The sequence below is a fragment of the Procambarus clarkii genome, chromosome 1, assembly GCF_040958095.1.
Source record: "Procambarus clarkii isolate CNS0578487 chromosome 1, FALCON_Pclarkii_2.0, whole genome shotgun sequence".
In the NCBI taxonomy this organism is placed as follows: domain Eukaryota; kingdom Metazoa; phylum Arthropoda; class Malacostraca; order Decapoda; family Cambaridae; genus Procambarus; species Procambarus clarkii.
The window spans coordinates 34,138,368-34,275,033 of NC_091150.1; the positions used below are offsets into that span (position 1 = coordinate 34,138,368).

At 43.0% G+C, this 136,666-nt stretch overlaps 4 protein-coding genes across 8 annotated transcripts in view; 3 read left to right on the forward strand and 1 right to left on the reverse strand.

The window, feature by feature from the left end:
- Positions 1-14,484: 14,484 nt before the first annotated feature.
- Positions 14,485-26,047, forward strand: LOC123764333 (uncharacterized). 5 transcript variants are annotated; one of them, XM_069327415.1, is made up of 4 exons: positions 14,485-14,503; positions 16,713-16,938; positions 19,089-19,139; positions 22,179-26,047. In XM_069327415.1, the coding sequence occupies exons 2-4, from the start codon at positions 16,744-16,746 to the stop codon at positions 23,607-23,609; spliced, it is 1,677 nt and encodes a 558-aa protein (XP_069183516.1). In that variant the 5' UTR covers positions 14,485-14,503; positions 16,713-16,743; the 3' UTR covers positions 23,610-26,047. The 5 variants fall into 5 exon arrangements, with proteins under 5 accessions (XP_069183516.1, XP_045607950.1, XP_069183584.1 ...); XM_045751994.2 differs by lacking the exon at positions 14,485-14,503 and adding an exon at positions 14,718-14,830; XM_045752089.2 differs by lacking the exon at positions 14,485-14,503 and adding an exon at positions 14,860-15,031.
- A 4,313-nt stretch (positions 26,048-30,360) lies between these two features.
- LOC123764428 (uncharacterized) lies at positions 30,361-61,605 on the forward strand. The gene is made up of 5 exons (XM_045752319.2): positions 30,361-30,666; positions 45,762-46,397; positions 51,690-51,874; positions 55,134-55,358; positions 55,696-61,605. The coding sequence occupies exons 2-5, from the start codon at positions 46,197-46,199 to the stop codon at positions 55,955-55,957; spliced, it is 873 nt and encodes a 290-aa protein (XP_045608275.1). The 5' UTR covers positions 30,361-30,666; positions 45,762-46,196; the 3' UTR covers positions 55,958-61,605.
- Positions 61,606-76,765: 15,160 nt separating this feature from the next.
- LOC123754325 (serine/arginine repetitive matrix protein 1-like) overlaps positions 76,766-136,666 on the reverse strand; it is a 66,967-nt gene continuing 7,066 nt past the window's right edge. The window contains exons 4-6 of the mRNA XM_069321700.1: positions 135,755-136,666; positions 130,028-130,246; positions 76,766-76,998 (exon numbers count right to left, since the gene is read on the reverse strand). The exon at positions 135,755-136,666 is cut by the window's right edge and continues 42 nt beyond it. Coding sequence (XP_069177801.1) covers positions 76,766-76,998; positions 130,028-130,246; positions 135,755-136,666 — 1,364 coding nt within the window. The remainder of the gene's footprint in view (positions 76,999-130,027; positions 130,247-135,754) is intronic.
- The window catches only part of LOC123764548 (uncharacterized), a 76,933-nt gene continuing 28,446 nt past the window's right edge, over positions 88,180-136,666 (forward strand). The window contains exons 1-2 of the mRNA XM_045752568.2: positions 88,180-88,381; positions 106,084-106,106. The gene's annotated coding sequence lies outside the window, so the exon portion shown is untranslated. The remainder of the gene's footprint in view (positions 88,382-106,083; positions 106,107-136,666) is intronic.

The following is a 136,666-nucleotide window of genomic DNA, read 5'->3' on the forward strand; positions in this document are numbered from 1 at the left end:
TCAATCCAGGGCCTATGTTTTTTGCTAATTATAAGTAAATATATGTAGGTAATCTTTCCTAAGTCATTCATTCGTTAAAATATTTACGAGAGAGCGAGAGAGAAAGAAAGACAGTCAGAGAGACAGATAGATTGACTGAGACAATGAGAGACAGAACGCCATATAAAGACAAAGACATAGAAAGTGAAAGTGTGAGACAGAAAGCTGGAGAAAGAGATATTTATAAAAAAAATGGGGGCTAGAAGGCCTGCGACACCCTCCTTCTTTTCCACCACGTATCTGGCAGCTCTCTTAAACCCCAAATGTGGAATACACAATGTGTCAACTTTGTGAAAGAGAAAACATGCACTCTCTTGAACATTATATTGTAGTGTCCCATATTGACTGACTTTCGCCCTCCTGGGCTGAGGTATGCTGAACTATGCATATACTATAGGAATACTGAGACACTTGATGATATACTGGATTTGTACCCAAGACTGACTATGCAATGCATCAGTTATACAATGTATGTGATGTAAGTAAAAGCATCTTAATCACCTTCAGTGGTTAAATGCTTAATAACACACTAGTTTCTATAGCAGCTATCTTACTCTATGAAAGTATATATATATATATATATATATATATATATATATATATATATATATATATATATATATATATATATATATATATATATATATATATAATGTATGTGTATACAGGATATGTGGAAGCTGGTCAGAAATGCATTTCACCTTTGTAAACGCACATTAATGACACTATGCAAAAAGACACATCGAACACTGTTTATGTAGGACAGACGAAAATCTGTGTATCTATGTGTGTAGGTTAGATAAGCATTTTAAAAACACTACACTCACCTGTGGTTGATCACTAAATCACTGAACTATATGTTTAACAGATCTCTAACCCTGTCCACGGAGGGCAGAAGAAAAAAATATATATATAGGTTAGCATTGTAAATGTATGGCCACGTCTGTGATAGAAAAAAAATCTTCCCCTCCTCCCCCCACCAAAAGAAAAAAACACAGTATTAAACTGAGCGCATGTGGCGTCCCGGCGACCCTGGCCGTCGTCATGGTAACCGCCACACCACGCGCCCCCTCCCACAACAATTATATAATCCCCCCCCCACTGATGTTTCCTCCCCTCCTCCTTCCCCCTACGTCACCTTTATTTCCCCTCCATCTCAGACCGTTAATAGTTGGCTGAATCGTTCCCTAATTTCCGCTGAACTTATATTATGAGCAATTTTTTTTGTTTTGTTTACCTTTGCGGAAACTGTCAAGAACATGAATGCGTCGATATTTATAGCCTAAATTCTCTGAACCTTATCATGCGTTCGGCCGGTTATGTATACGGATCTTCAGCGATTTATAGTTGCTACTTTTCGCAAAAATGTCAATACAATATTTTGTAAAGTTACGATGTTTGTAAGCTGGAAATGTATTAGCAATTAATATATTTATAAAATCCGTAGGGGGGCCGTGAAGAGGGTTCAAACCTATGCGGTGGGTGTTCCCACGCACACGCTCAATTATATTGTTTCCCGCAATTACGAGCGGGAGTTGTCTACTTGAAACAAAAAGTACAAATCCATTCCTTGTTGCGTTTGCCTCCGCTGTGTGTGAGCGAAAAACACAACACATATGATTCACAGCTGATCTAGTTAGAAATGTTCTCGAACAGTGGTTCGCTCACTTCTTAAGGTCGCAGCTCGTCCTCCAAACAAAGCAACCCGTCCTCGACTCAAGTCCGCTACATTCAGCGGTCGACCCCACAGACGCATTCATAAATTTTAACATGCTGTTCATTCAAAACGGGAATTTTAGCAAGTATAAATTAATATTATAATATATTAGCATATTGTGTATATATAGGCATAGGTTAGGTTAGGTCAGCTGTCTAGGTTCTGTTGGCGATTATTTGTATTTGTAGTACGTGGGTGAAGCATATATAGCGTTGTGATTCGAACAAAATTCGTCAGTGAAGCACTTGTTCCGGATATGTTCGAACGTCAGCAGTTGTGAGTCGTGTGTAAACCGCTTTTCATTCATAAACAGGGGGTATGGCGGGTGTATGGAATCACTTTTGGATCTTTGTTTGGAGGACGGGCTGAACAAAGACCCAAAAGTGATTCCATGCACCCGCCAAACCCCCTGTTTATGAATGAAAAACAGTGTCCACACGACTCACAACTGCTGACGTTCCAACACTTCCGGAACAAGTGCTTCACTGACGAAGTTTGTTCGAACCACAACGCTGTAAATGCTTCACCCACGTACCACAAATACAAATAATCGCCAACAGAACCTAAACACCTAACCTAACCTAACCTATGACTATATATGCACAATATGCTAATATATTATACACAGCGTCAGGTAAGTCCACTACGGGCTCACCATAGCCCGTGCGACTTGGAATTTTTTGTTCCAAGTAGCGAATCTTAAACAACAACAACAATATATTATAATATTAATTTATATTTGAGAAAATTCCTGTTTTGAATGAACAGCATATAAAAATTTCTGAATGCGTCTGTGGGGTCGACCGCTCGATGTAATGGACTTAGAATCGAGGACGGGTTGCCCCATGCCTATACTCTACATACAATTATAATATATAGTAATATTAATTTATATTTAAGCAAGTATCTTTTATTATTTACGCATTACGTAAAAAAAATAAGAATTCATCTTTGGGGACGGCAAAAGCATCGACGAATGTAGCCTAATGAGCTGCCATCCAAATTACGCCACAAAAGATGGGTAAATAAGAAATTGTAAGACAATTTTGATTATTTAAATACCGTTAATGTGGATGCGTGACGCGCTATCCAGGATCTAATTACCCGTTATCGTCCTGTTAACGCATCTAGAATCATCACAAACCACAAGATGACGGCGCAAATGACAGGATATAATACGATACTTGGAATTAAGCCGGGTCGAGTACCGTCAGCTGACGGGTTTTTCCTTATTTTTTTCTCGTGTGTTGTGGCGGTCTGCGCACGGCTGACGACAGGAGCCTGCAGGAGCCACCACCAGCCCCGCGACCTGCTGGAGCCACCACCAGCCCCGCCACCTGCAGGAGCCACCACCAGCCCCGCCACCTACAGGAGCCACCACCAGCCCCGCCACCTACAGGAGCCACCACCAGCCCCGCCACCTGCAGGAGCCACCACCAGCCCCGCCACCTACAGGAGCCACCACCAGCCCCGCCACCTGCAGGAGCCACCACCAGCCCCGCCACCTGCAGGAGCCACCACCAGCCCCGCCACCTGCTGAAGCCACCACCAGCCCCGCCACCTGCAGGAGCCACCACCAGCCCCGCCACCTACAGGAGCCACCACCAGCCCCGCCACCTGCAGGAGCCACCACCAGCCCCGCCACCTGCAGGAGCCACCACCAGCCCCGCCACCTACAGGAGCCACCACCAGCCCGCCACCTACAGGAGCCACCACCAGCCCCGCCACCTGCAGGAGCCACCACCAGCCCGCCACCACCAGCCCCGCCACCTGCAGGAGCCACCACCAGCCCCGCCACCTACAGGAGCCACCACCAGCCCCGCCACCTGCAGGAGCCACCACCAGCCCCGCTACCTGCAGGAGCCACCACCAGCTCCGCCACCTACAGGAGCCACCACCTGCAGGAGCCCCCACCAGCCCGCCACCTGCAGGAGCCACCACCAGCCCGCCACCTGCAGGAGCCACCACCAGCCCCGCCACCTGCAGGAACCACCACCAGCCCCGCCACCTGCAGGAGCCCCCACCAGCCCGCCACCTGCAGGAGCCACCACCAGCCCCGCCACCTGCAGGAGCCACCACCAGCCCCGCCACCTGCAGGAGCCACCACCAGCCCCGCCACCTACAGGAGCCACCACCTGCAGGAGCCACCACCAGCCCCGCCACCTGCAGGAGCCACCACCAGCCCCGCCACCTACAGGAGCCACCACCTGCAGGAGCCACCACCAGCCCCGCCACCTGCAGGAGCCACCACCAGCCCGCCACCCTCCCACAGGTAAGGGGATCGGGTGACGTAACACTGGTGCCAGAGCCACACCAACCACGCAGGAACGCGTTTAACCTGTTTTTCCTCCCCCGGTGTTGTGGAGGCAGCGGAACACTCCGCACGCTCTCCCGTGATGTTACTAGGCTTTTGTCTGGCACTACCATCATTCTGACCCGTGGCACTGCCATGACTTTGGCCCTGGCATCATCATGACTCTAGCATCACTATGTTAGCCTCTGATAGCACCTTGACTGGGTCCCCCCCCCTGGCACTACCATGATTTTGACCACGCATCACCATAACTAACTTTTTTTTAATAGGCTATTTAGTTGATTTTTTTTGGCAGTGGCGACTGTAAGAGGCTATTTTGTGTGACCAGTTATTGCTTTAAGATAAAGATGAATAATCAGATCTGTCTTCGAGAATCTGTACATTGATTTGAGAACATTGATTTTTTTTATTAATTCTGATGGCCTGGTTTCAAAATTCGTCTTCAACGTTATTCGGTAATTTGTTCCACAGATCAACAACTCCGTTTCCAAATTAGTATTTACCCAAGTTCTTCCTAAATCTAAACTTATCTAATTTATATCGATTGTTTATTATATTATTATAGACATATAGACGATTGATTATTATAGACAGCAGCCCGCAGCTGTCTATAATAATCTGGAGCTGCGCGAGTCGCCAGCTGCGAGTGTCGCCAGCTGCGAGTGTCGCCAGCTGTGAGTGTCGCCAGCTGCGAGTGTCGCCAGCTGCGAGTGTCGCCAGCTGCGAGTGTCGCCAGCTGTGAGTGTCGCCAGCTGCGAGTGTCGCCAGCTGCGAGAGTCGCCAGCTGCGAGTGTCGCCAGCTGTGAGTGTCGCCAGCTGCGAGTGTCGCCAGCTGCGAGAGTCGCCAGCTGTGAGTGTCGCCAGCTGTGAGTGTCGCCAGCTGCGAGTGTCGCCAGCTGCGAGTGTTGCCAGCTGCGCGAGTCGCCAGGTACAACGATGGACACAAGCTGAGATAATCGTTTGGTACAACAATACACGCTAGACGCTGGCTATGACGGACATGTTGATCAGGGGGTCGTGTTGTGCATTCATTTACTTGGTGTCTTGGTGTAAGAGCTGCCGGGGGAGAGGTGACGTGCAGGTGATGATAGGTTAGTCACGTCCAGTGTTGAGTTAGAGGCTATTATCGAGGCAGCGAACACTCCCGACACCAGGGTCGGGGTCGGGAGCCTGCAGGCACCTCACAGCAGCGGACTTCACCAGAGCTGGCCTGAGCAACAGACCTCAGCAACGGTAGACTGAGTAGCAGATCACAACAGCATGCGCCTGCATGAGAGTAACAGTCGGCCTCATGCATGTGGTTTTAATATATAAAAGTACTTTGTTTTCTCATCCAACCAAAACATTGTACAATATTTTAACGTAAATGTTCCATACCATTCTATATAAATGAAATGTCTTCCTTCCACTTCAACTTAACACTTCAACTTCGAATTTTGTTCGAACCACAACGCTGTAAATGCTTCACGCAACGTACTACAAATACAAATAATCGCCAACAGAACCTAAACACCTAACCTAACCTATGCCTATATATGCACAATATGCTAATACTGCTTATTATAATGTTAATTTATATTTGAGAAAATTAGTGTTTTGAATGAACAGCATGTTCAAATTTATGAATGCGTCTGTGGGGTCGACCGCTGGATGGAATGGCCTTGAGTCGAGGACGGGTTGATTACTACTAATACTACTACTACTACTACTACTACTACTACTACTGCTGCTGCAATGGTTTCAGGAGAGGAAATTTGGGAGAGTTGGTGGAGATATAATCCCCTAAATTATGACTGTCAGCTTCTTTCAAGCTCCCCTCATGCAGCTGACTTTCCCCTCACAACCCCTCAAGCTCCCCAACCCGCCCCTTCCCCTGTGTTCAGCATGACCACCCTCCCCCCCCCCCTACCAGCAACCCCTCTGGTCCTGCTCCACTACATGACCACCACATACAACCCCCGCCCCCACCTTTCCCCCTCCATAAATACACTTCCTCGACACCCTAAACCCAGGGGGAGGTGGGCGTGTGGGGGGGGGGGGGCAGGTGGGCGTGTGGGGGGGCAGGTGGGCGTGTGGGGGGGCAGGTGGGCGTGTGGGGGGGGGGGGCAGGTGGGCGTGTGTGGGGGGGGGGGAGAAGGTGGGCGTCATGTCTGATTTGCAGTCCTATGGCCCTGAATCATTCCTAATTTGAAAGCTGACCGTTCTAGGATGATTTTGATTGCTCTATATATTCAACTTATCCAAAAAAAGATGCGTCCTTTCGAAGGCGAGAGCTCCATTGCTTGGACACCATAGTCTAGATGGGGGCGCACCAGAGATTTGTAAAGTTGAATAGCATCTTTCTTTTCATTGAAGTCAAAGACATGTTTCACTGTTCCTAGGGTTTAGTCTTTTTATTTTATTTTACGGCAGCTTCCATTTATTGTGAAACTTTGAATGACGTGGATTCTGACCCCTATATAGGGCCTTTTCTTCACTCTGCTAGTATAGTGGTGTTGGTGATGTGAGAGTTGTAATGCGCATTGCTGTGCCCTACATACAAGGTCTTGCATTTTTCAATATTGAGAAATATTTGCTAGTGTTCTGACCATTTATAGGGTTCATGTAGATCTCCTCCATAGCGTTTGCTATTCCTACTTTACCATAGATCTCAGCGTCATCTGGAGATCTGATGAGTTAGTTTGTACCTTTCTCAGCTGTTTTATTGATGTATACGACCAAAAAGATTGGCCTTCAAGCTTGAACCTTGCGGTACTCCACTCATCACATGCTTCCAGGTTAAGAACTCTGTCTTCCCGTAGCTCAACTTAAGCCTTATCCTGCTAGGAATCCCTGGAACACGACTGGCCAATTCCTTTACAACCTGGTTCCTAATTATTTCTGACTGAACAGTTGTGCACAGTGCCCAAGTGTCCAACTGTACCTCGTTATACGGTCATCATGGAGGTTCATCTCGCATGTACTACCCTGCAGCGCTGCAGGTCATTCTCACCCAAAGTTATCGTTGTTACGGTCGAGCTCAGGTAGCTCTTCGCAGCTCGTAAGCTCTTTCGTAAATACTAAAGTTTCAAACCTTTGAAACCTAAAGTTTAACATTACGGCTGGGCCTTACGATGTCTTAGAGCACACATATGCACATCTGACGCTGTAATAGTGCGTCGTAAGACACAATCTTTCAGGGATATTTCTTCACGAGCCCTAAGCCTACCCCAGGCCAGGATTCCTCAAACATTTACGTGACCGACAGCACAGTCAGGTTCGTTCTCGACTCACAATCAGGAATTCCGGGTTCGAGTCCCGGGCGGGACTAAAATGGTTTCGTACATTTCACTTAATGCACCTGTTCACCTAGTAGTAAATAGGTACCCAGGAGTTGGTCAGCTTGTTGTGGTGTTGCGTCCTGGGAAGGGTCAGTAATTCAACTCCAAAGATTGTGGTGGGGGGCTTCGATATAAGCCTAACATATAAATATACTGTGGCTCCCGGGCCCCCGACACAAGGTATTATAATAATTAGCTTTATTTTCCCTTAATCATGGCAGCTATGATTACATCAAACAGTTTACGGGCTTCGAAACTACGCAACAAAGCTGCTATGAATGAGGAAAGATGTACAGGTTTCGTAAGGGTATGCGTAAGTGCTTCATTAATCCTGGCCTCAGCTAAGCATTAGGGCGTTAAAGTGGTTAATTAAGTTACCCCTTCCGAGGCAAGACTTAATACAATTAACTCAATCTGTCTTCAATAACCTAATTAACCAATATAACCCCACAGATTGTGTTCTTAGTTACTAATTAACTAGAAACAATCCACAGCAAGTCTAAGAGTGACCTGAAACGCAATACACGCCAGGAATAATTATTTTTAGCAATTAAAAACAGGTGACGAAGACCATAAAAAACGTGAGATGCAGTTTTCTTCTTACAGGGGTGACGAGCCCAAAGATAATATGCGAGTCTAACTCTCACGGCGGCTCGTAGTGTGTTGTCTATGACTGAGGAACCCAAGAGTGCTTGATAACAATGAGCAACACTCCAGCGTATAGCATGTCTAGAGTGATGAACAACATCCAGAGGGAACATGAACATCCAGAGTGAACCACAACATCCAGAGTGAACAAACATCTAATGCGACGCATCATGTAAGAGGACGCGTTGCTTCACACACTAACGTGGTTGATCGTCCACAAGAAATCAGAGTTAAGTTGCGTTAACCTTCCCGAGACCGTTCCAGAAATTGAGCTGCCAATTCATCACAGTAATTGTTTGTGTACCTGGCCTGGGCAGGGCTTGAGGAGCCGTAAGTTGACAGAAGAAGCTTTAATTGTGTTAAATGAACCCTGTGATGTTTGCGAGTAGACAGACATTGAACTGATGTAAACCCTTCATTGCGCAATCAATCAGGAAGGAGCAGAAACTGCAGAAGAGGCAACAGGAATGCCAGCAGCAGGAAGGGCAGCGGTGGGTCGACCATGCAGCAGGGGCGCGAGGCAGCATCGCAGGATCGATACCACGTGGCGGCTCACGCGCCCCCTGGCGTCCATGGCCGCCCCATCGACCACCACGTGGGACCCATGACAAGGAAAGTCTTGTTAAGGGAGTTACCTCAGCGCCACCCTGGCCATACCTCAACCTCTTGACGCTTACCTAAATTAACATCATGTTGCTACGATGATCCAGAATGATCATCGATCGTCATTGATCATCGCTGGATTGTTTTATATATAACCATATAGGCTATATGTCAACTTCTGGAAGGTTATTAAGGTAGACCAACCAGCAGGTGTACTTTAGTCCTAAACACAATGCAGGGCTAAAGTAAATTTTCAATGCATATATATATACACCGAGAAGAGGAATATACCCTACAGTGTGTTTATTCGTCTGATGTTGTGACGATTACGGTTACCTTGCGATGATTTCGGGGTTCAACGTCCCCGCGGCCCGGTCCTAGACCAGGCCTTCTGTACAGTAACCAACACTTGGCTATACCAGTACAACCAGACACAATAACCTTGGCATTTAAGGTATTCACATCAGTGGGCCGCGTCCCCGTGGGAATATGACCAACTAATCACGTAACTCCCCCCCCCCCCCGTTAAGTCTAAGCTTCAGAGGGGCTAATTAAAACCTAACACGGAATCAAGCAACTTTGCAACCTGTAATAATGATCATTTGACCATTATTTACGAGCTGTCACGCTGCCTGCACCTTCCCCAGGACTCCCTGACGACAGGGAGACACGCGGGGGGAGAGAAGGGACGAAGGGAGGAGGGGAAGGGTAGCAAGACATGCGAAAAAGAGGAGAAAATAACATTGATGACGGGCGGGACACGTGGCGCCAGTCACGTGTGAAAGGGAGTCGCATGCGTACATGCGCCTCGTGGATAGGTTAATGTTGTTGATGTTACCTACCCTATCCTACTGTACTTGTCGCTGATATTACCTACCCTATCCTACTGTACTTGTCGCTGATATTACCTACCCTATCCTTCTGTACTTGTCGCTGATATTACCTACCCTATCCTACTGTACTTGTCGCTGATATTACCTACCCTATCCTACTGTAACTTAGCCCATGCTGGTCTAATGTTATGTATTAGCGATAAGACCTACCATTAATGTATAATGACTTACTGTAAATATATAACTCTTGCAATAGCCCTTTCTCTGTAACTAGCTGACATTGTAACTATATTTTATTGGATGAATCATAGATGTGTGGCTCCTCTTGCATGATAGTATGATGATAGATGGAATTACTGGTGTCGATTTCACTTTGCATCAGATCTACAAGATTTTGTTGAAGTTCTCGGTGTACTGCTGCTCTCAGATTGCTCATTGACAATCCAAAGTTACACTCAACGGCTCCTTTAAAGGCAGATTCTTTGGCTAACTTATCAGCTCTATCATACATTCGGAGGCCAACATGAGATGGAGACCACATGAAATGGACTCTGTTACCATCATTAATAATTTTGTTGTATTTGTGTCTAGCTTCGGACACGAGCATGTTACAGTTATGTCTTAAAGAGTTCAGAGCAATTAAGGATGATAAAGACCAGGGGCCAGATTCACGAAAGCACTTACGCAAACACTTACGAACCTGTACATCTTTTCTCAATCTTTGGCGGCTTTGTTTCCAATTATTAAACGGTTAATGAGCTCCGTAGCACCAGGAGGCTGTTTATAACAATAACAAAAATTGAATAGGAAGTTTTCATGCTTGTAAACTGTTTAATAAATGTAACCAAAGCCGTCAAAGATTGAGGAAAGATGTACACGTTCGTAAGTGCTTGCGTAACTGCTTTCGTGAATCTGGCCCCAGGACACAGGTGCTCCCTGGCTCCAGCATCAGAGGACCTCCACTGTCACCCTGCAGGATGAACACACATCATGCGCCTCCTCTTAGCTGCCAACACCCACACATCGTGTCAGCAAGGCGGACAGCCCGCCTGCTTTCATATCTCTCACTGTATTTCCTACTTCTATACTTCCCTTCACATATGCCTCTCCTTCCTCTTTACTCCCCCCCCAAAAAAAAAATGCGCCTCCTCCGTGTTCATGGCTTATAACACTTGCTTTAGAATGATTATCTTTTGGGACATAATTATCATGGAGATCTTCACTGATATTTCCAGCTTAGAACTAAAATTATCCGGGGTCAGATCTCAGTAGAAACATTCAGAAGATAGTTAATAGGATATTTTTTATGTTGATAACTTTAATAGGAGTTAGTAGTCTGTCTGTTGAAACGTTAATTTTTTTTAAAGCAATGAATGACACAACCTTCTGGGTCGTCCTCTGGATCTTGAGATGGATTAAATTGTACTGTTTCTCATAATGTTTGATGAGAAACAGAGAGATAAGCTGGCAGAGTTACATACAGCAAAAGGGACATAATATCTGAGAGAATATCTGAATAAAAGTCATCAAACAATATAGACTGCGACCACCTATAACCCATCTGTCTGATGCTTATAAAGGATAAAGGAAGGAAAATACTTTTTTTCCACAGGTGAGTACAGGAGCACACGGGTTGACTGGTGTTAGCAGGCTTAGATCTTTCCCTTTACAATGCTCATCTCAGATGCAGACGAGGAGTCACAATAACGTGGCTGAAATACGACTTGAGAATGGTCCAGGACGGACCGAAACGTCGTCGTCCCTTCACTTTCTAGTGTGTGAGCTTTCTCATCTCAGATCTTAAGCGCTAATCTTCTAGCTTCCCCCCTGAGACACGATCCGCTAACTGGTTTACAACCAGGTTCCTATGCTTAATATATTTCTGCCGGTCTATTTTTCACCTAGTTGAACTCGCCTAATAGAACACCTTTTTCAGTGTCAGAGTAGTTAATAAATGGAATGCATTAGGTAGTGATGTGGTGGAGGCTGACTCAATACTGCTTCACTGACGAATTTTGTTCGAACCTCAACGCTGTAAATGCTTCATGCACATACTACACATACAAATAATCCCCAACAGAACCTAAACACCTAACCTAACCTATGCCTATATATATGCACAATATGCTAATATATTACAATATTCATTTATATTTGAGAAAATTCCTCTTTTGAATGAACAGCATGTTAAAATTTATGAATGCGTCTGTGGGGTCGACCGCTGGATGTAATGGACTTGAGTCGACGATGGGTTGGAGGACGGGTTCTCCGAGGTGTAAGTTTGCATCGCGTAAGCACAATATACCAAGAAGGTGGAGCTTACATTGCTTTCGGAGAAGGCAATTTCACGGCTTTCATTGTGGTTTGAGAAATTTGAATTTGAATTTTGAATTTGAATTTGAAAAATATTTTAGGTGTGTGCCAACCGAGGATTTTATAAGGACTAGACTAACCACATGATTATTTAACCAATCCTCTTATATTCTTTCTACAATTACTGCTGTCAGATTATTATCAGCAAATAAATAAAAATACCTGACGATTATCGTACAGCACCATCTCACGACAAGCTGCTAGTGCCCTTGTTGTCCTGAATTATTCACAAAACAATGCCATGTTATCCCTAAAGACTCTGTAATCTAGCCCCACATGAACAATATAAGGACCACATATATAATTCATGTAGGCTACATGTAGGTCACGACACACAAAAGAAAGAGGAGCGTCCCAAGTGGTTCCGTGCCAATTATCTCATCAGTGGAAAGTAGAACAAGAACCGTACAACATTCCCTGAGTATTGTATAGTCACGCAAGAGCTGGGAAGACATTGTTGATAATGTGAGCTACAGACTGGGGCATCCTCCCCGGTCATTATTCGAACCCAGGACAAAGCGCTCGCGGAACGCCAGGCGAGTGTCTTACCACTCAAGATTGATTGATAAAGGTTAAGCCACCCAAGAGGTGGCACGGGCATGAATAGCCCGTAAGTGGTTGCCCTTTTGAGCCATTACCAGTATCAAGAGATGATACTGGAGATCTGTGGAGGCGCGACTGCACCCTGCGTCTCTTACCACTACGCCACGGAGACTGTATAAACCCATGGAACCACCTACCCGCCCAAGCCATAAACGCCAAAACTATTACATTTTAAAATGCAACGAGAATAGATTAAGACAAAAAGAAGGGGGGAATCCTGTCCTCGTCGAGGTCACTAGTGTTAGTGGCCCTCAGGTAAATTCTAAGTTTCATATTATTTTTTCTCGACGTTCCCCTTACTTTTACGTTTTCTTTGCTACGTTTCTCCCATCCCATTTAGTTGTGGTGAACTTATTTATATCTGTTCCGGCCCTACATCTTTCCATTCTACAGTAGCTTTCACCTTACTATAGCTTTCCCCCCTACCATAGCTAGTCTTAGGCCCTGCTAGTTTTCCATGGAAAACGATCCGCCAATCGACTTACAACGTTCCCAATTACTGCCAGGTGAGCAGTGGTGAACGGTTAAAATTGGCGCCTCCCTTACGAAATCGTTTGCGAGGAGCTAGGGGCCAGATTCACGAAGCAGTTACACAAGCACTTACGAACCTGTACATCTTTTCTCAATCTTTGGCGACTTTCTTTGCAATTATTAAACAGTTAATGAGCTCCGAAGTACCAGGAGCCTGTTTATAACAATAACAACAGTTGAATGGGAAGTTTTCATGCTTGTAAACTTTCATAAATGTAACTAAAGCCGTCAAAGATTGAGGAAAGGTGTACACGTTCGCAAGTGCTTGCGTAAATGCTTTCCTGAATCTGGCCCTTATTTATTTATTTATTTATTTATTTATACAAGAGTTCTTACATTCTTGTACAGCCACTATAACACTCATAGCGTTAGGACAAGTCCTTAATCCTAATTTTTACACACACACACACACACACACACACACACACACACACACACACACACACACACACACACACACATCCCCAGAAAGCAGCCCGTAGCAGCTGTCTAACTCCCGGGTATCTATTTACTGCTAGGTAACAGTAGTGAAAAGATCAGGTATCAGGGTAAAATAATATTTGCACATTTGTTTCCGCCTGGGATCAAACCCGGACCCTTAGGACTACGAACCCTGAGCGCTGTACACTCAGCCGTCGGGCCCCAAGTACTTACCTATCAGTGTCTTCGGGGAAATGAGGTCTAGCTCTTTATGCCCGCCTATTAGCCTTGTTATGCCTGTTGCGTTATAATTCATTATTCTGACTTTCGAATTCCTTATCGAATCTGGCCTTAAAGTTGTGGATGGAGGTGGCTTTTACAACTTCTTCTTTTGGTGCGCTATCACTGCACATTTCTGTGGCCTCTATAATCCGTTTGCGCTAGCGCTCACAAGATAAGCAAGTTTTTTTAGTTCATGATTATGCATCCAATACCTTCATGTGAAACAACTCAAAGTTTAGTTTAGTTCATTTATTATGCACCCCATACCCATCTTGTGGGCGGTAGTGGAAAGGGTTACAGAGGCACATAATGGGCTCAGGGACTGAACCTCACAATTCATTTAGCTAAGCAAGTTACACTCTTGATGAGCTTGTTACTAAATTCAGTATAAGTCGTCATATCATCAATGGGTCCGAGATCGACCAAAAGTACAGTTTCTAAATTAAGCAACTGACATATGTGGAGAACTAGTGTCATAATTGATATGTTTGCCCTGCACACCGCCCCCTTCCCCCATCCAGCGGTGGATAGGTTACAATCACTTAATTCCACAGCTCAAAGTGGCAGGATATTCTGGTGCTTAACCCAGATTTTGTTAGCGCAAGGTAATAGATCAGCCTCGGATTTTATGTTCTCCCTGAGCCATATATAGCTAACTATCCTGTGAGATGGGGTTATTAGATGAACTTAATGGCTAGTTTTTTTTATCTACAGTTTGTAATCCTTCATATTACATAAGACAAATAGGGGACCTTCGACAAGCCGCTGGTTTCCAGTCCTCGTCGAGGCCACTTGGGTTAGTGGCCCTCAGATAAATCAGGTAAATATAGAATAGGAGTAGCAGCACATCTCTGTATATATATATCTAATCTTATGAATACAAACAAATGAATTAATAATAGGCCTGCAGGCTGATTCCATTATACATTCTTATATCGTTTACTTCTAGAATATATTTATGCCATTAAAGTGTTTGTAATAATTGCTCCCACACACGTTAAAAATACATGATTCACGCTGTACAAAGTGGTCATACAAAGTTGCCACAGAATACAAAATATATATAGATATTATAGGCCATTGGAATTGGGAGCGCGGCGGCCCTGTTTTGTTTACCTCAGAGGCGACCACCAGGATGCTGGCGAGGGTGAGTGTTGCTCTACCCTCCCTCTACACTCCTCTCGTGGCTCTATATACCCCCTCTCCTGGCTCTATATACCCCCTCTCCTGGCTCTTCTCTCCCCTCCTGGCTCTACACTAACCTGGGCGTGAGGGGTGAGGCTTTACTACTAGAGTGGCTGTGAGACCACCGAGGAAACCTTCAGACTTCACAGTAAAGCAACAATTGGTAACCTCGTCAATGTACTTCACAATATGTTGTTGTTGATTGAAGGGTGACGACGACGAGATAATAAACTTTGGGATCTGAATTCAATAATACACATAGACATAAATTCATTAAGTGACATCTTCCACTTTGACAGTCTCCGTGGTGTAGTGGTAAGACACTCGCCTGGCGTTCCGCGAGCGCTATGTCATGGGTTCGTATCCTGGCCGGGGAGGATTTACTGGGCGCAATTCCTTAACTGTAGCCTCTGTTTAACGCAACAGTAAAATGTGTACTTGGATGAAAAAACGATTCTTCGCGGCAGGGGATCGTATTCCAGGGACCATAGGATTAAGGACTTGCCCGAAACGCTACGCGTACTAGTGGCTGTACAAGAATGTAATGTAACAACTCTTGTATATCTAAAACTTCAAGCCTCTACGACATACACTCTCCTCTTTTTTTCCTTTTCTCTTAACCCTTTCCACTACCGCCCACAAGATGGGTATGGGGTGCATAATAAATGAACTAAACTAACTCTTCTCTCCTTTTCTCTTCTCTCCTTTTCTATTCTCTCCTTGTCTATTCTCTCCTTTTCTCTTCTCTCCGAGCTGACAAAAGATTAAACAACCCTGGCTTACAAAAGACATGCTTAGAGCAATTAACAAGAAACATGAATATAAAAACAAAATAGAATTAGCCTATTTACCAAAGGAAAGATACTCATCAATGCTTATAAGAAGAGCGAAAACTATCTTATTTTGACACTAAATTCAAAGAAGCAAAAAGAAACATGAAAAGCATATGGAAAACGATCTCTAGCATTCTTGGATCTGAACAATTGCAAAACAAACATTAAAAAATTGCCAAAGATGGGTTCACACTTGCAACAGACTTTAGCAGCTGCAACCGAATGTAATAGTTTCTTTTTATTAATTGTGTTAACCTTACCAGAAATACCAGTGAGATATGTGGTGACATATGTCACCACATATCTCACTGGCAGCTGTCCTAACTAATTATTTTGACTATCAGCCGAACAGACATTATATCAATAATTCACACCTTAAAACCAAAGATGGGAACCTTAATGAAACACAAACTATGATATACACATGGTATTTCTGGGGTAGGGTGAAACAGTGAAGGAACAGTGTCCATCCACTTGAAATGTCGGGGATCGAACGCCGACCTACATGGAAACAAGACCGTTGCTGTACCGACAAGTTTAAGTAGGTCAATTTTTTATGGATTAAAAATTTCTTAACTGATAGAAAAATGAGGGCCGTAATCAGAGGCAATGTATCGGATTGGAGGAATGTCACAAGTGGAATGTCATAAGTGAACCAGACCAAACAAAAGAAGGTGAAGGGACGACGACGTTTCGGTCCGTCCTGGACCATTCTCAAGTCGATAGAGAATTGACTTGAGAATGGTCTAGGACGGACCGAAACGTCGTCGTCCCTTCACCTTCTAGTGTGTGGTCTGGTCAACATTCTTCAGCCTCAGCCACGTTATTGTGACTCATCGCCTGCAAATGTTGATCAGTTATTTTGTTATGCTGTAACAATTAGTTTTTCATTGGAACATGTCTTTCCATTACTAGGACAGAGAACTGACGTCTTGATCTGTTAATGAACCATATATGCTCGAAGCAGACACTGTAAAGAAGTATTTAAGACTAACCTCCGTCTCATTTTAGTTTTTCAGGTAATGTGAAGATACTGTGAAGAATGCCACCCCACAAGCAAGTTGTGAGTTTGCAGACATGTACACTCAGAAGTGTGGCTTATCTCCTCAGGTGTCTTTGTTGTGACAGTAATATTGGTACAGATGACTTGTTACCAGCAATAAACTATATGCAAATCTTTCTTCCTCCACAAATTCAAGCATCAGTTTGTCATACACTTCTGCATGAGACACATAAGGTATGTTGTTTTTCTATTATATATAGTATGAATGTTTAATCAGTAATATAATTCACCAATATGCATTACTTGTTTGCCATGTTGTGACTCACTAATATCCATTTCATGTTCACCATGACATGGCTCACTAAAAGTCCATTTCTTGAACAGTCTTTTCCCATATTTCTTAGCTCTTGACACATTGACCAAAGTGCAGGGTAGTTTTTACAATCTTTGTCTAGAAACATAGACAAGAGTGTCAAATTTAATAAATTATTCTTAATAATTTGTTCCTGCCTGGAATCAAATTAAAAATTACATTTTGTTCTCATCCTACCTCGTCTTTTACAGTTTGTGGCAATTACACCATTTATTGCAGAAAATAGCTTCAATCATTTACCCTATATACCTGTACTGTATGGAAAGTTTATGGAAAATTTTGTGGCATCTTGGGTGCTGCCAAGTGTCAAGACACTTGTCACGGTGTAGTTACCAGACATTCACTGCTGGGAAAACTCTGGAGCACCTGCAGCAGTGCATAAAACGAAATCACAAAAATGGCAGAAATTGTATGTTCAGTATATGCTAAAAACACATTTTGAAATATACAAAATATGTACAGTATTAGAAACCAGTTAAAAAATATATTATCATTACTTTTTCCATGATTTGGAACATCGTAGTTATTTTTTGTATTTGTCAAATTTAATTTAAGTTTTTGGAAGCTGAAAACTCAAATTTTGAATTTATGAATATTAGAACATAAGAATGAAAGTACGTAACTGCAGAAGGCCTATTGGCCCATACAAGGCAGCTCCTATTTATATCCGCTCAATATCTCAATATAGATTATTTGAACTGACATCTTGTCAAGAGTTAAACAATGTCGTGTTTTAACCCTCGCAATTTCACACCTTTTATAATGACATTCTCGTGGTGTGCCAAAAATTGTTCCAAAAACAGTATTTTTTCTATTGATATTCTTAATTAGCACCCAGGAAGCACGAAAATCCAAATAAATAGTCTCTACCTCTTGTAATTTAGCTGTTGTGGCCTGGAGAATTTGCATATTTTTAGTAAAAATGAGGCGAGTTGCCACATGGGAATAACTTTGCCAGTTTATTTTGAATGTTTCTCACTTTATTTATTTACTTTTTTGATGGGTGCCCCGTCAGCTCCCTGGAGTATCGGACTGATATTAGCTATATTAGTCTGGGGCTTCAGTCATACTGACTTCTATGCCTACCGGGAACCACGAGCCAGAACCTGGTTCCCTCAGAGGTGAAGGGAGCAATGGCCTATGTTTTCTTATACTGTACTCTCCATGAATATACTCTCCATTCTTTGAGAGTATATTCATGTCTGCCATCAACCGGGGTTAGGCACCCAGAAGGGTGGGCGCCCCAAAACATACCCCAACTGGTTGAAAAGTGCAACCCAAGATCGAACAGAGCTCAAGAACTCCTCCCCAAAAAAGACAAGGTAACAAGCAAATCGTCATCAATCTGACGCACCACTCGTTCCCCCCCCCCCCCCCTGGGGGGTGAATGAGTGGTGCACCTTAAGGCCATGGCATTAGGAATGTTATGTAGGCCTCAGTAATGTGGGCCACGTTACTAAGGCCATGGAAGGAAAGTGAAGGACTCTGGATTTTTTCAAGATTGGGGATGGTTACTGGAGGCCTGAGGAAGCAAATATGTACCCCCCTTGTATGAATGGGAGTTTCGGATCTTATGATGTACTAACATCATCACATGTCAACTAGCACACTACCACACCCCTGAATATGTCGGCTGGCGTAGTGCAGGGGTTAATTGTGTTTTCAAAGTCGGATGTGAATAATGAGTTGTATTTGTGGTTCTATTGTTGATAATGACAAAGATGATGTATAGTTTGATCACTGTTAGGATGTGGTACAATTGTTATTCTCAGTGTTAAAACCACTATTACACCTCATTATTCACATTGACATTGAGAATATAATACAGATGCACAGTGTTGTTTTACCCACACGGGTGGTCATATACATCGCATAGAAGAGCGTCATACTGTACCTCAAAAAATTATAGACTTTGATAGCTATCATTTATATAATAAAAAAGAATATAGTAATCTGAAATACTGTACTGTACATTGATTTCAATATACTGGAATACATTTTGCTATTACAGGAGGTCATTGATATCAGCGATATTGAAGAAGATGGATTCCAATTTCCACGGGTAAGCACTCTTATACCAAGTTTCAAAGTGCGGAGTGAATTTTGGAGTTAAATGAGTTGAGACTGGCTTAATGTGGATTAACATATATGATCTATGGTAATCCTCGACTGGATCTTGTTCTCGGCAGCAAGTCGGGCTTCCACACACCTTACTTTAGTGTGTTTTACAAACGTTTTGTGTTTGCATCATTTAACATCTCGAGCATTCTCGACTTCGTTACTGTATGTGTAGAATTTGTGACTTGAAAGTGGAGGGAGCATTAAGAATCTGGATTCAAACTGATGTTTTGTCAACTGAAGAGCAGAAAGATGGAGAGTTCTGTATGTATTCCTGTATTCACCTGTGTTCTGCCCTGTATTCCTTCACATATCTCTTCCTTTCTCACTCTATTGATGGCAAGGCATTTGATGATGCTTAGTGCCATGGTCAATCTGCCTACATGAAGTATATATTCCTTTCCCCAGCTGTCTAGGAAGCAGATTTTACCAAGATATTACCTGGAGAGGGTTCTGGGAGTTCTTCTACTTCCCAAGCCCAGCCTGGGGCCAGACTTGATTTGAGAGCTTGGTCCAACAGATTGTTGCTTAGAGCAGCTTGCTGGTAGAGATCCTTGTCTGTCTACTGTCCTATCATGGGTTTTTGAGGGATGAAACCTTATTCCTAAAATGTTTGTCTCACTGTTCGACACTCACAGACTTTCTTCTGCTGCATTTGAGTTTGATTTCCTTTTCTCAAACTTGGAGGAGCTTTCATCTTTCATCTTAACTGGCCAACTTGTATGTTTTTACAATAATAAATATAACTCCAACAATTTTTGTAAAGTGCAAAAGTGTACAGTGTGAAGGAGCCCAACTTACTGCTGGGTTTGTGGTGTGCCCAAGAATTAGCACAAATTATAGTATCCACAAAAGTCACTTTAATCTATTCTCAACCTGTGTAACTTCAAAATTCACCGTCACACTTTGAAACTTGGTATAAAAGTTTTTAACCATATAACTCTGAATCCATATAATCTAAGCACAAATTGTTGTCCAATTGGAGAACAGTGTGGGTGGCTTGGGTTACAGTATTTGTTTTCAGCAATGTTACTGGAACTTTTTCTCTGCAAAATCAGAGAAGTTGTATCAGTCTGCCAAAACAACTTGGTGAAGCAGATACCATTTTCTATCAAGCAAGATTTATTTTGGTCCACCAAGAGATCCATACATGCGAGGTTTACTGTGCAGTGATGTACTACTCACAAACACCCTTCTGTTTGTGGGCCTCTGTTCCATGTTGGCTACTGCAAGTCATGGTTCCCGGCTCTATTTTCTGGTGGCTGGCTGCCAGAGATGTTGGTCCTGGTTTCTGATCTCTGCAACAGATTCTTTCGGGGTGTGGGTTCCTAGAAGTCCTCCTGGGGTTAGGTCACTAGGTTTTGCAGACTGTCAACCAAGAAGCATCACTGCTGTCTGATTCTGCCTTCTATTCTTCAGGGACTGTGTGCTTTCTTCTGGCCACCTCTTTTCCTAGTGTTGGGGTTGGTAGCTAGGCCCATGTATTGGAGAGGATTGTTTTCTTCCATTGGTTGGCTCTCCACTGGTGTCCTGCTTGTTGGGTACTTTCAGGTTCATCTTTGTGGTGATGAATTTTGTTGAGTATAGAGTACAGTACAGTACTGTATTTCTTTCTTCACTTTTCCTTGTAACTGGTGCCTTTCTATATTCTATCCAGGCTGTATCTGGTTTGGTTCATTATCTGGGCATTGGATTTATTCTGTTGGCCTTTTCTTGCCCCCTGGGTTCAGGGCCATGCTGTTCTGGAGTCTCCAGGTTCTGGTTCTGTTCCACCTTCCTGCAGTCATTCTGCATTTCCATGGTGGGGGTTGGTTGGTTTTTCTTGGATGTCTTTAATTGTACCACACCTGTGGAGCCCTTTGGTGTTTGGTTCTCCATGGTTACTGCTTTATCCCATGAGCCTTAGTTTTCTGCTGCCATTTCCCACTAGTCATTCCTTTTCAGCTTACTTGTTCCTTCTGTTCCTTTTTGGAGAGTCATCCTCTTCTGCCAAGGTGCTGTGGGTAGTAAGCTCTGGGAGCTATTGAGGGACCCCTCCCAGAAATAAAGTGTTGAATGCAGCAAAACACACTTTTCTGATGGGCCTCTCAGTAGATCCCCTTTCCTATCCGGTTCCCTTCTCCTGTGGGAGTTTTGGAGTTTTGTTCTAGCAGCTTGTGAGGGAGGTGGCAGTTAGTCTAGGCTCTAGTTGACTGCATAGTGTTGCAGTTAGATGCATCACTATTAGGGTAGTTACCCTGGGGCAATAATGATGTTCATTGTTATTTCAGGGTTAACTATTCCAATTCAGACAGTCACTTGTTTTGTTGTACCCAATGTTTTTGGTGGATTTTTCTTGGTTTTGTGTAGATATATATGCAAGATTTCTTTCAATCTCCAGAGAGAGCCATGTTATTGGTCCTGGCTCTCGTCAGGTAAGGATTATCTCGGAGGTTTAGTATAGTTTCCTCAGGCTTGCTAATATCAATACCAATGCTAAAGCTTGGGAGGCACCGAAAGCCCAATCAGAAAAAGGTGTTTCATTACATTCAATGCTTGATTTATTTTTACCATTATTAATTAGAAATCAGAATCATATTTTCATATTTACCATTAATAGTTATACGAATCAAAATGTCAAATGTTGCCTTTACCAAATATAAAGATAATATTTACCAAAAGCAGGCTCTTTCTAAGCTTGTCAATTTACTCCAATACTGTATACTTGCCTGTACAGTATTCGAGTAAAGTACAGTTGTCGTCATATGTTCATCTTCGGGGTAATTTGATTATCATCATATGGTGGTTTTAGTTATTATTATATTGCCCTTGTAATGTAAGTGATGTAAATATGGTAATAATACATATTTCTGGGTTCAATGAAAGGCAGGTGGTGACTTGTCTTGCAATAAGCTTGTAACTTGCTTATAGGCAACCCAACAATGGGTTTCAGAACACATTCATTATGTTTTTTGTATTAATAAAGGTACTCCTTCTCTTGCAGATTATGTTTCCTGAATTACTCAATCAAAAATACATATACATTTGCACCAAGCTGAATGCTGAGTATGTGTGGATTAATGATAGCCGCATGATTGTTCCAATGTTGGAGGATATAGATGGGCGGAGTGTCAAAACTCTCAAGATGACTGTGACCACTGGGCAGCTGGACTTCGATTTGGAATCTAATTCCTTTGATTTTCAGCATGTTATGAAACTGGAACCACTTTATATATTCCTTAGAACATTAACAAATCTAACAACATTGAAATGCTCTCAGTTGTGTAATAATTTCATGCTTCAACTTTTGTCAAAAAATTGTCCACACCTAGAGGAAGTTAGCATCGAAATGTGTATTGATGTAGATGATGAAGGCATTTTTCATTTAGGTGGTCATTTTCCATCTCAGGATACATATTTTCAGATTAGGAGAGGGGTGCAGATCCCCTCTAAGTCTGTTTGTACAAAGCTTAGAAAAGTTAATTTAGAGTATACACTAGCATGCACAGCTAGTGCAGTAATGTTGCTTCATTTGTGCCCAAATATTGAAGAACTCATGGTTACCCCTGATGTTAATATTGGAGATGTATTTACTATATTACATGGCAGTAATCCAGATAAATATGAAGACGTTACAAGCCAGTACTCACTCCGAGTTTTGCATACGTATATGGAGCTTGATGAAAATGTTTTGTCATTAATTGTCAAAACCTGTCCTCGTTTGCATGATGTAACATTAAGATGCAATGGGGTAGAGAGAAAGGATAGAAATTTTTTAGCAAATTTGCTAACTCTTGATCTAAAATCCCTCAATGTCATGAATTGTAGCATGCCTGCTTTGGTATGGTACTTGGAGAAAAAAGGCTGCAATCTAACAAGTCTAACTATTCAGCACCTTACCATGGCACCTTTGAGTCTGACCTTCACTAGAACTCACCTTCAGCGTGTAATACAAACCTGTCCCAATTTGAAAAACTTTTCATTAAAGCTGAACAACAATCCAATTCAACCTGATGTGCCTTACTCTGCATTTGGTTCCAATTTAGTGCATTTTAAGTCTCTTTCCAATCTGATCCTTGAAGGCACAACAATTACATCAGATGATCTTTCAGTGTTAGTAAGTAGGTGTGAACTGTTGCGTGAATTACATATTCTGTTCCATAATTTAGATATGCTCGAAGACCATGTCCTCTATGATCTACTGGCTTCAGGAGGTTTACATAATTTATGGACACTCTTCCTTAACCGTCCAATGTTGACATTAGCTGGCCTAAGAAGGTTACTTGATGAATGTCCACAATTAAGTACTGTTGGACCCCTTTCTTCTTGGGCTATAAGCAGGAAGGATCGAGATGCACTGTTGAAAGAAATTAGGATAAAGAATTGGGACTTGAATATTGAGAGCCCTGAGATGATGCACATGTTCATACTTTGAGAGAATAACTACTAACTAAACATCTGACTATTATTGCCATATTTGGAATGCTGGGCCCATAAAATTTTCATGGTGGGTTTTCTCTTTATATGTATTCATATATTTTGTTAATGTTCAGCACCTATATCTCTGTAGCCCATGAAATTTGAGGGATCTTGTCTTGCTTCATAACTGAAGTTCAACAATTTCTCCTAATTTGCTCACTCTCTTGTTTAATCCTTTTTATTGTTTCATAACATTCCAAGTTCCTACTTTTCTGAACCCACATTTGTTAATTTTCTGTTTTTTTTTTGGCATTTGCAACTTCAATGTATTTAGCCCAATTTTAGGGTGTTTGTCATTGTTTCAAAATGATTAAATTACTATATGATCTCTACTGTCCATTCATTTTCAAAGAGTGTTTACATGTTAGGGAGAATTACTGTTGTTGTCACTTCATATTCACATCATGTGGCTTGGGAGACATTATAGGTGGTGTTGCAGATGAAAGGTCCCAGGGTCAATTTTCATGGCAAGACAGAAGCAGCATTAGGGCACCGTTCTCTTTCACACGTTGCCCCTGTTCATCTGGCAGTAAGCAAGTCTCTCAGAGTTGGGCAACTGTTGTGGGTTATGTTCTAGGAATGTAAGTAGTTGGCCTAGGGAGGACCTCAATAAGCCTGACAGGCTTCCTGTCCCCGACTGTGGGGAACCAAACTTGAATGCTCAGAATTGTAATTTCAATTAATTGATTTCCAAGCTAATCATATTGAAAAAATGTTATACTTTTTTCTATTACCTTCGATTATTGCACTGAGTTGCACTGTGTACTCACATTAAGAGAGTATTTGAATAATATTATGATAGATTTCATGTTTTTTGCCCATAAGTTAGAAGTACAGTATTTATTTATATATACAATTCTTACATTCTTGTAAAGCCACTAACATGAATAGCATTTCGGGCAGGTCCTTGATCCTAATTTTTCCCGGAACATGACCCACCAAATGGTTTAACAACCAGGTACCTATTCACTGCTGGGTGAACAGAGGCTACAGTTAAGGATTGGTGCCCGGTCAATCCTCCCCAGCCAGAATACGAACGCAGGCCTAAGCAGCTGGGCGAGTCTTACCACTGCACCACAGGAACTGCAAACCAGTACAGTATTTATCAAAAGGGCTAAGCCAGGGTGGCTGTACTAAATGTATAGCAGTGTGAAGGTAAGATATAATGCCTTATTTCTTGCATGTCTTCATGTCTTGTTTTATCTTCACAGATATTTATGATTAAATCAAAACTGTGATAAAGGTCGAAGTTTACAAATTTTCAAATGTTAAATCAGGCTCGGACATTTATAAATCGTCAGAGCAGAATATATTTTAGTCATTTAGGAATTGGGGGGAAAAGTTATTATTTATGGAGTTACCATTATTTTAGCCTTCGGTGTTTACTCTATATACTGTACAGTAGTTATGAATACTTAGCAAATCAATTTTCTTGTTTTTGTTTTCATACTTCAGATTATTTGTCTATTGTGCTCCCTTCCTTATTATCTCAAGCTTTATTGACAAAGCAATAAGTAATTGCATAACTTTTATTATAACATTGAAAACAAAATATTGTGAGAAATTTTATGAATCTATTGGATTTTGAGTTCAATGTTTATCTGTGCTGCTTATAGAAGTTCAAGCAATTGGATTTGGTTTGCTATAAAAACTTTAAGGTAATGGATGTTACAATAAAAATGGCATTTAATTATAAAGTATGAAGTACTGCACATTAATATGGTTTATTTTGTGGTGAGCATCTGGCAATATGATGTTTATTGCTGATATTGGTCATATAATTTGAAGACATTTAAATGTTTACCATTGTATCAAGTGAATCAACTGGAGCACCGAGGTGACTCGAACCAGCAATCAAGGAACTCGATTTACCAATGTACCACCACAACTTGTTATAAGTTATGCAACCTGGGATTCCATTTAATCCACAGGAAGTCTGGAAGTTTTTACTGAAGCTTCCAGTCCAATTTTTACATATAACCCACAAGCACTCGGGGTGTAGATAAAGTAATTGACCATATGCTCCGATTTCAGATACACAAAGAAATCACACTAGCTATATGATATACATCAATGAGAAAATCAACTGGACCACTGTAGTGACTCGAACTCGAGATCAAGGAGGGACCAGTCTTGGTGGTACAGTAGTAAGGCGAGCGGCTGGGAATGCCTTGGTCGCTGGTTCGGGTCACCTCTGAGCTGCAGTAGATCTACTCATTGGTATACTGTATGTCACGTCACTGTGATTTGTTTGTGTATTGTATTAAGTGATGTCGGCGGCGAGTTCTGTATGTATTTTGGGATACTTTACAGAAACAGTTAAATCTTGTATAATAGGTGGAGATATTTTATTATGTCTTATTTTATGTATTAAATATTAAAATACTAATAACTTATTGAGTATTAGTAGCCTTTAAAGCACAGTTGGAACAAATAGACTCCTGCCAACACCTGTGCATAAACATGAGTGTATGCACATGTGTAGATAGCAAATGCTGTACAGTACTGTAATTGTGTATTAACACTTGTTCCTTTGTTTGCATAAACACATCTATGCACATACAAAATAAACACTAGAGGAGATTATTTCATTGCACCAAAAATTATGGGCAATTCTTTAAACATTTTCAATGATTACAATATATTGTAAATTCATTATCAGAATTGAATAAAACAATAAATGATTAATATGAATTTTTTTGTTTAATATTGATGGAGTTTTATATACAGTATAGTACTGTATTACTGTATTTATAACATTTATTATCTTGATAAAAAATATTTGTATGAATGGGGCTAATATTGCACTGTATGTATACATGCTTTTATAATTATTTTGTAAATAATCCTGTAAATTAAGTTTGCTGTTACCTTTATACACTATGTTTTCTCCTGAATTTGAAGTTGTCATAATATTTAAAACATTTTCTGAATACCTATTTTAATTACTTGTGTTCCACAAAAGATAGTGATTTGACCTTCCCGGTACTTAATTAACACATGAAATTACATACAAAGCTTGAGTTTGTTTGGTTATTTGAAATGATTGAAAAGGTCTATTCTCACTTCCTTATAATGTTAGTGCCTAACGTCTGTTTATTCTGAGATACTTGTCTTTGTATAGATTTAAAATACAAGAGTTTCGTAATATTTGTAAAACCACGGCCCTTGTGGATTTGTTCATTTGATGCTTCATGCTATTGGGATTTCTGTTTGTAATGGTTTAAAATACCTCGTGCAAAGAATAAGTCATAATAACAGGGCTGAAGCAAATTACCCAACCCACAAATCTGAAATGAAATGAAAGTGATGAAGTTTTTGGTCTGACTAGACCCTTATCAAGTTGACAGGAAAATATCTTCTTTATCAGTTTTCTTCGATATTTTGTTATAAAACGAAAACATAAGCACATTATTCAACTATTCCACTACAAGGATGCAGCGCACCAGTCACACAAACCACCCAAAAAAAGTGCCGACCATTTCTGATGTAACACTGCCTGTTATTAATTGTAACACTGATATTTGTAAAACTACGCGGATAATGCACATGAATCAGACTGGGAGGGTCTGCCATGCCAGTGAAATGCCTACCCAGTTAAGTCAGGAGAGGTGAGAAGTGCCAGGTGTATAATGTGTGCCAGATACTCTTGCAGTGTAATAATGTTGGATCATTAAATTTGGCCACTCATTTTTCAAGTTACTGCTGCCACTACTCCTCAATTACAGTCTCCGTGGCATGGTGGTTAGACACTCGCCTGGCGTTCCGCAAGCGCTTTGTCCTGGGTTCGTGTCCTGCTTGGGGAGGATTTACTGGGCGCAAATCCTTGATTGTTGCCTCTGTTTAACTCAACAGTAAAATGGGTACCTGGTTGTAAAAACGATTCTTCGCGGGGGTCGTATTCCAGGGACCATAGGATTAAGGCCCTGCCCGAAACGCTACGCGTACTAGTGGCTGTACAAGAATGTAAGAACTCTTGTATATATCAATAAAAAAAAAATATTACTGATTATACTAATTAGGCCCCGAAACTCTTGAGGAGAGAAGTCCCGAGTAGTCTTTAATTTTGAGAATTACTGGATGTAAATTAATTGAATTCTAAATGGATAATTACAGGGGTATATATAATTATTATACGCTCAAGATATTGCGTATAATAATTATTATACGCAAACAACAATTTGGAGAACTGTCCAAATTCACTCAACACCTATGTTTCAGAATTAACTAAAGAAAATATACTGAAATGCAGGATAAAGTCTAATCAATACTTATTTATCAATGGCAATCTAATAACCCTATGCTAAAACATTCTATTGCCAAGAAGCAAGGTGGGACAGGTTGTACAGGAACTCAAAACAGACATTTACCTTGTACGATTATGTTACGTTTATTTGCTTGATTAAATACACAGGGTTTAGTGGTTTTGATATTTATTTAGTAGTCTTTGTTGGTAGTGTCGTAGAAGTTAAGAGGAAGCCTGGAGCAGAGTAGTGAGACCCGGAGTCGCCGAGTTCGATGCTGTCTGCTCGAGTCTAAGCTGAAGTGTCTTGGGGTCGTCTGGAACTGGATTTGTCGAGTGTTACATTTTTTATGTTGAAGGTGTGCGATAACTCTCAAGCGTCAGTAATGAACCACTGTTGAAATTATACTGATGATTATTCTGTTTCTTTAGATTCAGCTACTGAGAACAAAAAGTTCCAAGTAGCATGGGGTATGTTGACCCCGTAGTGGACTTACCTGGCACAGGAGCGGAGCTGCAACTGGAAGCTGATTCACAGCTCTCCATCTAATATTGCTTCCAGAGGCCTTTATATATAGGAACACCCACTCAGTTGGAGGAGAAAGTGGTCTAATGGATGATTATTCGATTGATGAAGCTTAAGCCACCCAAGAGATAGCATGGGCATGAATAGCCCGTAAAATGATTATTCATGTTATAGATTCAGCTACTTGGAACAAGTTCCAAGTAGCACGGGCTATGGTGAGCCCGTAACTTACCTGGCACAGGAGCGGGGCAAGTAGCACGGGCTATGGTGAGCCCGTAACGTGCTTGTCTCTGAAGCTAGACACAAATATAGTGAAATAATCAATGATAGAGTCAGAGTTTATCTCCTGTGGATTCCTTCCTATATTGGTCTCTGAATGCGTGATAGAATTGATGAGTTGGCCAAGACTTTTGCTCATAAAAAGGGAATTGATTACCATCTTGGACTGCCTTTGAGTAGTCTGCGGGCATTAATATTCCGGGAACATCAACAAAATCTTGTAGACTTGAGGCAAAGTGAAATTCACACCAATTTCTCCATCTATCATCATTCTATTGTGCAGGAAGAACCGCACATCTATGGGTCATCCAATAATGTTAGCAGACTTCTAGATGTTACCATTGCTAGGCTTGGGCTCGGCTACAAGTACCTCTGGGAGTTTGTAACATCTGCTGATGTAGATTTGACTAAATGTAAACTCTGTCAGCAGAACTATTCGCATACTTTGCGTCATTATATAATGGAATGTGAAAAAATCGCGGAATTCAGAGATAACACTATCAATGGAGTCCAAGAAACGTGTAAGTACTTCATTCATGATGATATACTGCCGGGAATGTTAGCGAAGTATCCAAAATTTGCTTAATGTATATAATTTACATTCGGCAGTAAATCCCGGTTTATCCCCCATCCCTCTCTCTTTCCAATACTAATATTAATTGCAATATTAAGAAGTGAAAATTGTCTAAAAAGCTCTCCTGGGAGAAAACAAAACATTTCAGACTTCATAGGAATTGCAATAGAAGCTGATCCTTCTTAAAGAAGGTCGACCCCAACCCAACAATGACACTCCATACAATCGCAACTCACCAAGCAAAGTTACGTGAGTCTAGCCTCAGGCGTCTGGCTTTCAGCCTTGGACAGACAGACAAACATAACCTTTGTTTATATATATATATATATATATATATATATATATATATATATATATATATATATATATATATATATATATATATATATATATATATATATATATATATATATATATATATATATATATTAACAAAAAAAAGGTGCCAAGCCCGAAGACTATTTATCATATCCTCATATATACAGAACACCTTGCCACTTCCAATAGGTCCATCCCGTTAAATAAGTATTTCATCTGTGTGTAAAAACATGATTCCATTGGCATTGTCCCCCCCTTGTAATTCTCACAGAGTACGGGTAACAGAGGCACATGTAACTCTTTAATATATGTACTGACATAGCGTGGGAAGTGAGAGACGCGTGTCCCCGGGGCTATAGTGAGCGTGACTGAGGGATACGCCTCGCTGGCACCCACACGCCGCCCTCCACGACTGCCACTTCTCGGCTGATGCTCTGTATTATAATAAAAATACCAAATACATATATCATTCCATGCTAATGACAGCAAGATTACACTCCTCATACCAATCAACAAGAACAACAATGAGTCTGATTTACTTTGAATAAATCAGCGAAAGAAGAAACAGAAAATCTGAAGAAATACATCCCGTAAACTTTCACTTTTAACAGGTAAGCAAGTTGAAAGAGCCAATAAGAATACAGACAGAGTTAAATGTGGCTAGCTATTGGTCGGTGTGGTTGATGGTGGCGCTTAGTGGCGAGGTGCGAGGAGGGGGAGTGAGCCCAAGACGGTGACTTCAACGCCATCTCAGTCAGTCGTCCGTCGCGAGCAGGAGTACCAGGAGGAGTTTAACGCCAGTCTTGTGCCTCTCCTTCAGGAGCTGTGAACACCCCTTATACCTGACGCTGAGATCTCTACCTCACCTCCCAGAACACGGTGACGAGTGCTACTGGGGGACTCATTGGTTACTCAGGCGGTCGAGTGACGTTCTAAGGTGGTAGAGGAGGAGGTGAAGGATATCCTTGAGGAGTGTGGAAGGAGTTCCTTGAGAGAGTGTGTTGTGAGGGGGCTGGAGGAGGTGCTGCAGGAGGCGTGGAGAAGCAGGACGCCGCCAGGGGCATGGCCTGAAGGTGAGTTACAACAAGTTCCTGGTACAGGTGTGTGACTCATCCCGGCGCTATATACACCCAGCCCACCGCGGTACTCATCACTCACCTCTACACCTGGCTGAGGCGTGAGGCAGGTGTTCGCCTCGCCTGCTGAGGCGTGAGGCAGGTGTTCGCCTCGCCTGCTGAGGCGTGAGGCAGGTGCCCGCCTGCTGCTGCTGAGGCGTGAGGCAGGTGTTCGCCTCGCCTGCTGAGGCGTGAGGCAGGTGTTCGCCTCGCCTGCTGAGGCGTGAGGCAGGTGTTCGCCTTGCCTGCTGAGGCGTGAGGCAGGTGTTCGCCTCGCCTGCTGAGGCGTGAGGCAGTAACAACAAACTAACACTGAACTATGGATTAACATGTTAAATATATTTGTTTTAATAATATTTCCCGTTTAGGCTGTTATCTCAAATTTGACTCGTTAAGGAGCAAATGCACGCACACACACACACGGCTACACTTGTGTATACATGGATAAACGTACACACACACACACACACACACACACACACACACACACACACACACACACACACACACACACACACACACACACACACACACACAGGTACATACAGTATAAGTATTCAAGGTTAAATGTACACATGCACGCACATATTTAGATATACACACGTACTACTCTCACTCTGGTGGAAGGTAGGAATAGAAGCGAGTCGATTTTGTTTTTATTAGCACATTTAGGAACATCGGCATTTGTGAAGCTACTAGACACTATATGAAGAGGGAGTACAGTGTGAAAAAGCTAGCTACGTGATGCTAAAAATCCCCATCTCGCATAGTCATACGAATCGAAGAAATATAAGGATATATACCCGTACTCTTCTATACGGGTGGTCAGCAAGTGGAATGCACTGAGAAGAAGTTGAGGAAGCCACCTCCATCCTCAAATTCAACAATGTATTCGAATGTCAGAATAGTTCAGCTGTAAGGCAACAGTTACCACAAGGCTGGTAGGCGGAGCATAAAGGGCTTTTATAGACCTCACTTCCCCGTAACTACTGATGGGTAAGCGCTGATGGGTTAGGTTTGATAGGCAAGTACTCTCATTGCTCGCGCTTATATGAACGGTGTAGTGGCGGACGCCTTGAAGCACTGACCTGACGTGTCACGGTAGGCGAGCCTCACCACGTGCTTCACGGGAGGCCACGTGCTTCACGGAGGCAGTGTGGCCGGGAATAAGAGCAGGTGTGAAGCAGGTGTGGTGGCCAAGGTGTAGCGCTGGGGTAGTGGAGGGCAGACCAGGAAGTGGCCCAGTGCCACCCGTGCCACACCTTGCGTTGTCATAGTACAAGGTCGCCACCACCTCCCACTCCAGTTTCTCCCCCTGCTTCTGATACCATTTAGCATCGTTAAGTGCCTGGTGCGGTGAAAGCTGATTGTCTTGATTGTTCCTTCATCTGCCGCCGCCGCCACATGATTCAGTAACCTCCAGCCAGGGTTGTCAAGGCCACGAGGTGACCCTTTCCCCAGTGAGCCATTGGTGTGACTTCCAGCCAGCCAATGGTGTGGCCCTTCACCTATCAGCCAGCTAGAGGTGTGCAAACTCCCCCCCCCTCCACCTGCCCATTAGACAATGGTGTGACCTCTTACCTGCCTGCCAGCCAGCCAGCCAGCCAGCCAGCCAGCCAGCTAGTGGTGTGGCCCCTCTACACCTGCTGGTGGTAATCAGACTTTAAAACTGTCCACCTGTGTTCCTGTGTCAGGTCAGCATGGTCACCGACGAGTCTATCATATATATTTGCGATGGTATCCTATAACTTTGACTGTGGTTGGTTAGGTCTAAATGGCTCTTTGGATACAAATTGGCTCCTTGAGCTGTTAAGTTGAATATCTAGTATTTTAAAGTGTAAGTTATGTGTCGGGGGGGGGGGGGGTACGGGTACCTGCTGCATTATGTGACAGTTCTGTGAATTGAGGGCTGTGTGACTGGTGTTAGTCTCCCTCTATCCCTCTATTGGTTGGGAAGGCGTCCTTGGTCTGTGCTAGTAAAGCCGTGATGCATCAAGACTGGCAGCATGTTGATGTTGTTAAAGATTTAGCTACTCAGGACGAAGTGTCCATGTAGCACGGGCTATGGTGAGCCCGTAAGACTGGCAGCAGCTCCCACTGAGCGCCCGCCTGCGGTGTGTGTGTGTGTGTGTGTGTGTGTGTGTGTGTGTGTGTGTGTGTGTGTGTGTGTGTGTGTGTGTGTGTGTGAAGGTGGTCTGGGATAGCCTACTGGTACGCGTTCTTCACCCACTCACACAGCTGTCATTTTTATGATCTAAGTCCCCCGAGGTGAAGGGAAGGGGGGGGGGACAGGAGACAGCGGCAAGCCATTACGACTATATGGCACTGGGAAGGGGTCAGGATAAGGATTTGGGATGGGACGAGGGAGGGGAAGGAATGGTGCCCAACCACTTGGATGGTCGGGGATTGAACGCCGACCTGCATGAAGCGAGACCGTCGCTCTACCGTCCAGATCAAGTGGCTGGGTGTCCCTGAGGGGAGCAGGTCCACACTGTGAGGAGTGAGGAGAAGCAAGTCCACACTGTGAGGAGTGAGAGGAAGCAAGTCCACACTGTGAGGGGTGAGGGGGAGCAGGTCCTCACTGTGAGGAGTGAGGTGAGGTAAAGAACTCCTCACTGGCAGGCAAACTATGGGAATCAATTGACTAGCCTCATACCTTTACTTAAAACACAAATCCCTCAATACCTAAAGCACAGCTACCTCAAAGGTGGTGTTGCTGCACGCTGCATGACTTTTCAAGCAACATGTTGCGTGTCCACACACTGGAGGAGCGACGTGGGAGTGGCTCCAAGGTTCACTGTGGGCGGCGTGGAGGCCTGTGACGTGGGCGGCCAAGGACGTGATGCCGCTGTGAGGGGAAGTTGACGCGGGTGTGACAGCTGGTGGTGATGGGGTGACGTAACAGCTGGTGACGGGGTGACGTGACAGCTGGTGATGATGGGGTGACGTGACAGCTGGTGATGGAAGACATGTAAACATTGCGTGAAAGATGTCCCAAATGCCACCTCGACTCTCGCAACGCTTTTGACTTAATGTAGTATCAAGGGACCTTAGTTTGGTAAGTCAACCTGTCCTCTCGCCTAATGTCATATTCTCCGTTAAAAATGTGATGCGTTACTAAAAACTTTAAACCGCCCGCAATATTGACGTATTCTGAGCATCGTCCTCAATAGGTTAGGTGGGTTGTCGGGGTTTGTACGTTCTGGTTAGGCAAAATAGTCGCATTTTTGACGTAGTAGCAAATTGAGAGAGCATGCCGTAGTTAAGCCTTTACCAGTACCAATCTTTCAGTTCCACGTGAGAACGACCAGGCTCGTATAATTTGCCTGAATTTACCTGAGGGCCACTATCTCTAGTGGCCTCCACGAGAACAGGTAGCCGGCGGGTTGTCAAAGAACCAGCATTTGTTCCGGTGATTTTATCTATTTGAATCTTAAATTTTAGCACAATAAAACTGTTTGGTCGTACGTACAAAAACGGACTGTTGCCGCCATCAATGTTCATGTCTTGTACTCTTTAATTTTACAAGAGTACAAAGAAACAATAAAACCCAATCAACTATAGGTTTAATATAGCACATGCGTAATATATTAGGCCCAAGATAGCGCTCATTAGACCTAAGACTACTTGGTCAGATTAGGTAAATACAAAATGCAAACATTTTCGGGTACAACAGTCAGGTTTTTGGGGTCGACTGATCAGGTAGTTGCCGTAGGTGCTATTGTTATTATTAATGGATGACCTGGAGTGTCTTGGATAGCCTGTGTGCCTGGACATGTTGACGGCCCTCCCTTCACCCCTCCCTCCATCCCTTCACCCCTCCCCCCTCCCTCCATCCCTTCACCCCTCGAACCCATCCCTTCACCCCTTCCTCCATCCCTTCACCCCTCCCTCCATCCCTTCACCCCTCCCTCCATCCCTTCACCCTGTCCTCACACACTCAAACATACACTTTCTCCAAGACTCTCATTATGGATTCATTGCGCGTGACCTCACTACCGTGGTACACTCTACTGTCACACTACACCTTCACTACACTCTTTGTTTACAACACCACACTTTGTTTACACCACCACACATGCCCGACAACACCACACGTGTTCGACAACACCAGAACATATTGGTTGGGCCGTGTCATTATATCATTTCGGCAAGTGGACATGGCCCAGTCCTCCTCCTCCTGTAGGTAGGCCATTATATTCCCCTCTCGTATCTTCAACCTGTTTCTTGGCTTCACTCATTCAACTCAACTAGACCTGTAAATTGAGTGACAAATAACGCGGCTCACACGTATGGAATGAAATGAATCACGACGTTTCGACCCATCCTGGACCAAGGATGGGCCGTGAGAATCAAGAATGATGCTTGATGCTCCGCTGCACCAAGTCGTGAGAATGATGCACTGGTCTATGGCTCCAACACTCGTATTCCAAGGTCTTGGCTTAGGCTTCATTTTAGGTAACATCGGGTGTGATGTGGCTGGCGGATCCTCTCCTCTTCATTTGGCTCTGTGATATGTTGCGTCAAGAATGTTTTTGTTTTCTTGGCGTTCACCAATTGTGTTCGGCAGGCTTTCATTATCTGCAGGATCCTTCATTATCTAGTTATTTTTCTGTGGTTAAGATAATCGAATATTAGGCATTGTCTCTCGCTGCTATTGCCACTGTGGGAGAGGGCGGAGGTGTAAATGTGACGGGCGGAGGTGTGGATGTGACGGGCGGGAGTGTGGATGTGACGGGCGGGAGTGTGGCTGTGACGGGCGGAGGTGTGAATGTGACGGGCGGAGGTGTGGATGTGACGGGCGGGAGTGTGGGTGCGAGTGTGTGACGCCCAGTAGTGTGGGTGTGGTCCCGAAGCAGCCCGTTGCTGCAGATGGATCGCACGAAAGCCCCGCCCACCAACCAAGGTTCCTCCAGGTTTTTTTCTGATCACCGTCGTCTCCATGGGCAGGTCTTGTGACGTTACCGTATTCCACATTGCTACGCCAACACCCCGTTAGCATACACTCTTAACCTTTCACCAGCCTGTATCAAGCCAACAGGGTGCTTGAACCTATCTTCAGAAGCTCTGAAGGCAGTGATTGGTTCGTGACTAGAACTGGAACTGTATTGGAGCCTGACGACGACGACGACGACGCCCTTATGTTATGCTAGGAGGAGGAACACCTCCGCTACACACACTTGACAACATTACTGACGAAATACTAAAATATAATTCCTTCTCGCCTCTCCACCTGTCTCACTCCCTTTGCCTCTTTTTTTTAAACATCTACCAAATCCTCCTTTCTCTTCACCTTTCTTTCTCTCCTTCCTTCTCCTCCTTTCTCTGCCACCAATCTCAGATACAAAAAAGGAGGACATGTTTGGTGGTAGTGATGGGACGAGTGGGGAGGTGGTGAGGAGGAAGGAGGAGGTCCAATCCTGTGGCAACATTACCTCAACTTTGACTTCAAATTAGGTACAAATCCTTGTACCTTTCGTCCTTTAGGGACTGACTGTGTCTTAGCCTATAGCGTTTAACGTCGTCACTGCCTTCATGGGAGGTAGGGGGGGGGGGGGGGGTCATGGTACATTGTGGATGAAAGGAAATGATAGAATGCTGCCCATTTTAGGAATATATTTTTCTTGGGGTGTACCTGTTCAATACGAGATCGGGGAATATTTATGTGTTAGTTTGGTTTTCAAACGTTTTCACACACACACACACACACACACACACACACACACACACACACACACACACAAACACACACACACACACACACACACACACACACACACACACACACACACACTACGGAGGGGCCTCGTAGCCTGGTGGATAGCGCGCAGGACTCGTAATTCTGTGGCGCGGGTTCGATTCCCGCACGAGGCAGAAACAAATGGGCAAAGTTTCTTTCACCCTGAATGCCCCTGTTACCTAGCAGTAAATAGGTACCTGGGAGTTAGTCAGCTGTCACGGGCTGCTACCTGGGGTGTGTGTATGTGGTGTGGAAAAAAAAAGTAGTTAGTAAACAGTTGATTGACAGTTGAGAGGCGGGCCGAAAGAGCTTTGCTCTCTCAACCCCCGCAAAAACAGAACTAGTAAACACAACTAGTAAACTCTCTCTCTCTCTCTCTCTCTCTCTCTCTCTCTCTCTCTCTCTCTCTCTCTCTCTCTCTCTCTCTCTCTCTCTCTCTCTCTCTCTCTGACACAGATATGCTGAGCGTAACAGTATACCTGTGTCAGTTCAACAGTGTACGCCTGAAGATGTCACATTGCTGACGAAACGTCGAACAATAAAAATGGAAAGATTAAGTGATCTAGTGTTTCTTCACACTCCAGATGGTAGAGGATATTTACGTAGAATGAAAAATATCCTAAAGAATATTAATAATAGTCACAATGCTCTTGTGTTTAATGACGTACGTGTGTGTGTGTGTGTGTGTGTGTGTATATATATATATATATATATATATATATATATATATATATATATATATATATATATATATATATATATATATATATATATATATATATATATATGATTTGGTAAAATGCTATGCCCAAGATAACTATCCGAGTGCCGGCGGTGGGGTGGTTCATATAGCCTCGGCTATCACCTCATTTTGTCCGGTCGTGATGGTCAAGTGGATTAAGGCGTCTTGTACATACCAGTTGCGTTGCTTCTGGGAGTATGGGTTCGAGTCACTTCTGGGGTGTGAGTTTTCAGTTGCATATGTCCTGGGGACCATTCAGGCTTGTTCGCATATATATATATATATATATATATATATATATATATATATATATATATATATATATATATATATATATATATATATATATATATATATATATATATATATATAATTTCATTCTCTGGAATCCTCTCTTATTGTGGCTGTTCGTAGCAATGCCGCAAACATGAAAGATGAGGGGAAAATTAATCGTACTAACGCCACCTCACTGAAAGGTGAGGGAATGCTAAAGCTCTTTCAACCCATCAGTGGGCCTTGTGTGGCATTATGTGAGAGGAAGGTGCTCCCCCCTGGGCTCTCCGATTGCGAGTCGACAACGAAACCAACTGTGCTACGAATCGGTCGTAGAACCCAACAACATCTACAAATGTCAAAATTAGATTCGAGGAGCCACATATTGGGGGTAGGGAGTTATTACATTACGTGGCCCTTGGCTAAGAAAGGTAGGAACCTCGAGCTGAAGCTTTTGACCCCCAGAGCGATAGAGCAATCCAAGACTTCTTCAAGATGGTGAGAGCTCTACAAGGAAAGAGTGTTCAAGGTTGAGAAGCCTTCCTCCTCCTTCTCCTAGCCTCACACTCTCGTATTAAACACGGCGAGGAATGTAGTTGTATTCCTTAATGGCATACTATAATTACTACAATTACTTAATTGTAGTGTTCTCTCGTGGCAATTGTCACTTGTCAAGGTTTGTGCCAGGTGGGGGTGCCTGTCTGTTGACACATGAAGTGGTGGGGGGGGGTTAGGTGTGTCACATGACAGTGTGGGTTGTGACGCCAACTAATGTATCACTTAACAAGGTGTGACGTCAGGTAATGTACCACATAACGTCGTGCGTGTCAGGAAATGTCATTGTAGCACTTAGGCCTCCAAGCTCCGTGTCACAGAGCGTGTCACACAGCTCCGTGTCACACAGCTGCGTGTCGCACAGCTCCGTGTGTATGTGTGTGGCTGTGTCAAAGTATATGCGGGTGTTTAGACAAGGCGAGGGATCAGTACTAGCGTGTGCGTCATTTCACCGAGAGAAGTTGTGGAAGCCACCTCCATCCTCAACTTTTAAAGGCTAGGTTCGTCAAAGAAATTGACCATTAGGATGGTCAGTTAGTCAGCTGTCACGGGCTGCTACCTGGGGTGTGTGTATGTGGACCTAACCGAGCCGGACCTAACTCCTCGTTAGACACTGACAGGTAAGTGCTTGACTACGAAAATTAACACTGCATTGACTTAATTATCAACATCAAAGTTACTTACTAACTGCAACCAGCGTTCCTTTAATTAACTTGGCACGGTTACCATGCAGTCCGGAGTCCGGATTGGGTGTATGTAAGAGTTGGATCATTAGTGGACCCTCTTACGGGTTATTCATGCCCGTGCCACCTCTTGGGTGGCTTAATGTTTATATGTGGACCTTCAGTTACAGTCCCGCTCCTGTGACAGATAAGTCCACTACGGGCTCACCATAGCCCGTGCTACTTGGAACTTTTTGTTCCGAGTTGCCGAATCTAAAACAACATAGTGGACCCTGGAGCCACACCGCAGGCCTGGGGCAGGGCGAGGTGTGGCTCGCGAGGTGTGGCTCGGCAAGGCTACCATATTTGGGTCGGTGGGGGATATGGTTGGACGACGGACTCTGCCAGTGAGATAAACACAATAGTATGCAGACGAGGAGTCACAATAACGTGGCTGAAAAATGTTAACCAAACCCACACACTAGAAAGTGAAGGGACGACGACGTTCCGGTCCATCCTGGACCATGACTTGAGAATGGTCCAGGACGGACCGAAACGTCTTCGTCCCTTCACTTTCTAGTGTGTGGTCTGGTCAAGAAACACAATAGTACACAACGATAAGCACGTGAGGGGGAAGGGGAGAAAGTGAGCACTGGAGAGGGTCGGGAGTAAGGCTGCTTGTCTCTTGCATCGACAGGTGATTGATGAAGATTAAGGCACCCCAAGAGGTGGCACGTAGCCCCTAAACCGACAGGTGGCACCTGGTTCCTTTTACTTCAAGCGTTGCATATCACTTGGCAAATTGTATATCAGGTACCGACAAGTGTCACTTGGGAAGGCTTGCGACAAGTGCTGTGTGACTTGTCGAGGCTGATGTCCCGTGAGCCGTGGCGTGGTGAAGACGCCCACCAGGTGAGCCGTCGCGTGGTGAAGACGTCCACCAGGTGAGCCGTCGCCGCAGCCTCTACGAGAGTTCATACATATTACCAAGGTTGCCCGGGAGTAGAGTGCCTCTCGACCCACACTGCCCAGCGGACATGTACCAGGTTGATATCACACGACAGTAATAGGTCATTGCTTTCCTACTTGCAAGAGTTCACTATATGAATCGAAGATTTGTAGTTGTCTTATATGCAGGTTGCGTAAAAGGTACCCAAATATAGGATGGGTTCGGGGGGGGGGGGGGAGGATCACGTGGAGGATGGAGTGGGTTGCCACATGGGCTCCCCCCCTTCCTAAACGACATTTGTTAGACCATTACTGGAATATGTAGAACAACCATGGAATCTGCACTTTGTAAAGCATAAAACCAAAATTTGAAAAAAATACAAAGGTTTGCATCAAGATTGGCGCCAGAGCTAAAATAATTAAACTACGACAATATGCTAGTGGAATTAAATCTCATAGCCGAAGAGGATAGAAACAGAGGGGGATATGATCAGAACGTTCAAGATAATGAGGGTGATTAAATAAAGTGGACAAGGACAGCCTCTTCACACTAAGAGAAAGTAGGACAAGAGGACACACGAGGAAGCTGGAAACGCCAATAAACCTAAGAAATGTAGGTTTCTACTCGTACCTTGTACGGGCGGTCAACAAGTGGAATGCACTGAAAGAAGTTGTTGTGAAACCCACCTCCATTCACAACTGTAAGGTCAGATTCGACAACGAATTTGAAAGTCAAAATGGTTACGTAGTAATGCAGCAAATACAAGAGGGCCGGCAGGCGGGGCATACAGAACTAGACCTCCCTGCCCCGTGGACAGGGAGGTCTAGTTCTAGTTATGTAAGGAGGGTGTCAGTGAGGCGGGGACGGGGTGCAGGGGAGGGTGTTCCCTGAGAGTATGGCCGAGGCTCGGGCCACACTCACACACTCTTCAAGACTTACTATCATCGTCTTCTCTTGCCAGATTTCCTTACTTTGCTCCGTTATTTGCTTGCTGATTTTATCCATGATTTTGCCTTGTTTTCCCACTGTTTCCATAAATTCTGGAACTAGCCGAACTCTTTTGACGGATCCGGTCCTCTCAACCAGCAAGTGTTGCTGGAGATTGTAACTGTGTCATTAGGTTCGCCGCCTGTAGCACTTGTCGGGTAGGCGAGGGCACTGTGGCCTGGCAGTGGGTGCTGTCAACTGAGCCAGTGTACTCGTGGGCCCTTAGTGGCATACCCTGGTCAGCCCGTCTTGGCGGGAGCGCGTCACAGCTGTCGTGCCAGGCGGGGGGACTCCGTCCACATGACACTTGACGCACTTCATTTTAATTGTCTTACCATTTTAGCTTTGCATACAGATGTTGCATGCCTTTTGGCGCAATAGTCCAACAGTTTCTTGCAACATGATTCCACCGTTGGCACCCGTGAAACCTGCGCTTGGGTGGGCAATACTCTTCCATTGTGAGCCGCCAGAATGTGTTCTGGATCGTGACTTTCTCCGGTAGAGCCTCGTCGCTGGTCCAGTGGGCGGGAATAGCCTCTCTGCCGTTTGTTCCTTTTGCATTGATAATGTGGTCATGTTCTACCAGTCTGTGGTCATGGCAAGAGTAGAGGCCAAATATGATGAAGGTTGTAAGGTGGGTATTGAGCAGGAGGTGGAGCGGTACACATTTGTATACCTGCCAACTCAATGGTACAACCCTCTTGTACCACGTCAATATTGTTCACACGGATATATTTTACATGTTTTGCAAACAAATATCACCACCACCAGGGTGTTTCTTAGCTGCGTCAGGTTTCTCAAGTTGTTCTGATTAACTGAATGATTGGCGGCGGGGTTCTATTAGCATTTCGGATACGAACAAATGTCCACTCGTGTTGATATTCGTCATTATTGGACTTTATGATACTGCACTGCTATTATGTGACTACTATGAGGATTCCATAGTTGTATCTACCTCTTCAATACCAAGGTGAGGAGTTGAGGCTGGCAGCTCAGGTGTGGCTAGTCCAGTGTCGCGGCGCCAGCTGCCTCTCCACCAGGTGCTTGGAGAGCTGTCGCCATGCCTTCAATGTCACCCAGGCGGCTTCAGAGCTACACAGAGCGTGTGCAACAGACCAGCACTTCTGTCAGTGCAATAGGGGCTGCCAATCATGATGCAGGATCAGAAGGAATCATTCGGGCATCATGGAAGTATTGAGGGTACCACGGCTAGGAAGCGGGGCACAGAAAGCCAGACCTCACTCCCTTGGTCACTGGTAGGCAAGCACTCGTTTAGAAATAGTAGGTAGAAATAGCCTAAGCTACTCTATCCCCTTTCAGATGTATTTCTTTCTTATCTCAATAAACATACTTGAACTTGAATTGAAGCACTCATTTTTTTTTCAAGGTCAGTCTGGTCTGGTTTACACTCCAAATGTAAATGCCTCGGCACGTGTGTAAGATTTCAAGTGTGTTCGGCTCTCACCATCTGAGACCGGGGCAACATAGAGCAAAATACACGGGCAACATACTGTAGTATTTAAGAGCAGGTAGAAACGTGTGTATTAAGCGTCAAAAGTGCTAATGTAGGTGCGTTTGTAATAAATAATATTTACATGAACATTTTTACCCATTTTTTCATATAATGCGAAATTACCACATTATACAATGGGAGGATTTCATTTTTTTCAATAAAATTGTAAACTATCTTGTGTTGCTGATTTGAATCCATTTAAAAGATTTAATTCCAGAAGCCATAAGATCAAACTATATCTTCTGGACCAAACTACTCCCGGGGATTTAACTTTTTGACTAGAGATCAAAGAGACAAGGTGGAGCTGCAGGAAACAAGAAGGGTCTTGAAGAATGGGATTCTCCAAATTAGTGTCATGCGTGCCACTCAAAATGGTGTTAGTGAGTTGTACTTGCCCAGTCATTGACGTGCTTCATTGCTGTATGTACGAGAGAAGATTGTATAAATATATTACATGCACATCCGGTACATCGTCCACCTTCAACAAAACCACCGGTATAGCACTGATACACATCGTTACCCATAACCTGAGTACTCTCAGTGATGCTGCACAGTGTTAACTGTTGTAATAATGTAGAGTGTACACTATGTTGGACTTGGTGAGTGCGAGGCGCGCGTGAGGCGCTGACGCCTGACGTCAGCGCCTCACACCCTTCACATCCAGAATGTGTATCACAGAAAATTACGCCCCGGAACACATACAGAGCGCCTCACTGCCTTGGTTACATAGTTACAAACTTTGGTTTATTTCTTCTTAATATCCACATTTTGTAACCAATGAGCTATGTAACCTTGTATAAAAAAGTGTACAACATAAATAATAAAAAAGGGGGTGGTAGGAGAAGCGAATACTCGTATTTCGAGTCAAACGGCAAGTTTTCTCTGAATGCTCTTTATTCCATCTCCGAGGCTATGGGTTCCTAAATTGCATCAGAGATGGTTAATAAAATACAAAATAACACTGAGGGGTCATAGCGGGCTAGAGGTGCGAGAAGCAACTGGTGGCAGGGAAAGGTGGTGAAAAGTCTTACCCCGTCTTCCTCCATTGTTCACTGGCCACATTCAACGCTGACGTCACGTTGAAAGGTATTTCACAGCGATGCAGCCCCCGGGTGCGGGGCGAGGCTTTCACCATGATATACAACGCTGACTTGGTCTCTTGCTGCATTGGTGAGTGCAACACTGGCACCTCGTCTCGACTCATGCATGTACTTGGTCTCTCCGAAGGTTATAACATTATGTGGATAAATTTATATCCAAAAAAAGAACTATAGGGCGTTATTTTATTATTTTATGAAAGATATTTAGCGATGATCGAATTAATTCCCTGAATAATTATTAGATATATTGGTAATTACACACACACACACACACACACACACACACACACACACACACACACACACACACACACACACACACACACACACACACACACACACACACCAAAATAAACAGAATGAATCTAAGGGAAGGTAGAAGCGAGTACACTAGGATTAAGAGGGAGGTATAACAGTAATTTGAAAACGACGAAGCATCAAGGCTTTAATACATAACCTATTATCAGCTCCACCTATTGTTGCCACTTTATAGAGAAACACAGCAATAAAGACCGAGTGAGATCAGACTAAGGTGGGGAATGTCCACACAACAAGATCTGCCACACATTCAGCAAAACGTTTCAGAACACCAAAGAGGTTTCCTTGGTTTAGTGTTGGGCTTAAGGCCAATCAACCGCGGGACGGTCATAAAGCCACAATTGCTTACTGACCAACCAGCAAGTAAACTGTTAATGGTTGGTTGTGGTTTGCTTGTCAGTGGAAAGGAATGCAGTACAAAATACCTGTGGCATTTTCTTTGTATTAATTTAATATATAATATATCTACTGGGTCAGGTAACTAGCTGGCGTGTGTGTGTGTGCAGGGTGAGGGCTTGGGCAGGTCTGCTATCGTCGTGTTTTATTTAAAATTACTTTAAACAAATAGAACGTTTGGCAGAAAACTTGTCAACGTGTGGCGAGTGTGTGTGTGTGGCATAGATGTACCGCTCTCGTCTGCAACTGTAGTAAAGTGGGCGGGGGAGTACAAATATGGGGTGGAGTGGCCTATTCAGTCTGACCATCAGTCTGACCTTCATGATGGTTTGGTTTGGTGTTGGGCCTCTGGCCTACTAACCTCTAGAGGGTTATTAAGGCTACCACAACAGCTTACTGACCAACTAGAAAGTATAGTTTAGTCCTGAACATAATTCGGGACTAAAATAAACTCGGTATATACACCGTGAAGCGTAATACACCCGTCGGTGTGTATATAAGCCTGTCGATCCTCCTGAAGCAGTGTTAACTGTAATTACACTTAGTGTTGTGGTGACAGGTCATGCCCGAAACGCTTTGCGTAATAGTGGCTTTAGGCATTGTATGTACTAGCTATACCTATAAGTTAAACAATCCTTGTAAATATTTATTGTATGTATGTACCTTACCTAAATAAAATTGTATTGTATTGTATTGTATTGTATTGTATAGGTAACACCTGAGCGCCAGTTACACCTGAGTTTGGCAAAGAATGCTTCACACAATAATGTCTGGTTACATCACTGTAATCTGAGAAGTGGCATTTTGGACACACAATTACATGAGATTATTTTGACCAAAATTGCGTATTGGGAAATCAATAACACGTAAACAATATTGATAATACTGGTGAAAGCTGAGTTAAGAGGCAATGTTGTGGCTTGGGATCATTATTATGGCGTAACGTATAGTGGGCAACTCAATGCTTTTGAAGGTTGGCAGAAGAGGTCGGGCGACCACACTGCTCACGGCTACAGGGAGTGCTACTCTAAAGCAATCATCATTCCCGCCTAGTTAAGAAATCCGAATGTAGACCGGTAACTCGTAGTTGATCATTAGTAATGAGTTATTAGTTTGATAACGGTGCTTTCCTTTGTTGTACCTTGTCTATTCCCTGCAATGAGAAGTACCCTACACCCTGTACGCTGAGAAGCATCAGTCCCATAGTTTAGAGTATTGCAGGCTATGATGATGATTGATAAAGATTAAGCCACCCAAGAGGTGGCACGGGCATGAATAGCCCGTAAGTGGTACGAGCCGGCTACAATAGGACCAGCCTATTATAGCCAGGAGGACCCACTCCACCTTTGTCATCTTAGTACGGCCTGCACCCCCACCAACACAAATGTTGAGGTGCAGTAAGACGTCTGTCACCCGCCGTGTTACTTACACGGAAGCTCACCACAAATTTTGTTTATATGTTAAAACTCTTTGTAATGACAAAATTAATAACCAGTCTGTAGAGTCTGGGCATCGTTCCTCCCTCCGTACTCACACCTCAGTGCCTGCACTCATGTTATATCACTTCATGTTCAATACCTGTCCCGGCTCCTATCCTGTCCTCGTATCCCTTTCATGTGTTATAGTCATACTGGCTTAGCGCTTTGTCATAATTTCCTTTCTGAAGATTTCATTAACTTTATTTCAATGTTATATTAAAATTGGCCGGAGTCAATACTTATTGTGTACACTATGCAGGAATCAATGTTGTTTGATGTTCGTGTGGTAAATCCAGAGATTGTATGGTGCACTTAGTGTTGTCTTTTGTTTCTTCCTCAGGACGGCGCCGCGAGTGGGCTCTACAATCTCCTCCTCTCTGCTCCTCCTGCTATCTTCTCTTCTGTATAGAGAAATGTTTCAGTGTTTGGTAAAGTTCATCTGCCGACCGCCCTCGTTCACTCGAGTCTAACTGACACTATCGTCTCCTCGTCATCTGGGAACATCATCGCTGCCAAAAGTTACCGCATCTGACCTACATGAACAACCACATCCGCCCTTATTAGCTCTACATAAGTTAAACTTCCCCCTATCCCTAAAACACTTACCACGACCCTACTATCCCACTAGCCTAACCCTACACATGGTTTTATCCTTCAAGCACGTACTCTCTCTACCCTTAACTTCACGTACTGGCTCCTCCACCCATCGTCCCACCAGACTCTAAACTCCCTTCCCCTTTTACATAGTCCCCGAACCTTCCCACACTCCCCCACCATGAGTCTGGAGAGGCTGGGCCCGTCGTCTCGGTACGTGGACTACACTCAGCCGGGCCCCAGCGGGTACCGGGGCGCCCCCTCCGTCAGCAGCTACGAATACGCCCCGGAGCGGCCGCCCCGCAGGGAGCGGGGAGACCGGAGCAGGTCGAGGTCAAGAGATCGAGAGTCCTCCAGCAGGAATGGCTACTCCGGCAGAGAGGTGAGCAAGGCTTCCACTGGGTATAACGCCCATGTGCTGGCTAAATTAAGCACTAGCCTCGCTAAATAATGTATTTATTTGTTACAGACACACACATAAGACGTTATACTGAAATATTAAGGTCAAAATTTAGGCTCACTGCGTGAAATAACAAATCCTAAGAGAACTGATACACGCCATCATTATATATTTTGTGGTACCAGGCCAGGTACCACACTCCCTGAACCCCATCCAGGTACATTCCAGGTACCATATTAGTGAAATTAAAAATACCATCACTTTTTAGAGATCCTATTATACAATCAAAATTCATTAATTACGCGCCAGGGCGAACACTAAACAAGTTAGGGCTAGTTAATTGTAACACCCTGATACTGTGAGGAGCCGTGTATGGTCCATTACAATCTCAGCCTATTAGCTGTAGTTTGTTGTGCACCCCAGACCCGGAATTAGCCTCGCGTACAGTTAATTTAATTTAATTCGTTGTGTCGGGAACAGAAAGCCAGAGTGTGTTCATACACGTTTTGACTTTTATCGATCCTCCACCCGCCCAGGATGCAACCCCACAACAAGCTGGCCAACTCCTGAGTACCTACTCACTGCTGGGTGAATAGAGGCATTAGGTGAAAGGAAATGTGCCCAACCATTTGTGTCCCCCCTGGGATTCGAACCCAGATTTCTCGATTGTGCGTTGAGAACGAACCCAACTGTACTACCGGGACCCCTCTCTCGCCCTAACCAATCCCACTTAATTTATTGAGCGACAATAAATCATCTAAGAGATAATGTCTGTCTATCAAAGGTTGGAAGCCATGACCTTGGAGTCTGGCCTCGAACCACACTTTGCTCGGTGATTTGTGATTTAAAGGTGTTCAGTCGGCCTCGTTCCCTAGGGTTCATAAATGCTATTCTGTTGTTTGTCAGGGGTCTTGTGTGTTGATGATGATCTAATATTTATGCGAGCTTCTGTTATTGTTTTAAGGCGTCGCCTTCCCTTCATTTTATACGGTTCAAAGGATCTTCTTACTTCCTCCTCGAATCTCATTACTTTAAATGTGTTTGAATTGAAGCTGATATTAGGTTTATATCGAGGTCCCCCACCCCCCTAAGGTCAGATCACTGTCCCTCCTCCCCTGGATGCAACCTAACAACATTTACCTAACTCTCTGGTACATATTTAATGCTTGGTGAAAATAAAATCTTCCCCGCAGTTTGTCTCGACCGGGAATAGAACCCAGGATCCCTGATTGTTGGGTTGGGTTTGGGTAGGCTGGGTTAGACTAGCTTGGGTTAGATTAGGTTATCTTGAGTCGATTTCGGGGCTTTTAGTGTCCCCGCGGCCCGGTCCGCGACCAGGCCTCCACCCCCAGGAAGCAGCCCGTGACAGCTGACTAACACCCAGGTACCTATTTTACTGCTAGGTAACAGGGGCATAGGGTGAAAGAAACTCTGCCCATTGTTTCTCGCCGGCACCCGGAATCGAACCCGGGACCACAGGATCACAAGTCCAGTGTGCTGGCCGACCGGCTCCCCAAGGTGGATTGTATGTAACATTAACAATTGTGTAACTAACTTCACAAGACTGTCACTTGCTTAGCTAAACGAAGTATGAGGTTCAGTTCCTGAACCCTTTATGTGCCTTTGTAACCCTTTCCACCACCGCCCACCCGATGGGTATGGGGTGCATAATAAAGAATGAAATTGAATTGAATTGCTACTATTCATAGAACGTTGCATCTGGTACGTTGGTCATAATAACGATGTGTTAATTGAGAGGACAGGTTGAAGGACAGCTACACTTAAATTGTTAGTTATCGATACTGTCTTAATTACAAGAATAACTTAATTAAGATACTGTTTGAGCCAACAGTTTGAGCGACGATAAATCATCTAAGAGATAATGTCTGTCTCTGTCCAAGGTTGGGGGCCAGGCCTCCAACCACATTTTACATGACGATTTGTGATTGTATGGCGAGTACAATCACTTTGCCCCCTTGAAGGGAAATCAGCCTCTGCATCCCTGTTGTTCACGGATATGAAATGTGCAGCAAAACGTCCGTAGAGTGTTTCTTTTTTAACAATTAGTGCAGTCTGCCAGTGCAGACCGCTTATCACATGCCTCTGTATGACTAACCATCCTGTGTGATGGGGATTTTTTAGCATCACCTAGTTAGCTTTTTTGACACACTGTACTCCACTTCATATAGTCTAGGGTAGCTGCACTAATGCAGATGTACCTCATATCTTAATAAAAAAAAAAAAAAAAAAGTGCAGGCTACTAAACACATGGCCTTGTATGACTTGACCATCCTGCGAGATGGGGACTTTTATTACCACTGCTACCTTATTCACTCTTGTGTTGATAATATCCTCAAAATGCATCCGGAGTCTGCCAGTACAGACTGCCTATCACATGCCTCTGTATGACTAACCATCCTGTGTGATGGGGATTTTTTTTAGCATCACCTAGTTAGCTTTTTTGACACACTGTACTCCACTTCATATAGTCTAGGGTAGCTGCACTAATGCAGATGTACCTCATGTATTAATAAAAAAAAGTATTCCATATTGACGTACCAAACGGAGGTTCAGATGACAGCATGCTGGGCACAAACTTTTGATTATGAGAATGTAGATAGTGTGTGTAGTGAACATGGTTACAGTGTCAGGGAGATATGGGAACAGTATGTGTGGGTGGGTAAGTGGAGATTGGTATGGCGTGAAGATGTTGACAGTGGTGAAGACTGAATGTTGTGAAAATAGTTATACAGATGTTGACCATAGTTATAGAGATAAGGTGAGACAGGAAAGGTGTGTGAGGGGATGACGTGGGAGTTGGAAGAGATATGGAGGGTGGTTGTGGGTGGGGGGAAGGGGCCGGGAGATGAGGATAGTTGGTGTAGGGGGAGACTGGGAAGGAGTTTTTTTTATATATCACAGACGTGGCCACACATTTACAATGCTAATCAGGATATATACATTTTCTTTTGTCCTCCATGGACAGGGTTAGAGATCTGGTAAACATATAGCTCGGTGAATTGTTGACCAATTAACCCCAGAATGTGATTGTAGTGATGACCAAACCACAAATCAGAAGGGGGAAAAAAGACGACGTTTCGGTCCGCCCTGGACCATTATCAAGTCGTGTGTTCGACACGACTAAAACGGACCGAAACATCGTAGTTTTTTCATCTGATGTGATGTCTTCCTATTTTCGAAGAAAAATCTTCTGATTTTTGAATTTGTGTGATTTGGTCATCATGCCTGCACGTGATTGCAGTGCTTTCAAAATGCTAATTTAACCTACATACATAAATGTATGTAGAGTGCGAGGCCGCGCCAGAAGCCTGGGCACAGGGCCAGGCCGGACACCGCCAGGTATCTAGTAATTTATTTATTTATATATATACAAGCAGGTACATTGGGTTTGTGAGAGTACATAGCACGATGTGTTTACATTCTTGAAAAGCCACTAACTAGTACGCATAATGTTTCGGGCAGGTCCTTAATCTAACAGATACTGTAGGTAATTTCTTGCAAAATTTACAAAATGTTAACTGGTACATTGTAAGAAAATTTGACAAAGATTAGTAGGCACGTTAAAGCACACTGATAGGGCATATTTGAAGACAGCAATGATCACAAGGTAAAGTTGTATGTTTAGGTACATATATATTTTGAGGGATTGGGTAGCACACAATGTGTGTTCAATATAACAACAATGATATAAGATGATATCAATGATTACAATAGTAAAGTTATATGGCTTAGGTACATATATTGGGGGATTGAGTAGCACTAGATACAGTGCGAGTTTAAAGCACTATGTAGGAAACTATGAAGATGAAATTAGGTACTTTTTGGTTTTGTTTCTGAATGAGGCAAAAGCTGGACAGCTTTTCATTTCGTTAGGGAGTGAGTTCCATAGACCAGGTCCATTTATTTGCATAGTGTTTATGAAATGTTTATGGTTAGGTTACTGAACTAGAAAGCAAGAGTACAGGTACATGAGGCACCTGGAGGAAGTGTTGAACACACTACATCGAAGTGTGAAATTCCTGTAGGAAGTTTGCAGCACCTGTGGGAAACGTGACAAATCATGGTTCCCATAGACTTGTCACGTTTCCAAAAAGACTTATCATGGTTCCTATAGGCCTGCCACGCTTCCCGTAGGCCTGCCACGTTTCCAAAAAGACTTATCATGGTTCCCATAGACAAGTCTTTTTGGAAACGTGGCAGGCCTATGGGAACCATGATAAGTCTTTTTGGAAACGTGACAAGCCTATGGGAACCATGATAAGTCTTTTTGGAAACGTGACAAGCCTATGGGAACCATGATAAGTCTTTTTGGAAACGTGGCAAGCCTATGGGAACCATGATAAGTCTTTTTGGAACCGTGACAAGCCTATGGGAACCATGATAAGTCTTTTTGGAAACGTGGCAAGCCTATGGGAACCATGATAAGTCTTTTTGGAAACGTGACAGGCCTATGGGAACCATGATAAGTCTTTTTGGAAACGTGGCAGGCCTATGGGAACCATGATAAGTCTTTTTGGAAACGTGGCAGGCCTATGGGAACCATGATAAGTCTTTTTGGAAACGTGGCAGGCCTACGGGAAGCGTGGCAGGCCTGCAGGAAGACATCAGTAACAATATGAACTTTCATGTATAGTGATAGCAAGCGTGAGGGAAGTCACTCGCAGAAATGCCTTACATAAACATGTTAGCAACAACCACAAATGTGTGTATGTGTGTGTGTATATCTTCAGAAGGATCCTTCTGAAGATGTATTATTAAATATGAAAGTACTTATGGAAATTCCTGTTTCAATTCTTTCTTCGTGGTCTGATACTGTCACATTTTTCATCACGTTAATTTTCGTGATTTACACTATATATATATATATATATATATATATATTCAGGAAAACTTGGCTTATTAGGCAAATCGGGCCACTGGTTTAATTAAAGGGACCCACATCCTCGAAGAAAATAAATATATATATATATATATATATATATATATATATATATATATATATATATATATAATATATATATATAATATATATATATATATATTTATATTTCAATCAAGAGCCATTGGTTTCACAGATGCTGAAAAAAAATCCTCCGAAATAATGGGGAGAGACCACTGACAAGCCACTGGCTTCCTATCCCTGTCAAGGCCACCAGAAATGGTGGCCTCAGGTAAATTCAGGTAAAATCTATAGCTCTTCTAAACCTTGAAGATGTTCTTGCGTAATAGATTAATATCGATTTATATTTTCAGGTATATTACAACCCTGGGTTGGTGGAGGAGCGAGCTCCCAGTGACCGAGCAGAAAGCGAGTTCACGGTGAGGAATGAGGCGGTGATCAACCCGCAGCTAGAAGAGGAGGAGCGGCGGGCGGCCTCCAGGGCAGCCTCTGAGATCTATGCCTCCACCAGGATTCCTAGACCTCACTCCGAGATCAGGTCTATATATATATAGGGCCAGTCATGTTGTTCACATTGCTGCTAATGTAACTGCTTCTTCCTGTATTCAAGTTCAAGTATGTTTATTGAGACAAGACAAAAAAATACATCTCAAAAGGGATAGAGTAGCTTAGGCTATTTCTACCCCCCCCCCCTCTTCCTGTATTGACTGAAGGTGGTCCCTATCTCTGTACACAGTTTATTTTCATAATCTATAAGAATTTAGGGTTAATTTAGTACTAAGAAAGTATTTTCATATAAGAAATATTAAATTAAATTAGATAAATATTTAATTTATCAAAGAAAATTCAGGAACTTTAACAAAATTATAATGTTTTAAGTCTCGTGTTGTATCCACGATAACAAGTCATTTGCCCTTATATCACGTCAGTTAAATATTGGTGGTGTGGAAAAACGTTAACAAATTTTAACAAAATTCTACCTTAATGAAGCTAAGTTTCTTGCACTGCATCTGTCAAATATGACGGGCAAGGAAAATCCAACACTAACTTCAATTTGAATTATATAGGCTAATGTTTTAATTTCCCGGGCCCCGGGAATTCCCAGTTTGTATGGTGCAACATAACAGTTCAAGATGGTAGTAATCTGACAGTGAGAGAGTGCCACAGGGCTGACACACCATCAGCAGAGGAAGTTGCTGATCTGTATAATGTGATCAATGAGACATCAGAAACCCAAACCTCATATAATGGGGGACTTTAATCACGAGACAATAGATTGGGTAAATCTAACATCAGAGTCAGGAGAATAACTTCTTGACCTGGTACAGGATTCCTTTTTCATACGGCTTAGTTACTGTGCGTCCATGTACACACAGTAACAGCATTCTAGATCTTGTGCTAATATCAGAGGAGGGCATGATTGATCAAATTCAGGTAGGGGAAAAGGCTCACCCCCTCATGCGATCTATTTGGCTCGGATTACAATAATTATTTTAAGTTGATTACATTCTCGAATATTCTAAGACGGATTACAATTACAGATACCTACATAAAGGTCTATGATGATGACTTTCTAGATTACCCTGGAGGAGACTAGCAAGGAATGAGAGAGGAACAGCAAAACACCTCCTGCAAGAAGCCAATAGGTGATCATGGCATGGAAGCATCATGGGAAAATTTCAAAAACTCATCACTGAACTCGTTCAAAAATATGTGCCAACAAGGAGAAATACAAAAAAAAAATTAAATGGATGACACAAAAAAGAGCATTGATAACCAAGCAGAATTTCTGGAGAAGGTATAAATCCACAATGAACATCGATTATGAGATATATAAAATGACATTAAATTCAGCCATCCAGGACATCGGCTCAGTCAAAAGAAGCTACCAAAGAAAACTTGCCCAAAACGTAAAGAAAGATCGAAAGTTGCTCTATGCCTATACAGTATAAGAAGCAAAACTAAAATAAAAACTTGGTAGGACACTTAAAAGATGAGACTAACCAAGTTATAATGGATGATAAAAGGTCAGCAAATTCTCTGAATGAATACTTTATATCAGTGTTCACACTAAAAAGATTAGACGGCATCTCATTACCCACGCAAACGTTTGAAGAAGATGAAGAGAACAAATTAAGGAATATACCCATAATGTGCCATATAATCGGGAAGAGCATTAAAAGACTCGGAAGCCCCAGGTGTGGATGGAGTTCAATCCAAAGTTGTAAAGGAACTAGGAGAGGAACTATGACTTCCTCTTTTTCAGAAAATCTCTGGAGTAAGGGATAGTTTACCTAGATTGGAAATATGCAAATATCACCCATATTTTCAAAAAATGCAGAAAGAGCTTAGCAGAAACCCACCATACAAACCTGCTCACATTTTTGTAAACGGTATCCAGCTACTCAAATACAAATACAAATGTTTATTCATAAGAATGTGTGTACAAAGAACATGAGAGTAATATACAACTGTAGGGACAGGAATTACACATACGAATGAAGGCACTAATTATGCAAAGTGTTTTGGGCAAAACATAACATATATATAGACAAAAAAGTTAACAAAAAGTGTGAGGGGGTAAAACACTTAATACTAAGGAGACGTTACCAAAATGAGAACATTTATGTTCTAATTACTATATATATTATACAGGTGAAATGAATGAAAAGTGATTAAAATGTATACTGTATATAAATTGTGAAAGACACTAAGAGAAATTACTGAATATGTTGAGATGAATGACTTTTCATAGTGTACCTCGAGGTGACTGTATTGATGTAGTGAAGGTGATTGCTTATATACTATGTGAGGTTATATATACAATTTGCTCATTACGATGTAATGAGCAAATTGACTTCATATAGGTGAAGTATTCCTGGGCTGAGAGAAGTCAAATAAGAATGTTAGAAAAAGTACAAGCTAGTATATGATAGAAATAAATAGCATTCTTCTTAAAGAAAATGAGAGATACCCTTAAGTAGATTAGTTGAATATTGTTTTAAAGTGTAAGAGAACACTTTGAAAAGTGAACATAAATGAAAGTAAGGTAATGGTGGTAGGAGGGAAGGAAACTGCGCGTAAAATCATGATAAAGAAAAAGGAATTGTGCAGAAAGCTGTTCAGCAGACTTAATATACTATACAGGGGTGAGGGGTTGCTTATGGCAAAAGAGGAATTTGTGTAAGTGAAGCCGAGAGTACAGTAGGCGAGTCAGAAAGTGACAGGCGTTATGAAAGATCTAGTTACACCGAATTTATCAGGAAGGCTTATTGCCAGAAGGTTGCTTGAAGGATTGGTTGTACCAAGCCTTGTGTTCTGATGTGAAATGCTGAGTTGGCATGAATATACAGAATTAACAGAACAATAGAGATGGTTTCATGATGAAAGGGACAGGAAGCATGTACCTATCAGGCTTACTAAGGTCTTCCTACACCAACTACTTAATTTCTCCCAGATGCAACCCGCAACATTTGCCTAACTCTGTCTCCTATTCACTAATCGGTGAATCAGAGATCGAAAGGAAAATGCTCTGAAATTGCTCTGATGCTCTTTGGTACGGGAAATGATACCAAAACACTTCTGTCCTTGTCCCAGGAATTGAACCTAGTACCTATCAGCTGCATTAGCCACAGGATCAATTTATTTTAGTATTAAAATGTAATATCTCTAAACTAAACACCTGTGCTGGAATGCTTAAGCCCAAGCTCCCAACTAACATTAACCAGCCATAAATATACAAAATCACACTAATTAAAAAAATACTGTACACTAACATTCTTTTTCCTGGTTTTCAGTCAGTATTCTTACCGGACAACTGGAGGCCACAGTGACATGGTTAGCGTGAAGACCAAGACCACGAGGGGTGGGAAACTGGTGATGGAGACAATGACTGCACCTCATCCCTGCTGTCCCAACACCAAGAGTGTCTGCTGCCTCATGGTCCTCCTTAACCTGGGCCTTCTCCTCATCACCCTCGGCTTTGTTGTCGTTCTTCAGCTGTACGACCCTGCTTTTGTCTGGTGAGTGTGTTGAGGCTTTTGTCTGGTGAGTGTGTTGAAGCATTTGTCTGGTGTGTTGAGGCTTTTATCTGGTGTGTTGAGGCTTTTGTCTGGTGAGTGTGTTGAGGCTTTTGTCTGGTGAGTGTGTTGAGGCTTTTGTCTGGTGAGTGTGTTGAGGCTTTTGTCTGGTGAGTGTGTTGAGGCTTTTGTCTGGTAAGTGTGTTGAAGCTTTAGTGTGTTGAGGCTTTTGTCTGGAAAAAAAATTGTCACTATTCATAGTAAGTAGTGTCACTAATGTCTTTTGAATTAACTCAGTATTATAAAATGCATTTCAGTAAGTCAGTTTTTACTCCTACAGGTATATTGGTTTGTGTATGCTTATCTTCGGTTTTATGGTACTGTTTGGCTCTCTCATCTACTGCGTGTTTGTGTGTCGGGAGATAGAGAAGATGCGACCACCACCAGGAGAACTCTACTGGACAAACCACTGGACCAAGCAGCTCAACATGCCGGAAATACACTACACCAATACTCAATATAAACCAACAGATTACAAAGGCTCAGAATATTCCTTTAAAACTGAACCAAGCAGAACAACTGCCACTAGCCAGCGGTACTGAGGGATCGGGCATTTGTCTTCGATGGTTCTGCCAGTGTACATTAGCTACATGGGGAAGATGCTGGGGATACGTCACACAATGGGTTATTTTAGTTATTACTTGTTGTGTGTGGCATTTATATTGTAGTGTGTTTCATGTAGGTTGGTGGAATATCTTCATAAGGATTTAATTGTATTAATACAACCACTGTACAGTATCACAAAGCTATTTTAAAAACATATGCAAACAAAACAAAAAAATTTAATTTTCATGCTTTATTTATATATAGTATCAATTATTATAAAGCTAAGAGACTTTTTGATAAAGTTCAAATTCTATAAAGCCAGGACAAAAACTCAAAAGGTTTTGCATTAGAAATACTTTGCACTTTATAACTCATACAGAATTTATAAATATATCATAATTATATATTATTTATTTTAATGAGCAGCATAAAAAATCAATTGCAAACCTGAGAAAGTTTTTTTATCAAACTTTATTATGGAAGCCCAGTATCATTGGCTATTGTCAATTAAGAAAAGAATGCATGTAGACCAACTATTTATATTATATTTAAAATTTATAAATACCAATTATATAATTAATACAAAATTAAATACCAATTTGGGTATCTCCACAGTTGTATAAATCTGATGATTGTTGGACAAGCTTTAATTGACAATAAGAAAACATAAATTCCTTCAAGATTACTTACTAGTCAAAAGTGGGTGCCTGTATCAGTGGCAAATATTACTAGTTGCCCTGTGCTTTCTTATGTAATATCTGTATAAATAATATTGTTAGAAATAAAACACTTGAGGGTTTTAAGTAAATTGAAGAGCAAACTTTAATGATAGAGGAATGCTTTTGAAGTTGCTGCAGGTGTTAGTGATGTCATAGTGCTCTGCTGCAGGTGTTAACCATCTCGTAATGCTCTGCTGCAGGTGTTAACCATGCCACAATACTCTGCTACTGTACAAGTGTTAGTGATTTCATAATGCTTGCATCAGGTGTTAGTGATGTCATAATGCTCTGTTGCAGGTGTTAACCATGTCATAATGCTCTGCTGCAGGTGTCAACCATGTCATAATGCTCTGCATATTGTGCCATATTAGATATTCAAGCTTGACATTTGTTCTTTATTTGTTCATGATAGAGACTAAGGTGCTCAAGTACATTTTACATTTGCAAGAGATATTTCATGACCATTTGACCATTTATGCATTTTAGAAATTATAAATATATATAATATTTTTTGACTGGTGCCACACGTGGTGAGTGACATTTGAAGTTGTTCTTGAGTTAGCTGCTGAAAGTATCACTGCATGTTTATTACTCTAGTGTGCAGTAGACTGCACAGTGAAGCCACAGGAACGTGTTGAATCTGAGATAATATTGAGTATTGAGGATAATACTCAAATGACTTTTATTGCCCAGTATTGTACTGTCTCCAAAGATGCTATGTCCTTCTGAAGATGAGGTTGTCATGCTTGGATACAGTAATCCAAGTGGGGGCACACCAGAGATTTATACAAGGGGGAAAACCTTTTTTTTAGGAATAACTTTATTCTAAGGAAAAGAGTACCTTTTTTAAAAACATCGTCGTTTTTTAAACGTCGACGTCCCTTCACTTTCTAGTGTGTGGTTTGGTCAACAAAAGAGTACCTCCTTCTCCTTAAAATCAAAGGTACTCTTGATTTTTTCCTAGGATTTCTAGGCTTAGCTTTTTTACTGCTGCTTCTACCTGTTGTGCAATTTTCAGCATGTGGTGGATTTTGACTCCAAGGTCCTTTTCTTCATCAATCTGTTGCAAGGTTATTAATTTGGTAGTTGTGACATGGGTTGTTATGTCCTACATGCAAAGTCTTGCATTTATCGATATTAAAAATCATTTCCCAATCTTCAGACCATTTGTGAAGTTCATGAAGAGCTCTTTGTAAGACCTCAGTATCATTTTCACTTTCCACTTTTTCATAAATTTTATTGTCATCTGCAAATTTGATGATGTGGTTTGTAATATTTTCATATGTCATTGATGTAAATGACAAAAAGGGTTGGTCCCAAGAGGGAAACACTGGTACTTCACTCACCACATTTCTCCAGTCAGATTCTTTACCATTTAGCAGGACTCTTGGTTTTCTTTGTTTTAACTATTGTTTTATCCATTTTAGTAATCCACTATTTATTCCATGTGCCTGTAATTCCCTTGCTGGGCTTTTGATAAAGCCTTTTAGAAGGTAGCCTTACTACCTTATCAAATGCTTTAGCAAAATCCACGTATACTACATCTACTGGAAGTCCTATGTCCGATAAGCTGGTTACCATTTCTAAAAGATGGTAAATGAGTCCCTGCCTTAGGATTCTCTCCATGAGCTTGCAGATGTGTGATGTCAAGCTGATCGGATGGTAGTTTTCTGATAAGCTCTTTCTGCCTTGTTTTTTATTATTTTAAATAGGAGTGACATTTGCATATTTCCAATCTATGGGAATTATCCCTTGCTCCAAAGATTTTCTGAAAAGGAGTTTCAGTGATAGGCATAGTTCTTCTGCCAGTTCCTTCACAACATTCGATTTAATTCCATCCACACCTGGGGCTTCTGAGTCTTTTTAGTTTGTCAATGCTCTTCCCAATTATGTTGCACATTATGGATACTGCATATCCCTTAATTCATTCTCTTCACCTCTTTCAAACATTTGTATGGGTAATAGAATGTCGTCTAATCGTTCTACTGTAAACACTAATGTAAGGTATTCATTCAGAGTGTTTGCTGCTCTTTTATCATCCATTATATCTTGGTTAATCTCATATTTTAAGGGTCATATCCTTTGTTCTGGTTTTACTTCTTATAAAGGCATAGAACAACTTTCGATCTTTATGTTTTGGGCAAGTTTTCTTTTGTAGTTTCTTTTGGCTGAACTAATTTTCTGGATGGCTGAATTTAATGCCCTTTTATATAGTCTCTCAATCAATTTTGTGCATCATGGATTTATACCTACTCCAGAGGTATAAATCTTAGGTATCAACACTTATTTTTCCACCTGTGTCATCTATTAGTTCCCTTTCTTTTCTTTTCATTTTTGAACGAATTCAGTGATGAGCTTCTTGAAATTTTCCCATGATGCTTGCATGCCATGTTCATCTATTGGCTCCCTGCAGGAGATGTTTTGCTGTTCCTCTCTCATTCCTTGCTAGTCTTCTCCAGGGTAATCTTGAAAGTCATCATCATGGACTTGCCTTTACTTGGGTTTCTATAATTGTAATGCATCTTAGAACATTGTGATCACACTAGGGGTGAGTATGAGACAGGAGTTCTGTTCCAGGTCAAGAATGTTTCCTCCTGCTTGTAATGTTAGATTTACCCAATATGTGATCTCGTGGTTAAAGTTCCCGATTGTAAGGATTTGGGTTTTTGATGTGTCACTGATTACATTAGGCAGATCAGCAACTTCCTCTGCTGCTGCTGCTGTTGCTGCTGTGTCATGCCTGTGGCATACTCTCACCCTCAGTTTACTACCATCCTGAGCTAATATGTTGCACCATACACACGCTGAGGATCCCATGGAATTTAATTCCTCATTGGAGGTTTCATTCAGGTTCTCTTTCACATATAGCATTAGCCAACCTGCTTTTGTTGCTCTGTCCTTTCTGAATGGTGGATGGTATCCTGAGAGATGGAAGAATATCCCTTCTATTATGTCCTGCTGTCCCCATGTTTCACTGATGCCAATGATGTCGGGATTCTCAGCCTCAGCCCATGCACACAATGCATCTAATTTATTTACTAGGCTTCTGCCATTTGTGTAAGAGTAATTTAAACTCCTGACCTTGTTCCTGGGGGACTGAGAGGTTGCTCCTGCATTCTGCACATTATTATTCCACACATTGTTACTCTGGTTCTGAGCCTGTTAGATATGGTTAGTTATATAAATAGTTAGTTCTGCCTGGTTGCCTGAAGGACTATCCTATCTTCCATCTACTATCATGATCACCTGCCCTCGCCTGATCTTTAGCTTTGAATCTTTGTATCAGTCTGTGTTTCATAACTCCTTTAGTCTGCCTCTTTGTACCCTGTCGTTTTTTTTCTTTTGCTGTTCTGCTGTACGGTCTGAGAAGATGTAAACTTGTTTATACACTTCGAGATCTTTTAGTTTGTGTGCACTGTTGAGTATCCTCCTCCTGTGTTTCTCTATCAGTTTCTCTATCATTGCTTCAATGAGTTACTAGTCATTCTTGTCCTCATATTTGCAAAATTTCTCATAACGAGGTTGTTTTTTCAGCTTTGCCTATCCATGGCTTCTGCATCCCAATCCTGAGCTCTGCCTGCATTCATTGTGTTCCCCCCTCCCCCCCTGGGTGTCTGATTACACTCCGGGTTTTTGCCAGTTGGCCCCGGGGAGCATGCCTATATGAGTATTTTCTATTGATTGTTTAAAGTCCACAAATTTTTTCATCAATACCTTCGGTACCTCCTGTGGCTCTTTATCACCTTGTGACACTCTTGCAGTTGATTGGACTCGATCAGCTGGCTTCACTCCCACAGCTGTTATTCTAAAATACAGTACTGTTATTCATAAAGGGTATTTTTCCATTACATGCTAACTTTTAAAATCTCCTAATACATTTTTTATTTGATTAAATTAATAATCATTATGATTGTTGCTGAATAAGTGTTAATTTCTTGTCACAGCGGCCACTGTCTACAGTACATAAGACATTGAAAGACAAATGACTAAGCCTAAAAAGACTAAGGCTCAATTTGATTAATCAAAATTATGTGTAAACATTTATTATTCATGAAATAGAGCAAATACAGCATGGTATATCAATTTAGTCTGCAATAATCATTGTTAATAGTTTTTAATAATACGTTATGTAATGATAATGGCGCATAATTCGGTACAAGAAAATAGTAATACCCATACAATGGGATCAAACCCGCATCTCTGAACTCCATGTGGTAGTGCATGCACCAAAAGCACTCAGGGAGTCCCATTATGTAGGTTCAGTTCCATCATGAGGGTTCAATCCCATCATGCGGGCTCAACCCCATCATGCGGGCTCAACCCCATCATGCGGGCTCAATCCCATCATGCGGGCTCAACCCCATCATGCGGGCTCAACCCCATCATGCGGGCTCAATCCCATCATGCGGGCTCAACCCCATCGGGCGGGTTGAATATTTTCTCGTAGATGCATCACGTTCCTATGATTTCAATGATGTGATTTTGCAACAGCATTAGGAATTAAATTACAATGTCAGCCTATTATCTAAACAATTGTATTTTGTAGACAGAATTTAGTTGTATGCTCTAGTTAAATGGGAAAAAAATTAGATCAATAGTTTCATGCTTTTGAAAAGGTTTTTGCATTCAATGCATATTTTATATGGTCATTAAGTTTCTCAAATTCGAAGCTACATATATTCTTCTAAACACAGAGTTGTATTTGAATGTAATATACTTATTACATTCTTATTACAATATTACACTTATTTTAATATACTGTACATTTTTTTTATTACGATTACACTGGTGTTTTTGCAAAAGGCCACAACAATGTAATGATTTGACATATACCTTCAAGTTTCCACGTTAATGATACTGTACAGTATTGGCTTTGCTCGGTAATATAAATACGAAAACATCTAATAAAAATATAATATATTAACCTTATTGCATTTTTTATGCTCTGTTTTTATTTAAAAAAACATTACTTTTCAGACAAATAGTTATTCATTATTTTCCACACACTCCTGTCATTGTAAAAAGTTTTGTCTAGCCATCATCCTGACATATACAATAATTATAGAATCATAATATTCAGTGTTTTTATGATTATATACTGTAATGTCTCGAAATTATGCCTAAAAGCTTGTACATTTATGGCAAATTTTTATCATTTTTGCAAATTACTCAATTATCCGTGGTGTCAAATTTGCTAGCTAATCCTGAACAAAGGAGTGATTATTTGTTGTGTAGATATAAATGAGTATATCATGGAGTAACAAAACCATCCCCGAACTAAGACGATTCATACCAGGAATGGCTGAGGGCCTCAGTACTAACCACACTACAAACCAGAGATAATAGAGCTGATCTCATCGAAACTTTTAACGTACTGTACTGAACAAATTGGAAGATAATACTCTGGAGCACTTCTTTAAAAGGTTTAATATAGCTCACACATGGGCAACAGCTTTAAGCTCTATAAGCTATACTCTTGGACAGTAAACAGCAGTTGCTTAGGGGACCTTGAGCCCGACGGGCTTCCTGTCCTCAACTATGGGAAACATGCATAATGTGAATCATATCTCTTTATACAAGATATTGAACACCACTTTTTGTGAGTAGATAATGTCATCCTTGACCATGTGGAAGAATTGAGAGTTATGGAGTAAGGTGCTTGTTCATAGCCACCATTGCTGTAGTACCTGTATTATATTTGAGTAATAATAGTAATGATAATGATAATATTTTACTTATACAAGGGTGCGTACTTGATAAATGAACAGTGGAGGATACATAGGTAAGATAAGTACAATGCATAAAGCCACTAATACACAGTGTACATAATAATTGATGAGAAAATCCCAAAATTCGTCAAATCTTTGTCAAGTGGCACAAATGTGAGAGTTCACTATTGTATTAATAGGCTCTTAGTCTTCAACGAAAATCTTGAGTTTTTATCAAATTAGTGCATTGTTTGAAGATTCAGACCCTTAGCATTTTGATCATGAATTTATTTTTATAATTCATTGTGTCGGGAAACAGGAAGCCAGATCAGTGTATTCATTACACTTTTGGTTTTTATAGAGTTCCCCCCCCCCCTTTAAAGCCGATTTACCGACCCCGCCCAGGATGCAACCCCACAACAAGCTGACTCACTGCTAGGTGAACAGGTCCATTAGGTGAAAAGAATTTTGCCCAATCATGTCTGTCCCACCCGGGATTCTCGATTGTTCGTCATGAACGAACCCGACTGTACTACCGGGTCCCCATATATTATAGACCTTCAGTGTCTACATCTATAGTGGAGGGATGTACGTTAATGATCTACAGCATCAACTGTTAAGTATAATGCTCTGACAATTGTCTTTTTCATAATATACGTTGTAAAGTAGCAACAATGCTTCTCCGAACATTTTACCTGCACAATGAGTTGAGTACCTACCAAGTATAGTTAAATTTTAACATACAAAAACGTTTTAGATATTAGCCATATAAAATGTTAACATGATAGACGAAACATTTGACTGCATTTTGACCAAAACTTAACTTTCTGTGGGGAGCCCCCATCTGCTCCCTGACACTATCATACACTGATCAATGTCATACTATTTAGTGCCATCAGTCGCAGAGTTCTATATTTACATACTGGGGACCACGAGTCGGAACCTGGTCCCCCCTCAAACGCACAGAGAGCGATGGCATATGATCACTTTACATTTAAAGGTTACCATCTTTGCCATCACTTGGGAAGGCACCTCCAGAAAGATAGGTAAATCAAAACAGACCACTGCGTGGTTACAAACAAGACTTCAACCCTAAAAGAACTCCCCAACAGTGAAAATAAACAAAAATTGTGAAATTGTACCCCAGCTAGTTTACTCTACCTCCCCCTTCGTTAGGGAGGTTCGAGGAGGGAGCCGGACCCCACACCTGTCAGTTCTAGACTGATGTCTGTGCCTAGTAGTCGTCGTCGCACTGGCTCTGATGTCTCGTTTTGAGTGGTGTTTTTGCCTTCGAGGCTGTTTTTTTATTCGAGGAGCCAACCTGCAGTCACCCCTCGTGCTCTTCGGAGGTACGCCGATTTGTCGGTCGTGTTTGGTACTATGTCTTGGGACGATACTCGAGCGCTGGGGTTTTGGAGGTTGAAAAGGGTCTCGACTGCCAGGTTTCTTGTTAACGTCCCTGGTTCGCTGCGGCCATGTGTAGCTTCGACGTGATACAAGGAAGGTGACAGCACCGCAGGTAAGTGCCCCGTTTAGTCATCCTCTGGGTAGTATATAGCTTCAGGGAGCCGATGGGGCTCCCCCACACAAAACTAGCGTTGAATGTAATGAAACGCCAGTTTCTGGGTGAGCCCCGGAGGCTCCCTGACACTCTTCCCCAGGTCGTCAGCGTGGTTTATCATTCTAGGACTGACTGGTATGAGGCCTGGCTGACCCGGGCTGGCTCCCTCCCCACCCCTTCAGCCAAACGAAGGGGAAATGGAAGAAAAGGGAACTATCAAGAGAAAGCGTCAAGCCATTACGACTATATGGTACATAGAAGGGGTCAGGATAAGGGTTTGGGGTCGGACGGGGGGGGGGGGAAGAAATGGTCTCCAACCACTTGGATGGTCGGGGATTAAACGCCGACCTGCATGAAGCGAGACCGTCGCTCTACTGTCCACCCCAAATGGCTGGGCAAACGAAGGTGGAGGTGGGGAAGGGGACTAGTTTCACTAAATTTTGGACATTTGTTTTCACTGTTGGGGAGTTCTTTTGGCAATTTTAAGGTTGCGGTCTCTTTTTTAGCCATGCAGTGGTCTTTTTAATTAGCCTATCTTTCTGGTGCCTTCCCTAGGTTGTGGCAAAGATGATAATGTTTAAATGTAAAGTGATCATAGGCCATCACTCCCTGCACCTCTCTTAGGGGATCAGATTCTGGCTTGTTACGGCCACTATGGGTCGCAACCGGGTTCTTTGATGGTAGAACCAAAATGATAGTATCCGACCCCAAGTCGGTAGTACGCTTTCAAGAAAGTGGCTATGTAGTGCATAAAAAAGGAGGGGATGAACAAAACACTGTTCATTTCGTCAATGTATTAAATATCTTTCTACCACCGTTAAGTATATATATGTACACCGTCACCATAAATAATATATAAAGAACAGATAGGCTATTACTATACCTGGATATCAAACGTGTTCACGTGCAGAGTTCATCACTCCCCAGTATTTCTTCACTGTCCAGTAGCGTATCCAACCTTACTGGGAAGAACACCGGCGAGTTCACCTGTACGTGGGCCAGCCCACTGACAGTGTTATGAGGTGCCTGTACCCCCACGACCGCTCTCCAGCTACTGGCTGGCAGAGTACCTCAGCCATACGCTGAGCGGGGTCACAAACCAATACACGGGTAGCGCTTCCCTGGCAACAGTCTCTAGCGACCAGCTAGCAGCACTACTCAACAGGAACCTCCCTGTCGTCAGTCTCTTCCCTAAGCCAGTCCCAAAGGTACGCCGATCCTTATCAACACTTATAACACTTACACAACAACACTTACAGCTACCACACTGCTTCATCGGCGGCGGTTTACTTGGTCGTTTCCAGGACCATGTAGGGAGACTGTGGACTGCCCAAGATGAACTGCCCTCTCCAGTACCGCTGCCCCCAGACGTCACCTCTGTGTACACAAAAACATCAATGACCTAGCCAATTCTGGTGAACTAGGAAATACCACTAACCCACTGGGGAGTTGACATTGTGCTCTGTAGCACACACTAGGTGGCGCTGGTCTTGATGCGTCACCTCACCAGAGGTCACTCACAACGACCCCTCTGGCTGACCAAGGCAAGAATCTTGATCCATTTACAGGTTTTAGATAGCCACCACCAGATGGCATTGTCCATATTATGCACGATTCCCGGGCAGTTTGGGTGCGGACTCGTAAATGGCGCTGGAACTGCCACTCTACCCCCTGACAAGGGTAACGAGTCCGTAACATGGCTTGTGGTCCCCGGTAGGCAAATAGAACTCTGTGACTAACGGCACTAAGTAGTATGGCACTGATCAGTGTATAATAGCTTCAGGGAGCCTCCGGGGCTCGCCCATAAACTGGCGTTTCATTACATTCAACGCTGTTTTGTTAGCATCAGTAATAACCTTACAACATAAACTGTTTAATAAGTGCAGAAACTATCATGATTGTTGAAAGTTCAGGTTTCGTAAGTGGATACGTAGGTGCTCGACGAATGCGCATGTGTACAGCGCTTCTCGTGAAGTGATCTTTATAGGCATTTCAGACAAATAGTCATCTCGCCTTTCAGATCTCCTTCATATAGTTAAGTTCATTTATTATGCACCTATCCTGTGAGCGGCAGTGGCTCTCATACACATCTTGTACAGCCTGTGTACCTAAGGTTCCCCAACATCAAGAAACTGTCGTACTAAAGTGCCTTATCCTAACCTACCAGAGGACCCAAAACAGAAAACGGGACAGTATGTCAATTTCGCGAGCCCCTATCATTTTCTAGTATGATGATTTTTGGCCTTAGGTAGAGTATACGTCAAAATGCGACGTTCATTTAGGAGGGCAGGTTTTGGTGGACCTCGTGTATTTGTAGCACGTGTGTACTACAAATACATCAAACAGTTTTTCATTCATAAACGGAGTTTGGCGGGTGTATGTAATGTACTTTTGGTCTTTGTTTAGAGGACGGGCTGACTCAGAACTGATGATGTCCGAACATTTCCAGAATTAGTGCTTCGCTGACGACTTTTATTCGAACCACTTCACCCACGTACTACAAATAATCGCCAACAGAACTTAAATGTGCATATATTACAATATTAATTTATATTTGAGAAAATTCCTATTTTGAATGAACAGCGTGTTAAAATTGATGAATGCGTCTTTGGGGTCGACCGCTGGAAGGAATGGACTTGGTCTGAGGACGGATTGGGTGGTTGGTTAATATTGTCCACAATATGCTAACTTGATGTAAATGGTGACAGCAGTGATTGATGTCTGGTACATCAGCGTCCCGACAAGCCTTGTGGTGCGGCTTTTGAGTGTGTGTAGACCGGTCATGGATGATGGGACCGAGGGCGGTAAGACGTGATGTTGTGAGAGTGCCGGTTGAGGAAGGTCGCAGGAGTTGCTTCTGGGTAAGGTTGAGGTTGAACCTGATCAACCAGGCTGTGATTCATACGTCAGGCTGCGAGCAGTCGCGTCAAACAGCTTGGTTGACCAGTCCAGCAACGAGGAGGCCCGGTCGACGACCGGGCCTCCTCGTTGACCGTTGACCGGGCCTTCTCGACGACCGCGGTCCGGTCGACGACCGGGCCGCGGGGACGCTAAGTCCTGGAAACACTTCAAGGTTAGGTAAAGGTGTGCTGAGACTGGCCTGATGCTGTGGTCAGAGAGCCTTATATGCCCCGCCACCTGACGGTTCACAGCAAGGCTGCTTATTAATTGGTTGATGGGAAATTGCTTGATGTAGTTTGTAGTACTTCTGGGATTCTTGGGAAATATGTAGGATGTCATTTGAAGTAAGTGGAATTCCTCGAACATTTCAGTAGCTGCTATATTATTTCTACTGTAGTTGCTACCCAGGTTGTAACACAATTACACACTCCTCGCTTCCTTACCACACCATGAGCTACTGAGCTATGGAATTAGCTACGAGGAGAGACTACTGGAATTAAACCTTACGTCACTGGGAGACAAGAGTTAGAGGGGACATGATCACCACATACAAGATTCTCAGAGGAATTAATAGGGTAGATAAAGACAGACTTTTTAACACAAGGGGCACACGCACTATGGGACACAGGTGGAAATTGAGTGCCCAAATGAGCCATAGAGACGTTAGAAAGAATTTTTTCAGTGTCAAAGTAGTAGACAAATGGAATGCATTAGGCAGTGATGTGGTGGAGGCTGACTCCATCCATAGTTTCAAATGTAGATATGATAGAGCCCAGTAGGCTCAGGAATCTGAACACCAGTTGATTAACGGTTGAGAGGCGGGACCAAACAGCCAAAGCTCAACCCCCGCAAGCACAAATAGGTGAGTACTAGCTCCCCGCTTCGGTTGGCGGGAGTAGGACAATGATGGGACACAGCTGCACTAGGCACACGACACTTTTTCTATGTGAAGTAGTATTTTTAAGTTTGTTTTTTGGTATCCCAATGTCAGGGGCCAGAAAGCCTGTTAGGTTTATCGTGTTACCCATGAGCCAACGTATTATTATTAACATCTTTGTTGACAAAATTAATTACAGTTTTGCCTAATCTGAGGATTTCGATTAAGTCTTAAGTGAGGATAACCATGAGCCAACGGTTGATATTCCTCCAACAGGTATTTCGCTCCGGGCACCTATTTACTGCACTTATTTTCAAACCGAGTCATCAAGTAAAAAGAAACGCTTAAATGAACAAATCCACAAGAGCCGTGATGAGGGATAAGGGTTCGAACCAACGCCCGGGATGATCCGAGACGCGACTTAGGCGACTATGCCACGACATAGAAACGAATTGCAACCTGGAGTGCTACTGCCCTCACAACGATCCCGCAGCTTCTACAAAGCACTTTTGGGTCCGCTTAAATGTCTGTGTCCTGCCGCGGGAGTCGAACCCGGCACCTTTGGTTGCCGATCGCGCTGTCCAGAGAGCTGCGTCATCCTAAAAGGTCTTAAACTTTTTTGGTATGTGGTTGTATCTTGAAGTAGAACATTCATTAAATTAAAATATAATCTAAATAATAAAATTAAATCGAAAATGGCGACAATTTTACAGGTTTGTAATCCTTTACACCACCGCCCACGGGATGGGGTGCATAATAAAGAAAGAAATTGAATTGCCTGCTATCGTAACACGAAGAGAAACCTAGGGCCAAAATATACAAAAGTGACGTTAATGCAACGGAGATCAACATTATCAAAGTTGAATTCGACGTTATTCTTGGATATTTGTGCCCACTAGACTCATCTTTCTTCAAGTCCTATATATAGAGCCTTCAAGATGTACGGGACAATAGCTAAACTTACCTCTCGAGGTATTTACTGTACAATAATCTTCACGTTTACTGTTCTTAATGCATCTTGACTGAGTTCATCACATTTTTTTAAATGGTACATGCAATAGAGATTTTGATTAATTGCAGGTAATCACAGCCAAGCTCATAAAGGTAATAAACCTACCTGTTAACCGCCTTGAAGTCTTTAAAGTCAGTTATGAAATGCTAAGAAATCCCCCCATCTCGTAGGATAGCTTTGGTAAGTCTTTCAGGGGCAAGCGATCAGTAGCCTAACGCTTGCAAACCGTTGGATGCAGTTGATGAATACAAATATAAACGTAATTTAAAGCAAAAAAAAGTATTATTCATATGTTAGTATAATCTTGTATACTAATAACTGCTATGGCAAATTGTAATTTATTTACTAGTGCGCAACGAGCAAGTCTTGGGTAGCCTATGTTGTTATTATCGATTCAGCTACTCAGAACAAGTTCCAAGTAGCACGGGCTATGGTGAGCCCGTAGTGGACTTACCTGGCACAGGAGTGGTGCTGTGTATGTGGGCAGCCTAGGAACTTGCTCATTATGTCTTCACTGCTTCACCTCTTCTATAAATACGTAATTATGTGATGTTATAATAAATGATTTAATTCATATACCAATTCATTTTGTCGGGGACAGGTAGCCTGTGTATGTATATACGTTAAGCTTGTATTGAAGTCCAACCCTTCAAGGTCGACCTCTTGACCCTCCCCAGATACAACTCTACAACTGTTTACTAACTAACGGATACCTATTTTACTGCTAGGTGAACAATTTCATTAGGTGAAAGGAAATGTGCCCGCAACCATTTCTGTCCCGCCCCGGTTTCGAACCCAGGATTCAGGATTGTGAGTCGAAAGTGAACCCACCGTTTACTTTCGCGGTCGAACCCACTGTACTACCGAGACCCCTCATAAACTATACAATTGCAGTCCGTCCTCTAAAGAAAGACCCAAAGTCCATTCCATGCACCCGCCAAACCCGCTGTTTATAAATGAAAAACGGTTTACACACGACTCACAACTAATGTCCTCCGAACACTTCCGGAACAAGTGCTTCACTGACGAATTTTGTTCGAACCACAACGTTGTAAAATGCGTCACCCGCGTAGTACAAATACAAATAATCGCCAACAGAACCTAAACATCTAACCAGCGCCTAAATATGTACAATATGGTAATATAAAATAGTATTCCTTTATATTTGAGAACATTTCTGTTTTGAATGAACAGTATGTTCAAATTTATGAATGTGTCATTGGGGTCGACCGCTGAATGGAATGGACTTGGTCTGAAGACGGGATTGAATCAAGAGTTGCACAGACCGTGAGAGGGTGTCTGAAGCCGTCCTGTTGCTGACAGGGACGATGGACGCCGCCGGGCAGGTGAGGAAAGAGATCTAATCCTTTAACTTGGATTGTTGCGGGGCAGAGAGTTGCTTTCTTTTTGTTGTGATGAGATCTGCCATTTATGTGTATTTTAGTTTGTGTTTGATAGGGAATTAGGTATGCTTAAGGGTGCCTTCTCGCCATGCCCTGTGGCTGGGGGGATTGGTGCCCTGAAGCTACATAAACACCCTATACCCCCCCGAAGTGGCAAGGGGAGTTAGGGGACACATCATGCGCTATGCACCCCGTACCCATCCTACGTGTGGTGGTGGTAGTAGAAATGGCTACATAGGCACATATTAAGGATTCAGATAGTGAATTCCACAATTTGTTTTTTGCAGCATTGATGAGCTAGTTACATGATTTGTTAACTTATAATTCAAAAGTGTATTTAAAGTTTTCAAGTTAACATTAACGAATATAAGTTTAACTTGCCTATCATGCGGCCCACCAATTCATTGCGTGATGGCAGAAAGGTTAGTCCACTACAAGTACTGTCTACAGTAAACAGTTTTAATATTTAAGATTTCTGGTAATGCATAATTTAGAATTATAAAAGTTTCTTGAAATTTGTTAATAGCGTTATCAATAAATTCAGTATTTTTCACATTCTCTCGCATACTGACGCAGGGTGACCCAAAAGCCTGGCGCCAGATTCACGAAGCGGTTACGCAAGTACTCACGAATGTGAACATTTTTCCTCAATCTTTGACGGCTTTGTTTACAATTATTAAACAGTTAATGAGCTCCGAAGCACCAGGAGGCTGTTTATAACAATAACAACAGTTGATTAGCAAGTTGTCATGCTTGTAAACTGTTTAATAAATGTAACCAAAGCCGTCAAAGATTGAGAAAAGATGTATACGTTCGTAAGTACTTGCGTAACTGCTTCGTGAATCTGGCCCCTGGCTAACACAGTTCACATTTGTTAAGGTCTATATCGGGAGGTAAAGCACATTTCCTGATATACTTATACCGGAGCCTAAACCGAGCAGTAGTGACATCTAGTAATCTGTTGATGTTATTGGATGATCCATATGTGCGTGTTCTTCTTGCATGGTAGTAAGATAGATGGATACCTAGTTCACTTCGTCTATGATTTATAAAGTGTTTTAGTGTTTTACTGCCATAGATAGGCCAAGGTTTAAGTCAGCCCCTCCTTTAAAAACCTGTTATTTGGCTAACCCATTAGTTCTATAATGCATTCGGAAGATAATATGAGATTAAATCCACATGAAATACTCTTATTTTTACAATCATTATTTTTGTTGTCGTGCCTGTGCCCGGCGTAAAGAATTAAGGATGATAACGATTCACTTACAATTAATATGTCAGTATTAGAAATAAACACATACGAGTGCAAGGAATACGGAAACATATTTGGCCCAGTTGTTTATACCGACACCCCCCCCCCCCTTCCTCTGCCCTAATCAAAATGTGATTAGGGGTTTGTTCTTGTTTAAGATTCGCTACCCGGAACAAAAAGTTCCAAGCAGCACGGGCTATGGTGAGCCCGTAGGTGGTTAAGGGTGCTGCCAGCCTGCCACTCATTGTCTGGACAACTGCCTTTCAAACAGCATCAGTTGGGTGGTGTCGCGATTTATTAATGTGAGTAGAATATCTTATGATTCAAGGCATCGTATTTTACTGCGTAGGAAGGGAGGGATTATAATATAAAATGGGTGAAATTAATCTTCCAATGGCATGAAAGTGAGGGGGGCTAGAAATAGCCTAAGTTACTCTATCCCTTTGAGATGTATTTTTTATCTCAATAAACATACTTGAACTTGAATTTTAACTTGGCATGGAAGTGCCGTTGTTGTCTCTCTTTCATGCTATATAGATTGCGAAGCTGAATACAAATCGGCATCTTATACAGGTTGTGGGGCACACTGTAGGTTATATATAGTTGCTGGCGGCTGGGCGGAGTATTTAGGTCATGGTTATTATGTAAGCGAAGGTGTATTCTTGTTCCCGCGAGAGGTAAGTACACTTGAGTCAACGGCTAGGGCTTGGGCCTCGTGTGGCAACACTGTAACACCACGCTCCGGGTGTGGTGTTACTACCACAAGTGACGATCGAAACGTCTTCACTTCCATGGACACAGCACTGCTCCTGTGCCAGGTAAGTCCACTACGGGCTCACCATAGCCCGTGCTACTTGGAACTTGTTCTGAGTAGCTGAATCTATAACAACAACAACGTCTTCACTAGTGTTTCACGTCACAAGCTTGGGTTGAATAGCTTACTAATTTAAGCTTGGGACGCCTACACTCGAGCTGAGGTGTGCCTTATACTCTGGATGGCGAGCAATGTTGCTATTAAAAATAAAATAGGTACTATTTACAGAGTGATCAATTTGTGATGTTATTTTTGTAGGGTTTATCTTGCAGGTAAAACGTCATCTTCGCTAAAGTTCAAGAACATGCATTTGCCGCTGGCGCCACAGTGAGCAGCCCGTGTGTCTGAACTTGACACTAAAAATGTGCTACTTCCCCTCACCGGAAGCTTACACACGGAGGCCTTGTCTGACCCGTCCAGAGCTGATGGTCCCGCCGCTGTTGTTTGCATTTAATGTCAATAAAGTTCGGGAATTTTGACGATATGGTTCATTGCGTAAATACTGCAGTATATCAGGTGTGAGGTGGGAACAATATACACATAAGAGCCACACTGCATGACCCAAATGTGAGGTTGGAACAGTATACATAAGAGCTACATTGTGTATGACCCAACCCCTTCGCTCCTGTGTCAGGTAAGTTACAGTTACAGCCCCGCTCCTGTGCCAGGTGAGTCCACTACGGGCTCACCATAACCCGTGCTACTTGGAACTTGTTGTTCCCAGTAGCTGAATCTATTACAATAACAACAGTATGACCCAAGTTTCACATTCTATACACGTTAACAATTCACACTTAACCATTCTATCCAAATAATTTGATATGGAACTCCGATACTCTGAACGTTATTGCATTTCATTTTTACACTTGCGTGCATTCACAAGTACATTAAAACAAATTTATTGAAACGTATCTTACCAATAGACATACTCGACTCCTCTAAATGGAAAATAGGGTGACTGTGAGAACATGCTGATCTAATATGACCAGGTAGCACTTGGAAGGGATATGGGGGTAGAATGTGACAAGAAAATTAAAGAACTGTCGATACTGCACTAGAAAGGGGTATGAGAACAAGATATGAATTAGGATATGAATACAAATAGAAACACTGTTCAACCACTAGGAACATCAGGGATCGACCTGCAAGAAGCGAGAGCGACGCTCTGTCGACCTTGAGAGTGATAGTCCAAACATGTATCATTGAGGCGACCTTGATTCATCTTATCATAAGCATGAGTGTCGTGGCGGCGGCACCAGCAGGAACCTTCAACGGTCTTGTGTAACACGGTTCATCCAGTAGTACCGATAGTGCTTGTATCAACAGTCTGTTCGAACGTACAAAAATGGATTGTTGAATACAAAAACGTTAATATTTTGTATTACTAAATTAGCCCAAATGGCATATTAAAAACACGAAAAGAAACTGAAGACCTTACCTAGCCTAACCTGTCTAAACAATCCTAGGCTTCGTGTACAGCTATCTTTGGTCTAATAGAACACGTATATATGTGTTACACTAGTCCTGTGAATATTTAAGTTTGGGTTTTGGCAGCTTTTATTTCTCGTAGCCTCAACAAAACGTGAACATGCGCCAACATACAGTTGCTCTAACTATTTCTCAAAGGAGGAACTCTCAAAACTGTTACAAACTGTGCGATCGGACACAGTCTGAAAAGTATGGCGATTAAATGTATAATGTGTCGTATCTATAAAAAGATGATGTTTTTCTGTCTGCCTCTGTATGTCTGTCTGCCTGTATGTCTATCTGTATGTATGCCTGTCTGTTCGAGGATGGGGGCCAGACGCTTTGGGGCCAGCCTCACCCAACTTTGCAGTGTGACTGGTGTTTGTCCGGGGCTGGTCATAGGTGGGTCGGGGGTCGAGCCCCCATGCCCTTCCCCTTGGCTTGAAACGGCAAATTACACAAATTTCCAATCTCGCTAAATACCAGACTCCGTCCTTGCTAAGATTAATCTAGTATATTATTTTCTACATGATTAAATGTTAATGACTCTTATGTAGTTTATTTATTGAGGAATATTTAGTGCAAATGGTTACAGGGATGAAGGGTAAGGAAGGGATGAAAGGTAAGGAAGGTGATGAAGGGTAAGGAAGGTGGTGAAGGGTAGGGAAGGTAGTGAAGGGGTAAGGAAGGTAGTGAAGGGTAAGGAAGGTGGTGAAGGGTAAGGAAGGTGGTGAAGGGTAGGGAAGGTAGTGAAGGGGTAAGGAAGGTAGTGAAGGGTAAGGAAGGTGGTGAAGGGTAAGGAAGGTGGTGAAGGAAAGTGAAGTTTATAGACAGAATACCCCCAGCAGTGCCAGGTGGTGATTATGGTTACAGAGTTATATTTAGTGACAATATTTAGTGAAGATGGTTCATTAATGACGATTATTATTTTATACAAATAATAATGCAGATAAATATGGGCTGCATTACCTGCACTACGGGAAATCAGGTGGTCGGCAAACAAGACACATTGACGTCAATGATATCATTAACAGGAGCCTTGCCTCTGCCCAGTGTCCAGCACAGAGAGAGCCATACTCTAATGTACAATAATTGTACTTCCTTTGTTGCTCGACTGGATGGAATCACACTACACCCATGGAAAAATGGTAGACAATTGGTGTAGGACTATACTCGTGTATCCATCTCTGGCAGCCATATACATCACGCTCTCTGTCAAGCAGGAGCTGCTGCCACACACAGGGGAAAGAGACAAATCAAACATATACAACGAAATAGATCACCGATACAACTTTGTTTCTATTGGATCCGAAGACCCTTGGTCCATAAGGAGAGAGTGCAAGGAGATTTCTTACGGATCTGGGTTCCAGGCTCATCTAAACAACAAGAGACCCTAGAGCAGCGAGCTTCCCTTCCCAGCGTCTCGGTGTAGCGATCCAGAGTGGAAATGTCCGTTGCATCTCCGGTTCCTGCCCAGGATCAGAGGAGTTTGAAGCCTCAGCGTCTAGGGAAATAAATTCCCTTTGCTTTCCTCTTAATGTTCAAATTTTGTAACCAATCAATTATGCAACGGTGTAATCTTGTGTAATATAGTGTACAATAATAATAAAGAAGGGTTTGACAGGGAAGCAAGGGAAGGGAACATAAATATCAGGAGAAAGCACTAGGCCATTACGACTATTTAACACTTGGAAGTGATCAGGATATGCAATCACCTCGTCTCTCTCGACCAAAGATCACATTCACTCCCAAAAATCTACCACTCTCTACTTAGATTTAATCTACTTCATCTAAGTAATCTACTTAGTAGATTATATTAAAAATCTAATCTACTACGGGCTACTCATGCCCGTGTCATTTCTTGTTTGGCTTAATCTTCATCAATCATCAGGATACGGATTTGGGATGGGACGGGGGAAAGGAATGGTGCCCAACCACTTGGACGGTTGGGGATTGAACGCCGACCTGCATGAATCGAGACCGTTCCTCTAACATTTCCCCCCCTCCCACAAACGGCTGGACACGTATTTAGAACCAGACGACAAGTTTTCCCCTGAATGCTTTTTGTTCCCTTTGCCGAGGCTATGGGTCCCTACCATTGCACCAGAGGTGATACACCAATAATAATACTAAATAATAATACTAAATAATAATACTAATAATAATTTAGACATACAAAATACATTTATAGGATACATAATACAGTGGAGAATACTTAGGTAATACATGTACATTACAAAAAGCCACTAATGGTTTCCTATTTTTTTAAATTTTGCCCCGAGGGGCGAGTTTATTGGGCAGCGTCACTCATCTTGTAAGTGGACACACCGCCATAGCAGCATGTACAACACTCCCCAATAGGAAGAAAACCCGCTGGGTTGTTCATCCTGTCACTTGTACCCAGACACAGCTGGGACTTGCTTAACTGTCTCAAGTGAACAGCTCCTCAAACAAGAAGATTAACATCTGTCAACCCTTAAAAGCTTACGTTATCTGTTCTGTAAGTCCGTCCGCTTGCTTATAATTGACCGACAAATGTTGATCCACCGTCAGTGCAGTCCGTCCTCCTAAACTTTCCCAACGTCAAGAAAACCTCTAGTTTAAAAGTCTCCTTTCCTAATCTACCAGAGGACCCAAAACAGAAAACGAGAGAGTGCGTCACTTTCGCGCGCCGCTTCCATTTTCTAATACGACATTTTTTGGCCTTGTGTAGCGCATACGAGCGAAAAGCGACGTCCTTTGTTGGAGGACAGGTTGTACTGTCGGCGGAAAGGCGATCCACGTGGAACGGGGAGAGAGAGAATTAAAGGAAAACTCAATCGTACACCAAAACAAGATAATAAAAAGAGGGTAATTTTTTCAGGAAGAGCAAAGCAGTGGCCACCGGGGAACATGAGGGCAGGGAGAAACACAAAAGGCGTGTGAGAACTACGACGGAAGGGGGATATGTGCTGACAAGGGGTGTACAGGGTATTGTGCCCTGCCGGTGCGTGAGAGGTGGGTGGGCAGGGGGATGGCTGGTCTTTACACTGGTCAAGGGTGGACCCACAAGTTTTTACCGATGCAGTGCTACACACACAGTCTCGGTGGCTACAGCCCGGATCCACTCCCGGTTTTGGGGCCCTGGGGCTGACACAGCGTTTCAACGGGGTCTTTGGACTGACACAGCGTTTCAACGGGGTCTTTGGACTGACACACCGCTTCATCGGGGTCTTTGAGCTGACATTCCGCTTCACCGGGATCCTGGGGATGACACTCCGCTTCATTGGGGTCTTTGGACTGGCACACCGCTTCACCGGGATCCTGGGGTTGGCAAGTTGGAGCTGGAAACGTAAATGAATCAAAGAAATGCAACGAAATTCCCGTACCCAGTACGGGAGGTCAACAAGTGGATCACGCCGAAAGCAGTTGTAAAAGCCACCTCCATCCACATCTTTAAAGATAGATGCGACAAATCGAACGTCAAAATAGTTCAATTATAACGCAACAGGTACAACAAGGCCGTGAGGTGGAGCCGAACAAGCAATAGACCTCCCTCCCCAACAGTTACTGATATCGAATAGCAAATTACGGGCTATTCATGCCCGTGCCACCTCTTGGGGTGGCTTAATCTTTATCAATCAATCAGTTACTGATACGCACACGGGAGACATCTCCCGTCACGCAGGGTGCAGTCGCACCTCCACAGATCTCCAGTATCTGCTCTTGATACTGGTAATGGCTCAAAAGGGCCATCACTTACGGGTTATTCATGCCCGTGCCACCTCTTGGGTAGCTTAATCTTTATCAATCAATCAGTTACTGATACGCAAGAACCCCTCTACACCCCGGGCCGGCAGGAGGTGTAGCGGGTGTGGAGGCTGGTGACCAGGGGTGTCTCGAAGTAGGTGTAGTTGTCACTGGCGGGATGGCGACAGTGATGACTGATGCGGGTTGTGTACTGTCACTAGAGCACCTCTGAATTATAAATCGGAATGGCAATAGTATTTTTGTTTTTCCCTCCTTACTGCGTCCGCTATATTGAGAAGTACGTGGTGAGGCGTTCTGGTTAAATTTCAAGGTTTCCCATTCTCGGAGGCAGGTAGCCTGATGTAGGCTTTTCGATGTCCGCCCGCTGAGGCTAATTACTATATTACCTTTCGTGTTGCCTCGGCGGACTCTAAATGGTGTACTATGATGCGGAGAACTAACGTAACCGACCTTTACCTGCCGACCCTGACAGAAAACGTGTTTAATTGCTGATCAGCTGTGGATTATAGTACCACGTTACTTGTCCGTTGGGGATTTTGACGGGGGTTGAGTTCTGCTCTTTCGGCCCGCCTCTCAACTGTCAATCAATCAACAGTTACTAACTATTTTTTTTCACACACACACAGGTCAAAGGAAACAGCCCGTAACAGCTGTCTAACTTCCAGGTACCTATTTACGGCTAGGTAACAGGAGCACCAGGGTGAAAGAAACTCTGCCCATTGTTTCTCGCCGGCGCCGGGAATCGATCCCGGGCCACTGGATTATGTGTAGCGTGCTGTCCTCACAGCCACCGGTGTAGGGAACCGACCTGTGAGATTTATATTTAATTTATTTTAATTTATATATTGTTTATATTTACGTTAATTTATATATTTCGATAGCAATTTGTATGATGTTTAGCGGACTATATTTCTGCAATATTCTCACAAATCGACTCCTAGCACATTAAGGGGGTTTATATTAAATTTAAATATATGCAGCCAATCAAACTACAGTATTAGACTACTGTATTTTCGTTTTTAAATTACAACTTTTTATGGCCGTAGCGCATACGAGCGAAAAGTGATATAACTTGTAATAGGACGGCTTGCCGTTATAGTGTCCTCCAACAGTGATTTCAAAATTGGAGCCTCATTAATTTATAGTTTCTTTAACTATATCTTCGCACCCAATAATTTCTTCACATGACAAGTTACCCTCACGTAGGAAAGTCGTGACCACTATTGATTACTTCCTCTGAGGGCCGGAGTTTTTATTTTTTTATTTTTTGGCGGCTAGTGGTAGTGGTGGGGAGCCGAGACGCCCCTGCAGCGTGGCTCATCTGTTACCACTCATGGATGATGGCAGCTCCGTCACCCTCCTCCCCCCACCACCGCACAACTTCATCACCTCCCTAGGGGCCCCATAAACCCATCAGTGTGTGTGTATGACGTAACCCACCCAAACACTTCTCTTGTTTCACCTTCATTGTTTACATGAAGGTTTCTGGCATAACAGCTGCATGTGTGCGTCCAACCCCCTTCCCCCACAGTACCTTCCTCCACAGCGTTCGTGAGTCTCCGTCACGCTCACAACCGCCCCATTCTCTTCCTAATTGGTACAGCATAACTACAAATTTCTCATTAATGCCAGAATTAACAAAGTAAAAAGAGGTTTTAGGTTAGAGAAGGTAATTCCGTAACCTTAGCGCAAAAACACAACTTTCCAAAATATACTATGTACCTCGCCCTGCCCTGGCGACGTTATATTTCTCGCTCATCTATACTTATCTCACATTATGGTATCTATGCCTGGGGCGCCACTTCCCCCAAAAATTATCTACGACTCCCCTAATACTCAACATAAATCAGCCATAACAAACTCCCACTCGTAATAAAGAAAGAAATTGAATTGACAGCATTCATCCCTTTACTCAAATCTTTGCATATGTTAGATATTAAGTCACTACTCATCTTCTCACGAGTGCTATATATATATATATATATATATATATATATATATATATATATATATATATATATATATATATATATATATATATATATATATATATGTCGTACCTAGTAGCCAGAACGCACTTCTCAGCCTACTATGCAAGGCCCAATTTGCCTAATAAGCCAAGTTTTCATGAATTAATGGTTTTTCGTCTACCTAACCTACCTAACCTAACCTAACCTAACGTTTTCGGCTACCTAACCCAACCTAACCTATAAAGATAGGTTAGGTAGGGTTGGTTAGGTTCGGTCATATATCTACATTAATTTTATCTCCAATAAAAAACAATTGACCTCATACATAATGAAATGGGTAGCTTTATCATTTCATAAGAAAAAAATTTGAGAAAATATATTAATTCAGGAAAATTTGGCTTATTAGGCAAATCGGGCCTTGCATAGTAGGCTGAGAAGTGAGTTCTGGCTACTAGGTACGACATATATATATATACATATATATATATATACATATATATATATATATATATATATATATATATATATATATATATATATATATATATATATATATATATACATGTATATATATATGTATATATAAATGTATATATATATATATATATATATATATATATATATATATATATATATATATATATATATATATATATATATATATATATATAAAACACTGAATTGCAATGCTAATCCCAAACTTTAACGCTTCCCAGAGGACTGTTACAGAACCCATGGACACCTCACTAGAAAAAAGTATCTGTTTGATATTCCAAGAGTGCGACTTAACCAAAGCCTAAATGCTCTGCAAATCAAGAGTCATAAAATGTGGAATGACCTCCCTATTCACATCATCCTTCTCTCAACTAGTATAAAAGGGAAACTGTCGGAAAATCCGACACCATTTAATAATCATACAGATAATAGCTGTATTACCAACAAGTTACCCATAGAAAACGTAACTTGTAGTGGAATTACCGTCTATAGAAAACGGGATATCATCACCACATACTATTATAATTGACCAGCTATTCTGCTGGGAATTATTCTTAAATACATTAGTCTTTGGACTTTACCATCATAAAAACATCTTATATAAATTAACTTAATTATCAATATTAAAGTAGAGTAAATGTGACCCTTCTATCACTTTCTGAAATCTGGACAAAGTAGGCCAGGCGTCAGAGTGGGGAAGGAGGGCAGGATTGTTGTGTCACCTCCGAGACGTGTGGAGCAAATTCGGCTCCTATCATTCTGGACAATGTCGGCCAGTAACGTCAATAGTATGGAGTGTTAAACAGCCATTGTTTTATATTGAGACCAGAGGCTCACACGGGAGCAAATTCGGCTCCTGTTAATTTTACTTGGACGTAGTGTTATGGAAACCAAAGGTACCATCTCCAACACGCTGTCTACAAATTCAAGTTAAGTGTCTATCCGAAACCCGTTTATCATTCATTTATGGCCATTAATGTCAGGATATAGGGTGACCCGGTTAGATCACGTGGAAGCCTCAAACTAAAGGTAATTAAGCCAGGTCTTCAATGTTCCATGTACTGTACAGTTTTCTCTGATATAACTTGTCATATATAGGATTCTGGCTTCACAGCTAGCGCACTTTTGACAGGTCAAGACGAGGATGCAAGATTTTGTGCACCAGTTACTGGGTGATGGAAGCTACCTCAAAGAGGATAATTTGGTGTCTACACCCTAGTTATACCTGGTGGACTAACCTGCTGTACTATAAGATAAGGAACCTCTTCAATGTATGTAGTTAATTTTGTAGTTTGATTGGCTGCATATATATTAATTTAATAACCCCCCCTAATGTGTAGAGGATCGATTTGTGAGATTAAGAGATTATTGCAGAAATACAGTCCACTTATCATTATACAAATTGCTATCGAAGTATATAAATTAACGTAAATATAAATTCATATAAATTAAATAAATATAAATCTCACAGGTCGGTTCCCACAGAAACTAAGAACTACATGAAAAACTATATGTAACCTACCTTACTTCCTAAATGTCAACCTGTGTTTTGCTATTACTGAACATTAGTTACTGAACCTGTAATACTGCTATCTTTTATGTAAAAATTTAATAACAATGTTTTTTTTTATGCTGTAAAATTAATGTTCTGTTGCAATTTTTGCTGTTCCTGTCATCATTTAATAATTGTTATTTGATTTATATTCCCGTACTTTAATTAATTATTGTTTTTAATCTCATTTAGTTTCAAGTGTTTTAGTTATTTAAATTTTTCTGTTTCTGAAAGAAACGCTTTGCGTATTAGTGGCTTTAGGCATTGTACCTGCCCTACCCATGATTCATCCAATCTTTTATGAATGTATATATGTACCTTTGTTTAAATAAAATTATTATTATTATTATTATTATTATTATTATTATTATTATTATTATTATTATTATTTATTTATTTATTTATTTATTTATTTATTTATTTATGTACAAGAAGTTACATTGGGGGTTAACAGAGAATATAGAAAATAAGTTGAATTAACATTCCTGTAAAGCCACTAGCACGCATAGCGTTTCGGGCAAGTCCTTAAACTAACAGAAAAAAAATTTGATAAATTAACAGTAAAATTGATAAAAAATGTTAGCAGGTATTTTACACCTTTTCTTTACAGGTACAGATAATTTTCAGTAGAATAATTACAGTAAAATCAACAAAACATTTTACAGGTAATTTGAACCTGTATTATTATTACTATTATTATGACTATTATAAACTATTATTTATATAGCTCTAATATCCTCCAGTACTACTATACACATGCCTTAAAAAAACGAACTGACAGAAACTAAGGTAATGCAAAACAAAGGCACAACTAAAAGCGTCAAGACGCTGACTTCCATATGACTAGACAATCGAGGAGCTCCAGGAGTCAGCAGACACCACACAGCCACAGCAAGTAACCAGTGTGTGTGTGGGGGAATACGAGAATATCTGTCAGTTTTAGATATTCTGACCTGAGGCTCCTGGCCTCAGGTCGGAGGCCAGGAGCTTGGGGTTATCGTTACGGAACTTTGTATGGGGCTTTGTGATTGGGGAGTATCAGAGGATGGTCGGGGGTCGACTCCCTATGCCCCTCTTTAAGAAAAATCGCCTCCTATTCCGAATCCTAGCAAGTCCTTCGAAGTCTGAAATGGGGGTCAAGTTTCCCAGAGAGTTTATCAAAATATTTTCAGCTGTTCACACAGATCCAGGATAGCTGCACAAATGCAGATGTAACCTAATGTATTAATTAAAAAAAAATATATATATATATATATATATATATATATATATATATATATATATATATATATATTTATATATATATATTTATATATATATATATATATATATATATATATATATATATATATATATATATATATATATATATATATATATATATATATATACACACACACACACACACACACACACACACACACACACACCTCACACATCACAAACAATAAGCATATTATCGAACATTCTGAGTGATAAATTTTTTCGTAATCTTCATGATACACTCATAGTTAATGCATACACAGTTTACTAGTGCAGACTACCGATCACATGACCTTGTATGACTAACCATCCTGCGTGATGGGAATTTTAAGCGCCCCGTAGCTAGTTCTCTGTGCTCCTCTTCATATAGCCTAGGAGTGCTGCACAAATGCAGATGTACCTAAAGGTGTTAATAAAAAAATCAAATCCCAACTTAAACACACTGTAATTACAACTTTTTTTTAACAATGTCGTTGCATCAAAGTAACAATTTGTAAAAAAACAGTGTGTGTTTTGTTGATCTGAGAGAGAGAGAGTGAGAGAGAGTTGGTGATGCTGCTCTGGACCTACCAGGTGCCTTTGGCCGGGTCTAGCTTCAAGCACTAGGCATCTTTGGTTCCAGCTTATAGTTAATAAGGGATTACCTTCAAGAACGGACTTTAAGAGTAGTTCTTAACGGGAGCAGAATCCGAAAGTCACTCAGTTGGTGCCAACGTACCAGGGTAGTATGGTTGGCCCTCTGTTGTGGGATGTCTTTTTCAGCGAGCTACTTCATCTCATCCCTGAAGCTGTAACCTATGCTGGTGACTGCATGCTAACCTTTACATTTGGAAAGGAAGAAATGCCAACTGCTACAAATGCCAACTCATCAAGCACCAACTTTCAGTAATTTCTATCTGGGGGAAGGAGACGACCGGTCCCATTTGCGGCTGAGAAGACACAGGCGATGATGTTAGTTAGTCCGCACATTGTAAATCGGGCAAACTTGCAAATGGGTGGCAAAAACCTAGAGTTCAGGGATGAAACTGACATATTGGACATGAAGTTTGACTCTTTTTATGACAATGAAGAGCCACGCGCTTAGCCTAGTCCAAAAAGCAGCCAGGAAACTTACAGCCCTACGGCGCATCTCACATCTTGACAGCAAGGGCTGCAAATCCTTATATGAAGCACAAGTTCGTTCTCCTGGATTGCCTGCCCTTCATTATTCATCAGAAATTTGGACAAAGTGGAGAACCCATGCAAGAAGACTCATGTCTAGTCTCGATCAAGTCTGGTGGGAATGGTCTGAACATCAACGCCTCCAACACCTTTTTGATGTTAATGGACTTACTGTAATGTGCAAACATTATCAAAGTTTTGCACCCGGCTCAGCTTCGCGGACAACCAGTACTTGGCAAATTGACACCCGTGACACAAGGCTCTCAGCCATCAACAGCCTCTTGCTGGAACTGCCTTTCTCATGAACATCACTCCATCAGCGATCATTCACCCCGAGGATGACTCGCATCTGGAGCTTGTTCCCTCAACAGGTTGATACACGTGAGAGCTGATCACATGAAGGCTCTGGCACACTGTTGGCTACTGACTCATCCTGTTCCTTATATGACTGTTACTTAGATTTAAATAAAGATCATTCCTAATAATAATTTTTAATAACAAAATCTAGGGGCAGGCTTTAGATGAGCTGAGGTAGGATAACAAATAATAGTTTCATAGAAAAATAGATTTCATAGATATAAAAAAATTCATAGAAAATAGTTTCAAATAATAACCTCATGAAATAAATGAGTCTCTATAAGGCAGGCATCAGATGAGCTGCGCTGTACACATAGCCTTCCCGGCTTGGTACCTTCTTTTGATAATTACTTACTTCAGATGAGCTGAGGTAAGATATACAGTTCATGCTTGCAGTTTCACAAGGTACTTCAATTGACAGCCTAGTCTTAGAGAGAGAGAGAGAGAGAGAGAGAGAGAGAGAGAGAGAGAGAGAGAGAGAGAGAGAGAGAGAGAGAGAGAGAGAGAGAGAGAGAGAGAGAGAGAGAGAGATAGAGATAGAGAGAGAGAGAGAGAGAGAGAGAGAGAGGAGAGAGGAGAGAGGAGAGAGAGGGGGGGGGGCAAAGGTTGGTTCTTCACCTAAACAGTAACTCAAGACCAGGCGGTGTCAACTATGTAATTAGCGAGGAAATGTGAATAGACTCCGGCCAGACATGCCCATAGGCAGGATATGGCAGCAGCAGTTATAGTGGCCATGCTGGGGTGGAAGGAGACAGGCCATGACGTAAATAAATGCTCAGGGGGAAGCTCGCCAAGGGCGGCGAAGGACATCCTCGTACATATTACGTCGCTTTCCGCTCGCATGCGCACTTCTGCTAAAAACGGACGTAATTGAAAATGGAATCGGCTCACGAAAGTGACGTACTGTCCCGTTTTCTGTGATGGGTCCTCTACCTTAGGCTGCTAGGTTAGGAGAGAAAACTTTCAATTAACGTTTGGTTTTGAAACCTTAGGAGAACTTCCTGCCCTCCTAACTCTACCAGAGAACCCTTTTAACTTGCTGTTTTGGAGAAGAAAAAAAATCCAAAATTTATTTTCAATTATTTTCTTAATTTTCAAATTAGTACAGCCATTTTTGGCCGTAGCGCATATCAGCGGAAAGCGACGCAATTTGTAAGAGGACGGGTTGCCTTCGTACCCTTGAGGTGTAGGGAAGGACGCCAGCGGGACTCAGGAGACACCTCTCACGCACCAACACAAACTATAACATAAAATCTTAAAGAAAAAAGGTTTGAGGTTGATTGCAAATCATTTAAAGAAAGTTAGACTATATTTAGAGAAAATAATTAGAGGAAATGGAATTATCAGGAGAAAGCACTAAGCTTTTCACGACTATATAGTATATATATAATTAGAGGGAATTTTACAATATTTAGAGGGAATTGGACAATCTTTAGAGGGGAATTAGACAATATTTAGAGGGAATTATACAATATTTAGAGGGACTTTAGACCTGCAAGCGGTGTGGTTAAGGCTGTGAAAATTCTAGTCCTTTCTCCAAAAAAAAAAGATAGTACGAATAACAACTGTTTGGCCAAACGTACAAAAATGGACTGTTTGACCCCCACACAATTTTACGTTTAGTAATAGCATTGGATTACTCGAAATGGCACGCCAAAAAATGGAACTAAAGACCCTAACCTATCCAGAGCCTAAATAAGCCATCCTAGACCTAATTTATGCTATCTTAGGGGCTAATTTAGTACACATATGTATACTCTACTGGTTAACTGGTGGCCATATGTTGTTTAAGATTCGCTACCTGGAAGAAAAAGTTCCAAGTAGCACGGGCTATGGTGAGCCCGTAGTGGACTTCTTGGTGGCCATAGTTCTCTATGCTCGCCGCGGTGTGTGGAAGGTCTGACTGACACTGGTGTGGGTGCTACGGCTCGCTTATCCAAGAGACACGTGTATTATCAGCCTTAGTCTGGGACAGGAAGCCTGAATATAAGCTTTGCGAGGGCTCCTATGGGTCGCCCAGCCCAACCAATTGAGCAGGACGGATAGAGCGACGGTCTCGCTTCATGCAGGTCGGCGTTCAATTCCCGGCCGTCCATGCAAGCGGTTGGTTACCATTCCCTTCTCCCCGTCCTTTCCCGAATCCTTATCCTGACCCTTTCCAAGGGCTATATAGTCGTAGTGGCTTGGCGCTTTCTCCTGATAGTTCATTCCTTCCTTCCCTCCCCCCCCCCTACTCTTAAGCCTACTACTGCCCCTGCTACGCTTATGGACTAGGCTTAAACCCGAGCCATAACTTTATTAAAATAGCTGGGTTGAAATTTCCTCACCATAGTGTGCATAATTAATTGTTCAAAAACGAATGTTTTGCTTAAATTAAAATGTTGCCAAGATAAAATATGCAAGTTTAACACTGAGCATATGCTAACTTAAAGTAGATTGTGATTGGCAAATCGTATGCTAATTTGCCGAAGTAGACCCTAATCAGCTTGTTTTAAATAGATGATATAAGTCACAATAGTCTTGTCAAACAAACTTAATGAGAAAACTAGTGTTATAGTTTCCCCATTGCTGTAACTCATTTCTAATGTCGTCTTGTGTTATTATATAGAATAATTGCGTATGTTGCTGTAATTTTAATGTGTAACATACATGCATATCAGGGTAGGCCTAGATTGGTATATTTCCAGTAAATAGGATGGAGTAGGAGTGTGAACTAATTTATAACTAGTATTGTTGAATAGCAACAAAGAAATTTCAAGGAGACTGTTGTGAGTAATTTTAAGTTATAAGTTTAATTTGTGTAAATTATGAAGAGATAATATTGTAAGTAATGTATATGGATTAAGTCTTTGTATCTTTCCGTTACTGAGAGTGGTGCCTTTTTAAAGTAAGCTGTGATCACCTATTGACTTGTATTTAATCTCTCTCTCTCTCTCAGTGTATGAATGGTTTTATTTCAAACCGTGGTACCTGTAGAAGGTAATGATTACAATTAGTGAACTAGTTCAATTCACCAACCCACAGCATTTGTTGTTTTAGATTCAGCTACTCGGAACAAAACGTTCCGAGTAGCACGGGCTATGGTGAACCCGTGGTGTACTTACCTGACACAGGAGCAGGGCTGTAACTGGAATGAACCCCCCCACAGCATTTCACTAACTCCCATAGATATATATATTTACTGCTAGGTGAACAGAAGGATCAGGAGTAAGGAAATGCCTCGTTATAGGAACCGAACCGTCTATATTCGTATCTATATTGTCATTTTTAGTTATTCAACTCCGTACAGTAGTCTCCCTGACCACGTGTCTCTGAAGATTATCAGTCTAAGGTTATCTTATTTGTTTTTTCCCCTTGTAACAGAGCGAGGGCGTCAGTGTGGCCACCCACCCGGTTTGTGTCCAGATGTGTCGAGGATTAACCTGACCAACTGACGTGCGTATCATCCTCTACTCCACACCAGTGAGTATTCATCATCATTATAATTATATTTTTGCTGTTTTACGACACGTTAAAATGCTTAATACAGCTATTTTGCGCAAAATTTCAAATTTAACGTTGTAGTTCTATACTCACTTTTATCGAAGTGATATTTATTCATTTATTACTTTCACTAAGGGAGTTATCCTATTTATGAACTCTTGCTTAAATAAAAATTACTATTTACTATTATTATTAGTAGTAGTAGTATTTAATATTATTAGGTTACTTACGTTTCTAAACACCAGTAAAATAGCATTAAACAACCTATTTCCTCTGTTCTTCACATTACAGAAATCATGTCAGTGTAGCCAGAAGATATTCACGGTAATTAATGTCCCCCCAAAAAAGATAAAGAGTAGATATCCAAAATTGTTCCAAAATCACAGGAAGAATGAGGCACTAAGTTGCCAGAGTTGCCAAAGGGAACCTTGTAGCGCGGCTTCTCCCCCCGAGGTGGGAGCCAGCTGGCAGCCAGTGCGGGCTGAGCTCTCAAGGTGTGCGGAGGGTTGTTGCTCCGGCCTCCTCGCCCCGCCTTCAGTGATAGTTATGTTTTTTCGTCATTAACGCGGTTTGAAGTGCATTCTTAATGAAATATATTTATCATTGTTTTTATTGGGTGAGGATCTCATTCGCGTTTTTATTAGACTTCATCGGAAGTTAACTAGAAGATATAGGGTAAGTGAATATGGCTATTATTTGAGCATATTTGAATTAGTATGTTATGTAGTCGTCATAAGGGTAGGCTAACTTATGCTTTCAGTTTCTACTAAGATCTTGATTTATTTTTCTCGTGATTCTAAATAATGTAATTTACTTCTCGACAGGCGCATGTATTTAATATCAGTAATGTGTAATGCACTTCTATTGACAACGCTCGTGACCTTAATAAAATACACACACCCATATACATCATTAATAACCATCCCCAAGACTCCTCCATTCATGTAAGTGCTTCCTCGGCACAATTTGGTAGCAGGGACAGGGTATAGGGGACAGATTATACATATACATGTTGTGACGTCAAAGCTTGGTAACAGCAAGCCATAAGAGGCCAAACTGCATTATTTTGGTCTTAGTCATTCTCATTTGTCACTTTGTCAGCCCTCTTGCTTTGTATAAGATGCAAAGAGTAATAGAATTGTATTGAAGTGTGTGTGTGTGGGTGAAGTGTATTCGCCTAATTGTGCTTGCGGGGGTTGAGCTTCAGCTCTTTGGTCCCTCTTGTCAACCATCAGTCAACTGCTGCATAGATTCCTGGGCCTATTTGGCATTTATCATATACATTTGAAACTGTATGGAGTCTGTCTCCATCGTTTCACTGCCTAGTACATTCTATTTATTAGCTATTGACACTAAAAATAACTTTTTTTTAATGGCTCATTTAGGTACTCGGTTTCCACATGTGACCCCTTGTGTGTGAACAACCTGTTAAATAAACCATCTTTATTTACCCCATCAATTCCTTTGAGAATCTTGTATGTGATCATGTTTTCCCTAACTTCTTTCTTCGAACGACATGAGGTTTAATTCCCATAGTTTCTCCTCGTAGCTTATACCCCTCAACTCTGGTGGTATACCTCTGAACCTTCTCCAATTTAGTCGTGTGTTTGACTAAATACGGACTCTACTCTTGAGCTGCATATTCTAGGCTTGGTCTGACATACGTGGTATGCAAGGTTCTAAATTCCCTATGCAAGTTCCTAAAAACGGTTCTCGTGTTGGCTAACCTGGCATACGCCACTGATTACATCCTCTTTGCGGGCTTCAGGGGACAGGGCTGGTGTGATATCAACCCCCAGGTCTTTTTATCTCCCAGAGGAGGTGGTGGTGTGGGTCTATAGCTATTGGTGTGTAGCTGTTGGTGTGGGGTGTGTAATGTGGGTGTAGCATGGGTGTGGGGTGTGTAATGTGGGTGTAGCATGGGTGTGGGTGTAGCGATGATATGAGTGTACTACTTGTGGGAAGGTGGGGGTATTCGCCTGCCTGACCACTGCTGACCATTACCATAATGTTGCAATAATATCATCACATTATTCCAATTACTACTATGATTAAAGTTAAGTCAATAGTCCATGCATCACCGGTAACTCTACGGCTGTGACGACGTGTGAGATTACGTGTGATTGTCGTCAATGGATACTACTAGCTGTGGTAAGTGCGGTGGCAATAGAGGCGGAGGCACGGAGCCAGGCGGACTCCATGCCCCCCGCCACCCGCAAGACTCCATTGACCGCTAACTGTTCTCATCTGGTTACTTAGCAACAGAGGCACCTCGGAATTTGCTGTGCTACTTAAGTAATTCGGTTATGTAAGGGGGAATAATTGCTATAGTTGAAATAAGTTGGCTTAACTGGAGAAATACTGCGGTTGACATATTTAAATGATGCATTTTTTCATGTTTATTTGTGATAAGCCGATAATTGAGTTACTCCCAAGTGTACTGAGTTTTAAATTGTATACATGGTTTTTGTTTACGTGGATTAAGAGTCTCTTCAAATGTAGTGAGGAGAAAGTGTGGCTGGCGCAGGATGTCGTGACTGCGAATCTACATTTTCCTTAGTTTTTCAAGATGGATTGTGTAATGTGGCGCGCACATGGCATTTACGGCTTCAATAGTACTCGCCTAGTTGTGCTTGCGGGGGTTGAACTTTGGCTCTTTGGTCCCGTTTCTCGACAGTCAATCATCTGTAAATATAGTGGTCAACGTTCTATTATGGTGGTAGTAGTATGGTGGTCTACGTTCTCGACTCGCCTGGAGATCCCGGATTCGATCCCAGAGCGGAACGTAAAAGGTTGGTCACGTTTCCTTTCATCTAACGGTAAATTTTTTTTTGTCTTTTGTTTTTTTTTACTCAGGTGAGTACTGGAACAGACGACTTCTGACTCCTGTTAGCAGGATGAGAGCTTTAATTTTCGTTAGTTTATGGTAAGCCTTGCCTACTAGTTTTCCCTGGGACATGACCCTCCAGTAGGTTAACAAACAGGTACCCTATTACTGCTCGGTGAACAGAGGCGAGCAGTTAATCTTCCCTGGACAGGACTCTTAACCCAGGACCAAGTCGCTCGCGAGGTGCAGGTCGAGTGTTAACACTGCGTTATGGGTTGCATCCAAGGAATTATTTCCATGGATGAACATCATTCGTTGTTTGACCTACGTTAAGGCTTTAGTTTAAAACTGGTTCTTGTACGATAATTGCTGGAAGTTCTAAGGCCAACAGTCCTTGGTGGTGTAATGGTAATATACACTTGCCCTGCAAACGATTAGTCTGGGCCAGGGGTGATTGACTGAGCACCAATTCTTAACTGCTCGCCTACTGTTCATCCAGCAGTAATTGGGTACCTGGTTGTTAATTGATTGACGGTCTTCTTCCAATTAAAAATAGGAAAGACTTACCATAAGCTATGGGAAGGGAAAGCTATCAATCTGCTAACAACGGTCGCAAGATTAGATTAATATCAAACGTGATCATTATTTAAAGTTTCAGTTAAATTAGACCTATATCGTGTCTTTGCAGAGTTGTCAATTCGGCGTTTGGCCGTCAGTCTTTCCCCCTCGTTATGAGTTGCTAGTGAGAAATGTACATGGAGTATTTGTATAAAATTATCACCAGTCAGAATCGCCTCAAATTACCCCATAAATTGTGGAAATAAATGGCTTGCAGTGTAACACCAACTGGAACAACAGCCTAACTTGGTAAGGATGCTAGGCCAGGCCCCAGGGAAGAAACTCCCAAGTTTAGTGTTTAGAAAATGACTACACCCTCTCACAATCATAACACATTATCACGTCTCTTGACATTTCCATGTTTGATAGACGCAATGATTTACATCTATAATATACTAAGCCAGAATAAAAATTGGAAAAAGAAAATAACTGAACATTAACTACACGTACGTCATCTTCTTACAGTTCACTCATCCTGAATATACACTGAGTGAGTTGTAAGTTGCATTTATAATTTGTAAGGTATAAATAGGAACACTGTGGCAGATATAACAAAAACGGGACTTAGAAAATAATGCTGACAAAACTGACGCGACCTTCCTTACAGACCGTCATTACCAAATTGAATGCGCTTGCCTCACAAGGCAGCGTTCTGTAAAAAACTTGTACTGTAATGCTTGAAAGCAGTAACGTTCAGGTGTGTTTCTATCAACCCGTCCTCAGGCCAAGTCTATTTCATCCAGCGGTCGACCCCAAAGACGCATTCATCAATTTGAACATGCTGTTCATTCAAAAGAGGAATTTTTTCAAGTATGAATTAATATTATATATTAGCATACTGTGCATATTTAGGCATTTGTTAGGTTAAGTTAGGTGTTTAGGTGCTGTTGGCGATTATCTGTATTTGTAATGCGTGGATGAAGCATTTACAGCGTTGTGATTCGAACGAAAGTCGTCAGTGAAGAACTTGTTGGAGAAGTGTTCAAACGTCATCAGTTGTGAGTCGTGTGTAAACCGTTTTTCATTCATAAACAGGGGGTTTGGCGGGTGCATGGAATGGACTTTGGACTTTGTTTATGAGGACGGGCTGGTTTCTAGAGTGTGTGTGTTGGTTGTCATGTCTCGGTTTCTAGAACCCAAGCCCAACTACTTGGGTTGGACGGCAGAGCGATGGTCTCGCTTCATGCAGGTCGACGTTCAACTCCCGACCGTCCAAGTGGTTGGGAACCAGTCCTTCCTCCCAGCCCAAATCCTTATTCTGAACCCTTCCAAGGGGCCATATAGTCGTAATGATCTGGCGTTTTCTCTTCATAGTTTCCTTCCCTTCTATAACCCGAAGGTTGTCTGGCTCCGCCTTCAAAAATTGGGGTTGCAAACCTGGGCCAGAATTCATCAAACATTTACTCAACCACTAACGAAACCTGTACATCTTTCCTCAATCATGGTAGCGTTGTTTGCACTTGTTAAAACAGTTTGAGCTCCAAAGTACTAAGAAAGTACTTTATAACAATAACAACCTAGGGTTGTGAAGTTTTGAAGCGCGCAGACTTTAATGAATGTAAACAAAGTTCCCTTAATTGTTGAAAGATATCTTGAGGTGCTTCCGGGGCTTAGCGTCAGCGCGGCCCGGTCGTCGACCAGGCCTCCTTGGTCGACGGTCCTTGGACCCTCCAAGATGTACAGGTTTCGTGAGGGGTTGTGCAAATTCTTGATGAAACCTGGCTCAGTTAGTCTGGTTAGCTCCTGGCAACACCAGGGGGAAAAAATACCTGCCCTACCTGTAACCGCTCTTTTCTCAAATGTTAGCGTAAACAGGTTTCATTTTTTTTTTGGATTTGCCATAAACCATCAAGGTTGGCCTGTGGTATGTTAGTGTGAGTGATGTGATCCTAAGTGAAAGCTCGACCAGAAAGCGTTCTCAGTATCGAGGATCGACATTTGTGTTCTTCAAATCTTGTATCATCGCTACTCAGGATGCATAACTCATTCCACAATCAAATCATGGTAACGTGGACTATCTGAGAACATCTTTGGAGAAGTGTATGAATAGCACTTGCGTCCTTGGCTTGAAGAACATCATTGCACACAACAGCATGTGAACGGGGTAATATATATATATATATATATGTCGTACTTAGTAGCCAGAACGCACTTCTCAGCCTACTATGCAAGGCCCGATTTGCCTAATAAGCCAAGTTTTCCTGAATGAATATATTTTCTCTAATTTTTTTCTTATGAAATGATAAAGCTACCCATTTCATTATGTATGAGGTCAATTTTTTTTTTATTGGAGTTAAAATTAACGTAGATATATGACCGAACCTAACCAACCCTACCTAACCTAACCTAACCTATCTTTATAGGTTAGGTTAGGTTAGGTAGCCGAAAAAGTTAGGTTAGGTTAGGTTAGGTTGGTTAGGTAGTCGAAAAAACATTAATTCATGAAAACTTGGCTTATTAGGCAAATCGGGCCTTGCATAGTAGGCTGAGAAGTGCGTTCTGGCTACTAGGTACGACATATATATATATATATATATATATATATATATATATATATATACTGTATAGGTAAAAATTGGGTTTGGGTACCAGCTTTGTGCCTCCAAAACAACTTGTAAGTCCGAGCGGACTTTAGTGCTGTGGTCTTTCTAAGCTCACTGTAGTCCAGATGGTAATGCATACATCAAGGGTGACCCAGCGACCCAGGACGCATGTTTTAATTCCACAGACACAGATACAAAGATTCTTATGTCACTGTTTCTTTACTGGATATGTCTGGAATACGAGTCTGCATTAGGAAACCTTAGGAGGACGGGCTGCTTGAGTATCTGGTGAAAAATGGATTTCGGATACCAGTTTGAACCTAACACAATCGGGTCTAGTTTGTAGCATGCAATAATCTTAACGCCCAGTTCGACCCCCCGCCCACCCCCCTTCATAGATTAAAAGTATTGACCTAGTAGTATAATGAGCAACCTGTTCTCTTAATAGTACGTCGCATTTTGACGTATACTTGCCGCAATCTGATGTACAAGAATATGGTAACAGCTAGCGAAAGGGACATACTGTCCAGTTTTCAGTTCGAGGTTCTTTGGTTAGGTTAAGACACTCAAGTACGACAGTTTCTTGAAGTTGGGAACGCTCGCGAGATGGCTGATTTAAGAACGGAGACCAGGTAATTGACTTATTACATTTAAGGCCTAATTCTGACCTCTCCCAGCGCGGCCATCACAGGTATTTCACCATCATACTTGTGGCCGGTATCAACGATAAATGCTATAATGATATCTAAAATATTTTCAAATATTTGGACATCAGATATGTTGTAATTACGGAAATATGATCTTAGTCGAAAAATTCTGATGAAATATTATTAATTTTGTAGAGTTAGCCTAATATTTTCAGTCCCGGCGTATGGGAGTGTCCCAGATGTGTGGCGATGGTGATACAACACAGTGGTGTGATCATAAATGTTGTGCAAAATAACATCAATGACACAAAATAATGTGCTGCACAATATATCAAGAGATTAAGTTATTTATATGCAACTTCACATACTTCTGGCCTTTGCTTTTTTTTTTTTGGTATCGCAATATTTAGGTACTCACCTAATTGTGCTTGCGGGGGTTGAGCTCTGGCTCTTTGGTCCCGCCTCTCAACTGTCAATTAACTGGTGTACAGATTCCTGAGTCTACTGGGCTCTATCATATCTACATTTGAATACAGGTACATTTGCATGTTTGCAACCACCCTTGAGTGACGGGCCTAGACTATATGAATGGTTACATATCGTGTGCAAGAGCATGCAATGACATGCCAAGAAATCCCCCATCTCGCAGGATGGTTTAGCCATACAAGGGCATGTGATCAGTAGCCTACGCTTACAAACTTTGGATGCGGTATGAGGATATCCCCGAACGCGAGAGGGAATAAAGTAATTACTAAGCTCCCGGTACCTCATACCGGCAAGTCTGAAGGGCCTAATGACTGGACACTCAATAATGTAGTGTATGAGTTCACCAAGGTCGAGTCTTAAATACTCGTACTCCGCCTAAGTAAAACAGAAACAAGTAATACTTAGTGGAGTCAGCCAGAGGCTTAGGGCCCGCGCAGGAATATCCCTGAAAAAAATCGCCAAATTCTTGCTCACGCAGTTTACACATGGTTGGGAGATTCGTCTCTAGTTGCAACATCTCTCAGGGTCGAGATTCGTCTCTAGTTGCAACATCTCTCAGGGTCGAGATTCGTCTCTAGTAGCAACATCTCTCAGGGTCGAGATTCGTCCCTTATAGCGACCTGGCACAGGTAACTAGCCCAACCTGATCCTGGCAACCACTATGTCGCACTGTCTGGTGGACGTTTTATGCTGCCCATATACATAGGCTTTAGTTCTAAACAAATCATAGCTTTTTACGTTAGTGCTTTGAAGCCTTATGCGAGTGTGATTTCTCTCCTATTAGACCTGAATCTATGAAGCAATATTGTCTTAATAACAGGGATGGGGATGCCTAAGTTTAGCAGCAAAGAGGCGCTGAAACAAAAAACTGGAAGCCCTTGGGTCTCTGGTGACGTCAATGAGCTTGGAGACCAATTCTTTGAGAATTCCCAAGGCATTCTTGCCCCAGGGGCCATGCGTCTCAGACGCTGTGGGAACGAAGAGGTATTGACCTTCCAGTCGCCTGTACTCGAGTGATTTTGCTGTTTCCCTGTGGTTGGCCGCCCCACCTGCTTGATCAACTCCGAGGTGTACATAGGTGTCAGCCAGGGTGGATACACATGTGTAGTCCCACACCAACTGTCTACCCTCCTTCCAGGAGTATATGGTGATGCCGTCAGGGCGAAGTGCGGGGAAATCCGGGTTTTTGACCCCTAGGATGCGAGGTTCTCTCTCCGCTGGGCACCTAGCTGAGATGAGGCTTCTCTTGATGATGTCACTGGCCTCGTTGTGTCTTGCATGCCAGCCATTTGTGCTTCCGCAATGCAACCCATGCAGTCCATGATTACTGGTGTTAACTTTTTGATGTGTAGTGCCTCGCAGATGTCGAGTCGCCTGCTATCGCTGTATCTATCGATGATTTCTGTGTTGGTTTGTTAAGACTTCTCTGGTGATGGTCTGGTTGTGAGAGGAGATTATGTGTTCCTTTATGGAGCCCTGTTGCTTATGCATTGTTATATATGCTTATGCATATGGAAACAACAACAACAACTGTTTAGTGTCAGTATAAGTAAGACTCTGTTTAGTGTTTTCAGGTTAAAGTTGTGTGTGTAAACTAAAGTCTTTCAAAATGTAATAAGTTATTACGAAACGCGTTCAAGCGTCCCGTCAGACTAGAAATAAAAATGAATTTTGGAGAATTGATTTTTCAATTACCATCGACAGTAAAAAGAAACATAAGAAATGTGTTTATATATATATATATAATGAATATAACCGAAAGGGTAAGATTAATGATTCTAACACGAATCTTCTCAATATTTTGTATGTTTTTCTTCACTGTCGATGGTAATTGAAAAATTAACTCTCCAAAATTAATTTTCACACTTTATTTAAGGTCTGACGCCTAGAAGCGTTTCGCAAGACACTTCTTACATTTTCAAAGACAATTTTTACATACATTCTGTTAATGCTAATATTAGTTTTGGGGGGTACAGTACAGTATATATAATATATTCGTTATATATTATAGGGTGTTTGGACGCCCAAACGCCCTTGAAGTATTTATATATTAAAAAAAAATTATATATACAATATTATATAACATAATATAAATAAGGTGCAATGGGTTGGGAAAGTCCATATGTTGGTGATTAAGTGGTACATTCTTTCAAAACCAATGTCACACACAGCGTTTAATGACTATGTCCAGTCATTAAACCCTTTAGACGTGTCGATAGGAAATAGCCTATGTAGAACTCTCCCAGGACTTTTCTAAACCTTATTACACTTGCAATATACCTTCATAAGCTATCCAAACATCTGCCAGGGCTAGCTAGCTAACAGACTCCTCAGCTGTGTGGCAAACCATCATGGGAGATAGGGATCTTATTATAACACAGCCAGTGCCTGGCTTGAACACTGTATAACCGTTCATATCGTTTTGCGTAGCAGCAAAATGCGAGTACTCAAGTTTCCTAATAAAAACAAGTGAGTCTGTAGTGGAGCGAGTCCTTAAGGCCAGCACGTCTGCTCCGGGGAGCCTTCCGGAGCCTCGCACTGCTAGCTGTCGACAGTACTCTCTCACTGATTACTGTTTCCGAGATTACTATAAGCTGATAACACAGTACCACGATGTAGATAGCAGAAACTATAGCTTACTGTTTCTCATTTACGCCTCGGAATAGAACTCGTACACACATTTAAGTAAAGTAGATTCGGATAAAGACTCGGATCGCGTTTCCTAGAGACCCCTTCTGCACTTAAAGCACTGCAGACGACAAGGCATCCTGGCTACCAGCCAAGACCGAGCGCCCATACCTACACTGGTGTCATTGGGTGTGGCTACTGTGGGGAAGGACGAGTCGTCGGTGCACTAATACCCCTCTCGTGAGCGAAATGCAAATGTAACGCATATACTCTCCCACTCACTCTCACTAACGGCGGCGTCACAGAGATGGACGCCAATGCATTTTTTTGTTAGCTTTTAGATATGCAGCCTTAGCAGGTGTTTGGAGGCGGGTGGGTTGTAACTACGGGACAAACAAAGAGGAAGGCGAGGATCATGTACAAGGCAAGGTGGTGGTAGCAGCAGCACCAACCAGCCAGCCAGCCAGGGAGGGAGGGAGGGCCCGACACGCCAGCCAGCCCGCGCTGCATGCTGTGTCAGGGCGAGCCGTCGCACCCCATGACCCCGCCACCCACCCTCCCAACTTTAAGTTTTACACGCTGCTATACCTCTTGCTTCATACATCGCTACTTGGCATTTTTTTTTGGTTACATAGCTTGGTTTGGTTCTCAGTAAGGAGGGAACGTAAGGATTAACGCCCTGGTTGCATGTAAAGTAGGAATGGCATACAATATATTAAATTAATTAAATAAATGCTGTAGAATTTGTGAATTTGATTTATCTCTTATGACGAATTCTGACACACGCTAACAAACGTATATTGTAGAGATTCGTTGAGCTTCTCTCTCAGATACCAGACTATACAGCAGGAGACTCAAAGAATCTCTTATGTAATGTGCTACAGTGACTAGGCTACACGGAGGTCAGTTACCCCTCCTGGGAAAGCTCTGCGCCACTATCCCTTGGTAATAGTGACGGGAGAGTCTGAGAGAGCGCACGTGCATTCCCTTCCACCCCTTCCTCTCCCCTCCCCCCCCCTTCACCACAGGACGGAGGATTGCTGGTATTACCGGTATTTACGCTGGTACTCCTCCACCCTGCCTTCCTGTCCGCTGCCCTGACTACGTTTGTTGAGAGAAGTTTAGTTCTCAACTGTTGGATCCGGGCACAGCCACTATGCATACTTCGTTACTCTTACTCTAGGCTACCCTAGAGTGTAAAGGGTTGCAGAGTTAGAGTCAAGAGCTAGGCTAGTTGTACGAACACTCAACTCGCAGGATGGTTCGTCTTGCAAGTGACGTAATCATTTAGCCAGAACTGGCGAACCTTGGATGCACTATGAAGATATCCTAATGAAGGGACCTCATACCAGCAGGACCCAAGGTCTTCTAATGACAAGACAATTAATAATAATGTAGTACGAGAGATCATATCCGGTTCCTACTCGCCAAATTTTTACTACACATGGAGTCCTCAGGACTGGGAGATTAGTCACAACGCATAACGTTATGGTGACTTGTAGGATTATCGTTGGAAGTTATACCTCATCCTTCATGTTAATGATTCTAGTGCATCTAGGAGCTCAAAGTTTGTCCTCGTGGCTGCATTTTGTATTCTAGTTCGTTTAAAGTTGCAGTGGAAAAGTTAATTAAATACAAGACATGGTAATCTACTAGGGATCTGACAAACACCGTGTTAAATACAGTAGGCTAGTATATTTCTCTAGCGCTCGTCGGGGGTCCCGTCCCTCCCCTCACCCCAACTTGCATATCACTACTCCCTCCACTCAATGTTCCCTACCGCCCCTCGCTGCCTCATTCTGCCCCTATCTTCTATTTCACCCTTCACTCTACTCTTCCGCTGCAACTGTGGCGTTCACATGACTCCCCTACCCAGCTCCCTCAAGGTCCTGCCTACCTGGTGCTACCAAACGGGCAGTTGTGTGGTATTATTTGCTACTGAAGGGAATTGAAATACTGAAATAAACGCGGTAGAAAGATGGTCTTCCTCATGCCCCTGAATGGCCGCTTGGGTTGCGTATTGGGCAAGATGGTGGCAGAGGCAGGGAAATATTGATTATCTGGGAGGGAGCGTGCATGCAAGCGTTGCTCTTGACGTCACAGCAACCCCGCCCGCGCCAACTGCCAACATAGCAGTTGGTCTGTTTTATCATCGCCAGCAGCACAGCAGCAGCTGTGCACAAGGTCCTAAGTATCTTCATGGCTGCACAGGAGAGACTGGTGGTTTGCATTACCTCAGAATGGTGCTAGTTAGAGTGCTCTAGTGCATTAGGCTGTATTGCGCTAGGTTACATGGCTCTGTCACCCATAGGCTAAATATGTCGTTTAGTCACTATGTCGTTTAGCTCTGTAACAAGCTGGGTTAACATCTAACTTGTTCAGTGTCGTCATTTTAGTTACATAGACCCGTGTGGGATGCCATTTATGACTTGCGTCAATGTTGACGTCACCCTCAGTTGAGATACTGTGGCTTAATTATTACTGCAGCTTAATTAATCAGTACCCAGGGGTGAGGGCTTTGTATGGTTCAGTTGCTTCTTATAGAACCAGTCTTCCCAAACGTGTTTCCACACTTCCTACAACCAAAGACTCGTGAATTTTTCTTAGAACGTTTAATCATTCTTCAGTCTGATCCTGTGATCTTTCCCGCCATGGCTGCTAAAGCCTATACTATTTACCAAGTTGCTTGATAATCCCTTGTGCCGGGTGATGTTTTGCTTACTATCAGGTGATGTGCGGGTATTTTGTACCAGGTGGTGCTGGAACTTTTTGTACCAGGTGCCGAGGGGGAAGAGGACCCTTTGCATCGGGTGGGGGGACCCCGTGCACCAGGTGCTGTAAATGATTTATTGAAATTGGATTGTCGTAATGTTTCTGCTCTTAAGTTTTCTGGGATTTTATTTTCATTACTCTTGGGCATTTCAGTAATGTTTAAATTGGATCGTTATGACAGAATGTGTATGTGAAGGTGTTTGTCAAATCAAATCAAAAGAGTTATTCATAAATGGTTGTACAATTACAGTTCCATTGTATAACAATTACAGTGTATAACAATTACAGTGCATTTATTGTCACAATAACTGCTATACATAGCACCTAGACATTATTAACACAATTCCATATTTGTTTTGCTTCAGATTTGTTCATGTGTGTTGTGGTTTTGAAGTCCCCTTGTAGCCGTGTATTCGCGCAGTTGTACTAATCTAGTTGTGCTTGCGGGGGTTGAGCTTTGGCTCTTTGGTCCTGCCTCTCGACCAGTGGGAAGGAAGCAAGGTTACACTATAGGTTGGGTTAATATTTGAGAACGGTGGCCGATTAGTAATTTAGAGTTAGTCATTACTGTTCGACAGTTGAGTCAGATAAGCGCCATGGAGGAGAAGAACTTTGAATGAGGCTGGCGGGGCTGGTTCAAGTATGTTCGAGACAATGAAATACATTTAAAGTGATAGAGTAGCTTACGCTATTTCTACCAACTAAGGCGGGGCTGGTTGTGGAGAAATGGAGTTTCTGAATCTTAGCAGATAAGTGCCTTAATCTCTTAATTTGTACTGAGCCACCATTCTCAATATCTTTATAGTATTCTATTGTGACGCCAGCTTAGGGCAGAGATATGTTTATGGTGTACAGTTCTGCAGTTGGAGAGAATTATTGTTTGCTAGAGTGAGGGAGAAAAAATGTTTAGCTCCTTAAGCCCCTTAAGAGACCATTTGGCATACCTCTAGTCTTGCCTGTAATTCATACTCCTGTCTATATGAGGTATCGAATGTAGAATAAATGTAGATGTGCTAGAGCAAATGTTGTTATATTGGAGGGAAGTTATAAATTAATGAAATACTGTTAACTTATTGTAGTTTTTCGTTACACCGGTGTAGAGTAGGTTAATCATTCCTTTTAAGTAGTTACAACGTTATTTATGGGAGTAAATTCCCAGGGAGTTGGGGCTTGTCTAATTTTCACTGGGGGCTTTCAAGTGTTAAACACTGTTTATAATGAATTAGGCCCAAATGTAAGAGGTGAATCATTTTCCACATTTATAACTTTAATACACCATAACAGTATGGACCCCAGGCTGGAACTGCATTCTCCAGGATTGGTCTGATATATGTGGTATACAAGGATCTGAATGATTCCTTACAAAAGCTTCTAAAGGCATTTCTTATGTTGGCCAATCTAGGATATGCCGGTGATGATATTCTTTTGATGTGGGCTTCTGGGGACAGGTTCGGTGTGATATCAACCCCCAGATCTTTCTGTCTGATTCCTGAAGGATGTCACCTCCCAGATGGTACCTTGTGTTCAGGCTTCTGCTCCCTCCACCCCATTTTCATTACACTTACTTGGGTTAAACTTTAGTAATCATTTGCTGGAACTTTCCCCTCTCTGCTCTCTAGTGTTCTATTATGTTTGTAATTTCTCCTTGTTGTTCCTGTTCTCAATTACTTTGCTTCCTTACATGCCTGATTGAACCATGGCCTCCTCTGTCGCTTTTAATTGTTCTCTTTTTGGGCCGGGATAAACTTATCTGATGCTTCCTGCCACTCCAGGGCAATATAGTCCATCATGTCTTGTACAGTCTTATCTCTGAGTTCTGTTTCCCATGGTAGTCTCGTTAAACATTTCCTCACCTCATCATAGTTTCCTCAGGTTCAACCACGTTTATTGAAACAAGAAAATACATCGCAAAGGGATAAAGTAGCTTAGGCTATTTCTACCCCCCTCAACCCCTTAGTTTCCTTCTCTGTAAGCCAGCTCTTTCTTTCCTGGTCCCCTTCCTTTGTGGAGCCTGCAATGTAGGGGAGGGAGAGGGCGGGCCTTGATGCTGATAGCTAGCTGACCATTATCTCAACCCATCCTCATAAACTGATAGTACCTATAGCTACCATGGATGGACTCTTGTGCCATGCAAAAAAAAAAGTTCGTTTTCTATGATTGTTTTCTATGTTCGTTTCTACATTTTATATATATATATATATATATATATATATATATATATATATATATATATATATATATATATATATATATATATATATATATAATATATTTACCTTTTCCCTTATATTGGTTTTTGAGTATTTGAATGATAACTTTAGGGGTCCAATGGCTCATTCGACCGACTGAAAGCTTCAAGCTGTTGTTGTTGTTGTTAAAGATTCGCTTCCTGGAACAAGCAGTTCCAGGTAGCACAGGCTATGGCGAGCCCGTAGGTACTTAGCTTCCAGCGCTGATGACGTCCAAATATGGCCTCGCTCACTGGTATTTCCGACCCCAGGGGGACAGGAAGACTGTGCTTAGGTGTATCGAGGTCCCTCGAGGTCGACTACTGATGACCTTCCCCTGCAGGATGCCAACCTTCACGACAATGGCCGAACTCTCGGGGAATGTATTCTACTTTCTACGTGAATAGAGGTGACAGGGGTTCGTACCCCAGGGGGTTTCTGCTGTGCTGGGGAATTGATCCCGGGATTCCCCTTGGGTGGGAGCCAAGAACGCCGACCACCAAAGGGAGCTGGTCGGCCGAGCGGACAGTACGCTGGACTTGTGATCCTGTGGTCCTGGGTTCGATCCCAGACGCCGGCGAGAAACAATGGGCAGAGTTTCTTTCACCCTATGCCCCTGTTACCTAGCAGTAAAATAGGTACCTGGGTGTTAGTCATCTGTCACGGGCTGCTTTCTGGGGGTGGAGGCCTGGTCAAGGACCAGGCCGCGGGGACACTAAAAAGCCCCGAAATCATCTCAAGATAACCTCTCAAGATAACCGTGATCTTGGTATATAAATTTCGAGTCCAGAAGACATGTAAATTGGATATATTTAGTAAGAGTTTAACAGGCGGACTTTATAAGGTCAGATGTAATTCATTCAAAGGCCAACGGGTTCAAGCCCAATAAGGACAGGAAAAAAAAGAGGAGATGCTTTTTTCACCCATAGTTATAAACCCGTGGAACCGCCTACCCGCTGAAGTCATAAATGCCAAGACCTTACTTCAAAAGCCAGAGAGAGAGAGAGAATCCACAGGGGACAACGGGAGGATCTTTGACAACCCTCCGTCCACCCTTCAGAGGTTGATAGGCCTCTGATGATTATAAAAACCAGTAAATTCAGCCTCCTGGGCAGTGTACGTTTGAAGAGCCTATATACACTGCGGGTAGGCCTACATAGGCCTCCCTGCTCTTGTAACATGTAGGCCTATCAGATTGTGGCCGGCATAGTTCTTGGCTTGCTACCTTCAGAATGTTTGTATGGTGATACAGGAGTACAAATGTAAACACTAAAGATGTAAATGTTATTGGTAAATATATTGCAAAAACGAGGACTTGTTTCGAAAGGCCATCTTTATTTTTTGTATGAAATATATTTGGTCTTAGGTCAAGAGGTTATATTTTTAATTTTACCTGAATTTACCTGAGAGCCGACATTTCAAAAGTGGCCTCGACGAGGACAGGAAGCCGGTGGCTTGTCAAAGACTGCTCCCCCCCCCCCGTGCCATATTTTTATTGATTTGATCCAGCTGGATTTTATGTGCATAGGCCTATTTTTATTGGATGAAGCGGGTGTCTTGAAGAATACTTAAATAATACCAATTGTAGTCATAAAATATACACAGGAACGTATTACAGTGGTTGATTTGTAGGTTCAGAGGTTGTGTATTAAACAAAGCCAGTAATACAGAAAGCCAAGACCAGGCGGGTGCAGGTGGTGGTGGTGGTACAGGTTACAGTGGTGGTGGTGATGGTACAGGTTACAGTGGTGGTGGTACAGGTTACAGTGGTGGTGGTGGTACAGGTTACAGTGGTGGTGGTGGTACAGGTTACAGTGGTGGTGGTGGTACAGGTTACAGTGGTGGTGGTGGTGTCTGATAGTATCGGTGGTATTGTCAAATCCGGACTTAAAATTGTGTCTGGAGGCGGCTTTCTCGACTTCACCTTTCACCGCATTCCTCTTGCTAACCATCCTTACAGGCTTCGAGTACTTCCTTACATTTCTCTTGACTCGTCTGTCTGTCCCATGTCCACCTGTCCTGTGAACTAAGTTCACAGGGTCCGGCTCTGTCCTCTTACCCCTGCAGCGGTGTACCGAGACAAAATAGGGAACGAAATATTTTGAAAAAAAATTATGCAAATTAAAGTTTTTAAAGTGTAAATACTTAGATAAGATTATCACGCATTGAGTGACACCTACATCAACGCCCGACTGATATCGACATCAACTTGTCTATCTCTAGCAAGGTTTAGTCTTGAGCCTTAGTCTTGAGCCTTAGTCTTGAGCGTTAGTCTTGAGCCCTAATCTCGAGCCCCTGAAATATTAAGATTTCTCTAGTGATGGTCTGGATGTGTGTGGAGATTATATGCTCCTTGATGGAGCCCTGTTGCTCTAGGAGCATATAATCTCCTCACACAACCAGACCATCACCAGAGAAATCTTAACAAGCAACGCAGAAATTATCGACAGATACAACGATAACAGGAGACTCGACATCAGCGAGGCACTACACATCTAAAAGTCAAAACCAGCAATCAACAGCCGATTAACACATAATTATATTCTACCCACTTCAAGACCCCGAACCAGCACAGAAACAGTTGAAGCAAGAACATTGAACTCGCAATAGCCTTAATACCCATATGCCATTCATCTACTTGTTCATCTCAATCATGTCCTGTATCACCTCACCCCCAAGCGAATATAAGCCTTGGCAGAGAATATAAAACTTGTCTTTGAAAATGTAAGGAGTGACTTGCGAAAGGCTTCCCTAGGCGCCAGACCATAAATAAAGTGTGAAAATGAACTTTGGAGAGTTAACTTTTCAACTACCCTGGACAGTGAAGAAAAACATAAGAAATATTGAAAATATTCGTGTTAGAATCATGAATATGACCCTTTCGGTCATATTCTACAACATATGTTTACAAGAAAGACTGCTACCAAAAATATACTAATATATATATATATATATATATATATATATATATATATATATATATATATATATATATATATATATATATATATATATGGGTACCACATCTGGTGCAATTGTAGGGACCCATAGCCTCGAAGAAGAAAATAAAGAGTATTCAGAGAAGACCTTGTGGATTCTCACTGAACACCTTAATATTTTCTTCTACCTTCTGAACGGGGCGAGAATACCTTGAGCCACCTCATCCCTGGGTGTGTTTTACACCTCAATAAACCTATTTGAATTTCAATCCCCGACCGTGCAAGTGGTTGGGCACAATTCCTTATCCTGATCCCTTCCCTGTGCTAAATATAGTCGTAATGGCTTGGCGCTCTCTAGAAGAACTATAAGTTCCTGATACCTACCATTTTCTACCATTTTCCGTTTTCTACACCATTTGCTACCATTTTTTAAAAGTTTAAAAAAAATTACATTGTGCCTTCTTTTACTGGTGGCCGGCCGGCCAGGCACGCGGTAGTGGTGACACAGGTGAGTCAAAGGTGAGTCAGTAAGCAAGGGGTGAGGAGGGAGAGAGAGAGAGAGAGAGAGAGAGAGAGAGAGAGAGAGAGAGAGAGAGAGAGAGAGAGAGAGAGAGAGAGGTGTAGGTTGGTGGTCCTCACCTAGACCTCAGCTGTACTATCACTAATGCCAACTCTTTTCTTCTCCACAGGTGCTGTTCCAGACAAGACTCAGGTAAATAATGTTTATAGCGAGTGTATGAGGCGGTCTGTGTCTGGAGTGCTGGTGATAAATACGCCACATGTACGCATCCCCTTACGAAACCTGTTCATCTTTCCTCAAAATATGGTAAGTTTTATATCAATTGATTAGAGAGTTTTATGAGTTCCGAAGAACTATGAGGCTGTTAATGATACAATAATAACTGGAATGTGAAGTTACGAAGCTCGTTAAGCTGTTTAAACGCCATGAATGTTAAAAGATGTACTGGTTTCGTAAGTGGATGCGTAAATGCATGACGAGTCCTAGCAACCCTGCACTGTGGAGAGAGAAAATGATGTTGGTCACTGGTGTTTTAGCTTGGTCGGTTGAATACCAAAGTGGACAGCTTGATGACGTAACGTAAGAGAGAGAAAACTGGTCAGCTTTCACCCGTGACTCAATCAAATGTTGTTTCTGCTTCAGCCGTAATTTATCCCAAAGTACAGCTCATTATATTTTGGTATTCAGAATATTGCTCTCGGATCAACGTTGACATCGGGAAAAAAGTTCCAGATTGATTATTGGGGACAATGTTCCAAGTGTATGGAATTCCCTCTTTGAGTACTCTTTTTTTATGTCATTTCTAGCACTGTTCCAGCATTTGCACTGTAGAAGAAAAGCAGCCAGCTCTAAATAGTGTAGAAGAGCCAGTGTGGTCGCACTATAATTTACGCACTATAAACTATAAACCATTACTTTACCCATGGTACAGTAATGTTTACAGTCGCACTATAAACCATTACTGTACCCATGGTAGCTAGAGTTTATTGACCCTGTGGCAATTATATACATTCTTTGCTGCACATTTTCTTTCAGGGTGAACTTCAGTTTTTTTGTAAGGTAATCCAAGTCCTTGTCACCCCCCGAAGGCTTAGTAATATATATATATTTGTATAGGGTGACGTCAGGCCGGCGTGCCTGACATTCTTCTCCACATTCCAGCAGACGAAGGGCAGTTAACAAGGCACCATTCCCATGTTGATCAGCCGGAGAGTCTTTATCTAAGGAGTCCAGGGAGCCTGGAACAAAGTTCCAAGTAGCACGGGCTATGGTGAGCCCGCAGGTACTACTGTGTGAGTGGTCGTCAGGACCAGAGTGGAATGTGCAACTATAATTGGCAGTAAAGGATAGTTAACATAAGAATAAAGGACATAAGTGTGGAGGGCTCGGCTGTGCATGCAAGGCAGCTCCACTCGTAACGCCACATTTGTACACGTGTCTAACCTTCTCTTGAAACACACCAGCGACCCCGCGCCAATTAAGTTACCCTACTACCTGTTCCATAAATTCACAACCCTACTACCAAACCAGTTTTTTTTTACACAGTTTTCTAAATCTAAACTATCCAATTTATATCCGATTTTTTTGGGTATTGTTAAAGTTTTTGTTTTGTGTTTATATATTTTCTTTGTTGAACTTTGTCATCTATTTCCATATTTCACTAATGTCTCCCTTACTTTTCGCCTTTCTAAACATATGTATGTTAAGCTTAATTTCTTATTTATAAAGGAGGTTCCTGAAGCTTAGGATTAACGTTGTCAACCTTTTCTTACAAACGATGGAATATGGGGTACCAGATTTTTTTTTTTGAGGTACCAGATTAAAGTCTTTCCAGACGTGATCAAGAAAGCCGGCTATAGAGCGAGGTCGACTTCTTTCTTACCCACACGTTGGCATTGAGCTGCAGACCACACTAATATGCTGGACATGTTAAGTCAAAATTTAAAATACAAATTGGAATCCACCTGATAAAAAAATTAACACATTCCTGGAAAATCTGACAAACTCCAAATTCCTTTTTTGCTTGATCATTAAAATTTGTCGCCTAAATTTTTTGTTTAAATGTAGAACAAACTGGTAGCCGAGAAACAAGGTAGTTATAAGAAATTGAAATAAGTTTATTGAGGTAAAATACACACAAAGGGATGAGGTAGCTCAAGCTATTCTCACCCCGTTCAGTACATCGTGTTAATACATACATATAAACACATCACAAACAATAAACATATTACCAAACATTCTGAGAGATAAACATCTACATTTCCTGTAGTTATAAGAAGACAGTGCTAAGCCACTGTGACTATCAGAGCACATGTAAGGGATATGAGGACAGGATAGTAACTGGTACACAAGGCCTGAGTGACGGAATGGTGCCCAACCCGTTGGACTATCGGGGATCGAACTCCAAGAAGAGGAAGTTGTCGGTGTTCTTACAGCATAGCCGAGAGAACCTCGGGAATATAAGTAAAAATGAAATTCAATAGGAATGACCTCATAAGATTGGAATAAATAAAATGAACCAACCATGCACAAAAAAACTTATTACCGCAAAGAATGATGAACTAAAACTAAATAAAATAATTTCAAATACATCTCCCCCAAGACAACAGCATGATCGTAGCTCACACGTCAATGACAATAGAGCTGAACAATATCCATTGGAAACAAATCCACAAGGGCCGTGACGAGGATTCGAACCAGCGTCCAGGAGCATCCCAGACACTGTCTTGATGCATCACGTTAGTGTGATCTCTGTGTCCATTGGAAACCTTCGTGAAGAAGCAATCGGCAAATATTAATTTTTGTAAACTGGGAACTAATATATCAAGACAGGGAGATAAAAGGCAGAACAGTGTGTGTGTGGGGGGGGGGGGATGGGGGGGGACAAGCTAGGACCTCTCAGCGCTACTAGTAATACCCACAAGGAATGTAAGGTTAGAGAAAAAAATCCAATTAGAATTCCATGCAAAACAGATTCCACGCAAAACTTTAGGGGTGTAGTTAAAATATAAAAAGATTATCGATGTGTATATACATTTGTTTAAATGATTATATATATATATATATATATATATATATATATATATATATATATATATATATATATATATATTTTGGTAGCAGTCTTTCCTGTAGACATATATTATTAAATATGACCGAAAAAGTACCGAAAAAGTAAATATTTTCCGAAAAAGAAAAAGTATTCTACCCACCTCAAGACTCCGCTCCAATATAGAAGCATCAAGAAATATGGACCAATAGGCTTTCTACAAACACTTCTATTCAATATCCATTGTTTCGTGTTCTGTCTTGTGTTGATGAAATTAATACCCTATTAATACTCTTGTTCTGTCTTGTGTTGATGAAATTAATACCCTATTAATACCACATTTTGTTCTGTCTTGTGTTAATGCCACATCACCCCTTCCACCTCACTCAAATGTAGATATAAAATCGGAGATACGTAAGTTCTATTCAGTTGTGTATTTGTGAACTAAAGTCTTTGAAAATGTAATAAGTTTTACGAAACGCGCCCGTGCCGTGTCAGACTAGAAATAAAAATGAATTTTGGAGAATTCATTTTTGATTTACCTCCAACAGTGAAGCGTAATGTACGAAAGATTGAGAAAATTCGTGTTAGAATTATTAATCTTACTTTTTCGGTCATATTTAATAATATATATATATATATATATATATATATATATATATATATATATATATATATATATATATATATATATATATATATATATATATAATATGACACACATGACAAACAATAAGCGTATCACCGAACAGTCGTAAGTAATAAACATATACATTTCTTAAACTCGGGTTAGCTTTATTTAAACGGTAAAACCTTAGCTGGCAAAAGCGTGGGCGTATCTCAAACTCTGGAAATTCCCAGTATAGCCGACCCAACGTCCTCCATTGGTCGATGAACGCATGCTTGTCAGAAGTCTTCCTGCTGCCAAAGTTTAGGCTACAATAACCAGCAAAGAACATATCATTACATCATCATTATTTAAGCTTTGGGATGAGCATTAATTAAACTTACTGGTTGATTATAGTTTTTTTTATCCCTTGTAACTGCACGCCACCATCTTCTGCGTTACTTCAGCACAACCCGTCTTGGACAAGACTAGTCAAGGTTTCATTTGGACTTTGATTAAGCGTGAGGCGGGGAATGATCAGGTTTTAAGGTCTTGGAGGATACTAAACAGCTGCCAACAACAGGAATTCTTCCCGTATCCATTGACGGGGTAAGTGTGTGCTGGTGACACTCCTCCCATTCACGAGAGACTATATTGGTCAAATCCACAAGGGCCGGGAGGAGGATTCGACCCTGCGTCCGGGAGCATCCCAGACACTGCCTTAATCGACTGAGCTAATCTATATGGGTCACTAATTATTGGAAGGTGTCAAAACTTTATTATTTAGATATATAAACCGGTCATTATTTTTCCTGGGTAAAAAAAGAGCTAATCGTGTTTCTGTTAAAGAGAGAATTTTAAAGTAATGTTTGCGGCTGATTTGACTGCTATGATATAAAGCCGTGAGCGACATGATATCGCCCAGACGGGCTATTCATGCCCGTGTCACCTCTTGGGTGGCTTAATCTTTATCCTCAATCAATCGATGCCGGCCCACGTAGGCCTTATTACGCAGTTATGTTGAGCCCGTCCTCACAACGAGTCTATTACCTTGAGGAAACCACACCCTCCCTCAAACTACCCGGATAGTTATCTAGATATTTATGATGGTCTGAAAGCATATTATGGTTCCAGTAATAGTCTGCATGTAAACTGGCAATGAAAAATTTGCTCTAAAGATATTTTTTTATCAAGTTTTTAACTTTATTGTATTATAAGTCATTGGTTTAAAATATAACAATGTGATGAAACCCAAGAATTTGGGTTTCTATAAAGAGAGTTCTTGGGTACCCCGAAGTAGTTTTAGAATTCTATCTGACACATTATCGTCAATAATAAATGCACTGTATTAATGTAACCAAATATAATGAAACCTAACCAAACCGTAACCTAAAGTAACCTTAACCTAACCACGGACAGAGTTAGATAATAACACTAATTATATAGTCGTTCTCAATCCGTACCCGCGAGCGTCTAGTTCCTCCCTGAACGGGAAGAGAAAAGGCAGATTAGGCGAGGAACGGCGTTCCTCTGGAGAAGTCGCGTCACATACACAGGAACGCACTAACACTCCCGAGCATGATAGGGTGACCGGGGATGATAGGGTGACCGGGCGTGATAGGGTGACCGGGCATGATAGGGTGACCGGGCATGATAGGGTGACCGAGCATGATAAGATGACCGGGCATGATAGGGTGACCGAGCATGATAAGATGACCGAGCATGATAAGATGACCGGGCATGATAGGGTGACCGGGCATGATAGGGTGACCGAGCATGATAAGATGACCGGGCATGATAGGGTGACCGGGGACATACAAATGCAACAGTTCAAATTGAGAGTAATTATATGACCACCATGCGAGAGAAACTGAACAAATAACCACCAGGGAAATTTTAAGAAACCCCCTAAACTTCAGCCTCACGAACATTCAAATTAAAAATTCCCTATTGTGACCTTACTTAAAAAAAAGATGGAACTTTTCTCCTACACAGTAATAAGTGAAATACTTCGCAGTAAGACGGTTATGTTCAGTTTTAAAGACCCAATCACTGAACACACAACTGAGAGGTCGACCAAATGTTTGCACTTGACACCATCAGTGACTCTGGAAGTGACCCCGTTCTCGCACTTGCTTACAGTCAATATTGGCTTATTTAATAAGTGCATATGTGACATACTAATTGATTGTGAATATTTTAGTTTACCTTGAAAAGCTTCATAGAAAACACCGACCTCACCTAACCTTCTTAGTATGTTAAGATAAGCATCTTATTGCTTCTTAATTACAATTATTACTTAACCTATATGAAGCTTTTCAAGGTAAACTAAAATAATCACAATGAATTAGTATGTCACATATGCACTTATTAAATAAGCCAATATTGACTGTAAGCAAGTGCGAGAACGGGTTGCGGGAAGACATTGCAGCCCCTCGACAATTTTCATGAAGCCATAGACACAATGTCTGTACACTGCCCAAGACTCCAGACTCCCGGAATTCTATATTCAAACAAAATAAGGCAAGAGCCTTAATATCCTATGAAGGTTAGAAGAAAGACGCCGCAGACATGATGTAATGTCCTCAAGTTGTTGAAGACGTCCTCACAAATAACGCAAGTCTTTTTTATTTTTTTTTGAGAAATATACAAGAGTTGTTACATTCTTGTACAACCACTAGTACGCGTAGCGTTTCGGGCAGGTCCCTGGAATACGATCCCCTGCCGCGAAGAATCGTTGTTACAACCAAGTACACATTTTACTGTTGAGTTAAACAGAGGCTACAGTTAAGGATTTGCGCCCAGTAAATCCTCCCCGGCCAGGATACGAACCCATGACAAAGCGCTCGCGGAACGCCAGGCGAGTGTCTTACCACTGCACCACGGAGACTGGTAAACCCAGTCTTCCCAAAATATGTTAACATCCACATCATAAAATCTTTGAAAAAAAATAAGTGAAACAAGCCCCAACGTCTCAACAGTCCTGGCAAGATGAGGTCTGAACAGGACGTTCAAACCCCCCACCACCATCTTGGGGTTCATCTTCCTAGTTGCTGGACTACTGTGACAGGATCTTAGATGCTACGGAAGACTAGCAAAATGTCGACATACACCTCGTGAGACACTAAACATTTAGTGGGATAACATTTACATTTAAACGTTTAGTGGGATAACATTTACATTTAAACGTTTAGTGGGATAACATAGATAACATTTCGAAGGTTATACACCGTCAACAAATATGTCCACGGTGTATAACCTTCGAAATGTGCAAGAAATACTCAATTGGAAAAACCCCGGGAGATGGATCGTCAACTTGCTAATAAACCAAGTCTAATTGACCAGAGGAGCGCAAGAAACTAGTTCCGAGACTGGTCTGAGGGGGACACTGATCCCGGAGCTAGTTTGAGGTCGTGTGTGGGACTGAGCACATGGTAGACAGACTGAGTAGGCTCCGTCTCAGAGACATTGTGTATGCTCATGACACAGTGACGGCGTGAGACGACGAGGCTTGCTGGCCCTGAACGATGATGTACAGTATGTGAGATAATTGTGCAGGAGAGAGAGAGAGGAAGACACTCGTATCGGTATCATTACAGGAAGCTGTTGATATCATTATTTACCCGGAATGTGGCAAACTGGAACTGAGATTACGCAACAAGAAAGTAGCGGGAGAAAGGAAAGAAAGTTGGTGAAAGCTCCGAGTGAGTTAGACGTGGCCAGAGAGCAGGTCATACCCCTATGTATGGATGACAGATGCTGGTGTCAGCAGCACGATCTCCTAATGTTCCCTAACGTTAAGAAACTGACGTACTAAAGTGCTCTTATCCAACCCTACCAGAGGACCCAAAACAGAAAACGGGTACAGGTTTTCCAGTACGACGTTCTTTGCCCCTTAGGTAAGAACATACGTCAAAATGCGACGTTGCTAAGCCTATTATGACTATTACAGCACACTGAAGGGAACATAAGGACAGGATAGTTACAATCGGGTCGACTGTCAGACGAGCAAATCCGCGAGTTAGCGCAGCGACTGTTGTTCTTAAAGATTCGCTACCTGGAACAAAGTTCCAAGCAGCACGGGCTATGGTGAGCCCGTAGTGTGTTGGTGCGTAGTGCGTCAAGCTTCACTAGCGAGACTGGGAGCGCGGGAGAGAGGGGACCTGACTGACGGGAAGCACTTTGTTAGCAGCGAGTGAATGATTGACATTCTTGTCTATGGCAACTCGCTAGGATCGATTTACTTCCAGTTTGTGAAGCAGTGATGTGACTGTGGATGGTGATGGTGGAGGGTGTGGGAGAGTAGTGTGGGTGATGGTGCAGGGTGTGGGAGAGTAGTGTGGGTGATGGTGAAGGGTGTGGAGAGTAGTGTGGGTGATGGTGAAGGGTGTGTGAGAGTAGAGTGGGTGATGGTGAAGGGTGTGGGAGAGTAGTGTGGGTGATGGTGAAGGGTGTGTGAGAGTAGAGTGGGTGATGGTGAAGGGTGTGGGAGAGTAGTGTGGGTGATGGTGAAGGGTGTGGGAGAGTAGTGTGGGTGATGGTGGAGGGACAGTCCCGAGACTGAAGCACAGTGGTCTACGTCCTTTGCTTACAACCCCAGGAATCTCGCGTTCAATCTCCCGGGCAGAACAGAAACGTTTGGGCACGATTCCTTTAGTCCTCTGTATGCCCAACGGTAAAAATAGGTAACCGGGGAAATTAGCCAGACAGGCCATGTGCAGGCTACATGTCCCCGAGTCCCGGATATAATATAATTTGCATGAAAAATCCTCACGATGGCAGATTGTGAAATCATAGCATTCGAAATATGAATTAAAAGGTGACTACAGTAGGCTAACACCAACAGTGTGAGTGATCATGTAGTCAAACGTGAGGGGGTAGGTTGAGCTCCAGCTCCCGGAACGGTAATATCCTGAATTCCACCAAAGAATTCAAACGGCAGAATAGTTAATTAATAAAGTACCACAAGGCTCGTAGGCGGGGCATGAAGGGTTAGGCTTCTCTCCCATAGTCACTGGTGGGTAAGTTGTCTCCCATAGTCACTGGTGGGTAAGTTGTCTCCCATGAGTCACTGGTGGGTAAGTTGTCTCCCATGAGTCACTGGTGGGTAAGTTGTCTCCCATGAGTCACTGGTGGGTAAGTTGTCTCCCATGAGTCACTGGTGGGTAAGTTGTCTCCCATGAGTCACTGGTGGGTAAGTTGTCTCCCATGAGTCACTGGTGGGTAAGTTGTCTCCCATGAGTCACTGGTGGGTAAGTTGTCTCCCATGAGTCACTGGTGGGTAAGTTGTCTCCCATGAGTCACTGGTGGGTAAGTTGTCTCCCATGAGTCACTGGTGGGTAAGTTGTCTCCCATGAGTCACTGGTGGGTAAGTTGTCTCTCATGAGTCACTGGTGGGTAAGTTGTCTCCCATGAGTCACTGGTGGGTAAGTTGTCTCCCATGAGTCACTGGTGTGTAAGTTGTCTCCCATAGTCACTGGTGGGTAAGTTGTCTCCCATGAGTCACTGGTGGGTAAGTTGTCTCCCATAGTCACTGGTGGGTAAGTTGTCTCCCATGAGTCACTGGTGGGTAAGTTGTCTCCCATGAGTCACTGGTGGGTAAGTTGTCTCCCATGAGTCACTGGTGGGTAAGTTGTCTCCCATGAGTCACTGGTGGGTAAGTTGTCTCCCATGAGTCACTGGTGGGTAAGTTGTCTCTCATGAGTCACTGGTGGGTAAGTTGTCTCCCATGAGTCACTGGTGGGTAAGTTGTCTCCCATAGTCACTGGTGGGTAAGTTGTCTCTCATGAGTCACTGGTGGGTAAGTTGTCTCCCATGAGTCACTGGTGGGTAAGTTGTCTCCCATAGTCACTGGTGGGTAAGTTGTCTCCCATGAGTCACTGGTGGGTAAGTTGTCTCCCATGAGTCACTGGTGGGTAAGTTGTCTCTCATGAGTCACTGGTGGGTAAGTTGTCTCCCATGAGTCACTGGTGGGTAAGTTGTCTCCCATGAGTCACTGGTGGGTAAGTTGTCTCCCATGAGTCACTGGTGGGTAAGTTGTCTCTCATGAGTCACTGGTGGGTAAGTTGTCTCCCATGAGTCACTGGTGGGTAAGTTGTCTCCCATGAGTCACTGGTGGGTAAGTTCTCTCTCATGAGTCACTGGTGGGTAAGTTGTCTCCCATGAGTCACTGGTGGGTAAGTTGTCTCCCATGAGTCACTGGTGGGTAAGTTGTCTCCCATGAGTCACTGGTAGGCAAGGACAAAGTAGGGAACCCTAGTGAGGTAAGAGGTAGGGGTGGCGGGCGGGCAGCTAGGGGTCAGTGAGTGTAGTGTGACCTAGCTAGGTGGGGGAGGGTGGTGGGGAGGACAGGGGTGAGGGTGGGGGTCAACAGTGTATGGTAGGGGTGTGGGGGAGGGGGGGGGGAACACCTACCTACCTACCTACCTCCCTTAAGTCTGGGATATTATAGTTGCCTACCTCGCACGCTTCGATTCCAGACCTGCGGTCGCTTGGTCCTGCTCTACCTACTTTACCTTAACCCTGTCTCTCTCTCTCTCTCTCTCTCTCTCTCTCTCTCTCTGTCTCTGTCTCTCTCTCTCTCTCTCTCTGTCTCTGTCTCTGTCTCTCTCTCTCTCTCTCTCTCTCTCTCTCTCTCTCTCTCTCTCTCTCTCTCTCTCTCTCTCTCTCTCTCTCTCTCTCTCTCTCTCTCTCTGTGTCTCTGTCTCTGTCTCTCTCTCTGTCTCTGTCTCTGTCTCTCTCTCTGTCTCTCTCTCTGTCTCTGTCTCTCTCTCTGTCTCTCTCTCTGTCTCTCTCTCTCTCTCTCTCTCTCTCTCTCTCTCTCTCTCTCTCTCTCTCTCTCTCTCTCTCTCTCTCTCTCTCTCTCTCTCTCTCTCTCTCTGTCTCTCTCTCTGTCTCTCTCTCTCTCTGTCTCTGTCTCTCTCTGTCTCTGTCTCTCTCTGTCTCTCTCTCTCTCTGTCTCTCTCTCTGTCTCTGTCTCTCTATCTATCTCTATCTGTCTGTCTGTCTGTCTCTCTCTCTCTCTCTCTCTCTCTCTCTCTCTCTCTCTCTCTCTCTCTCTCTCTCTCTCTCTCTCTCTCTCTCCTTGGTCACTTCCCTAGTTCAGTATCTCTCATTATCGTTATCTCCCGTTTTCCATTTTTTCTCCATCTTCACCGCTTGGCCGTTTCTCAAAGGACTGTATGAATAGCTTTCTGCAAGTGTAGGAATGTGCAGTCGACCCAACCTTCATTCTCTTGCCTGTCTCCCTTCCAAGTCTTTTATTCTCCAAGTGGCTTAATGACACCTGACTCGGCTTTTCATATATGGCTTTGCACCCGCCTAAGGTAATTACGCAGGTGTGTGTGTGTGTGTGTGTGTGTGTGTGTGTGTGTGTGTGTGTGTGTGTGTGTGTGTGTGTGTGTGTGTGTGTGTGTGTGTGTATTCACCTAGTTGTGTTTGCGGAGGTTGAGCTTTGCTCTTTCGGCCCGCCTCTCAACTGTCAATTAATTGTTTGCTAACTACTTCCCTCCCTCCCACACACCACACACACACACACCAGGAAGCAGCCCGTGACAGCTGACTAACTCCCAGGTACCTATTTACTGCTAGGTAACAGGGTCATTCAGGGTGAAAGAAACTTTGCCCATTTGTTTCTGCACGGTGCGGGAATCGAACCCGCGCCACAGAATTACGAGTACTGCGCGCTATCCACCAGGCTACCAGGCCCATTGTGTGTGTGTGTGTGTGTGTGTGTGTGTGTGTGTGTGTGTGTGTGCGTGCGTGCGTGCGTGCGTGCGTGCGTGCGTGCGTGCGTGTGTGTGTGTGTACTTTCACGGTACGAATTCCATAATTTTTTTGCTGACACTAATTGTAGTTCGTACTTCCATTGAGCAATTTGGCACGTGTGGTGGTGGCCGGCCTGGCAGGTGTGTGTGGTGGTGGCCGGCCTGGCAGGTGTGTGTGGTGGTGGCCGGCCTGGCAGGTGTGTGTGGTGGTGGCCGGCCTGGCAGGTGTGTGTGGTGGTGGACGGCCTGGCAGGTGTGTGTGGTGGTGGCCGGCCTGGCAGGTGTGTGTGGTGGTGGCCGGCCTGGCAGGTGTGTGTGTGTGTGTGTGTATGTATGTACTCACCTGATTGTGCTCACCTAATTATGCTTGCGGGGGTTGAGCTCTGGCTCTTTGTCCCGCCTCTCAACTGTCAATCAACTGGTGTACAGATTCCTGAGCCTACTGGGCTCTATCATATCTACATTTGAAACTGTATATGGAGTCAGCCTCCACCACATCACTGCCTAATGCATTCCATCTGTTAACTACTCTGACACTGAAAAAGTTCTTTCTAACGTCCCTGTGGCTCATTTGGGTACTCGTGTTCCACCTGTGTTCCCTTGTTCGCGTACCACCCGTGTTAAACAGTATCTTTATCTACCCTGTCAGTTCCTGAGAATTTTGTAGGTTGTGATCATGTCTCCCCTTACTCTGTCTTCTAGTGTCATGAGGTGCGTTTCTCGCAGCCTTTCTTCGTAACTCATGCCTCTTAGTTCTGAGACTAGCCTAGTGGCATACCTCTGAAGCTTTTCCAGCTTCGTTTTGTGCTTGGCAAGGTACGGGCTCCATGCTGGGACCGCATACTCCAGGATTGGTCTAACATATGTGGTATACAAGGTTCTGAATGATTCCTTACACAGGTTCCTGAAGGCAGTTCTGATGTTAGCCAGCCTCGCATATGCCGCAGATGTTATTCTTTTTATGTGGGCTTCAGGAGTCAGGTTTGGTGTGATATCAACTCCTAGATCCTTCTCTCTGTCCGTTTCATTAAGTACTTCATCTCCCATTCTGTATCCTGTGTCTGGACTCCTGTTTCCACTGCCTAGTTTCATTACCTTACATTTACTCGGGTTGAACTTTAGTAGCCATTTGTTGGACCATTCATGCAGTCTGTCTAGGTCATCTTTTAGTCTCATACTGTGTTCCTCCCTCTTAATCCTCCTCATAATTTTTGCATCATTAGCAAACAATGAGACGAATGATTCTATACCATCTGGAAGATCATTTACATATATAAGAAACAGTACACGTCCAAGGACTGACCCCTGCAGGACTCCACTGGTGACGTTTCGCCAATCTGAGACATCACCCCTCACAGTGACTAGGGTCTTCTGTTACTTAGGTACTCCCTTATCCAATGGAGTACCTTCCCTTTCACTCCTGCCTGCATCTCCAGCTTTTGCACTAATCTCTGGTGTGGTACTGTGTATGTGTGTGTGTGTGTGTGTGTGTGTGTGTGTGTGTGTGTGTGTGTGTGTGTGTGTGTGTGTGTGTGTGTGTGTGCGTGTGGGTGGGTGATGGCCGGCCCCGCAGGTGTGCGTGGTTGTCGCCGGCCTGGCAGGTGTGTCTGTGTGGTGGTGGCCGGCCCGGCAGGTGTGTGTGTGTGTGGTGGTGGTGGCCGGCCGGCCTGGCAGGTGTGTGTATGGTGGTCGCCGGCCCGGCAAGTGTGTGTGTGTGTGTGGACGGGGCGTGGGTGTGTGTGGGCGGGGCGTGGGTGGGGCGGGGTTGCTGCCGGTGGTACAAGACAGCGATCAATACATGTGCTGTGGTGACGCACGCACACACGCACGCACCCACACACACACACACACACACACACACACACACACACACACACACACACACACACACACACACACACACACACACACACACACACACAAACTAGGTGTTTGTGTGTGTGTAACCCCCGCAAACACAACTAGGTGAGTACACACACACACACACACGCACACAATTAACCCCCCCTTGTACTCTATTGTACCACTGTACCCTTCACGTACCCTTATATCACCCCTTCTACAACCCTCTACCTTTTATAACACAAGAATAGAAAAATTCCTATTTATATCCACCTATTTTTATATATTTTTTTTAACCATACAGATAGGGGAGCATCTTTGAAGGGTTACAGGGTAGCCATGCAATCAATAGCCTGTACTGGCCACCCTCTAAGGATCTCTTCAAGATAACAGAAGTGTTATAAAAGTAATTACAAAGATCCAGGGCCCCTCATACCAGCAGGTTCTGAAGGCTGTATAATGACCGGACATTGTTCACTGGTTCTGGTTCAGTAACAGGGTTGTTGATTTGTGGAACCAATTGCCGCATAACATTGTGGAGGTGGGGTCCCTCGATTGTTTCAAGCGCGGGTTGGACAAGTATATGAGTGGGATTGGGTGGTTATAGAATAGGAGCTGCCTCGTATGGGCCAATAGGCCTTCTGCAGTTACCTTTGTTCTTATGTTCTTATGTTCTTATTCAGTAATGTGTGAGATGGTGACCCAGTTCCTCCCGCTATTACTCGCTCCTCAGCACAGGAAGACGGATCACTAAGGCAGGCGAGGAGTCACAATAACGTGGCTAAAGTATGTTGACCAGTTAGTTATCTTGAGATGATTTCGGGGCTTTAGTGTCCCCGCGGCCCGGTCCTCGACCAGGCCTCCACCCCCAGGAAGCAGCCCGTGACAGCTGACTAACACCCAGGTACCTATTTTACTGCTAGGTAACAGGGGCATTCAGGGTGAAAGAAACTTTGCCCATTTGTTTCTGCCTCGTGCGGGAATCGAACCCGCGCCACAGAATTACGAGTCCTGCGCGTTATCCACCAGGCTACGAGGCCCCTAGAACACACACTCTACCACCAGAACACACACTCTAGAAGGTGAAGGGACGACGACGTTTCGGTCCGTCCTGGTACAATCGACTTGAGAATGGTCCAGGACGGACCGGAACGTCGTCGTCCCCTTCACCTTCTAGTGTGTGTGGTCTGGTCAACGGATCACCAACACCCACCTGGTCTTATTCATGTATTAGTCCAACCACTTGGGCTGGACGGTAGAGCGACGGTCTCGCTTCATGCAGGTCGGTGTTCAATTTCCCGACCGTCCAAGTGGTTTGGGCACCATTCCTTTCCCCCCCCCCCCGTCCCATCCCAATTCCTTATCCTGACCCCTTCCCAGTGCTATATAGTCGTAATGGCTTGGCGCTTTCCCCCCTGATAATTCTTTCTCCCTCATGTATTATGCTGACATACGCTTTCAACAATCTAGCGATCACGCCATCTATTGTGCTGAATGAATCTATCATTCTGTTTCCAAACCTTGTGTTCTTACACCTTTGAAACGCTATACAACTGCCAAGGCAGGAACACATGGGCAGAGCAGACGATAAGTCACAATAACGTGGCTGAAGTATGTTGACAGATCACATACTAGAAAGTGATGGGACGACGACGTTTCGGTCCGTCCTGGACCATTCTCAAGTCGGGCAGAGTTTCCTAAACATGATGCCTTTGTTCATCTAGCATTAAAATAGGTACCTGGGAGTTAGACAGCTGCTACGGGCTGCATCCTGTGTGTGTGTGTGTGTGTGTGTGTGTGTGTGTGTGTGTGTGTGTGTGTGTGTGTGTGTGTGTGTGTGTGTGTGTGTGTGTGTGTGTGAGAAAGAGGTAAAGTGAGAGGAAAAAATATATAACAATTAGATATTATAGAGAAGAATAGGTCGATAGTCAGTACATTAGAGAACAGACCTTTATTTAGAAAGGCGGGTTCCAAGAGCTAAGAGCTCCACCCTGCAGGCAGGAATAATAAATACATCTGGACCCTTCCACACTGACACCAACACAACACAGAGGACAGCATGAGGCTTAAAGATGACCTGGACAAACTGAAGGAATGGCCCAACAAATGGCTGTTAGAGTTTAACCCCGAACAAATGTAAAGTAATGAAAATATGTGTAGGGAGCAGGCGGCCAGATACAAGGTACCATTTGAGAGATGAAATTCTTCAAGAATCGGAGAATGAGAAAGACCTGGGGGTTGATATCACGCCAGACCTGTCCCCTGAAGCTCACATCAAGAGGATAACATCAGCGGCATATGCCAGGTTGGCCAACACAAGAACGGCCTTTAGAAACTTGTGTAAGGAATTATTCAGAACCTTGTATACCACATATTGATTGTTGCCGCCGGAGGCGGCTAGTTTATTGTGCACCCCATACTCATCCCGTGAGCGGTAGCGCAAAAATCATTGCAGAGAGCATACCACATATGTGTGACCAATCCTGGAGTCTACATTACGGACTCATCATAGTACATGCTACATGGATTTTTTTCCGGTAGCTGAATCTTAAACAACATGGAGTAAGCAGTTCCAGCATGGAGTCCGTGTCTTGTCAAGCACAAGACTTAATTGGAGAAAGTTCAGAGATATGCCACCAGACTAGTACGCGAGCTAAGGGGTATGAGCTACGAGGAGAGACTACGGGAACTAAACCTCACGTCACTGGAAGACAGAAGAGTTAGGGAAAACATGTTCACCACATTCAAGATTCTCAGAGGAATTGATAGGGGTAGATAGACAATTTATTTAACACAAGGGGCACACGCACAAGGTGAAAACTGAGTACCCAAATGAGCCACTGAGACATTAGAAAGAACTTTTTTAGTGTTAGACTTGTTAACAAATGGAATGCATTAGGCAGTGATGTGGTGGAGGCTGACTCCATACACAGTTTCAAGTGTAGATATGATAAGAGCCAAATGGGCTCAGGAACGTGTATACCAGTTGATTGACGGTTGAGAGGCGGGACCAAAGAGCCAGAGCTCAACCCCCGCAAGCACATAGGTGAGTACCTTTCCACGCCCTTCACTCCTCCCCCTCCCCCCGCACAGGTGTCGTTACACCTGCGCCTCTTGGACCAGGTGCCACACACCTCTTTGTTATTCCTCCCTTTAATTAAACCTCCCCTCTCCCCCCTTCCCCTAAACCCCCCTTCCCCCTACCACCCCCCCTTCCCCCTACCACCCCCCCCTTCCCCCCCCCCAACTCTTGTACTCATCACCTTAAAAGGTCACGGCAGCGCAGCTGGGGTCGTCCTCGACTTACAATCGGGAATCTCGGGTTCGAATCTCGGGGCGGGATAGAAATGATTGGGCAGGTGTTCTATCGCCTAATGCCTCGGTTCACCCAGCAGCAAATAGCTTGCCTGGGACTTGGTCAAGTGTGGCATCCTGGAAGTCTATGGGGTCATGCAATAAGATTAGCAGACGTCTAGATGTCACCTGTTGTTAAAGATTTAGCTATTCAGGACGGAGTATGTCCATGTAGCACGGGCTATGGTGAGCCCGTAATAGATGACACCGCTGCTAGGCTTAGGCTCGGCTACAAGAACCTCTTGAGAGCTTGTAACATCTGCTGATGGAGATTTGACTAAATGGTAAACTCTGTCCGCAGAACTCTTTCCAACTTTGCTTCGTTATATAGTGGAATGTGAACAGTTCTCGTAAAGCGCGCGCGCGCGAGATTTGTGTATTCACCTAGTTGTATTCACCTAGTTGTATTCTCCTAGTTGTATTCTTGTTGTATTCACCTAGTTGTATTCACCTAGTTGTATTCACCTAGGTGTATTCACCTAGTTGTATTCACCTAGTTGTATTCACCTAGTTGTATTCTTGTTGTATTCACCTAGTTGTATTCACCTAGTTGTATTCACCTAGTTGTATTCACCTAGTTGTATTCACCTAGTTGTATTCACCTTGTTGTATTCTCCTAGTTGTATTCACCTAGTTGTATTTACCTAGTTGTATTCACCTAGTTGTATTCACCTAGTTGTATTCACCTAGTTGTATTCACCTAGTTGTATTCTCCTAGTTGTATTCACCTAGTTGTGCTTGCGGGGGTTGAGCTCTGCTCTTTCCGCCCGCCTCTCAACTGTTACTACTACTATGGTGAGTACACACACACACACACACACACACACACACACACACACACACACACACACACACACACACACACACACACACACACACACACACACACACACACACACACACACACACACACAGAGGCTGCCTGTCCCACAAAACGGTCCAATATTTACTGCGCATCCATCCCTTCCCTCTAAATCTACCCCCCACCCCTTCCACCACGAGGAAAATAGTAAAGGGGGCCGGTCCCAACCCCACATGAGACCAGAAGGCATGGCAGGATGTGCAGAATATACCCCCACATTGAAAAGCAGAGGTGCAATAGGTACGCTGAGGGAGAACTCTATCAACATCAGAGTCCAGGAGGCCTGGCCAGAGACCGGGCCGCGGGGACCTTAATTGACTCCCGGAATCAACGCAAGGTCAACCCCCCCCCCCACAACGTCCACCACAATCACCCCTTACAACCACCACCACAACCACCCCCTACAACCACCCCCTACAACCACCCCCTACAACCACCCCCTCTCTCTCTACAAGAAAGCTTTGGTAAATGTTCTCGTGCTGGGTAAACGGTGTATTTTCAGTATATAATTGTTGTGTTTTATAGCGTTGTGAATAGATGTGTACCGGGGTTGGTTAGGCAAGGTGTTTTGGTTCTGTTGTATGTATTTAATTATATGTATTTTGTTGATTTACGTAGATTTCAATGAGTTAATGGCTTTTGCTCGAGGACTGACTGAACTAAGGGTGTCTGCAGCACGTGAGAGAAGCATTTAGAGAGGTGAGATTTGAACACTGGAAGAGAGTTCAAAGTTCGACTAAACCCGACTCGCATCAGTTGTGAGTCGTGTTTAGTGTGTTCAGCAGCTGGCTGTATCGAACCTTTGACCTTTCTTTTGGAGCCCATCCTCACAAACCAGATGGTCGCTAATCCTGCCTCCAAATCCCTTGTTTATAAGCGGAAACAATTTGCCCCTTTATCCAGACAGACGTCGACTTGGTCCAATCAAAATCCTTCGCGGTGAGTCCCCGAGGTTCTAGGGCAGGTTATCCGATGCTCCTCTGTCACCACCACACAAAGGGTCGAGGAAGGAGCGGAACCTCTTAACCACACAGGCGATACGGCGGATGTTATTACCACAGAAGGAGCACTCTTTGACCCCCAAAATATAGACCGATTAAGATTCAAACACCTGTTTGTTCACGTCATGCGCCAAAGAGCTGGTGCAAAATACGCTTTCCGCGGTGTTCTCGGGTGTTCTCGGGTGTTCTCGGGTGTTCTCGGGTGTTCTCGGGTGTTCTCGGGTGTTCTCGGGTGTTCTCGGGTGTTCTCAGGTGTTCTCGGGTGTTCGAAGGTGAGTACAGTGAGTATGGTGTCTACGACACTGTACTCCACGCATATGGCGGATGTCTCTGGGGACGGCTGCTGCCTTGTCTTAGGTTGCATCTTGCTGCACATGGTGTCCTCATTAACATGAATAAAAAGCAAACACACATACGATTTTACACACACACACACACACACACACACACACACACACACACACACACACACAGATAGTATGAGGCTACAAGATGACCGAGACAAATTGAATGAATGGTCCAACAAATGGCTACTAAAGTTCAAGCCCGAGTAAATGTTAGGAAATGAAACTAGGCAGTGGAAACAGGAGGCCAGACACAGGATACCGGATGAGAGATGAAGTCCTTCATGAAACGGACAGAGAGAGTGAAGGTGTGATATCTAGGAGTTGATATCACACCAACCCTGTCTGCTGTAGCCCACATAAAAAAGAATAACATCTGCGGCATATGCGAGGCTGGCTAACATCAGAACAGCGTTCAGGAACCTGTGTAAGGAATCATTTAGAATCTTGTATACCACATATGTAAGACCAATCCTGGAGTGTGCGGTCCCAGCATGGAGCCCGTACCTTGTCAAGCACGAGACGAAGATGGAAAAAGTTCAGAAATATGACAGTAGGCTTGTCCCAAAACTAAGAAGCATGAGTTACGAGGAAAGGCTTCGTGAAATGCACCTCACGTCGCTGGAAGACAGAAGAGTAAGGGGAAGACATCACTACCTACAAAATTTTCAGAGGAATTGACAGGGTAGATAAAGATAAACTATTTAACACGGGCGGTACGCGAACAAGATGACAGAGGTGGAAACTGAGCATCCAAATGAGCCACAGGGACGTTAGGAAAAAACTTGTTCAGTGTCAGAGTAGTTAACAGGTGGAATGCATTAGGCAGTGATGTGGTGGAGGCTGACTCCATACATAGTTTCAAATGTAGATATGACAGAGCCCAGTAGGCTCAGGAACCTGTACACCAGTTGATTGATTGACAGTTGAGAGGCGGGACCAAAGAGCGAGAACTCAACCCCCCGCAAGCATGAATACAACTAGGTGAGTACACACCTGCCGTGATGGGGGTGAAAGTGTCGGTGTAACCTTACAGGGGAAAGGTGAGGTATGCGTGTTAAGGTGGAGGGGGTGTGGAGCCCCCCCGCGAGGACTGTACAGTCATCACTACCCCTCACACACACACACACACGTGTCTGCGCTGTCTGGAGGTCATTGCTGCTGGATGGAGCAGAGGGGCTAACTAATGGGGGGTGTGGAGTAATGGGAGGGAGGGCGGAGTGTTGACGGTGACAGAGTATTATAGACCGGTCCCACTAACATCTCACGTCATCAAGGCTTTTTGCCTCTTTACTTAGCAGTAAATCACGGCCGTAAGCCATGAAGATCCGGCCTTACTGAACCTCTTGACAACCCACGGAAGCATTATTATTATTTTTTTTTTTTTTTTTTTTTTACCACAAACGTGGCCACACATTTACAACGCTAACCAGCATATATACATTTTCTTCTGTCCTCCATAGACAGGGTTAGAGATCAGTTAAACATATAGTTCAGGGCAGGGAAGAAGTATGAGAAAGTCTAAAAGTCCTTATAACAATTTCTTTTTTGTCGGGGGACGAGCACAGCTTGTGCCTACTTCTATTCGATATAAGGCTTACAGTAGGCTTTGATATAAGCCTATACACACGTTAGACTTACATGGAAGTCCACCCCGGTCGACCTTTCTGATCCTTCCCAGGTAGGTGTTTAAGATTCGCTACCTGGAACAAAAAGTTTCAAGTAGCACGGGCTATGGTGAGCCCTGGAACAAAAAGTTTCAAGTAGCACGGGCTATGGTGAGCCCTGGAACAGAAAGTTTCAAGTAGCACGGGCTATGGCGACCCCGTAATCTGGGCGCTGTATTCACATAGACTCGAGTTGCTTCGTAAAGTTCATCGTAGAATTGGGACACAATATGATGGAGTCGAAGGGAATTTACATGTACAATAGGCAGGTGAATATTCCATTTTTCCACCAGTGACAATGCGATAGTGAATCAACTACAGGAGCTTGCATGAACCGTGACCAATAGGAACGTTCGATCTTAATTGGTGACATAATACAAGACTTGTTCAACTCGCGTATAACAGTACTGTACTTGCCCAGGGAGCCGGTCGGCCGAGCGGACAGTACGCTGGACTTGTGATCCTGTGGTCCCTGGTTCGATCCCGGGCGCCGGCGAGAAACAATGGGCAGAGTTTCTTTCACCCTTTGCCCCTGTTACCTAGCAGTAAAATAGGTACCTGGGTGTTGTTAGTCAGCTGTCACGGGCTGCTTCCTGGGGGTGGAGGCCTGGTCGAGGACCGGGCCGCGGGGACACTAAAGCCCCCGAAATCATCTCAAGATAACCTCAAGATATACGGTACACAGGCTCCCTATGTACCGTAGTTTTGTTTGGTGTATTCTTTTGTTTCTTCCCGCCAATCACACACCGAAACTACGACGTTGGTACAACGTTGGAACAAGTTTTAACACCTAACCAGTTATAACAACCAATATAGCAAGTTGTAACAACGTTCTAATACGTCATAAACACGTTAAGCCAAGATGTAACAAACTTTATTATAAGTTGTAATAAGCGGAAAATAGAGACAGTTTGGGTTTGTGTTTCCAGGGTTGTGTTCCATATGTTAGAGGCTCCACCACCAACCAAGTATTTCATCACAGAGCTTGTGTTCCAACCCATCCTCCTGCTTATATTAGCTTTTGTCTCCATGTACATCATAGTACAAAGATTGACGTACTAAGCAATTAGATAGTACAATTTGGTACTATTCACTCTATAGCCCGAAAGAAAATTTAAGCTAAAAACAAACATAAATATTCCTAGGCCTAGTATAGCACACGTGTGTACTATATTAGGGCCTCGGGTATTGTGCATCTGAAGGAAGGTTAGGTTAGGTTAGTTGAACAAATCCACAAGGGCCGTGACGAGGATTCGAATCCTCGTCACGGCCCTTGTGGATTTGTTCATTTGATGCATCACGTTAGTGTGATCTCTGTGTGTGGTTAGGTTAGTTTGTCGTTGCAGCATTAATAGAAAAATTTTTCCTTTTTGTCTAAATTCAATAGTACCGATTTCTACTTTCTAATTGCGTTGTGTACTGTGGTCCTCATCGGTTACTATAAGTACTACCAAAACAGGGGAATGGGCTGGATATTTACATGCACAAAATCACGTAGTTTTACCCCCCTTACAAAATCACTTTTATCATTTATTTAAAATTATTTACAAAAATAAATTCACAGTATTCTTATAAATCAGGAGCTGCTCGTAGGCCGGAGAGTACCGTGCGTCGTGTTAACGTCAAATACCCGGACGTTTAGTGAACATGACAAAGTCAGGAAAACACAATCGACTTGAGAATGGTCCAGGACGGACCGAAACGTCGTCGTCCCTTCACTTTCTAGTGTGTGGTCTGGTCAACATACTTTAGCCACGTTATTGTGACTCATCGCCTGCCCCAGGAAAACACCCGAACGTTTAGTGAACATGACAAAACCAGGAAAATCTGTGGGAGGATGATGAGCACCTTCACCACAAGGGGCGCCGCGCCATGCCATCTTTTCCCCCCCTCCCCCCCTCCCCTCTCAGGATTACCAAAGAATTCACAGAGCAGCGTGCCATTCGCTCCCAACTAGGCTGTTGTTTGTGTAAACTTCTCTGTTTAACACACAATGTGAGACGCGGATTTGACGGAGTTTTTTTTTATATTTTTTCCCCCCTACAGCAGACGCGGCCATACTCCTTCATATACATTGTCAATCAGTATAGATACATTATTTTCTGTCCTCCGTGGATAGGGTGAGAGATCTGGTCAATATTATATATAGTGTACTTGACTGTAGGTATGTGTTTATCAGTGTCTGCTGGAGAGCGGGAGACTTTGCTCTGCATTACCCTCCCTTACTCAACCCGTTCTTATTAATAGTGCATCGCATTTTGACGTGTAATTTCCCCCCCCCCCCCGAGGTCAAAAACAGAACTAAAAACTAAAGAGAACTAAAAACAGATGCGGCTTTGCAAAGTTGACGTGATGTCCCGTTTTCTGTTTGTGGGTACTCACAGTTGGTTAGGTTGGCGCAATTTTGTCCCAATAGTTTAGTGAGGTTGTGAAAGCTCGGGAGACCGGGCCGACTCAGTTGTAACGGTTGCGTCAGTGATGTACTGTTCGAAATGTGTTGTTCGAACGTCATCAGTAATGGTAAGTTCGACATATCCACTACAGCCTCGTTGGTCCGGCACTTCTTGCAAGAACCTGTTCAAGTAACTCTTGAATACATCTACCTTCGTTCCGGCAATATTTATAATGCTTGCTGAGAGGCTGTTGAACAGCCGTGGACCCCTGATGGTAAGACCTCTGTGCCTATGGCACCTCTGCTCTTGACTGGTTCTATTGTGAATTTCCTTCCGTACCTTTCGCTCCAGGATGTTGTTATTTTTACTGTACAAATTTGGGACCTGACCCTCTATCTTCTATGTATATATTATTTGGTACCTTTCTCGTCTCCTTTCCTGAGAGTACATATTGAGAGCTTGGAGACGGTCCCAATAATTCAGATGTTTTATCGTTTCTATGCGTGCCGTATATATATGTTCTCTGTATTCCCTGTAATGCAGATATCTCTCCCGCTCTGAAAGGGGTAAGTGAGTACTGAGCAATACTCAAGAAGAAACAGCATCAGTAATTTAAATAGTGTTAGCATTGCTGTGAGGTCTCTGGATTTGAACGTTCTCATAATCCATCCAATCATTTTCCTGGCCGCCGCTAATCATTTTCCTGGCCGCCGCTAATCATTTTCCTGGCCGCCGCTAATCATTTTCCTGGCCGCCGCTATATTTACTCGGGTATGTTCACTAAATGTCAGGTCGTCAGACATCATAATTTCCAAAGCTTTTACTTGTTGCATTCCTTCTATGAGTAGGTGTAATTGAGTCTTGAACCCTGCGTTTCGTTTAAGTTCCTATTTTCCACCATACCTCAGTACCTGGAACTTATCACCGTTAAACGTCGTGTTGTTTTCAATTGCCCAATCGAATACTTTATTTATATCTGCTTGTGGGTTTTCAGTATCTTCTACAGTGACAATTTTCAGGCTGATTTTGTATCATCAGCAAAGGATGACACGAAGCTGTGACTAGTATTTTTGTCTATATCAGAGATAAGAATGAGAAATAGCAGCGGTGCAAGAACTGTGCCCTGGGGTACAGAGCTTTCCACTGCACTTGGGCTTAATCTTACTTGATTGACCGTCACACTCTGTATTCTGTTTGACAAAGTTGAAAATCCAACGCCTCACTTTACCCGTTATTCCTATTGATCTCAATTTATGGGCTATCACTCCATGGTCACATTTGTCGAATGCCTTTGCAAAGTCTGTGTATACAACATCTGCATTTTGCTTTTCCTCTATCGATTCTATGATTCTGTCTGTCATAGTGGTTGAGTAATTGTTAGAGACAGGATCTTCCCGCTTTAAATCCATGTTGTCCTGGGTTGTGAAGTTCATTATTTTCCATAAAACTGAAAATGCGATTTCTAATCACTTTCAAACACTTATTATGTGTGACGTTAATACAATTGGTCTATAATTTTTTGCCAAAGCTTTACTACCCCCCTTGTGCAGAAAGCTATATCTGCTGATTTAAGTGCTGCTGGTATCTCCTCTGTATCCAGACTCTTTCTTAGTATTACACTGAACGCGTCGAATACGGGCTATTCATGCCCGTGCCACTTTTTGGATGGCTTAATCTTTATCATCAATTGAGCGCTCGTGCTACTGTTACTTTACATATCTTTATGAATATTGAATTCCATGAGTCAGGACCAGCGGCTGAGTGCATGGGCATGTCGTAAACCTCTCTCTCAAAGCCTTCTGAGTTCGTGTTAAAATCGGTTATATTATCTGGAGCTTGAATGTGATTCACGAAGAAGCTGCCTGGATCATCTTTCATGTTGTTTACATATTAACATATTGTTTGCACATTATGTTTACATATTAACATGTTGTTTGCACATTATGTTTACATATTAACATGTTGTTTGCACATTATGTTTACATATTAACATGTTGTTTGCACATTATGTTTACATAACATATTAATATGTGTTAATATATAATACTTTTGTGAGAAAATAACTATTTTGAGTGAGCAGCATGTTGAAACTGATGACTGCGTCTATGGGGTGGGCCGATGGGTGGAATGAAAATAGGCTAATTAGGTGAAACATCGGTGTTTGCAAAGGGTGCGTGGTCAGGCGGGCTTGCATCTCGTCAAGCTGCGAAATGCAAACACTTAAGCTTAATTTAAAGCTCATGAGGCCGTGACAGAGGCCGGGGGGGGGGGGGGCGGTGACCCCCCTTCTCCCATGAACGACACCAAGGAAGCCGCCAGGGGAGGTATTGTGGCGATTCTAACTTGTGGAGATATTACTGGCGGTGGTACCAGCGACCCGTGAGGACTGTGTACCGCCACGGGATATATGTATATATATATATATGTCGTACCTAGTAGCCAGAATGCACTTCTCAGCCTACTATGCAAGGCCCGATTTGCCTAATAAGGCAAGTTTTCATGAATTAATATATTTTCTCAAATTTTTTTCTTATGAAATGATAAAGCTACTTATTTCATTATGTATGAGGTCAATTTTGTTTTATTGTAGTTAAAATTAACGTAGATATATGACCGAACCTAACCAACCCTACCTAACCTAACCTAACCTATTTTTATAGGTTAGGTTGGGTTAGGTAACCAAAAAAGGTAGGTTAGGTTAGGTTAGGTAGGTTAGGTCATCGAAAAAACATTAATTCATGAAAACTTGGCTTATTAGGCAAATTGGGCCTTGCATAGCAGGCTGAAAAGTGCGTTCTGGCTACTAGGTACGACATATATATATATATATATATATATATATATATACCCGCCTGGACCATCGGACCCTAAGTATTGGTGTTGCTCTGCGCCTTGCCGCCCCTATCTCCACCGAGCACCGGTGTATTTGCGGCCATGCACGGGCAGACCAATACGGCAGCCATGGTCTCATCTGTCGTAAGACACAGGGAAAGATTGCCAGACATGAAGCAGTCAATGACATCATCAAGAGAAGTTTGGCTTCAGCTGGGTGCCCAGCACAAAGGGAACCTCAGTTGTGCAGGCCTGACAACAGCCAAAAACGCCCAGATGGAGTCACCCTGCAGCCGTGGAGAGAAGGTAAACAGGTCGTGTGGGACTACACGTGTGCATCCACATTGGCTGATACCTATCTACCTTACAGCGCAGCTGAGGGAGGCGGGGCGGCCACCTTCAGGGAGACCCAGAAAACTAACAAGTACAGGGACCTAGAACGTTGTTACAGGTTCGTGCCAATAGGCTCTGAGACTCTGGGCGCCTGGGGTAAATGTGCACTTAAGTTCCTGAAGGAGCTGGGCGAGGAACTCATTGGGAAGACTAGAGACCCAAGAGCGGCCAGTTTTATGTTCCAGCGCCTCAGTGTCGCTGTTCAGAGGGGAAATGCGTGTTGTATCTTGGGTACGCACCCGACCCCCGAGGAACTGGACGAGGTCTTCGAACACTGATTGGTATATTGTTATATTGTTATATAAGTGTGTGTTTTCTGTAAACTATATATATATATATATATATATATATATATATATATATATATATATATATATATATATATATATATATATATGACAATGTCAGACCACGGAGGAAAAATGAAACAGGAAATTTCCTTAAGTACTTTCGTATATTAAATACATCTTCAGAAGGTCATTTTACAGATCGAGTGATGGGTATAAATAGGCAGGAAGGAGTGGTGAAGTAAGGTGAGGTACAATACTTGGACAACGCAGAAGGCCCATAGGCCCATCTGATGCACCCAATTGGCACATCCGATGTAGCACAATGGCCCATCTGATACAGCAGACATACAAGCATAATATATAGGTAATTATAACATAAAGAAGTAAATATATACAATAAATTAGTGAGACAAATGTTTTTCAATGATTCTACTTAAATCGCCTTTTAGCTGATCTATTAGAAATGGATCTAAGTTATATAGACCACTGCTAATATTCAAATTACTTTCTTTGGTGATCTGTATCAAAGCAGATTCAATTATGTTTCTGTTATAGGTGCTTTTACAATTTGTTATTGAAGAAGCACTCTCCCAATCAATTTGGTGAGCTTTTTCTGACAAATGCACAAACAAAGCATTAGACATTTGGCCATGTTTTACAGAGTATTTATGTTGCGATATTCTACATTTTAAATCTTTAGATGTTTGCCCGACATAGAACTTATTACATTCCTTACACGGTATTTTATAAATGACGTGATATATAAATCACTACTATAAATGAGTAGTGATAATTGCGTCATTTATAAAATACCGTGTAAGGAATGTAATAAGTTCTATGTCGGGCAAACATCTAAAGATTTAAAATGTAGAATATCGCAACATAAATACTCTGTAAAACATGGCCAAATGTCTAATGCTTTGTTTGTGCATTTGTCAGAAAAAGCTCACCAAATTGATTGGGAGAGTGCTTCTTCAATAACAAATTGTAAAAGCACCTATAACAGAAACATAATTGAATCTGCTTTGATACAGATCACCAAAGAAAGTAATTTGAATATTAGCAGTGGTCTATATAACTTAGATCCATTTCTAATAGATCAGCTAAAAGGCGATTTAAGTAGAATCATTGAAAAACATTTGTCTCACTAATTTATTGTATATATTTACTTCTTTATGTTATAATTACCTATATATTATGCTTGTATGTCTGCTGTATCAGATGGGCCATTGTGCTACATCGGATGTGCCAATTGGGTGCATCAGATGGGCCTATGGGCCTTCTGCGTTGTCCAAGTATTGTACCTCACCTTACTTCACCACTCCTTCCTGCCTATTTATACCCATCACTCGATCTGTAAAATGACCTTCTGAAGATGTATTTAATATACGAAAGTACTTAAGGAAATTTCCTGTTTCATTTTTCCTCCGTGGTCTGACATTGTCACATTCTTAATCACGTGTTTATTTTCGTGATATACACACACATATATATATATATATATATATATATATATATATATATATATATATATATATATATATATATATACATATATATATATGTATATATATATATATGTATATATATATGTATATATATATATATATATATATATATATATATATATATATATATATATATATATATATATATATGCATGCATTTTATTCTGTCCTCCATGGACAGGGGTTAGAGATCTGTGAAGCACATAGTTCAGGGATTTATTGAGCAATCAATCACAGAAGAGGATTGTATTGCTTTTAAAATGCTAATCTAACCTACATACATAAATACACAGATTTACGTCTGTCCTACGTAAACAGTGTTCATGGTGTCAGTTTTTACATTAATGTGCGTTTACAAAGGTGAAATGCACTCTTGCCCAGCTCTCACAGACACATGTACACATATATGTCTCCTACTCTGACAGGGTGAGATAGCTGCTATGGAAACTAGTGTATTATTAAGCACTTAGAACCACTGAAGGTGATAAGATGCTTTTATAAGCTCAGGTTATAGTTACATCACATACACTGTGTAACTAATGCATTACATAGTCAATCTCAGGTACAAGTCCCGTATATCATCAAGTGTTCCAGTATTCATATAGAATTTACAGAGGTCAGCATACCTCAGCCCAGGAGGGTGAAAGTCAGTTGATACGGGACATGGAAGGTTGTGTACAAGGTAACATTGTATACCATATATCTTTGACTTGCAGCAGTCCTCAAAGGGCGTCTTGCATCCTCAGTATAGACAACTGAATTATAAATGGTGATAGTGGTGGTATTCTCTTGTAACTCTATCACCTGCCGTTGTGCCCATCTCTCTTAGTGAGAGGAGAGAGAGAGAGACAGAGACAGAGAGACACACACACAAATCGACAGACTATAAACAGCCAAAAGCCTCGCTGACCATTTAGGTCAGTAGGCAAAGCTGGTGGGTTCTGCCTGTAGGCTACCACCCTACGTACGCATGTACTTTCTTTTCCTAATCATGGCCCACCCTTGCCCTAACCTCATACCAATAAGCATACTGCTAGTCGCAGCAAGACACGACAGAAATAGAGGTAGGCTGAGGACCCCCCCTCCAAGGCCAGCAGTTCCCTAGGACCAGGAAACATGGACAAGGACCAGCAAGGAGGGGTATAGACGTGTGTTAGATGGTACTTGGAGCTTGAGTGGGCAACTTTACCCTTCTTGGTTCTAATCTATGCAAAGTGAAAGTATTCACCAGGTGGCCGTCGTAACCGGTGGTCATTTGAGGAGGGCAACCCTTGACAGTCCGTCTGAAGTTATGAAGGTGCTTTGCATCCAAATGCAAGTGTTTGTTCATTAATGGTGAGGCGTTGGTGGAGGCCGCTGCTGGCCTCGGGGTTGGTGGAGGCCGCTGCTGGCCTCGGCGTTGGTGGAGGCCGCCGCTGGCCTCGGCGTTGGTGGAGGCCGCCGCTGGCCTCGGCGTTGGTGGAGGCCGCCGCTGGCCTCGGCGTTGGTGGAGGCCGCTGCTGGCCTCGGCGTTGGTGGAGGCCGCTGCTGGCCTCGGCGTTGGTGGAGGCCGCCGCTGGCCTCGGTGTTTGTAACACCCAGGACCTCCCCCCCCCTTAGAGTTCACACCCAGGGAAGCCTTCTCCAAGAGGTCAGCCCAGATGACCTCCGGTTTATTTTGTATATTGATTAAAAATTCCTGGGTTAGTCTTAGTCAGCATAGTTTCAAGTATGTAATATTTCATGCAAGGAAAAGGCAGATGGTGGCAGCGTATTTAATCCTTGTGTTAGCATTTCCTTATTGGCAGTGAACCTTTGGTTCCGGTGTAACCATCATATGTGTTTCATAACAGTGTTATCAAGTGCAACCGATGAGGAAGTGTTACTCAGGATAGTTTAGTGTTCCATTATAGTGGTGTTCCATTATAGTGGTACATTTTAGGGTGGTGTTACAATAGAGTTGTGTTACATGTTGGTGGAGGCCGCCGCTGGCCTCGGCGTTGGTGGAGGCCGCCGCTGGCCTCGGCGTTGGTATAGGCCGCCGCTGGCCTCGGCGTTGGTGGAGGCCGCCGCTGGCCTCGGCGTTGGTGGAGGCCGCCGCTGGCCTCGGCGTTGGTGGAGGCCGCCGCTGGCCTCGGCGCTGGTGGAGGCCGCCGCTGGCCTCGGCGTTGGTGGAGGCCGGCTTTGGTGGAGGCCGCTGCTGGCCTCGGCGTTGGTGGAGGCCGCTGCTGGCCTCGGCGTTGGTGGAGGCCGGCGTTGGTGGAGGCCGCTGCTGGCCTCGGCGTTGGTGGAGGCCGGCGTTGGTGGAGGCCACTGCTGGCCTCGGCGTTGGTGGAGGCCGGCGTTGGTGGAGGCCGCTGCTGGCCTCGGCGTTGGTGGAGGCCGGCGTTGGTGGAAGCCGCCGCTGGCCTCGGCGTTGGTGGAGGCCGCTGCTGGCCTCGGCGTTGGTGGAGGCCGCCGCTGGCCTCGGCGTTGGTGGAGGCCGCCGCTGGCCTCGGCGTTGGTGGAGGCCGCCGCTGGCCTCGGCGTTGGTGGAGGCCGCCGCTGGCCTCGGCGTTGGTGGAGGCCGCCGCTGGCCTCGGCGTTGGTGGAGGCCGCCGCTGGCCTCGGCGTTGGTGGAGGCCGCCGCTGGCCTCGGCGTTGGTGGAGGCCGCCGCTGGCCTCGGCGTTGGTGGAGGCCGCCGCTGGCCTCGGCGTTGGTGGAGGCCGGCTTTGGTGGAGGCCGCTGCTGGCCTCGGCGTTGGTGGAGGCCGCTGCTGGCCTCGGCGTTGGTGGAGGCCGCCGCTGGCCTCGGCGTTGGTGGAGGCCGCCGCTGGCCTCGGCGTTGGTGGAGGCCGCCGCTGGCCTCAGCGTTGGTGGAGGCCG

Bases quoted from the DNA above. Each gene is read 5' to 3' on its own strand.
- LOC123764333 (XM_069327415.1), top strand. From the start codon at position 16,744: ATGCCACCCCACAAGCAAGTTGTGAGTTTGCAGACATGTACACTCAGA. The intron at 16,939-19,088 runs GTATGTTGTTTT...TTGCTATTACAG, and splicing joins TTCTGCATGAGACACATAAG to GAGGTCATTGATATCAGCGA. The intron at 19,140-22,178 runs GTAAGCACTCTT...CTTCTCTTGCAG, and splicing joins ATGGATTCCAATTTCCACGG to ATTATGTTTCCTGAATTACT.
- LOC123764428 (XM_045752319.2), top strand. From the start codon at position 46,197: ATGAGTCTGGAGAGGCTGGGCCCGTCGTCTCGGTACGTGGACTACACT. The intron at 46,398-51,689 runs GTGAGCAAGGCT...TTATATTTTCAG, and splicing joins ATGGCTACTCCGGCAGAGAG to GTATATTACAACCCTGGGTT. The intron at 51,875-55,133 runs GTCTATATATAT...CCTGGTTTTCAG, and splicing joins AGACCTCACTCCGAGATCAG to TCAGTATTCTTACCGGACAA.